The 142109-nt window shown below is 44.4% G+C and overlaps 4 protein-coding genes and 1 long non-coding RNA gene across 23 annotated transcripts; 3 read left to right on the top strand and 2 right to left on the bottom strand.

Moving 5' to 3' along the window:
- The first annotated feature begins 15103 nt into the window (after positions 1-15103).
- LOC127473490 (uncharacterized) lies at positions 15104-24674 on the top strand. Of its 2 annotated transcripts, XR_007905474.1 has the most exons (6): positions 15104-15239; positions 17093-17240; positions 17951-18028; positions 18692-18820; positions 19140-19249; positions 20348-24674. It is a non-coding gene; the product is annotated as an uncharacterized LOC127473490 (long non-coding RNA). The 2 variants fall into 2 exon arrangements; XR_007905475.1 differs by lacking the exon at positions 18692-18820 and having other exon boundaries at positions 15106-15239.
- A 466-nt stretch (positions 24675-25140) lies between these two features.
- TSEN2 (tRNA splicing endonuclease subunit 2) lies at positions 25141-36292 on the top strand. Of its 6 annotated transcripts, none has more exons than XM_051793367.1 (12): positions 25141-25185; positions 26066-26261; positions 27061-27142; positions 27765-27801; positions 29869-30385; positions 30503-30580; positions 31118-31168; positions 31787-31952; positions 33601-33637; positions 34879-34990; positions 35404-35493; positions 35957-36292. In XM_051793367.1, exons 2-12 carry the CDS (start codon positions 26088-26090, stop codon positions 36014-36016), a joined length of 1404 nt encoding a protein of 467 aa, XP_051649327.1. In that variant the 5' UTR covers positions 25141-25185; positions 26066-26087; the 3' UTR covers positions 36017-36292. The 6 variants fall into 6 exon arrangements, 5 of the variants coding, with proteins under 5 accessions (XP_051649327.1, XP_051649329.1, XP_051649326.1 ...); XM_051793369.1 differs by lacking the exon at positions 25141-25185 and adding an exon at positions 25256-25935 and having other exon boundaries at positions 30503-30523; XM_051793366.1 differs by lacking the exon at positions 25141-25185 and adding an exon at positions 25256-25935.
- A 1195-nt stretch (positions 36293-37487) lies between these two features.
- Positions 37488-44144, bottom strand: MKRN2OS (MKRN2 opposite strand). 2 transcript variants are annotated; one of them, XM_051793378.1, is made up of 4 exons: positions 43926-44144; positions 43089-43138; positions 42206-42368; positions 37488-39957 (listed from the first exon to the last, which is right to left on the bottom strand). In XM_051793378.1, exons 1-4 carry the CDS (start codon positions 44120-44122, stop codon positions 39711-39713), a joined length of 657 nt encoding a protein of 218 aa, XP_051649338.1. In that variant the 5' UTR covers positions 44123-44144; the 3' UTR covers positions 37488-39710. The 2 variants fall into 2 exon arrangements, with proteins under 2 accessions (XP_051649338.1, XP_051649339.1); XM_051793379.1 differs by having other exon boundaries at positions 43938-44144.
- A 25-nt stretch (positions 44145-44169) lies between these two features.
- Positions 44170-55165, top strand: MKRN2 (makorin ring finger protein 2). The gene is made up of 8 exons (XM_051793375.1): positions 44170-44289; positions 44948-45076; positions 46375-46520; positions 47258-47562; positions 48887-49101; positions 50153-50263; positions 52217-52361; positions 52879-55165. Exons 1-8 carry the CDS (start codon positions 44264-44266, stop codon positions 53017-53019), a joined length of 1218 nt encoding a protein of 405 aa, XP_051649335.1. The 5' UTR covers positions 44170-44263; the 3' UTR covers positions 53020-55165.
- A 1638-nt stretch (positions 55166-56803) lies between these two features.
- RAF1 (Raf-1 proto-oncogene, serine/threonine kinase) lies at positions 56804-127470 on the bottom strand. 12 transcript variants are annotated; one of them, XM_051793360.1, is made up of 19 exons: positions 127280-127470; positions 97588-97673; positions 77132-77347; positions 76139-76248; positions 75023-75125; positions 73383-73540; positions 72392-72490; positions 70831-70984; positions 69290-69349; positions 67483-67510; positions 67264-67391; positions 66186-66303; positions 65588-65672; positions 64415-64591; positions 63106-63152; positions 61533-61651; positions 60336-60467; positions 58748-58882; positions 56804-57843 (listed from the first exon to the last, which is right to left on the bottom strand). In XM_051793360.1, the coding sequence occupies exons 3-19, from the start codon at positions 77336-77338 to the stop codon at positions 57703-57705; spliced, it is 2001 nt and encodes a 666-aa protein (XP_051649320.1). In that variant the 5' UTR covers positions 77339-77347; positions 97588-97673; positions 127280-127470; the 3' UTR covers positions 56804-57702. The 12 variants fall into 12 exon arrangements, with proteins under 12 accessions (XP_051649320.1, XP_051649318.1, XP_051649323.1 ...); XM_051793358.1 differs by lacking the exon at positions 97588-97673 and adding an exon at positions 87461-87516; XM_051793363.1 differs by lacking the exons at positions 97588-97673; positions 127280-127470 and adding exons at positions 87461-87516; positions 97234-97323.
- Between the last annotated feature and the right edge of the window lie 14639 nt (positions 127471-142109).

The raw sequence follows: 142109 nt of genomic DNA, 5'->3' as shown, positions 1-142109 counted from the left end.
AATTGCACCTTTACCAAAGAAAACTGTGTCTCTGCTCAGACCATTCTCAGCTCTCTGGGTTTGCAACACTGTGCCTGACCAATCCAGTGGAGAAGGTTATTTCAGGAGGGGTCTTCCAGCAAATTGCCCCAAATGTTTAGTGGCAGTACCAGCCAGATCCATGTCACTGATGGGGCAGGGTGAAGCCAAGGGGTTGCAGGTGAGAGAGCAGCCTCAGATCACTCCCAAAGCCAGCTGCACACCAAGCCTCATTCTTAGTCCCCTCTTACAGCATTTTCTGTAGTATTCCTGAAAATGTTTCTTTTTCCAAGGAAAAATCCGTTATAAAACAGCACTAGAAATATTTTAATTTACAAACAAGAAAGCTAACCCAAGGCTGTTCCTTTAACCTTCCATTTCTGCAGCTGTATGGTCATTGCAGGTGAACAACTCCCTTTTTCTTTTTTTTTCTTTTTTTTTTCTTTTTTACCTTTTTTTTCCCCCTCCTGGTTGTTTTGTGAGCTACTTTCTCATGTCTCATAGAAGAGCAGGGGTGCCTGGATACTAAATAGTAAACCAAAATGAAATTATGTGTTCTCCAACCAATGTAATGCTGCAGTTACTGGGCCAGGGCACATCACTGGGGCTGACTTGGACAGGGTAGCTTTTTCCCTACTACATACTGACTCTAAAATCAAGTGTGTCCCTTCTGTTTTTGCAGACTTATTAAAGCCACCCATGGTGGGAAATATCCATTGGTGCTATAGTATTAAAGTAGAAAACTACAGTTTGAAAGAAGCACTAAGGGAGATGAGAAAAGATTCTGTACACTAAAATAAAAAAAAAAGACAGAAATCACAGTTCTACCAAGGGAATATGAGGAAATAACAGAAGAATAAAGATTAATTGTTCAATAGCTTCTTTGCTTAAGTCTTCACAGTAAAAGGTTAATTCCCAGCAGATCCTTAGAATAATTAAAATTAACAACAACTGGAGTACCGAGTAGGAAGAGAATAGGTTAAATATGTTCAGCTGGGTTAGATACATTCAAATGAGCAAGCTGCAAGGAAATTCACCCTGGAGTATTTAAGGAAATAGCTGAAGCAATCTGAACCATTAAATGATTATCTTTAAGGACTCATGGATCATAGAAAAGTGAGGTCTCAAAAGACTTAAGAAGGGACAGATTTCTTTCTTCTATTTTTTTTCCTTCTTATAGGAAAAAGAAAGGACCAAGAGTATTACAGGTTAGTCTACCTTCAAATAGCTAAATAGTTACTGATTTGTTTATTATCCATCTTAGAATATCCAGCCAATAGCAACATCATAAGTATTTTTGTCAAGAGTAAAATCATGCCACATTGATTTAATTTCCTTTTTTGACAGAATAACTGACCTTGTGAACCTGAGGGAAGCAGTGGAAATGCTGTGACACGACTGGACAACTGAATGTAACATTCACATAGAGAAGCATTGAAAGGTGTTACTGTTGCAGGTGCAAAAATGGATGAAAAAGTATTTCTGAATAGTTGGCTGTCCAAGTGAGAAATCATACCAGCTGGGATCCCCAGGGGGATTCCTGGGGGCTATTTGCTTAATGAATAGGATAACAAAATATACAGTGCACCTAGAGTTCCTAAATCACATCAGAGACGCTCAAGCTTTGTGGAGCAGAAGATTTTAATTGAACCTGATCTCGAGATATTGGAATGAGTGTCTGGAATCAGCACTGAGGTTCAGCAAATAGAAATGCGGAGTTTTACCCGTACAAGGAAAAACTCTAATATGCCATTCCAAACCGTGGAATAAAAGGCAATGTAACTTGAGGATGTGGATAAAGCAAATCACGATCCCAATGCACAACAGTGTTGTGCTGCTGTTGCTAAAAAAGGCAGGCACTGCTTGGTAGCCAAAACATCTGTTTGGCTGACAACTGGCTCTCACCAGGACTGCTGTGTCCTGCTCTTGACTTTCATGGCACAGCCCTAAGATGCCTGAAAAGGAGACAGGGAAGGAGAACTGGGAAATACCAAAAGAAAACCACCTTATTTCACTTCTCAGGAATGTCTCTCCATAGGAAGGCCTCACTCCTTGGAGAGGAAAACCACCCTTCCCAGCAGCCCCACACTGGGAGTTCTGGGTGGCATTTCAGTCCCTGTGTGTCAGCACTGGCTGGCAGTGCCTCCCTCCCATCCAGGCTGGGCTTTGGGGGCAGCAGCTCTTTCCAAAGACATTTGGAAGGCAGGCAGTGGCAGGGCTCTGTCCGTGCCTCCCTGCCGGGCTCCCCCTGCCCCGGTCCCGTGCATGGGCTGCTGTTCCCACGAACTGCTGCAGAGTGAGGACTTGATGTTCCCCCGTTCAAGAAAAAGCCTCAGGAAATTGCAAAAAGTCCGAAAAAGCCACAGTTTGTTTTCATAACATTCTTTTCCTTTTAGAGAATTAATTTCTCTTTTATTTTCTTTTTTTTTTTTTTTTTTTTTTTTTTTTTTTTTTACAATCTCTCTGATAGTTCAGGAGTTAATGGATATTAATGATCTAAAAGCTGCAGAAAAAAACTGTGGCACCAGACACTGGAAAGGTACTTTGGCTAATTAGCAGGGCTTCATTTATGTAGGAAAAAAAGGATGTTTTAAGTTACACTAAGGAATTTCAGTTTCGTTTGTTTGTTTGCTATTTTTTTTTTGCCAGCATCTGTTTCTGAATGAATTTCCAAGTTCCCTCTAGGTCCTCTCTTCTAACTATTTTATTATTTACAAGGCAAAAATGTGCATGTATGTTATGGCTTGATTTCCTAATACTTAATTTAAGTCTGTCCAAAAGCCAAACATCCAATTAATCTCATTCTGCAATGGGGAGAGTTCAACATGGCATTAATCTCCTGCAAAGATCGATGTTTCAGGCTTGGGTATGGCTTTATCTCTGGAGATACTGCTCCTTCTACAGGCTCTGGCTGTAAATTTTAGATGACTAAATAAAAATGAGACAAATCATAGTCTCCACGATAATGTGACACCCTATATCTTCTTTCCAGTCATATACAGAAGGGCTGTTTCTCTCACCTAATGTATGACATTTTAAAGGAGTCTGCTTCTATAACTAAATAATATCCTGTAACCATGGAACCTAGCAAATCTGATGCCATTAGCTCATTTTTCTCTTTCCCTTCTCACATTCATGTCCGTGAGACTTGTCAAATAACCAGAACACAATTATTTTGTGTTGGGCAAAGGAAACCTGAGGCACAAGAAATGTAGCGTCTGCCCAGAAAAAAATCTAAAATGTCCCTCTCTTACGCAGCCCCTCCACTTTGGTGAGGTTGTGTGGACTCCTACCCACATTGAGGTGTGTTTGCAGTGCTGGGGGTGATCTCCTGTCACTGAGGACACTTGTCACTGGCTGTGCCTCTGGCCTTGGCAGAGCCACACCCAAAGGGCTGAGCTTTGCTTTACAGAATACACCCTCAGCTCCACACAGGCTAAGATTCTTGGAAGGGGATCTCTGCCATCCATCTGCACTGTATGCACAAGAAAAGGGCTTTCAGCTTTTTCGGAAAATTAATTAGCTGTAGAATCTCAAAGAGCACCCTAAGTCTGAATTTAGAGCTCTCAGTATGAATCCATCCATCTGGAAATCACTGTAGGAGCAGCAGATTGAGTTTGTAATACAGATGTGATCTGATGGCAATATTTATCTTAATATCCAAGAGAAAGGGTTCAAATTTGCCTTTCCAAAGCATGATCTAGTCTTGCCTGAGGGCCTGTTTTAGATTGCATCATGCATGTCACTGGACCATCTCCCAAAATGTTGGGTGCTTGGAACTGGCTGTTCCAGGTGACAGTTCCCCTCTTTGTTTCCAGCTGTTGCATTTACTATTAGTGGACAAGCAGCAATACATTAAATGCTTTCTTAATGTTTGTTTCTGTTAGGCAATTGTATTTGCCATGGGGATAACATGCAATCAGGGCTGGAAGAAACAGCAGTGTTTGCAAACTATGGGTGGGTGAGGGGAAACTCTTTAGTGGGTGCATCCAAGAACAGAAGGAGAAGGGTCTACAAGGCAGAATTTTCTTTAAAGTGTAGTAAAGTATTCAAATGTGAGAAGTAGCTCCTTTAGCAGAAAATACAATAAGCCAAGAACAGGTTGAGTTGAGCACCAGCTGCTGCTCATGTAAATAGTCCTGCCATGCTTATCCCTATAAATGATCTGGGTTTTTATTATTAGAGGGAGAAGTGCTAATTCTATATATAAATGTCCATACCGTTCTCCTTAGCTAAGGTTTAGTCACTGAAATGAACAGCTTACTAAGTAAATGTCCTCACCTCTGTCCTGTGATAACAGGAGCTGCAAGGGATTTGTGTTCATCAAAGGGTTCCCTTAACGCAGCTTCAATGTGTTGGGTTGTTTCCATTTCACTGGTAACAGCATTTTCAGATCTGGAGCTGCCCACAGAACCCCCCAGATAGTCTGCCTGGATGTTTAACTACCTGTGTGAATGTGCAGTTCCCAGATTTGCTCAGAAAAGGCCAGAGATGGTGCAGGAGGACAGGCTGCACCTGCTGCTGTACAGCAGTTACACGAAGTTTTGTATATCTGACCTCAAACAAACCTCAAATTAAAGAGGAAACTACACATACATGCTCTTCTCCAGCAGCCACTCTTTCAGATAACTCTACTCAACTTCTGTTTTTCCCCTTCAGCCTACCAGGAATAGTGCAAGACTCAGCTCCTGCCTTGGAACAGGAGAATGGATTAGAAGATCTTTTGTCCCCTTCCATCACTTTCCTTCTATTTATCTGCTCCTAACGATGATATTCAGGTCCTTTGCCAACCCCTCCACCTCATTTTCCTTAAATGGTGACATCTAACCTTGATATCCCAAGTGCTCTTTAATGCTTCTCTGAATTCCTTGATTATTGTTTTACCTGGAATAACGGTGGGCACCATGTTAAATACAGTCCTGCTCCAAATCCTTCATTTTACAGAGTTTTCTGTGCTATTTCTGTTTTAAAGTAACAGAAAATGTGACAAAAACACACATTGGACTAGTTTAGCAGAGGCTGAAGGTTTCAGCCTAATAATCACCAGATATTTCCTTTGATTTAGATAATTGATTTCAACACTTAAGTGAAGAAAGAAAATAGAACCATAAGAAGTCATTCTTCTGACTCAATGCTCTTGGAAATCAGTTCCTGAAGTCAATCAAAGAAATCAGTGTTTATCTGTTTTTCAGCATAGTTATTTTCCCTGTTATCAGTTGCCTGAAAAATATGTGCAATAACCTATAGCTGAAGTGAGCCTCCAATCTTCCCATCAGCTTTTGCAGTCGCTCCCAGAAAATATAATGATATTTCATTGTTGCTGCCACGCTGCCTGGGGTCTGTTACGGAATGTACTAAGACTACACACCGTTGGCCACGGTATAATAGAGAGAAGCAGGTGGAAAAATAAAATATGGTTTTAATTTCCTGCCATCTACTAACCTTTTACTATACCCAAAGCAAAGAGGGGTTATAAATAAGATCTTACTTTTTGTTTGTCACTTGATTGATGAACTGTTTAAGTAACTCTCACTATATGCATTTAAAACATATTTTTCCCTGCCACAACGTGCTCTTGGATTTCTTCTCTGGGAACTCGTATTTACAGAGCTTTGCAAAGCCCAAGCTGAGTTTGCAGAATTCCTTGGCTTGCTTGTGTAGGATTATGCATATAGACAAAATAGTGGAGTGACAATCTGTAAGCAGAATGCCACTGCTCCAGCTCCTGCCACACTGACAGCACTGGGGCCCTGCCAGCGATAAAGAAGTGACGAAATTATCAGCGAGAGAACTTTGGGACTCACAGGCTGTACTGATGGCTGATTATTGTCCAGCTGGGGAGCACAGGCTGGGTAAATGTGTAACCACAGCAGAACCCAACCAAAACCCTTGGAGGGTCTGGCCATGGAGGAGTCAGTGAGTGATTAACTGCAGAGGAGATGCTGTGCTCCAGCAGAGAGCTTAGAGGGACTGCAACAGCCCTTTCTAGGGTTTGGTGGCAGCTCTGTATGTCCTGAGGTCACTCATGGTCCTGTGCCCGTTCTGAAATCAGCAATGCAGACATGGGCATTAATAAAAAACAACAGCAAACAAACAGAGAACTCAAAGCAAACAAAATCCCCAAAACCCAGTCCGATGGCAGTTTCCAACAGGTGATCTGTGTCACACTCTGTCACCTCCAGGGCAACAAACCTTCCTTCCTCAGTAGTTCTGTGGAGAATGAGGGGAACACTCAGAGCAAGGCCCTGCCTGGACTTGTATCCACACAGGAGCGTTTCAGTTCTGGGTTCCTGAGGGACAATTCCCTCCAAATGGACAATCCCTTTAGAACACCCAGCTTGGATACCCCCCAAACATTTCTTCCAGACAACAAATATGTCATTTTTTCCTTGTTCTGAGCCAGTTTGGCAGGTGTATCTCAGTCTCACACGTATCTACTGTAAAAAATCTCGATCCAAGTGCTCTTTGACTTGTTCAGAAGTGCAAGGTGCAGGCAGCTTCTCACAGGCACAACGTTCCCTCTTCCCAGGCTGAGAAAGAACATACACTGTGTTGTTTCACAGATTGCTTCCCTAAGCCAAAGTCATGAGGGAGAAATACTCTGAGGGTCAGAAAAAACTAGTGAAACAGAAGCACTTCTAATAAAAATAAATGCTGTTTTTATTCCCTGTCAGAAAATTTCCCTCTCCTTGGAGGACGGAGTCACATTCTGTGACAAATGTTCTCATTCCTCTTTTATTTTTAATCCGAATTCCCAGCTGTAATTGGCCCCAGGTCACATGCTGTGTGTTCTGCCTGAACATCCTCGGGTGGTTGCAGTTGTGACTCATGTTCACAGCTGCATGTTCTGTCTGAGCCACTCACGGGGGACAAACGCTCTGCCAGCCCAGAGTTCCCTCCGTGCTCTCCCTGTCCAGGGAGGTGATCTGGGCACCTCCTTTGCCCACACTTTAGTCAGCCAAGGTGAAGGGGCAGCTGCCTGGTTGCTCCCAGGGAGAGGAAGGGCTGTCCTGGCCCCAGAGGGAGGGCAGCAGAGCCCGAGCTCGCAGCCAGCAGGGCACGTGCCAGCTGCCAGGGGCTGGGAGGGAAATCCCTCCTGCTCAGGTGGGTTAAGGCAGATGCGTGAACGGAATCCCAGTGGGAAGAATTATTGTCACCCTTCTGAAATCTCAGCAGTATTCAGACAAAGAGGTTTTAAAAATGCTGACCAAATTTGTGTTGGAACTTACATTTTGACCAACTCCGCAGCTCCTTGCCTTGGTTTTTGACTCTTCATTTTCACTCAGTTATAAACTTCTTAAATGCTACTCTGTTCCCTGGGCTTCTATTCCTGCCTCCTTGTCTTGAAGGCCTGTGAATTTTTGGCGGCTGATCATGAAATCTCACTTTGTTTTATGGTTGCCTCTGAATAGGAAAAACCTTTCCAGATATTGAAAAGTGAGTACCATTGAATTTATGGCTCTGTGTCACTGTTCTGTTCATGAGGATGAGAACAGTATCATTTACTTCACTAAATATTTGCTCTTTTTCCTAGTTCAACAAAATGACAATTGATTTTAAACTTCCTGTGCCATCCACACCACCTCTGAGGGAGAACCCTTTCCTGCAGTTGGTGCTCTGAGGTAGGAGAGCACAGGGTCCTTTATGTTAAAGAATTTGTCTTTGGGTCCATGGTCTGAGCCAGCACTGACCAGCATGTTTTCCAAAATGACAGGGGAATGTTTTCAGCCTAGTCCTGGAAATGGTTGCACATGTGTCACCCCAGGATATGTGCAGAGTTGTCTTGTTTTCTTTTGTGACTGGCGGCCACATCTTTGACAGAGGGATTCCAGACATATACTCCAGATTTAGTACCCTGTGTCTACCTCAAAACCACCCAGAAGTTTGGGATATTTGATAGAAAGACTTTTTATTTTATTTTCCCAGTAGAAGTTCTAAGAAATGCAATCAGTAGGATCAACAGCCTGTATCAGCTGCTGCTTCTCTCATATTCCTCCAAGGCTTTGAAAAGAATGGCTGGATTTATGGAATCCTACTCAGGTTTTGTCTTACCCATTTATTTTCTCCTCTGTTTATACTAAGATAGATCAAATCTCTGGAGAATTGAGTCTATTTACCTACAGAACAGTGTGATTTAGCAGCAAGACTGTCAATCTCTGTTTGAGAAGTCACTTGTGTGCAGGCACCAGCCTGGAAAGGCACTTGTAGAGCACATTTAATTCAGAATTTGTAGCCATTCATTCCTGATCTGTGCTGAGCCAATCTACAACAGGGCTCCAGAATTGCCTGGGTGCTTTGGCATATGAACAGGAATAAACCAAATTTGTTTTCTGTAAAGTGCTGAGCAATCCATGCAGCTTCTGCCCAACTTTTATTGCATTTGCACTGGTCAATAGCTTTGCTGACATGGAAGTTCTCTTGGTTTGTGTCCAATACATTTTACAAGTAACATACCACTTGTATGAAGCAAAAATAACACCTGCTTTGTGAAACAAGGTTCACCAGTGCCAGCCTTAGCTTATTTTTTAACATTAGGGTTAAGTACTGGGATTATTGCAGTTTAACACAGTACTGTTTCTGAAAGCTTTCTGTAAGGAGCACAGCCAGTGGTGCATTTCCCAGACTCTCCTGGGAACTACAGACATTTGCACCAGCGCTGAATTTGGACCCTGAAGTTTTGCACATCAGAAGGGGCAGAGAACACCATGGCTGAGCTGATGATGATTAGAGATAACTATATATTGGCCAGAGAATTTCTAGAGCAATTTTTAAGCTTTCACAGGAGAAGAAATGGAATAATTTCTCTTTTTAGCAAATGATAGCTGTTTGTATGCAACTGTGTTAAGGGGAGCTTTGCATCCAAATTAGTAACTTGAACAGAGCCTGAGCTCCGAGGCAATCAGTGGGATGGCAGGATGCTGGCTGAGGGAACAAAGCACAAATCTCTTTTCTTTACAATTTCCCCAGCAGTTTAAATACACAGAATATGTCACCTTATTCTTCCAAACAATACAGGCAAAGAAATGGCTGCATTCTGACTAACCAGAGAAGGGGATTATCTTTTGCAACTGGCCCGTGTCACGTACAGCACCTAGAAATTATTCTCTTACAAGCACTTGTGTAAGTGAAACCTGTTGACTAACAATGTGCTGTGGTGACTCAGCACGGCCCCAGCCCTGCAGCAGAGCGGGGAAAGAGGAAGGGATGGAGGCAAACCCGACCCGACTGTCAGGAGATCCCTGGGCTCGGGTCACACGCTGGGTGTGCACGTGGGGCAGCCTGTGCAGGAACAGCTGGGGCAAAAGAACGTTTCTGGTACGCTGATTTCTGTCAGTGTCCATGTCTGTTCTGCAATGGGATACAGAGCCTTGTTAATGCAGAATCATCCTGGAGGAAGCTGAAGAGTTTGCACAGGAAAAGTTTTAAAATAAGCAATACTGTTTTAAAAGTCGACTAAGTTTCAAAAGACACTGCATGAAATAATAACCACGTTATACCTTATCTGCTTTGGCCAAAGTGGAAAAGAAGTTGTGGCAGAACAGTTCATTCCTTCCTTTTGGTGCTCCTTGGGGAGTGAATTCTGGCAGCAGGGTGCTCTGGGAAGGAGCAGAGGTGAGCAGGGCATCATCTGCTTCTGCTACATCCGTGGTCAGAAGACCTGGAAGCCTCACTTTAGCAAGCTTTGACTTCTGCTACAGTCTTTAATCCAAATTCTTGGTGAATCCTGATCTCAGGAGCCAAAAACTCTAGGGACACTCTTGGAACAATCCTCAGGCTGTAGAAAACTAAAGGATCATTCTTGGCAGCATGGTACTGGACTGTAAGAGAGCCTTGCCAATATGCCTGGTTTATTAAACACAGAGAAATTGCTCTATATTTCTCTTCCTTCAAATTACAGACCTCCCCATCTCTGTATAACAACTCCTTTATCCTCACAGTGGCGAGGCTGTCACATAAATCTCACTCATACAAGGAGGATTAATTATAGATCCAGAAATATTCTTGCCCACATTCCCACTCCTCCACAGCCCACAAACTCCTCTGGCAATTAAAATATGTGGATTATGGGTTGCTTCCCTAGGGTCACTGGAAAGCTAAGGACAGATGCTTGGAATCCACTTGCTGTTGGGAATGCTGCTGCTCTCTGAGACATCAGCACCAAATAAATAAATAATTGAGGGTCAAGTTGGTTTTACTATATTTTGAAACCTCATGTTGATGCAACAGGACCTTGCAGTGCTGCAATAGGGCTGTGTTTGAAAAAGACAGCAAAAGTTTCACCTCATCTCAGCACCAGGCAAAATCTCATGAGGTTCATGAATAGCAGAGATTTGGTGCAGCTCCAAAATGGGATTGTTGTACACTTGCCCAGGTGGCCTTCCCGTGTCTTCAAAGTCATGGGAATCATTGAGTCACAGGCTGGTTTGGGTTGGAGGGGAGAAAGGGACCTTAAAGTCCATCCATTGCACAAAGGCAGACTGGGAGATGGTTCAGATAGGGTTTGTTTTCAGTGTTCTCTGTGATTGTCTCAATTTTAACAGAAGGGAGGAAATTACTTCAGGATCATGAGAAAGTTTATGCTAAGGACATACTTGATATTAATGGTCATTACAGACCTAAAAAGAGCCAGGAATTTTACTCTAGAAAACTATTCTGTGTGGGCTGAAAGTCCTTTTTATCACCTCTTGTTATGGTTGTAAACGTTGCAGCACCAGTTTCACAAAATGAAGTTTCCGGCCACTTGTCTGAAGAAAAGCGCCTCCTAGAATTAATGACATTAACATCACTCCTGGCCAGTTTAAAATATTCATTCTGCTGTGCTTGCTTTTATTTTCCAGTGCAGTTGATGCAGCGACGCTTCCCTTCCTCCTGGAGGACTGGCTTTATTGCCAATACAAACTGACTGCTGCTGGGAGTGCTCCTAAAACTGCCTGCAAACAGGTATTAAATACAACCTCCCCCCAGCTTCCATAGAGTTCTGTGTGCTGCTGATGTCACTAAAACATCGTTCCCCACGGCCAGACCTGGCTAGCCCTGGGTCTCTGTATTCAGTGGCACACACGGATAATGGGGTATCTCTGGGGGAAGCTCCTGCTTTGGCATCTCCTTTTTGTTTTGGCTATACAAGGATAAGATACAGCAGATTCCTGTTTTCCTCATGAAATAAGTTGGTGCCCACTACCTCCTTTCTTCACTGTTAATTAGAATCTGCTAATTCTGAATACATGCTGCCCCCCCCACCCCGAAATGTAATCCTGGTCCCACCTCTGGACTGTGCTTTTCACATCACAGTTATCAGCCTGAATTTAGGCATCCTGTGGTGCAAATAGGTGTTGTTATTATATTGCAAGTAGCAAAGTACATATATTGAAGTTATTTATGTACATTGACATTATTTAACTTTGCAGCAATGTGGCAGAGACTAAACAGATGCGTTTGCCTTGAAATTCTGATATGTGGAAGAAAGGGGTGAGATTATCTACACGGATACTCTGTGCAGCAGTCTAAATTACAGTGATGAGCTCCAGAACCCTCCTAACCTTAAACCTCTTATTTCAGAAATGAGAGGTAGAAATAACCTGAATAACATTCAGCCTTCCAGCAGCTGTGACGTGTGGGGTTGTTTTGCCCCCCTCTGAACAGATCACGTGTGTGTGAGGAGCAGCAGGGCTGGCACTGGGGCTCTCAGGCCACAGTTCCAAAACCCATCTTGGGTTGTGTGACATTGTCAGGAGGGGAGCCACTGTCCTAATAAATCCATGGCTTAAGAGCTGGCAGCAAGGGGAGGGTTTTTTCCCTCTGTAACCTGGCTATAACCTCTTGAGAATGAGCTCAGACCCAGGCACATTTTTTTTCCACAGCCGTGGTTCCCATTCCAGCAAAGACAGAAGCTTTTGCAGAAGTGCAACATTTGACATTCATTTTTCCCATCTTCCTTTGAAGCAGATGGAAAGGTCACTCTGGAATAGTGCTACTAAATTAGACCTACCTGGGGTCTGATACAGTTTAACAACTCCTTGCTGGTTTTTTGGCACATTAGGGATGCTTAATTTGCCATTCATAAAAATAGGTACAGACTTACATGAGAAGACTTTGATTAACAGAGCATGAGTTTATTTCATCTATTCTGATTCAATGTCACTTGAATGTGTAAAATCAGAAACAAGAGAAGGCAGAAGCAAGGAATTAGTGTTGTTTTAATACCTGTCACCTTTTAATTGATAGAATGATTTCTCATAAACAAATTATGGTCCTCAGCCCTTCTAGAACTGATGTTACCTGAACAAATACAAGACTCCCATTTAATCAGATATACCTGATGGGCTTTTCTATCATTCAGAATCTCAACTTTTGCCATTACTGCTGGTTCCAAGTTGAAGACGTGAATGAACGGTTAAATCCTGTCCTTAAAAGCAGTTTTACTTTAATCCACATTTTCTGGGCCTTTCCAATTTGCTGCAACCTGCATACAAAAACTAAGTGTGCATTAGAAAGACTTTTCAAATTCCTGCTGCTCACCTATGAGACCAGAATATTCCGTATGGAGTAGGGAGGTTTATAGAGATTTTAAATATGCATTATAGATACTTAATAGGATGAAGGAGTGAATTTGCATTTAGATAGATACTGCTATTGCTATGAATACATAATAATTTTGAAATGAATTTTTGTAAAGAGTTGCTTTAAAGGATTCTTAAAAAGAATTATAAAAATAATAAGTCTTAAATAACAGTGCTACTGTCTATTAATATCAAAGTAAGGTGTATGTAAGTGGCTTCAATCCTTTTTGCAAATAGGGGTAGTGAGTAACTGAGGTGTTATTTGTCAAATACATGTCAGAACAGGGAATGGAACCCAGAATTCATATTTGTAGTCTCACATCCTGCCTGCCTAGACCAGGGTGTCTCTAAACAGCTGCTGGAAAGGTGTCAGAAATGTGGCATTTCTGTGAAAGTCTGTGAGGAAAGTATATAGACCTTGCACAATAGGAGCTGCTGTTTTATTTATTCCAAGTATTCGAAGCCAACCACCAGTCATTTTTCAATCAGACACTGTTCTCCCAGGGGCTTGGACCCATTGCAGGAGTTGCTGCAATCCTGCCCCAGTCTTGCAGTGAGTTGTGTTCATGGGTTGCAGTCGCAAGACTTTTCTTCAACTCATTTCAGTGCCACCAGGCTGCCACTGGCTGACCCTGCTGCTGGGACAGGCAGCATCCAGCACTCCCACATCCTGTGCTGTTTCCAGAACCCATAGATATTTTCTTTGTATGGTTTCTGTAGTGAGCAACAAGGACTGACACCTGGGTCTGACTTTATTGGGTGTTTGAGGACAACAGAGACATATTTATGTGTATAAGAAATTACACTGACTACAGACATTGCAAAAACCTTTTTTTTTTTGCCAAGTACGAGCCTGACAAATTTAGTTTGGCTTCTGCGACATAAGATAAGAGTCTTACAGGTTCCGTGTGTCCAAAATGAAAAAGTTCTAGAGGTCAGATGAGGCCCTCAAATTCACCCATGCTGTGCCACCCTCGGTGACCCATCTGTCACTTCCAATGGCTTTGTGTCACTGTAATGGACTGAAACTTATTAAACAATTCTGTTTGTAGTTTCAGGAGATGAATTATAATCAGCAGATCACTGCTTGGAGTTGTGTTACCTCTACAGTATGAGAAGGGGTGAAAAAAATTTGATTTTTAGCTGGTCAGCTGCTGTGACCAGAATCCAGCTCTCCTGAAGCAGCAGCACTGCGTGCAGTTTCATTTTCAGGGGGGAGGTGCACTTAATTGAAACCAAACAGCATATTTACCAGTATGGATCTAGGGAGCTTGAGCATTAACTGATTCCATCTTTCAACACTGCTGAAAGCCAGATGACACGAGAGAGAATGTTCTGTTCCTTAATGGTGTAGCAAACACTTCAGGCTGACCATCCCAGAACTGCTTTCTCTGTTGGTGTGTTGATTCAACAAGATGGGAACAGGAGGGAAAAGCAGTAGCTCAGCATGAACTATAGTTTGGTAAACAGCATTGGTGAACACAAGAGGAAAGGAAAATCATTCATTTAAAAGCTGGATCTCTCGGATCCCTCGATTTAGAGAAAAACTGCACCAACAGCCCAGCAGGCATCGAAAAAATCAGATTCTGTCTTTTGTCACCTGCTTAGCAGGTCGTCATCTGGTGATGTTACACATTTAGTGAGAGACTCGTTTTGAACAGTTTTATCTGTCATACATCAAGGCTGGTATTTTGGTTCTAAAAGGGCAGCATGGTGGTTTGTGCCCAGCACTCACCACATTTCCACAGGGAACAGCACCACTTGCCAAGCAGTTCTGCTCTCAGATTGACAGCAAGGACACCAAATTCCAGCTCCACTGTGAGTCTCAAAGTACTGCAAAATTCAACCCCAGTAAAATCCTGGAGCTTTAAAACTGATGCTTTCAGAAGATAAGCACAGGCTCAGATGTAAGGCAGTTTCAGAGCCTTGGCAGATGGCTACTGAAAAGTTGTTTCTGACAGAAAACTGAGATGAGCCACAGTGAGATGAATGATTTGACACCAAGAGTTCAAGTGTGTGGTAGTTTATTTAGTGTGCAGTCAGCTTGATTTTCAGCCAGCTGTCTATACTCTCCTTGTGACTAAAAATAAACCTCCACGCACAGCAAAGAAAGTAATTTACTGGCACTTGGGCCCGATTTAAGAATTATAAAAGAAGGAAACATTAGTTGCATTTCTGTAAAAAGCACTTAATCAGCAAAGCAGAGTTCCTTTAAAACCTCAGAATGTTTATTTCTCCTTCCTTTTACTAAGCAGTCTTCCCCTTCAAGCCTGAATAATTGTTTCCCAATGAAAGACAGAAATAGTTTTAGAACAACTTTTACTAATGTTTACTGTGGCATATCGTGCTTATAAAATCTTTTTAATATGTAACCATTTAACTTCTGTTGGCAAGATAAATTCACCGTGGTACAGATATTTTGTAAATACCACACTAATTGAGCATCTGAGTCAGAGCAGATTGTAAAAGAAAATGGCCTTTGGAATAGACTCTGGGGTTTGCACACCACTAAGATATATTAGGCAAAAAATTTTAGGATGAACCAGAGTTGAGAGTTCAGTATGTTCTTCATGCTGCAGATGGCAACTACGTGCCCTGAACTCGTGTGGGGGCATTTCTGAGGTCACCAGCCATCCCTGGGGGAAGTGAGTCAGCAAAAGCGTAAGTGATTTCAACACCTTTGGTATAAATTCCATAGATTAGTAATATGAACTTTACAAAACTTTTGCTATTTCGGGACCTGTAAGACTTTCCACTGAGTGACTAAAAAAAATTATACACACGGCCACAATATTTGCATTAAAAGTGTTAAGGACTCAAGCAGGAACAAGATTTTATTTTCCTGCTGCATTTGAAAAACTGTCCCTGCCCTAGGAAAGGTTGAGGCAAGACAGTAGCTATTATAAGCTAATTGAATGAAGAACATTAAGAATGAGAATAATTATGTTATTGGGACAGAAATATATTGCTATTTATACCACAGTTCAAAAGATCTAGAAAAACATTTTTTGCAAAGGCAGATATATCTAAAATGCTTGTGTTGGTAAGCAAAACCAATTGGAAAACACACACCTCAAGGTGAAAAAAAAAAGCTAAAAAAGCAGTTTTCAGGAAAAAAGTATCAAAAAAAAAGACCTCCAGTATCTGGTAAAAGAGTAAGAAAAGCATGTGTGGTTTAAACTGGAACATTCTTTAGGAGGAAAAACAGAAATTTATATCTGAAGGCTAAAGAGGATGTTTTTTGCCATCAGTAATATAAGAAGTGAAGTTCAGATGTCATTACATGGCTGTGGCCTGTTAAATGTACCAAACATCTCTTTATATGACTGCAGAACTAGGGTCCAAAACTGCAGCCACCCCCTGACAGCAACCTGCACATCATAAGAACAGAAGCAAAATGCAAATCCAAAATACACAGTCCTGGAGACTGTTCACAGTGGAATTCCCTTCTCATTCCCCAAAGGATTCAGTTCTCTGGACCAGCACACGGCGGTTCTCTGTTCACCCCAGTGGACAATAGTGTGACAAACCAGGAGGTTTTATCCCATTGTTCCAGGCAGTCTGCACATTAAACTCACACAATTATATCTAGAACAAATTGAGCACATGTCAGTTGCTCCAGACTTTAAGCACTTTAAAAGGCATCCACATGAGCCTTCTCAGAGGTGTATTCATCAGGATGCTCTGTTACAAGTTTTCCCTAATCCAAGACCCAAATACATAATGCTGAGCCCTACAGGCATTTTGCAGAATTGTGATTCTCCTGTGGGACTCTGTGGCTGTAATACAATGAATGGAATATATCCATTTTTAGATGGAGTTTTCCATCTGTGGTAGGTTGAAAGTGTTAATTCAAACGTCCTTCATTTCTCTCTAGCGTTTCAGGACACAACAGGATGAAAATCACTTATATGAAATACGACAAATGTTGAAAGCCAACACATTTTAGATCATTAAATTATGTCTGTAATTTCTACCTGCTATTGTCAGAGAAAAGATATGAGAAATGGGGTGTATCTATGCAGTTTTTCTGGGACATTCAATTATATGTGTATAATTTGCATGTTTGTATCTGTTTTACGCACCTGAACACCGACATCCAGTTGTCATTTGACTGTTAATCAACTTCTTCCCTTGTAATACGAAATCCAGTCGTCATAAATTGCACAGAAGGTTTCATAACCTGCTGCAGTGCAGCCATGGTGGTGTTCATATTCCAACACAGCCACCCATGTTGCTTGGCCACACGCCTCTGGTCTGGATTTATGGAAGAAGCTAAAGAATTGGAGCTTGTTGTATATTTTATCATGTGTGAAAATAACCTTGCAGAAACAGACGGTGAGGATTTGGTGGCAGCTGATGTGCAGAAGCAACCCTGAGGTAACAGCTCAGGGAAGACCAAGCACTTCAGCTTGAGTTAAACACACCAAGGTCAACTCCAGGGGAGGGCTTGGGTCATAGCACAGTTTCACCAGGATAAATACAAAGTGCTGAGTCTCCTCTTTTTACTTTAGAATAGGTCCAACAGTTATTTATCCATTTATCCATTATTTATCCTGCATTTTGAGCAGTGAAGACCAAGCCTTCTGCAATATGGTCGCTTCTGTATTGGTTCATCCATTTTCAGGGGAAGTGAAACACAAAATGCCACTCTTTCTGCAGGTGAGCAGAGGGGATTTTTCAACCTCTGAGGGATGAAGCACTGTTGACTGGTCGTACTGCCCAGAAAAGTCCTGACCAACCAGTTCTGTCCTGTGCCAACCTCTTTAATTCGCTCATGTTTTTAATATGATCTTATTAATATCTTCATAGTAACATATTAATATTAATTAACATAACAGACATTTCTCTCAGTGACCACACTCATGATCAGGGTTAATATGTTTCTGTTTTTCAATTCTTAACATAATGTAGAAAGTCTTTCTGTCTCATCTCCTTTTTCGCACTCAGATTTCTAAAATACGTCTTGCTTACAAAGCCCTCACTACTAAATAGTGTTTAAATTCCATTTTATAGACTTGGTTTCATCCTACAAAGGCAACTTTAGCTGGCATAGCATGTCCATATTTGCATGATCTGAAATGGCCATGCTTGACCTGCCCATTCCAGTGATACCTGGTCACAGTCACCTGAGTTATGAGAGGTGTTTCCCAGATAAACTACTGGTGACCAACCTCAGCTCAGCAGCACTGCGCTCTCCCCCCCCTCCCCACCCCCCGTGGCAGTGAGACCAGTCATTTTTAAGGGAGTGGTAATGATCCCAGCTTTGTGCTGAATCTCTTTTTCCTGGCAATAATCAGGAGGTAGATGTGATAACAAAGCCTGGGGCTCCGAGCCCAGAGTTTACTTTTGAAACTTTGGTGTCCGTGCAGGAGATCCCTTGTGTGGCTCAGATAGTGAAGATGCAGAACAACTAGGTGGAGATCACACATCCTCCCCAACTCCTTCAAGTATGTAAGATGTCCTCAAAGCCCACCCAGTGCCTCACAATCTGACCATTCTTTCCAGTCTGACTGTCCCTTACACAGCTTGACAGATGCAAACAAGATTTCCCTACTGTTTGCACTTCCTTTTATGAGTTATTTACTTTTTTTTTATCTGGAACCTGGATTTGAAGTGCTCCTGTGCTCACAGTTTTGATCCAAGGGAATCCAGTGGCTGGCTGTTTGTAGCTTACTCACTGTTTAAACAAGCCCATAGTTAGGCAAAGAGAACAACTAGCCTAGTTTACAGAGTTTAGTCTATCCTACACTGACAGAATTATCTCTTTTTTAACATGATTAGGTCAAAATTTACTGCAGTTACTGCAGTTGCCACAATAGAACAGGCAAGGCCAAGATAGGTTAAAATACTTCTGTAGGAAACTTAATGATCTTTGAAAGCTGTTTGTCATTCTTTCGTTCAGAGTCCAGTCCGAGGATTATGTACTTAAAAATCAGCCCTTGGGCTTCAGGCTTCACTTTTCCATGCTGGTGACCATCCTTGTCATGTGGGTCCAGAAACAGAGCCTTGATAAACCTTTAGCCCAACATTTCTTATGGCTGAGACACCAGGAGAAGCAGAGCCCAGCAGGTAATGAGGCAATGAAAAAAGGGATTTAACCTACACTTGAGTTCAAAAGGTACAGGGAGAGGTGAGGAACAGAACACAGGAAGGGCAGGAACAAATGAGCCAAAGAACTACACAAAGAAGTACGAATGAGACACCAAGCCATTATGAGTTGCTCCCTTGGTTTATGACAGGTAATTGTTTGCCTTTGTGTGCTCATAAATGCATTTAAAATAAACAGAACATTTCCTAGTATAGGCCATGGCACTGTTTTTTTCCTGGTAAAAGTTTTAAGAATACCATCAGAATATTTAGATGCTGACATGTAAAATTCAAGAGAAGAGCTACAAGCCTTTTCCTGTTATTAAACAAAGAGAAAGTAAATATTCAAGACTGGGATATATTCCGTAAGAGGATGTTCTGGGTTTGGTTGGTTTTTGTTTGGGTTTTTTATTTAAAAACATATATACTTTTGGTAACAAATTGATTCATTTTGTTTATTTCCATTCTCAGAATGTGATGATTTAGGCCTTTATCTTGATTTCCTTGTTATTTTGTCCTTCTGTCGGCTATGGCACATGAACCTGGACAGCATTTAGGATGAGCTCTGTGACACAGTTCAGGTAATATCTGAAGCGTGTAGGATTGTTTCTGTGCTTAAAGGCAGACAGCCGTGTTAAAGCACATTCCTGGACCAGGCAGGGTCTAAATTAAACGGAGTGACACCAGATTTTCATTTTGTTATGTAATAAAAAAAAACCTGTTCTGTTTTCTTAATATTGTAAATGAGGTAAAAGTGTTGGAGTCAAATTCAGTTTTAGATTTTACACTCACATCTACGAGAATTATAAATCACTAGAGCCTAGTTTGCATCTGGTGCTGGAATCTGCCTTAAAATGTTCTGGCACATAGCATTCCCTCAAATCTATTCTATCCTTACATTTAACAAACTGAAAATGCCTGGAAAACCAGAAGAAAAACAGTGAAAAAAAATCTGCTGGGTTATGCCTAGAACAGAATTCAATAACCTTAAACAAGGCCTTCATTTCAGCTCCTTGGAATTCCCGAGTATTTGAATGAAATAGCTGCTCTCCGACCTCTTATTAATGAATGGGTATGGAAATCACAAAAATTTGCAGTGAAGAGCATCTTGAATAAACAAACCTAGAGTTTTATTAAAATTGTGAGCACAAACTTACATGCACAGGAGCATGGCTGTGCCTTCCAACACCCATTAGATACTCAGGTAAAGTAGGTAAACATTAGCCATCAATATTTGAAGAGAAATGTAATGAGTAAAGCAATTATTTAACAATTATGGAGGCGGATCTAAAAATGTGAGCTACTGTTTTAAGGATTCTGCACTCAGCTGAATGCAAAGCAGAGCTATGAATAGAGAAACTAGAGGGAAAAAAGCTTTTTCCAACTATTTATATTAACTGCAAGTTAATATAAAACACAGAATAATTTGAAAAATTATTAGGAAAAGAAAGGTTGTAAACAATCAGGGAGACAACAATCAATATGTAAAAAGTCTGCCAGCCTTAAAGGACCTGTTTGAGAGCCTAAGATGTGCAAGTGAAAAGTGGGTTTTGAGTGTTTTGTGCTAGATTTGGTGCCTTTTTAGACAGAGGCCCAGGTGCACACTTCTCTAATATGAAAATCTATCTTGTATTTACATCTCTCAATGGAGCATAGCAATTTTTCTGCTTTCTGCACAGGGCTGTTGCGGTCACTGAAGCTTTAATTGAAAATTGCTGAAACATGGACACCTAGTGGAGACACCCCACTCTGACAGTTCTTTTTCCAGTTGAAATACAGTTTAAAAATGGACTTTTACTGATGGTCTTGCCCGAACCTGGAGTTTTGTCCTTGTTTCTCACTGCCCTGCCCAGGTGAGGGCATGAGGTGAAGGTGAGAGTCAGAATTTGACAAAACAGAAGCTGTACATCATTTAACAACTCACCTAGGGGATTGATGAAGCAGAAAAACTAATGACCTACAAAAGAACAAATGTTTCATCACCAAAAGATAAATAAATCTGATGCTGGAGCTCAAGGGTTGGGCAAAACTCAGGGGCTGTAAGTGCCCTTAATTGCTCCTGGAATGGCAAGCCCAGACTTTCTGCATTAGTTTCCATGGGGAGAAGGAAAGAAGTGACTTTGGGGAGGCTGAAAGATTTGATGCAGAGAAAATGAATGTTCACATCATTTTCAGATTCATGTAGTTTGTAATAGAAATTGGGAGCTGCCCAAAAGGACAAGGAGTGGCTGTGCCCTGTGATGTCTCTGAGAGCCCTCGGGCTGTACCTGCTGGGATGGGATGGGATGGGATGGGATGGGATGGCAGCTGGATCAGTGGGTTTGTTACAACAATTCCTCATCCAAGTGTGTTTAATCTCCAAGAACACAAAAGCACTGTCCAAGTCTGAAGTAAGTATGCTAACAACATACTCATATTTAAGGTTCTCTTTTCTCATGCTATTCATTTTACTGCTGTCCACCTCGGGATTTCTATCATGGGATTCCTTACTGGGTTGATGCTTGGCCAATATTTGTCTGACTTCTCGGTTTTTTTGTCTCCTGTGAAAACCATCTGAAACTAAGCAGAAACTAACCTTGATTTATTTCTTTAATAAACAAAATTAAGATACTGCATATTAATAAAAATGAAAAGTATTCCCTAGCTGGTTTTTTTTTTTCAAAGTTTCCAAAAACAGTCCCATATCTCTGTCAAAGTTAATGTAACCAGAATTTCCATGGGAATTTCTGTCAGTCTGGGGAAACTGGAACTGGCTAATGTAAATAACTACAGTCCATCTTCCCACTACTGTCCAAATCACCTTGTGAGAAAGAAAAGGGCTTTATTTAAAAAGGAGAGTGACCTCATGTTCCTTCTGTGGACTATAACTAGTATGGGATAAGAAAACTTCACAGGCACATTCTGTTGAAAACAGAGACAGAAATGATTATAATGACAAATCATTACTTGAATTTTATGAGATTCTATGCAAAACCTTTTTTCTTGGCATGGATTCCAAAATTACCTAAAGACACTACAAGAATAGATCATTCTTTTGTGATTTTATGACTAACTTTCTTGAGAGTGCTACATGGGCAGAGTTTTACAAGCTGACATTTCTGGTTTTTTTAATAAGCCTAAGCACATAAAATATGTATTTAAAGCGTACCTGGCCTGTATGTTTTGGCTGAGATAGGACTGAGAATTAACTTTCCAACTCCCTGTAAAAGCTCCTAAGCATCCAGGAAACAATCACCTTGGATAACAAAATTCCCTGCATATGGCAACTTAATTTTATGGAGTAGAAACTCCATAGCATGATAATTGGTTAATATCAGTTGTTAAATATTAGTTAATGTAATAGTAAATGAACTCCTATTTTATAAAAGGACTGTTTCATACAAATAATTCCAGATGAGCTCTGCAGTGCAACAGTCACTGTGGAAGGACACAAACCACAGAGAGGCTGAGAGCACAAAATTGTAAATGTTATGCAGATTTGAAAGGAAATTACCACGTGTGTGGTCACAGGTCTCCCTGCCTGGCAGGGAGAGCATGTCTTGCCACTGTAACTGGTTTTCAGCTCTACTCCTCCACCATTTCCTGAGAAATCCCGTAACAACACAGAGCAGAAGCATTTTCCTCCTGGGAAGATGTTGCCAGCTCAGAGGGTTTCCTGTGGATGCACTCATGTCCCACATGGGACTATGCTATAGAATAAACATATTTATATCCATATAGCATGGAACTTCTAGGGGAGGCAACATAAACAATGGGACACAGCCAGACAACACCACTGAAAATCAGGCAGCAAAGACAACTGTGTCAGAGTTGAAGGCAATGCATTTCTAGAACTGAAGGCTTCCAACCATCATGATTTAGAGAGTCATATTAGGCTTGTCAGAAAGCTGACATTGGTTTGGACCTTAATTTAATAATGCAGTAATTCAGCTGAGTTTCAAGAAATAGTAAGCAATTGAAAACTCTCGTTAGAACAGTGAATCAGCCAGAGACAACACCAAATAGTCTGTTCTCAGAATGACATTCCTGAACCGAAAGACTGTAACACGGATGGAAAGCTGAAGGATGACTTGGCAAAAGCTGCAGGTGTTCAGCCTCTGTAGGGCAGCACAGAGCCATGGATTCTCTGCCGCACTGCAGAGAGCAGGAACACTCCTGGAAGGAAAAACAAACCCTGAAAACTCCCAGGAAAGGGATCTTCAGGGCTTTTAGTGCAGTCCCCTGTCTCGAGGCAGGATTAACTTTACTTGTAGTGGTCCTGGAAGATGTTTGTCTAACCTGCTCTTAAAATTCCCAGTGATGGGCACGATTCCTCAGTGTTATCCTCACCTCACAGGTACAATATTATTTTGCAGTGTGACCCCCTTGCTCCTCCTATATTCCAGTGGTCATGCAGAACAATGCATGACCCCCTCATTGCAATGGTCTCTTTTGCCCATTTTACCATTTCTAGACAGTTATTTCAGTCTTTCCTCACAGATCACTTGTCCCTCTCGCCTTGGCTCCTGGCAGCAGTGTGATATTTCTGCCTCTCTGTGATTCACTCTGACCTTGATGGTTGCTGTTCAGAGCCTCTCATTTAGGTGCTGCCCAAACGCCGGCTCATCACAAAAAGAGAGCTGCAGACATTTGTGAAAGTGTCTGTACAATTATTGATATTCTAAAAGAAATGTGGCATGACTCGTCTAAGGGAGCTTGTCCTTCAGATAGCAAGTTCTGGCTGCAGCACAGTCTGGGCTTATCATCAGAAACGGGAGCAGATATTGGGTTGAAGGAACAGGGGTGTGATTAGTTAATTGAGTGACTGGCATATGCTGCTGGTCCCTCTCAAGGCTGCTCAGAGATAAGGAGATGTGAAGGAAAGCCAGTGACCTGTATCTCTGTGTTTTGTCTCCTTCTCCCTGTCATGCACATCTCAGAGTAACGTCTGCACAAGGAGAAAATACAGATATATCCAGCACAGATAAACTCCACTTCCATTGAAATGAGGCTTGATTTGACAAATTCAGAAGGAATTTTGAGTGAGTAACAATTTTGATGCCAGCTTTCATCTTGTTACCTGCAATATTTTAACACTGGGTATTTTAATGGTACAACTCTAAGAACGAGCCTGAAGTTATCAGAGCATTTCTCTCTACTTTGGTGACAGGAATACAACAGGCCCCTCTGTGGTTTAGCTTCAACACTTTGTATGTGAATCAGCATTCAAAATTAATTAACATCTTGAGCTGGTGTAGAAAGTGAACCTCTGTAGGCAACAGCCATAAGAACACAAGCTTATATTCTCATGGTTTGTGCTGTATTTCCTGTGTGGCCTTGTAACCATTATTCCCTGCCCCATGACTCACTGGTTTGCCTGTAAAATGGCAGTGGGAGATAAAACACCTCATAAGAATGATGTGTCTTTACAACTTTTCACCAGTGAGCTCACTGATCTCTCTGTTGGGAATCCGAATTCTCTACTGAGAGTCTGTGTCCCTGGAGCCAAACTGGCTTGATCCTCTTTGTGTGTGACAGTGGTACCTCCCAGTGTCACCTCAAAACAAGAGCAGTTGTACCATAGGTGCAGGTGTTGTGTGCGTTTGATGGGCAAGGCTCAAGCTGTGATTCAAAACAGAAGAAGGGATGTCTGCTCCTCACTGAGCAGTGAAAACACTTTGTATTGTACTCAGGTACCTGTTTTTATGATTGCACGAGCAGGTCCTCCCGAGCCAGCCCTGGTTCCCTGGGTCAGCCAGGGCTGTGTTATCTCGGGTGCTTCCTGAGCCACAGCCGTGACAGGCATTGTTACGGAGCCAAACCTGTGCCTCACCTCCCCCGCTGTGCAATGGCATCTCCGTGTCCCACGGCCAGCACCGAGCTCACCGTGAGGGTGCAGTGGCATCCCCGCGTGTCCCATGGCCAGCACCGAGCTCACCGTGAGGGTGCAGTGGCATCCCCGCGTGTCCCATGGCCAGCGCCGAGCTCATCGCTCCGGGCCGGGTGTTCCACACAGTGTCACCTTCCCGCACTTTATGGTGTTTGAGCCGCAGTGCCGGTTCACTTGCCCCTGGGGACACCACGGCAGCCCCGGCGGAACCACGACCGCACCACCGGCGGGGACATCACCACACAACAGGCGGGGACATCACCCCACCACCGGCGGGGACATCGGCAGGGACATCACCGCGGCCCCGGCGGGGACGACAGCGCTGCAGGGCGGGGGCACCGGGCAGCCCCCTCCTGCCTCTGCCCGCCTGCAGCAGCTCCGCGCCCCTCGCTCGCAGCCCGGGGGTCTCGCAGCCCGGGTGTCTCGCAGCCCGGGGATCCCGCAGCCCGGGGGTCTCGCAGCCCGGGGATCCCGCAGCCCGGCTCCCGCAGCCGGAGCCCGCCGTGCCCCGGGGCTCCTCCTCCCCTCAGCGCCGGCACCGCGGGCGCGCGGCCGCAGCGGGACGGGAGCGCGCGCGAGGCCGGGGCTCGGTGCGCATGCGCGGGGGGGCGGGGCTGGCGGCGCGCGGGCCGTGGCGCGGCGGGGCCGGTGCGTGAGGGGAGGGGAGGGGAGGGGGGGCGAGACCCCCGGAGACAACCCCGGGCCCACCGCGGCAGGGCCCGCACTGAGGACGGGGGTTCTGGGGGTCCCGCCCGTCCCGGTGCGGCCCCGCGGGGCCCCCGCGCTCCGGGAGCCGCAGCTCCGCCCGCGGCCCTCGGCACAGGGGCCGGGTCAGGGGGGAGAACCCGCCCGGCCGCGGCCCCTCTGCAGCACCGCCCTCAGCCAGGGAATGTCCGGGCTGGGGGTACCCGCCGGTACCATCCAGAACAACCTCGGCCCTGCCCGGGCGCTCACCAGTCGCACCCTGTCCCTCAGAGCGTTGTCCGAACGCTCCCTAGGCTCAGACTGTTCAGGACACTCCGTATTCAGGCACTTGAGTGCTGTGGTTTCTGCTCTTCTGCTCATTCCTCTCCTTTATTCCTGAAGCGCTCACAGCATAACAGAAACTCACAGTTTATGTCCTGAAGTTTCCTTTGTAAACTCTTTCCTCTATGACCTTTAAGAAACCTGCAAATTGATAAATATATGAATATATATGCACAAATTTGTAGATTTATTAATATATAAAAATTATATAGATTCACAAATATACAGATGTATACTTATAAATTTTTAAAAATTATAAGTCTTTTATTTGTAAGTTCTCTTTATAAACTGTTGGCTGAGAACCGTCCCCCCCGGTCTAGGGACACAGATGAACAGAGAACACCAGCAGATCAGTGCCTGTGTTTGTATGGTGTAACAGTTTCAGAATTAAACTTGTATTATGGTGGAGGATTCATTGATAATTTGTTATTGCCAGGGGAATGTTGCTGAAATATGGAAAAACACTAAACCTAAACACTAAAGCTTTTCTTTCACTTTTTAGGAGGAAATATTAACATCAGGAAATGGCAGAAGCAGTTTTTCACCCCCCAAGAAGGAAAAGAAGAGTTTTTGAGTCCTACGAGGGTCCCTTCCCTGTGGATGTGGGTGGGAAGGATTTCAGAATGTGCCAGGCTGAAATCATCAACAACAACGTGATTGTGAAGAACCCAGAGGATATTGAACAGCTCTATAACAAGGTGCTGCACCCTGTTTGCACAGTATTTTTAGTGTTTTAATTGCAGGTAAAGCATAGTACTGGTTAAAATCTGCTGCCTTTATGTTTTCCCGCACCTTCAGCCTTGTGTGATTCTCTATATCTCAATTCTTTCCTGAAATCAGTACAAAACATATATTCTGGATCAAATGTGAATAGTATTTCTTATCCAAGCAGATAAATATTTTGAATGAATCGACATTGTGACCTAAAAAACAGCTGCAAAGCCTTCATGTTTGTTAACGTCTCCTTTCAACATTTTATGTAACTTCTTAAAAGCGCTTTCTTGTTTTTAAAGCCCAGGAGGTTGGAATATTAATATTTTATAAATGCTTCTGTAATTATTTTAGCTTCAGAGTGATTTATTCCTGTGTAAAATAAGCTACATTACTCCTTTTATGCCTGAGTACCATTTCAGCACCATTCTTGTGCAGTAGTATCTCTTTGGTTTCCATCATGCGTTGTCACAGCATCAATACACAGGTGGTGTCTCCTGCATTCGTTTTGAAATGTCTGTTTGGAGATGTTGCCTGACAAATATTTAGAATTGAGGAGAAGACCAGACACCCTCCCAGTTAAACCACCATACCTGGTTAAATCTCTCAGTGCAGGGGTTTAATACTGACCAGTTACCAGCAGATAAACAAGCTCTAGGCAAAGCTTAAATGCTGCTGAATTTTAGTTGTGTTTCAGCTGGTCTTGGCAGTCCACATATTGTAATTTGGAAATAAATTCATCTGTTTGTTAAGAAATAATAAGGATATTTTCCCTTTCCTTTGCAGGGCTATTTTGGAAAAGGAATCCTTTCAAGAAGTCGGCCGGTGTTCAGCATTTCAGACCCTCTGCTGGTTGCTAAGTGGCAAGGTAAATGTCCTCTGGTAGTTCTTCACTTTTCTTCACAAGGATCTCTCTCTCCCCCTCTTTTGTGCTTGGGGAATGCCTGGGAAAAACCCAGGAACAGGAAATGTGTCATAGCTCCTCAGTGCACTCTCCTTGTCTTCCTGGGGTTGTTCCTTGGGAAGTCTGTAAGTAAAGGGATCCTTGGACTTCTCTTCAGATAACTCTCCCGGTTTTTTTGGGTTTAATCTGTAGGTTTTAGTGTCCATGAAATCATGAGGGAAGGATAGGGGAAGTTTTTAATCTGCTTGTGGCCAGTTGCATCCAGTCTGCTCTTGGTTGTTTATACTGTCATTCTTTGCTCATCTTTCCTGTGACAGTTAAGTCTCAATGGGCATCACTGGATTTTATCATATCCCTTCATCATTGTCTTTTTATGGGCTGGAGAAAAAAAGGTGTATTTAGTTGTTCTCTTGTGCAGGCTGTTACCTTTCCTGGTTCTGCTGTGTCCTTGAATACAAGTGGGACCAAAATGGCTTTGAAGACTGAGAATGGGGGTAATTGTCAGGCTGCAGATCACCCCAGTGACCAAAACCACACAAAAACATCTTTATATTGATGAAACAATGTATGGTTTTTCTTTGTACAGGTGTTAACACAAACATGCCTATAATTACATCTCAAAAGTAAGTTAATTTGCTTTAATTTATTCTTGATGCTTTTAGGAAACATATTATTCTGTTTTACATTTTTTCTTTCTGGTTTTCAGGTTGTTGGCTGTATAAGTGATGATTTGCTTCTATTTCTTTTCTCATTATTTCATTTATAAATCACATTAGAAGAACTAGAAATAGAGGGGGATATTCAGTGTGGTTTTTCATGTAATCTTGCAGGTATTGATTGCTGAATAGAGGCCAAGACTGAGTACATGCATAGTAGGGTGGGTGATTAATCATAATAATCATAATAAACTTGTGTCTTAGCTGAGGAGGAGAAAAACAAGTTTCTGGGGTAGGCTCTTTAAAACAACTTCCAATTCCTTAAGGAATTACTGTAGCGTAAACTGAAGCAGCTCTTGAATTTTTATAATGCACTAATATTTTACTTTTTTAATATAAATTATCAATTAACATTGCTAGTTTGTCCACTTAGCAAAACAGAGTGTTGGACCACATTTTTATTTTGCTTAAATAGTAGATGAACTGTTAAGCGTGTGCAGGTGGGTTACTCAGTTTGTTTCAATCTTATGATAATTTAAAAAAATTTACTTAAATTTGAAAATTAGGCTCCTTCAGTCCTCGATTTTAGATAAGAAAAACAGTATCAATATTACTGCTAGTGCTAGTACAGTTACTACTGCTCACAGAAATACTTGCCATTCTTATTAGTCTGTCTTGTGACAGCTTTATGTGCCAGCAGTGCCTCAGCATCAGTGCAAGTGTGATTATTGGTGCTCAAAAGGCATCGCGATCTGTTCCGGTAGAGATCTGGAAGTGCAAATTCCATGGTAATTAAATCATAGGACCACAAGGAGTCTGGTTTATATAACAAAGAGTACAGCACTGAATTGTACAGCTTTATTATGAGCCTTCACAGGGACTTGTGTTTGTGTTGACACGTGAAATTTGCATTTAATTATCTCTGTAGTTCTTCATTACCTGGTCTGGAATTGCTGCCTTAGGATTTTGTTCGGGAAAGTAAAGAGTATTGTCCCAGAGTTGTCCAGGTTCGAGGAAGGACAGCTGCCCTGAGGTCCCCGCAGCTGCACAGAGGGAAGATTCATGTCTTCAACTGGATATTAATGTTATTTTCCAAGAGAAAATGGGGCATGAACAGAGTGGTGTTCTTTGGGGCCCCTGAATCCAAAGGATAAGGAGAAGGGGAAACCTGTTGGTGAGAGTGCTGTTACAGTCTGGTCGGGAGCGGTGATCTGCAGTCTTCCTCTGGATCCCACGAGTGGTTAAAAAGGTCCCAAGACTCCAAGATTATATATCCTCCAGTTCAGGCAGGAATGCTCAGTACCTCCCTCAGGGCAGGGGTTCCTTAATGGATGTGAGGACAAGATCGACTCCTATCTCGCAGGCCTCTTAGCACCTAGTTTATACCTGAGGAGTCAGGCTCTATGTGCAGAGGGTGTAAATGGTTCATTGATAACAGTTTCTGGGAAATGGCATGGAGGCTCTAGAATACACAGTTTTGGGTTACACCTATCCAGTGATGAACTGGTCTCAGCTGTCCTAACTAGGACAGAAAGGCACTTAGAACAGAGTTTTGAAGCTACTGCTCTCAGTTGTTATCTGTAAAATAGATGAAGTGTGTGAGAGCTCTGTATGCAGAGTCTTGTTGAATATTTTAATCCTGCAAGTTCTGCTTCCAGGACATTTTTGGGGGGATTCAGGTTTAGGGCTCCCATGGGAGAAGGGACTTTTTGCCCAGTGAGGTTCTTGCTTCTTGAAACTACACAGTCCCTTGTGTAGCCCTTGCAGGGCTCAGTAGTGGTGTTTAGGCCACACAAATTTAAAAGGCAAAACCAGAGGAGGGGAAGAATCCTGATGCTCAATGGTGTCACCTCCAAACCCCTAAAATCTGGAGCCCCATTGCACTGGGCACACTTGTGTTTGCACAGCAGTTGTTGGGGTGTGTTCAGATTTGCTTGTGAACTGTGCTGAATCCTCTGCTTTTAAGGGCCCTGTTTAAAAATGTTAATTAAAGGATGCAATGCCCTCCAAGTTCCCATTTCTCCTGTTTCCCAGGTACCAGCGACGTGTTCAGTGGGCCAGGAGTGTTTTGCAAGAGCAAGGCCTTGATGACTGCTCAGTTACTCAAATCCTTGAAAATTACACCAAACCTCTGGAGCTGACGGAGGGTGGAGCTGAACAAACCGTTAATAACAGAATGGGCCCACATAGAGAAAATGCTGAACTTTCCAGGCAACCTTCTGCAGATGCTGGCAGTGCAGGAGCCCTGAGTGCTGAGGATCAGAATGGGGGCTCCAGGAAAGCCTGTCTGGAAGGAGATGCAGGGATGGGCCCTGTGTGTGGCTCTAAGGAACAGGAACAAGGTGACTCCAGAGGGCTGGAGGAAGGGTCCTGCCAGAAGGGTGGTGCTCCTGTGCTCTGTGGCTGTGAGGGGAAGCAGAGCCCTGAGCAAAGGGCTGGGCAGGGGGGCGAGGCAAAGGAAAATGCTCCAGAATATGTGTTGGTGCAAGAGGAAGAAGAAGAAGAAGAGAGCTTATGTCCTGAAGATGACTCTGCTTGTTTACAAGGAAATGTAAGGAAAAAGAGTATCCCAATCTTTTAGAAAATCTCTAGCATCAGTGCTGTTTTCAGAATTCAGTATTTTTTCCAGTTAAAAGTTTTAATAATACAGTATTTTTTTTTCTTATAGCTTGTCAAGAAGGAGAAACTGGTATGTAGAAAAAATCCATTTAGGATTTTTGAATATTTACAGCTCAGCTTGGAAGAGGTATGTTCCAAGTACAAGTTGGTTTGCTTTTAATCTGAAAAAGTAGACATTAATCTATGTTACAACATAATTTAATACCTCTTTCTAAAGTACAAGGATCTCCTGTGTCTCCTAAGGATTTGGATTGTCTTAGTCATTAAACTCCTTTTTAATAACCTGCAAGAATTACATGATATGGTTAAAAATATTTAGGGTCCAATCCCATTTACTTTAGATGAACAATCCCACTGGCAGAGAGACCAGTGATTTAAGTGTAAAAATACCAGGAATATAACGTTTAAATAAATCCTGTTTCAGTTGTGCTGCCTCTAAATATATTAGTTTTAACACCGGGCCCCCAGGAACGTGCAGCACAGGCAGAGATGGTTTGTAGCTTGTAGATTTTTCTGCGTCTGTTGAAATGTAAAGGTCATGATCACAAGTCTCGTGACATGAGGACTCTTGTATAAAATTAATTTGAGCCTTTGTTCTTGCATGGAACATAAGCCACAGGAAGAAACGAGATATTAGTTAAACTTACTCTGTTTATTTTTTCAGGCTTTTTTCTTGGTGTATGCTCTGGGATGTTTAAGTATTTATTATGGTGAGGTAAGAGATTGGATTAATTTTGGGTTACTGGGGATACCATTCGTCTGGATACAGTTTGGTCTGAAATTTTTAGTTAATATGGCAGTAATTTATGCTGTTAATTCTGGAGGAGGAAATACCAAACAGAGTAATTGGGAAGTTTTTCTTGTAAGTAATGGTATTTCTGTTTATGAAATACTGGTCTGAAAGTTTTAAGTTTAGCCAGACAAATATAATTAAGCAGAGTCCTTTTGTAGAGGAAGGTTTGTTGTTATAGTTTAGGCAGGAAACATGGGAAGGGCAAATAAGGGAGAAATAATACCTGAGATGGCAACATTCTTTGGAGCTTTAAGCATTAATCTCCAAGTATAACAAGCTATTGTTAATGTCATGGCAAAATAATTGAAACCTGTGCTTCTAGCTTGAGATTGATCAACCTTTCCTTTAGATAAGGGCATTGTGGGACTGATTGTGAAATGCTAAAAGACCCACCAAATAGAGCAGCAGGTTTCTGGAAGTCTTGTATTCAGGGAGTCCGTATTTCCTTGCCGGCAGCCCCCACTGTGTGCAGCAGCCTGCACTGGTTGTGCTGTGGTGTTTCTGTCTGGCTGTCCCGGTGCTCTGTGTCTGTCTGTGCAGTCCCAGTGCCCTGTGTGTGCTCTGCAGGAGCCCCTGACCATCGTGCAGCTGTGGGAGGTGTTCAGCGAGGTGAAGCCTGATTTCAAGACCACCTACATGGCCTATCACTATTTCCGCAGCAGGGGCTGGGTGCCCAAGGTGGGGCTCAAGTACGGCACCGACCTCTGTGAGTACCTCCTCACCTGGAGCATCTGCACCTCCCTTCTCCTCAGGCAGGGCAGGGCTGCAGTGCCACAGGGGAATTCAGGCACTGCAGCAGCCTCTGCCTCTTGCCCTTGGCAACAGATGTTTTTGGCTGGACTGTGGGTTGGCAGTAAAGTTGGGATGTGAGTGGAAAATCCCATCCCAGAGTCAGTAGCTGAAGAGGCAGCTTGAGAGGCCTGTTGTTTGCCTTCATGAGGTTAATAATTCCTGCAGGATTCCACTGGAATTCCCTTCCCAAGTGCTTCCGTCCCCTTCTAAACACACCCTCTACAGTGTCAATGTGACAGTCCCTACAATAACAGGTTTGAATCCAGATCCAAATTCACACAGTCCATGGATCTCATTCATCCCAGTTAATAGAAGCTGGACTTGTGCTGAACTGCTAGGACTGTTTCTCTGGGTGGTTTTTCTCGGGGCTTTTTTTGGATAGAGGGAGAATGGATTTGTTTCTTTGTTAATGGTTGGGAGTTTAATCTTACATAAATTATTAGTACTGTCCAAAATCCCTTGCTAAGTAGTTCAAGAACTACATTTAGCTCATGTGCACACAAGGGGTACAGTAAAGCCTGTCATTTCAGGAGAATGTGCATTAAGGGAGGTGTTTTTTAATGATTGCTTGCAAACCAGCAGGTGTTTTAATGCTGCTGATGTAGTTGTACATTCTGGGGGTTGTGCTGAGCTCATCCTTGAGATAGTGAGTGGCTTTGGCTGAATTCATCCTCGCTGTTCTTACACCCTGGGTTGTGGATGGGGGTTTGCTGTTGATCACCTGATGTACAGAGAAATTGATACCAGTTGGTTCACCTTTCATTTGTGTGTTGGCCTGAATTTGTTGTTTGGTCACTCACTGCCTTTGGATTTGTGCCAGGCCAAGGAAGTGGAGTAGTTTAAGGTTTGGAGGAGTTCTGCCTTAGTCCTGAGCTGTGCAGCACCTTCTTAGAGTTGGTATTACTACAGTTGGTGATAATGGATAATTTTCAAGTCATGGTTGTCATGAATGAAGTGCTGCTCATCCCCTCCTGACAGGGAAAGCTGTGTAAGAAAAGCTCTGCTAGTTAAAGAAAGTCCCCTCTTACAACCCCCTGGCAAAGGGAAGACAGGAAATGTAACCCTTTAACTCAGTGACATCAGTCCAGCTGGGAGGAGTCTTGTGTACCTTGTATGAAGAGGGACCTTTTAGAGGGTCTGGTGGGCAGTATGTAAGAACCTGTGCCTCTCCTAAAACTTGTGGAAAATACTTGTTTGGAACAGAAATGTGATGACTTACTGTCATTTTACCTGTACTCCAGTGCCTCAGCTTCTGTTGTAAATACAATGTCAAAAACATGAGTGTTGCAGAAAAATTCCATCCCAAACTTTTTCCCACAGCAACAGCAAACTGTCCTTTGGCTCTTCTGATTTATCTTTTACCTGCTCCACCATTTCTTTGTCTCTTCCCTCTCTCTACTCTTGCTGGAACAACTTAATTCTGAGAAGGATTCAAAAGCATTGAAGTTTTGTCTTGTGTAATTAAAACTTAGAAACCATTTGACAATATTGATTGACCCTGGTATTAAACTCTGATGGGAACTCTGTGATTATCAGACTAAGGTGTTTCTCTTCCATTTCAGTGCTGTATCGAAAAGGCCCCCCCTTCTATCATGCCAGGTTTGACATTCTTGTTTCTGTCAAATTTCTTTGTTTCAAATTAGATTTCTTTCACACATTCTCACTGCTTTAAGTACATATTCATCACTCAGAATATATTGCTGGATGTGTTCATACTGGGAATATGAAAATCCTTTTAGCAGAGGTACTAAATGACACAATTTAATTGAATTTAAGTAACAGACATTAAAAATTAGAAGTTGCAGTGAGCATATTTAACACTTGTATGATGAATGCACTCAGGAAAGTAACTTGATTTATAAGTAAATAAGTAAAACTGACTTTGGAAAAGATATGGTATGGGTAACTTAGGTAATTTGGGAGATGATATGGTTTGAAGCTGGCTCCCTGCCAAGTCTCCAAACCTTACCACAAGAAGTCCCCCCCCACCCCCAAACCTCACGGAGAAGAGGGAGAAAAACAACCAAGAAAAACCAAAACGAGAGAGAGAGCTAAAGCAATATATATATACACATATATTTACACTTATGTTACAGTTAAATACAATTGAAATATATATACAATTTCACAAGGGAAAGGGAAGGGGGAAGGGAAAAGGAACAAAACCAAAATAAAATATATATATATCCCGATTAGTAGCCCAATATCTAGCAACTAAAAAAAGTTAGCAAAGAAATATCTCACACTTTCCTTGGGACAACGGAGAGTCGCTCTGGACCGATCGCCGGCAACCTCCACCTCCCAAGGTCGGCAAGGCCTAACCAGGCCTCGCTCCCCAGCACGGCAGACCCGACAGCAGGGAACCTGCACCTCCAAGCCGCCGGAAGGAAAGAGAGCGAAGGCCTCTCCTCCTTTCTTCTTATAGTCTGGCTTACGAAAAAATCGTAGGGAATACTGGGGAAATCTGGACCCTTCCTTGGTTACAAATTGGTCACCAAGGAAGGCCCAGACCAAACTACCACAGGAGAAGAAATTTTAAAGGGATGGTAATTGTCTTTATTCATTAGCTAGTGAGGTAAAATAAATTAGTTAAAAATGTCAGCTTGGCATTCATAAGAGAATGCTCCAGACATCAGGGTGGGGACGGTAGGTGCCATTGGGCATATTCCCAACTTCATTGTTTCTTCTCTTTTCCTTGTAGAAAGAGACTGGAGTTTCACAATTTGCTGCCTCCATGCTGGCATATTGTTTAACACCAGTTTTTAGCCTCTAGTTCTTAAATCTTCTTGCTAAAATGGTAATTTCTTTCAGTGGACTGTGCTGTGTGCTCTGTTGTGCAGTTACTCTGTCCTTGCTGAATTGGTGGATGATGATTTCCAAGGATCTCTCCGCAGACCTCTCAGCTGGATGTCCCTGTCTGGGCTCAACAGAACAACTGCTAATGCTTCCAAGGTCAGTGTTTAAAACAGCTTTAACATGATAACGGGACAGTTGAGCTCCCAGGAGCAGGAGTTGGAGTGAGGCTGGGAAGAGAATCCTTCTGCTGAACAACACGTTTAGTTGCCAGTGGGGAAACAAGTTTCCTTGGTTAATATCTGTAAAGCTTATTAAAGCTTTTTACAGATGAATTCTGTAAAGCTTATTAAAGTTCTGGTGCCTGAAGGAGTGTTAAAAGCTGTGTGAGGAACAGAAGAAAGACCTGAGGGACACTTGTTTCCTGATGCCACTTCTGTTTTTAAAGCCTTCTTCATCTACCAGGATTTTCTTTTGAACAGAGAAGCTTGTTTTCCTCTGTGCTAGAGCTTCGAGCACAGTGCTTCCATAATCCCTTTCAATTCCTGTGTGTGTTTGCTGGTTGCCAACAGGAGCTGATGCTCTGCTATTTGATTAAACCCTCTGACATGACTGCAGAGGAGATGTCAAGCCCAGAGTGTATGAAGAGGATCAAGGTCCAGGTGAGTAGTTCCTGCTCTCTGTGCAATGGGTGGCTTTGCCATGGAGCAGCTCCACAGCTCCTTGGGAGAACTGTCCCTGCCTCTTTGCCTTGATTTGGATTTTTCAAGTGCAGCTGCAATAAAATAATTAGATTCCTTCATGCCCCAAGGCATGAGATGGGCATTGCAGGCTCTCTAAAAACTTCACATCTTCTGATCTAAAGTTTAATGTTGCTGTTACTGTCAATGTAAGCGTTTGCATGGGGAAACGAGGGTGCCTGTGGAGACTGCAAGGTTAATATCTGTTCAAAATGAAGGGAGAAATATGTGTGAGACCAGCTCATGTCAGGAAGAAACACAGTCATCTACTATAATTTCTCAGTGGTCACATAATACACATCAATTCTAGAGACCTAATTCCCATCCCTCACTGATTATCTGTAGCTTTGGGGTTTTTTCCATAATAATTCTGGTTTTATTTCAGGAACTGATTGTCAGTCGTTGGGTTTCTTCCCGCGAGCGCAGTGAGCAAGATGAAGCTTAACTGACTGCATTGGAAAAAGTCACTTTTTTAAAACCGCTTATTGTTGGTTTTTACCTGATCTCATGATGACCCATTGCCTCAGAACAGCTCCTGTCTACACATACAGTTGGTTTGTGTAAATGCTATTTAAAGTGAGGTGTATTGTGTTTACTGGGGACAGTGCTGTATTGGAAAACATAACTGAGCTATAGTGGTGCATATGAAGGGGAGGAAAAATTAAAGCTGTGTTCCAGTTCAAAACAGAAAATAAAAATAAAATATGAAAGTATAAAACGAGTGGTGGCTACACTGCAGTAATTAGTAACATTTAACTTTTTAAATATTAATATTTGTTGCTATTTTAAATGTTAATATTAAATAATTTTTACTTCTCTGGCAGGTGAAGGCGTTAGAGCTGAATGGTCTGACTCCTGAATGTCTGCCAAATGCCTGAGCAATGAGGGATTAGACTGTTTTCTGGGAATACGTGTTCAGAGTTGGGAATTGTAAGGCTCAGCACAGGGTCCTACATTTCTTCAGAAATGAGGGCTTAAACTTGACAGTCCTCAAATTTAATGCTTAAAAACCAGCAGTAATTACAGTGAATCAAATAACCTTTTAGATTATCAGTGGTAACTTTCCTCAACCAAAACCTGACTTCATAGCCTTGAGGAAAAGGCACGAGTTTGGATTTGGGGAGAGATGTGGTTGTTGCAGTATTGATTACTGTAACATGTTGTGATTGGGTGCCTGGACGCTGGGATTTAGTGCCTTATTTTCACAATCACAGCTCACAATTGAGGAACTCTTCCCAGAATGTGCAGGGATTTTAGTGAATTCTATGGGTTAAGCACCTAACAGCACAGTGAGGTGTTGGGCACCTTTCTCCATCTGGGTAAGATGTCTTTCTTCCCTTTAAAGTAAGGGCCTGTGCAAGTTTCGAGCTGGCTTCCCGCCAAGTCCCCGAAACTCGACAACAAGGACCCGCCTCCCAGAGAGGGAAAAGAAAACCAAGCAGCCAAAGCTATAGCAAATATATATATATATATATATATATATTACATATGAGACAGATACACAAAAGGAGAATACCACACACAGAAGGGGGGGGGGGAAGGGGAAGGGAGAAGGACAAAAAGGGGCAAGGACCGAACAAGCCAAACCAACCAACCGAAGGCAAACTAGCAAAAATCTCACCACTTCCCTTCGAACAGGCAGGATGGCTAGACACGGCCCAAGGCTCTCCCCTCACGCGTGGCAGATAACGGTAGTCACTGTAGGCCTCGGCTCCAGATAAACCAGACCAAAACAGGGACCCGCCGTTCTCGAACCTCGCCGGAAAGGAAGAGAGCGAGATGCCTCCCGCTGGCCTTATTTATACCTCAAGTTACGTAAAGGAATAGCATGGAATACTTCCGTGATCACTTTTCTAGTTCCTTCCTGGTTACAAGTTGGTCTCCAGGAAGGCCTAGAGTGAAACCACCACAGGGCCTCATCCTGCCCTGTGCCAGCGAGATGCCCAGCCCAGCTGAGGTCCTTTCTTCTCTTGAGGATGACTTACTGTGCAGAAAATAACAGCTTTGCTGAGCCAGTGAGAGGAACTCAGTGCCTCTAGCTTGGCAAGTGTGAGTCTCACATTCATCACTGCTTTTTTCCCTTTTATCCAGAACCTACAACAGCTTATACACTTATTTTTGTTCCTATGGCACTGGTAGCTCTCTCTGTCCTGGCCTATCGTGTCATATAGCAGATGAGGATAAACTGCAGTTTGGATGGAGTGAGAAATAGGACAGTGCTGAGATTTGCCTGCTGTTTTCTAACTTTTTTTTGCAAGATTTAATCATCTGGAAGGCAGGTTCCTAACGCTGATGTTCACTAGTGCTAAGGCACATTAGGAAAAACAAACCAGCCAACCAACCCAGCACCTGCTGAGCTGCTTTCAAGCAGAGCCAGGAGGTTTCAGTATCAACTGTGCTGCCTTTTAAGCCTTGCTGCTTCATTCAGGAATTTGAATTCCATCTAGGCTTCCCTGCTTCCCCATGCTGTTCAGGTTTTGTGAGAACACATTTGCTACAACAGTGAGGACACATCAGAGCTGGTGGCAGTGACACACTTTGTGCTGGTTTCACTCCCTGTAAAAGGGGCTTTGCCTTCTGGGCACAGGACCTTTTCCTTGTCTGGTAGAAATCGTGTCACCTCGACCTGTTCCCACCAAACACAACCCCACAATCATGTTTATTTGGGCAATTTAGATTGTAGAGCCATGTCACAAATGCTGGAAACTCCATACAACTCAAAGTGGAAAATCTTCCTGTCTTTGCTTTCATTTAATATGACTCCTACTGGAAGGATGTAAAATGAAATGTGAATTGCACAGAAGCTTTTTCAAGCTGAACAGGTGCGGAGGTGTTAGGTGTAGGGGTCAAGGTGTTTTATTTCAAGCTGCAGAGGACTGTACTTCATGTTTCAGTGCTGGTGGATCAAATAACTTAGTTGTATCATTTGCCACTGTATTTATAATTTAGCACCTAACATACAGTACTTTAATGCAGTGAGGATTCTGCCTCAGAAACAGCACACCAGGACTTGTTTGTGAGCCAAATCCTGGCTGAGGGATTGTGCTGTGCACTGGGAGGGGGTGGACAGGTCTCTAGCAGCAGCAGGACAGTGCATTTCAAGCTGGTTGTCCCTACTTGTGCTGTGGGTGTTTTAAGTTTGGCAAGAAGTGGAAGAACACGGAGGGGGAGGCGTGCGAAGTGTGGTGTATGTGGTGTGTGCAGCTGGAGAGCACGGGGGGACAGGGTTAATGGGGTCTGTGTGTACAAAAGGGTAAACAAACCCCCAAACACTCATGAACGCTTCTCCATCTCTGAGAAAACAAGACTTGCAGCTAGACCAAAACCAGCTTACTTCATAAAAAATTAGAAGGGAAAAAAGCTGAAATTATTTTCTTAAACTATAACGTAAGTGAAGTGAAATTCCACAAAGTTCTGGACTGCCCAGTTTGGAGCTCAGCATACATTCTGTGTAATGCACAACAGGTAAAAGTGCTGTTGGAGGAACTTTGTCATTTTAACTCAATTTTTTTTTTAATTCTGTAGTTTTAACTCCAAGATAAATTCTGAGGAGTCTGTTGATTATTACAACTACTAACAGATAAGACACTAAAATATCTCTTAATACTAAGCATCTGTCTTGGTTTGAAGAATAAACATGCAAAATGTAAATTGAAAACTAAATGTATCTGGCAAAGAGGCTAGATTTCTTTGTTGTTGTATTTATTAGTAATCAGAGGAAAATAACTTTGCAGGTAGTGAATCTGCATTTGGATTTCAGCAGCACAGAAGCACATATTCCCTTTTTTCATTTGTCAATAATCAAATGTGACAGAAAAAAAACATTTTGGTTTGCTATGGCTGAAGATACCATAGTTCATTTGCTAAAACTCTTAATTACACAGCAGTCTTGATTTCTGGTAGGAAGTGTCCTTGCAGAGCACACAGTGAACGTAAATAAGAAAACATTTTTGCATATGAATAGTTGCCACAGAAACTCTCTGTAATGTGTACATCATAGATACATCATTTCACTCAAATGAACAAGGTCAGTATCCTTCAGGTTAAAATTAACTGTGTTTTTAACTAATTAGATCCTGCACCTTAACCCCTGAGATCTGGAGCCTTAAGGCTTTTCCCTGTTTCCTGCTGCAGCTGATTCAGTACAGCAGCTCATCATGCTCAGCACTGCTGCTCTGTCCCCCCTCGGGCAGGGGCACGATGTAGCAGTCCCTGTGTGCCAGCTCCAGGTGCAGGGTGAGGTACCTGGAGGCTCTTCTGCTCTGGGGGAGCACGAACCTCTCTGTGAACTCCCCCTTGCTCAGGGGCTCTTTCCCCTGCCTGCTCAGGACGTGGTTGATGAAGGCCAGGGCAAATGTGTAGCAGTTGTGCTCCTGCTCGTCATACCTGGAGAAAACACCTCCTTAGGAAGAGTTACCACTGAGCCAAGAACTCCCCAGGAACCATCCCCATCTTCCCTTCATGCTGATGGTTAAATATATTCCATTCATCACCAGCTGTACTTTCCAGCCCAGGAACTCTAGGCATAAAAACTAAGAGGCTGCAAGACGTGGCAGTAATGCATTCTTATTTTCTAGACTGACTTGGCTCTTGTTAAACCTTTGCTCTTCCCTGTATTGTTCCAAACTCTTTCCTGCAGCCCCAGTGTTAATTGTGAGGCCCCACATGTGGTGGTAACGTGGAAGCTCCTTCAAACCCAGTGCCTTCCATCGCTGATGTGCTGATACAGTTGTTGGACAATGTGCCAGTCAAACCCCACTGGCAGTGATCTGTGCCAACTGTGCAAGGACAGAAATGCTAATGGAACAGGAGTGACAGCCATTTAAAATGCTTTTGCCCTTTTTTCCTCTTTCTTTAACCTACCGGCTACCCTGTCCTAGCACTTATCTGGTCACTGTCAGAATGTTCCTTGTGTTCTCCCAAATGTTTCATGTTGTCCACTAACAGCTTCAATGACTGCATTTACTCCACTCTCTCACCACACTGTGCTGCATTTCCCCCTGTCCCTGTGTAACTGCATTTGCTCAGACTCCTGTTTGCCACCTGCCTCACCCTCAGGCTGCTCCCCTAAGTGCCTGACCCCTTGTTCTCCCCAGCCCTGTGACCCATTCCTTGCCTCGTGCTCTCAGTGGCTCCATGGTCTGTGCTGTCACAGGGAGCCTCTGGGAGGATTCCCTGTCAGCCCTGGGGGTTTCTGCAAGATCTGAGGACTGTGGCTATGAAAAGTGACCCTGAGCCCAGCTCAGCAGAACTCACTCTTCTCTTCAAAGCTCTCCTGGTTTCAGGGCACCTGAAGTGACCTGTGAGCTCCTGTTCAGTAACAAAGCTCAGCTCCTCCTTTTTGGGAAGAGTGTCTTTGGATCCAGACAAGAGAGCCAGCTCCTCTCAGTCACTGCAGGTGCTGTTGGTCCTGGCTGTGGCTGCAGTTCTTTGCAGCTGTTCTACACTGTCCTCCAGTAAATGACAAGCAATCAAGAAAATCAGAACTAGGCTCAGCCTGAACCCAGAGTTGTTACAGGATTAGTCTAGTGCAGTTCCTGTACATTGAAAACCAGAGGAGTTAATTAAAAGAGTTTTCAGCAGTTCAGTGGTTACTGGTCTAGTTGTGGAAAAACTAGGTCACTGTGTCAGGAGATAGTAGAAAAGTGAAGAAAAGCTCGTAGAAGAGATGAAAACATCTGTCTGCCTTCTGCCAGTGAGGTTTTTTGACACCAAGCCAATTTTAGTATTCCTGTTAAGGCACTGGGAATTGTAAAAGTAACACAAATCCTGTTGGTTTTACAAGTCCTGTAAACATCTAAAAATTCTATTCCAAATCAAAGTCTTCCATCTCCTGGAGATGATGGATGAGGTCTGATATTTATAGTCAGCATGTACAGAATTGCTAAAAAATGCTTTTGATTTGGTGGTGGGGGTTTCTTTTCTATTATGGCTCTGTGAAGTGACACACCCCCAGCGCCCAGGCAGGCTGTGTGTTACTTGGGCTGTTCCCAGGGACAGTCCCAGGGCTTTCCCTGGAGAGCTGCAGTGTGGGGATGTGACAGGGCATGTCTGACCTGGGCATTCACTTCAGGGCTGCATATTCTTGGTGGGACACACCAGCTTATTTCAAAGGGTGAGGACACCTTTCTGTATTTGCCCATCCAGAGCAATGTTATGGACCAGGTGGAAGAGCTGGAAATGAGCCTGCTGCCCATTTCTCACCACTGACAACCAGAATGTCACCTGGGTGTCAGATCTGGGCAAGAATCCCAGCGTGGTCAGCTTTTAAATGCAAATACACCTAAAACTGCAGAAACCTTGAAAAATAATCCCAGAATGGCACCTGGCCCTTTGTACTGAGCAGCAGGTAGGTGATGTTTCATTAAACTGGGGGTTTCATGCAAAATTCCCTGAAATAAACTCGTTTTAGAGCTTTCATGTTCCAGCACATAAATTTGTACTTAAGACTGAAGAATGCTGTGTTTAGCCAGGCCAGGGAGGTTCAGGACAGGCTGACAGGGTTGTCCAGCCTTGGAAAGGTGTGTTCTGAAGGAGCACAAGGCTCTGGATGACCCACAAGCCCCCCAGGGTCCAGCCCCATTTATCATCCCAGACTAAAAACTCCATTACACCCACATTTCAAGCCACATACCTGTGAGGAAGCCAGGCCTCTCCCTCGGAAAATTCCTCCAGGAGGTTGTCCCACTGCTGCAGGAGCTCCACCATGTGTGGCTGGACCAGGGGGATGCAGATGCACTGCTCCCACCCCGAGTGGGCCCTGTGCACACCCTCCTGGTCATAGTTGTACACCACCCCTGCAACACATAACAGGCTGGCACTGCACAAACAGCCTTTTGGGGGTTATGTTTTGGGATGAAAGCTATGAGTTTTCCATAATCCTGTTCTTTCTTAGGCTGGTTACACCACAGTTTCCCATCAGTGCCCAGTAGGAACTGCAGGCCCGGCTTCCAAAAACTTGCTCTGAGTTTCAGATGCCTTTTGGTAACAAGAGCAACTTAAGCACAACCAGACTTCATTTTTAACCCCCAAATTAGACCATCTTTATATTAATTAAACACCTGAGGTGACATTTTGCAGGCTGGGCCTACTCTGCGGATAACCCAGTAGGATTTTTAACGTGGCTTTTAAAATGTTTGTTTTTAATTAGGGGTATTTTTAGAACTACCAAAAACCATATTTAATTCATTGTAACTTCTTTAAAGTAGGCCTGGCTTTTCCTTTCCCTGTGTCGGGGTGGAAGGCACCTGTCCATTCCATCCAGTGCCATGTGGAATGTGGGATATGACTTTCACTGGAGCTGTGTCTGCTGCAAGGTGGGATAGATGCTCGGACTCGGGATGTTTCCAGGATCTCCGTGACCCTCTCCTGGAGGAGCCCAGCAGAGCTCCCAGCTCTGGTCCCTGCAGCCCCCCCAGGGCTTCTCAGCGAAGCTGTGCCAGGCCCGGGATGCTCCGAGCTGGGCCGGCCCCAGGAGCACAGGGGGTGAGGGGGCTCTGGGCACGCGGTGTCCTTACCCCGGGAGTCGGTGATCCCCACGTGCAGGTCAGAGCTCCCGTCGTACCCCCTGGAACAGGAGCAGAGTGTTGGATCAGGGCTCGTCCCTCGGGAACATCCCCCCATGTGGGTGGGGGGCAGGGCTGCAGGGACACCCGGGCACGGCAGCTCCGCTCCGGAGGGGTCAGCCCTGCCCATTCCCATACCCTGCCCTGCCCATTCCCTGCCCATTCCCATACCCTGCCCTGCCCATTCCCTGCCCATTCCCATACCCTGCCTTGCCCATTCCCTGCCCTGCCCTGCCCATTCCCTGCCCATTCCCATACCCTGCCCTGCCCATTCCCTGCCCATTCCCATACCCTGCCCTGCCCATTCCCTGCCCATTCCCTGCCCATTCCCATACCCTGCCTTGCCCATTCCCTGCCCTGCCCTGCCCATTCCCTGCCCATTCCCATACCCTGCCCTGCCCATTCCCTGCCCATTCCCATACCCTGCCCTGCCCATTCCCTGCCCATTCCCTGCCCATTCCCATACCCTGCCCTGCCCATTCCCTGCCCATTCCCATACCCTGCCTTGCCCATTCCCTGCCCTGCCCTGCCCATTCCCATACCCTGCCTTGCCCATTCCCTGCCCATTCCCATACCCTGCCTTGCCCATTCCCTGCCCTGCCCATTCCCATACCCTGCCTTGCCCATTCCCTGCCCATTCCCTGCCCATTCCCATACCCTGCCCTGCCCATTCCCATTCCCTGCCCATTCCATTCCCATTCCCTGCCCATTCCTATTCCATTCCCATTCCCATTCCCTGACCTCCCCCCGGCCTTTCCCCCCAGCTCCCTGGCGCCCCCTGGCGGTCACCGCAGGAATGACCCTCGGCTGGGCCTGACGAGGAAGGCGCGGGGCTGTCCGTGTCCGTGCCGGAAGGGGCAGTTCAGCCGGACCGGCGCCGAGGCCAGCCCGCCAGCCCCCAAGGCCCCCCCGCACGCGGGGCATTGCGGGGGCGCGCGCCGGCAGTACAGGAGCGCGCGGCAGTGGCGCACGCGCAGCACCGCCATCGCCCCGCGCCTCCGCCTAAAGCGTCCGGGCGGGAACAACCGCCCAGTGGCGGCGGGGCCGGGCAACGGCCACGCCCCCCGCCCCGCGGAACCCGCGTGCGCGGCGCGGGGAGCCAGCCGGGTGGACAGAGCAGCGGCACCATGAGCACCAAGCAGGTGACGTGCAGGTGAGAGGGGGGACGGACAGACGGGCACGGACACGCGGACAGACACGCGGACACGGCCCGGACGGAGCCCCCGCACGGCACTGAGCCTCCCCAGCCCGGCCCGGCCCGGCCGGACACCCCCCGGGTGTCAGAGCTCTCCCTCAGCCCCTCACACACCCACACTCCCCTCACAACTTCGCTCCCCCCACACCCCTAAAACACTCTTCACCTCCTCGAACCCCCCTCACACCCCGACACTTCCCCACACCCCCCTGGAACTCGCTCACAACCCAACACCTCCCTTTACTCTCCTCACTCCCCTCCCCCCCCCCGGCTCGCCCCTCACCCCCAGCCCAGTCCCGCCTCCCCCGGCGTGGTACCGGGAAAGCAGCGAGGTTGGGGCAGGAAGGCCCGTCCGAGTGACCGGGGGGTTCTCCACGGAAAGAGTGGCCCGACATTAGCAGGGGCTGCCCAAGGGGGTTTGGAGCCCGCACCCCTGGAGGTGTCCAAGGCACTCAGTGCCCTGGGCTGGGGGACAAGGCGGGGATCGGGCACAGGGGGCACTCGCTGGCTTTTCAAACCTCCGTGATCTTGTTAGGAAAACCAAACCTAACCAAACCAGGGTGCTCTGTGTTGTCCCTCCAGCAGGGCCCGCCCTGAGCCGTCTCCTCCCCCACAGGTATTTCCTGCAGGGAGTGTGTCGGGAGGGAAGCAAGTGCCTGTTCTCACACGATCTGTCCACCAGCAAGTCCTCCACCGTCTGCAAGTACTACCAGCGGGGGCAGTGCGCCTACGGCTCCCGCTGCAGGTAACACGGCACGGCGGGCTCCCTGCCCCGCTCCCGCCCACCCCACACTCTGGGGGGCACAGCGGGGACAAGAGCACGAGGGGAGTTAAACTGAACGCGAGCTTTGCCACAGCCACAACCAGGTTTTGGATCCAGCAGTACAGTTCTGCTCTGGTGTGGCTTCAGCAATTGTTTTACTCTGTAGAAGTGAAACTTGAGGTTTCAGGTGTGTTTTTCATCCAGTTCTCCCCGCGGGAAGAGCTGTTGGATGCCCAAAGCAGGGCTGCAGCTGCACATGGAATGGCCTCTGGCAGCAGGGCTGGCTCCATGTCCCTGGAGAGCCTGGGAGCTGCTGTGCTCGAGCCACCTCCACGTACATCCCAGTTACAATTCCTGGGATTCCAGCTCTGCCTCAGAGCACTGCCCCCTCCTCGTGCCCCCTTGGAAAGCTGAGCAGTTCCACACCTTTCCCTCTAGCCTTTGTGTTAAAACTCCCTGAGGAATGCTCTGGGAAATACAGTGGAGGGGCTGATGTTGGTACATTGGTACAGCAGGGATGTGCCCCGCTCCTTCCCAGAGGTGCCTGCACCTGGGAGAGGGATCTCTCTGTAGAGTTCCCTCCCTTTGCCTGGTTCATGTGCCAGACTGGATCAGGGGGTTGGACACCAGTGATTCCCACAGCTCCCATCAGCTGCCCTGGAATTGTGTGGGACGTGGCTGGGGGCTGTGTCACTCAAAAGGCTGCAAAGTGGGGTTGGTTCTGATCCAGCTGTTTTGCTGGAGTTTGGGCACTCAGTATCTGTGGGCATTGCAGGTCCTCAGCACAGCACCAGGATCAGAGATGGGCAATATTTTTGTTCCCATGAAAAATATTGTAGCATTTGGGTATGGCCATGGCTTTACTGGACCAGCCCCTTTACTGCCCGGGGTGCTCCTGCTCTGCTGCTGGAGGGTGTTTCCATAGTTTTACTGGACGTTTTGAGTCCTTCAGGAACTCAGAAGCCCTTTATCTCCTGTGTGGAGATTCCGCATCCTCTCCCGTGGTGGGGAAGCACAAGGTCTGGGTGCTGCTGCCTGCAGGAGGTGCTGAACTGTGGCTCCTTCCTGCACAGGGCCAGTGCTGCTTGCCTGGGGAGTGGGGAGGTGTGGGGGTGACAAGATCCACCCGCCACGGCCAGTGCGGGGCCAGCGGTGCCCCTGGAGAGGGACACACACGGCCGGGACCCTGCCGGAGGCTCAGCCCCTTGGACACCGTCATGAGCTGCCCTTGTGCTTGTCCCCAGCGCCTGTGCTGGCTGTGACCCCCTTCTCTGTCCCAGGTACGACCACGTGAAGCTCCCGGCCCCGAGCGGGGCCGCGGCCGCGCCTCCCCCCGCTGCCCCCCTGAGCCCCCGGCAGCCCCCGGAGCACGGCCCCGGCACCCGGAGCAGGAGGGAGAAGAGGACGCTGGTGCTCAGGGACAGGAGTGAGTGGGAGGGCGCCGTGCTTGTCCTTGGGGCTGGGCGGCAGGGAGGGGGGGTGTCCTCCTTTGATTATTTGAGTTCCATGGCCAGCTACAGAGAATTCCTGCCCGATGGAGTCTCCTACCTCGGAACACTCGTGCCTGTCCTCCCTTCCAGTGGCCTGTGGAGGGACTGGCTTTGAGCTCCCTGAGGGATTTTGTCCACCCTGACGGGAGGGTGGAGCCAGGGGGGGTCGGGCTCTACTCCCAGACAATCAGCAACAGGACAAGAGGAAACGGCCTCGAGCTGTGCTCTCGAGGGTCAGGTTGGACATCAGGAGGAATTTCTTCCTGGAAGGGGTGGTCAGGCTTTGGCAGGGGCTGCCCAGGGAGGTGGTGGAGTCCCCATCCCTGGAGGTGTCCAAGGAAGGACTGGACGTGGCACTCAGTGCTCTGGGCTGGGGGACAGGGTGGGCATCGGGCACAGGGGGGACTGCATGGTCTCACATGTCGTTTCCAGCCTAAATGATTCTGTGATTTTTTTTAGTCTATTTGTAAACAGAAAGCAGCTGAAGAAATCTTGCAATTGAACTTTTCAGTAGGTAATTTGGGAACATTCCTGTGATTTGTGAGCAGAAGGAGCTTAGAGATGAGATTTCATTGAGAAGAAAACTTTAAAAAAGCAAACGCAGCTGTTGCTCCTGGGAAGGAGAGGCTGTGGAGTGCCCTGGGCCGTGCAGTGCCTGTGTCTGTCCCCTCAGATCTGTGCGGCTCAGGAGAGGAGAAGCCGCCCCCGGGCGCCCCCGGGGACGGGGGGAGCTGCAGTGAGCCCGCGGAGAGCCTGGAGGTGAAGCCCCACTCGTACCTGGAGGCCATCTGCAGTGGGCTGGCAGAGCCCGGGCCCGAGGTGCCCTGCGGGGCCGGGGGGCAGCTGTGCCCCTACTCGGCCCGGGGGCCGTGCCCCGTCGGGGAGCGCTGCCCGTACCTGCACGGGGACCTGTGTGACATCTGCGGCCTCCACGTGCTGCACCCCCACGACCCCGAGCAGAGGAGGGCCCATGAGATGGTAAGGACAGGGCACCCTGGGGGGCTTGGCTCACTGCAGGGCTGGGTGTTGGCTCTACAGTGTTTTGTAGCAGAGCCAGTCCCAAAGAGCTGCCGTTGTATTGCTTATCCAGCTAGAGAATGGTTCTAATAGTGGTGTGTTCAAGCATCTGGGGCTTAACTGGGAGCAGTGATGCAGGAATCACCTCGTTTTTTCCTGTTCCACCCCTGTCAGAGACTGGCCTGCAGCCCTCTCCCAGCACACTGAAACTCTGCCAGAATGCTGGGTCAGCCGGTGCCTCGGTGCACGTCACAGACACTGGGACAGGAACTGGGGCTGCTGTGCTCTGGGATGGCCCTGCTGGGGCAGCTTGGCACCTGCTCCTGGCTGGGGCTGGACCCAGGGCACGGGCAAGTGGGGACACATGGGAGGGAGCACAAAGATTTTGGGCCTGAACTTGCAAGCATTGGTGAGGCATTGGCTGGGTAAGGATGGGATGAAGGGTTGCTCGTTCCTCTTCCTGGCTACCAGGTTTACATCAGGGCTAGCGAGGAGCAGGAGCAGAATCCAAGGGGTTAAAAAGCTCAGGGTTTGTGCAGTCTGTGTGTACTTTTGAGATGTGCTGCTGCAGGAATGCTCCCTCCTCCCGGGAGCTGCTTGGTGCCTGGGTCAGTGTCCAGGCACTGGTGCTCTCAGAAGCAGAGCTGTGTGCTGGATGAGGAGCTGCACTAGTCAGACGTGCCACTAATGGGGAATTATTTTGTGTCCTTTGTCATTATGATTATAGTTTGAAGTCTTGTAAATTTATATTACTTTTCAAGCCCTGAGACCTTTGAAAAGTAAAGAGGTAAAACTGTGCAGGTATGAGCAGCAGCTCACCTTGTGGTTATGGATTGTCACCGTGGGGATGAGAAGTGCTGGAGGAAACCCTGAAATAAGAGCCTAATGCCTTAACTGCCTAAAACTTAATATCCAGTGAGTGAATGTGGCCTTAATAATAATCAGAGTAACAACCTGAGTGTGGCACTTGTTCTGGACCCTCAATGTGATGTTTTTTCGAGGTGTTTGAAGCATTAAATGATTCAATACCTGTTCCATGAGAGATACAGAAAGGGGTAAATGAAGAGTGCTCAGGCATCCTTATTTCTGACAGTTCTGAAGCTGCAGAGACCATTGAAGGCTGAAATAAGTGATTGGATTTAATGTTCTTGAAATGAAATGATGACGGGTAGGAGTGATGCCCTTAGTGAGTGTTGTGTGGTTTTGCTGTCACAGACCCTTTCCTCAGACACTTCTGTCCCAGCCTGGCAGGGAGTGTACTGACACTGACCTCTGTCCCCCACAGATGTGCATGGCCACGTTTGAGCATGACATGGAGAAGGCCTTTGCCTTCCAGGCCAGCCAGGACAAGGTGTGTTCCATCTGCATGGAGGTGGTGTACGAGAAACCATCGGCCTCGGAGAGGAGGTTTGGGATCCTGTCCAACTGCACCCACACCTACTGCCTGTCCTGCATCCGGCAGTGGAGATGTGCCAAGCAGTTTGAGAACCCCATCATCAAGTGAGTGTTCTCCTGGGCCCTGCCACTGAGGGGCTTTCAAAGGAAACTGCTGAGCAGGGATTCTGGAGCTGGAAATATGAGCAGAGAGCTCAAGGGCTGGCCTGGCCAGTCCCAGGACTTGGCTATGAGAGCTGTCTCCAAGAGCAGCAGGACACTTGGGGTGTCCTTGGGTGACAGTTCACTTAATACTCTGGCTCTATGTGAGAAAAGTTTGGCCCTGTCCATGTTGTTGGGGCAGAGTGCAGACAGGGGGGCTCTGGAGCAGCTGGGACCTCATTAACCTCTGCCCCTCACAGTGACCTGTGTGCAAGAACAGCAACTCCTTTTCCTATGTAGGTGCTTCATTATGGGACTTTTCTCTAAATTGTGGCTTACTCCAGGTAAAGGTCCCACTAATCACACCTTTATCTGTGTCTGAGTAAATGCCTTCATCTTCTAGCTCAATAAAAAATGTGTTCCAAACATGTTCCTCCTCAGGTGAGAGAATTTAAAACATCCAATCAGTTTCCTTTTTTGAGCATATCTCTCTCTTAAGTTACAAACACACTGAGGAAAAGATGGGAAATATTTTCATTCTTCTGCCAAAATAGACTTTTCTCCACAACTTTTACTACAACTTTCGTTGAAGTGAACGTCAGCTCATTGCATTTCCAAAGGCTGAGACACCTTCATTTGTGTTTCTCCTCTGGTTTGGCTTCCTGCTGCAGGGGGGCTGCAGCACTCACAGAGTAGACAGTTTGTTTCTGCTGATCTGCTGGGATTGGCAAATACAGGTTTCTGTGCGTTGAGGAAATACCTGTTGCTTTTGTTCAAGTCCAGAACCAAACAGGAGCCCTGACTGCACTGAGCTGGATGATTTCAAGTGAACTCCAAAGCAATGCACCCCAAAGTGTGCTGTGCTAACGTGGGAGGAGGAGCTGCTGCCTCAGAGTGACAGACCAGCCCCTTCCCTCGGAAAACGCTGCTGCTGGCACGTGTAGGAGGGTGTCCCTCCTGGGAGGGTGTCCCTCCTGGGAGCAGCAGAGGTAACAGGCATCACTGTTTTGTTCAGGTCGTGCCCCGAGTGCCGAGTGATCTCTGAGTTTGTCATCCCTAGTGTGTACTGGGTGGAGGAGCAGGAGAAGAAGAATGAGCTGATTGAAGCCTTTAAGCAGGGAGTGGGGTAAGTTCAGTAACACACACTCTGTGTGTTGTTCTTTAGATGCACCAAGGGTCAGTCAATCGCCGAGCCTGCATTTCTAAACTTCTTGTAATTCCAGCCCATTGTCCAGAGAACTGATCTCTGCTCACTCCTCTGCTTAACTTTGTGGCTGCCATGAAAGGGTCTGGCCTGTAATTGTAGATCAGAAAGTATTCAACCTCACTGTGCTCTGAAGTGTTGAAGTTATTTCAGCTCACTTGCCAGAATTGGCTTTACGTGGCTTCTGTTTATCCCTCAGACACAATCGCCTGGACTGTTGTTGGTTACTGAGAACAAACAGGGAAGGAAAATGTAATGGTCTCCTGCAATATGGGATAAAAAGTCATGGAGCTTTTGTAATGTCTGCTGGAAATGGCAGATACTCCAGGACTGCATTCCTTATATTGTCCAACAGGGATACTGGGAGCATGGGGAGAGGGCAGTGCTGGAGCAGCTCTGTAGAGCTGTGCTTGCCTGGGATGTGTGAGGGCTTTGTGGTTCACAGAGCAGGGAGATACCATTTCTTATCTCCTGCTTCCTGTTTTTAGGGTGACCAGGCAGAGCTGGGCCTGACCCCAGTGAGCTTGGTCTGTTTTGCTGATGGTTTGCAGCTTTATTCTGTGATATGCATCCACCTTTAAACAGGAGTACAGGAAAAAATGGGCCTTATTTAGACCCATCTTACTGTGGCTGCAGCTTCTCAGCTGCTTGAAGACCTGTAGAGCTCAGCAGAAGAGTTGAAAGCAGTGCTGCTCCATGAAACACTTATCCCAGCATCTTGTCTTCTAGTAGGCAAAATATTTGAATGAAATTAAGCACTTAAACTGCAGTTCTTCAGATAGGGGTTGTTTTCAATCCCCCATCACTGGTTTGGTTTATTTTAGCTCCTAAAGACTTTGGATTGAGGTGGTCAGTTGTGCTCCAGAGCCTTAGCACAGTTTTTAAACAGCCCTGTTCCCAGCAGGGTCAGCCTTTGTGCCACTGCATAGAGGTGTAGGTGGTCTTGGAAGTCAAGTTTGACTCTTGTCACCCGTTGTATAGGAGAGGGTGTAAAAAGAGGCTTTGCTGAAGTGCTCAGCTAAGACTAATATATTACAGGTTATGGGTAAAATGTCTTTGGTACAGAAATTCTATGGATAGAGCTCTTGGCAGTTAGTTTAATTTGAGGATTTGGTGTTGGTGGAATGAAAAAATGCTAATAAGATGCTGCTGAAGTGGAGTCTAAGCCAAGAGCTGGAGTCAGGCCAACACAGGATGAAAAAAGTCAGACCAAGAAACCTGGAAGTTTGGAAAAACCTGTTTGAGTGTTTGGGTATTCTGTTTGTTAGGGTTGATCTTTGTGCTCCATGTAGTTGCTATTGGATAGACTGTATCTATGTCTTAGGAATCAGTTCCATCACTATTTTCATATTAACAAGTTCCGTTGCATTTTCCCTGTAGTTTCCTCTTCAGCTGTTTTCAATCCAACCCCCCCCAGGTGCTATTGTACAAATTGTGCAAAGATCAACCCTGTGACAAGTTGCTGTGCAGCCTGGACACCTTGGCTGAACAACAAAGATGAGGAAACATAAATTAACAAAGAATTTTCAAAGGAGATGAGGAGGGGAACTGGTTCTTAAAAATGTAGTGGTAGAAAAGGCAGGAGAAAAGATATCCTAGAAAAACAGCAATGGATTGGCCCATTGTGGTGCTCTTTGAACATCCTTCACTTTCCACAGCTTAAAAGGAAACTGTCTGTTTGATTTATGATGCTGGGTTTTTTATGTGTTTGTTTTAACAGTGATCTCTGCCCTCTGTTTTGGCTGCTCTGAGGGAAGGGGAGGCCAAAGCTCTGGGTGTGAGAACTGAAGCATCACTAAGGCTGAGCCTGGGGACTGAACTGCAGCTCCTTCCTCCCCAGCTGGAGGCAGTAACTCTCTCTTCTCATTGAATCAGGAAAAAGCCCTGCAAGTACTTTGAGCAAGGGAAGGGGACGTGCCCCTTTGGTGGGAAGTGTCTGTACCTCCACGCGTACCCCGACGGCACCCGCGCCGAGCCCGAGAAACCCCGCAAACAGCTGAGCTCCGAGGGCACAGTGCGGGTGAGCAACGCTGGGGCACTGCTCTGGCACCCTCTGCAGGGAGCAGGGGCTGCTGGGAATGTGCTGTGCCCTGCAGGACAAGTGGAAAAAGCACCTCTCAATGCCCCTTGGGGCAAAGGTTTGTTCTTAGGGGAAGGAAAATGCACCTCATTTAACAGCAAAATATTTGCTCTATTTTTTCAGCTAGTCCTTCTCAGGGCACACCTTTCCTCGCAGCAGTTCTGCCCTTACAGCTTTCAGCCACACTGCTAAAAGCCCATGTCATGTGCCTGCACAGAGCTAGCCCTAAGGGCAGCTAAAAAGGTTTAAAGCCTCCTCAGAAACTCGTCCTGGCCTGCATTTGGTGCTGGCTGTGTCCACTCCCCCCTTCGTGCAGAGAGGGGTCATCACCCTGAGCTCACCACACAAACCCAGCTCTGCAGTCCCAACTCAGGGCTGTTCTGCTGAGGAAGGGCTGCCAGGGCAGAGTTCAGCTCTGGGGCTGGTTCCTGCTCAGGCACATCTCTCTCTGTTGCAGTTCTTCAACTCGGTGCGTCTGTGGGACTTTATCGAGGACAGGGAGAGCCGGGCGGCGCCGGACACGGACCAGGTCACGGAGCTGGGGGAGCTGTTCATGCACCTCTCGGGGGCTGAGGAGGACCCCACTGCTGCCCAGTGAACAGCACAGCCCCCCACCCACAGCAGTGCAGCTGTTGATTAGCCTTGCCTTTACCCTCTGCAGCACAGGTAGAACAAACGTGCCCTGTGGTTTACTGTGCAGTCCCGGTGAAGTTTTCAGATAGTTTTTGTATGGCAACAAAAATACTAAAATATATTTAAAAAAAAAAATTGACTGCATGGAAAAAAGAAATCCCTTAATCACAAGAGGGTTTTCTCCCTCTCTGGCCCAACATATGCTGTCTTGTGAGCTGAGTGGTAGTGTAAATACAGTGCCAGGTAAAGCTTAAGCTGGTAAAAACTGTTGCTAAATAGAGTTTGGGTGCTTTTTTTTGTTTTCTCCACTAAATCAACTAAATGTATAACTACAAAACCCACTGGGAACAATGGTTAGTGTACATTTTTCTCCTTAAAAAGGAGACCTGAGATTTAAGACCTTACACATTATACCTCAGACAGTACCTAGAGTTCAGGATAAAGTTTACTGCACTCTTGGGGTGGATGTCTTGGGAGTGGGGCTGGACAAGGCCTGGCTCTCCCAGACAGTCCCAGTTGGGTTCCCACCCTTGTTTTATGCAAACTGAAGTGCAGGGAGGCAAGAAGTGGCTCTTGGAGCAGCTGCTGTAAAGCAAATGCAGCTGCACTGATTCAGAAACTCGAGCAGAGCAACACTGGTGTCACAAGGCAGAGCTAAATTGAACTTACAGCACAAACTGGAGCTTGGAAACTGCAGCATGAGAGAAAGATATTGTCAGTAATCAGATCCACCGTCCTGCCCCAGAACTGGGAGTGGCTCTGCAGCTGCTCTCTGTCTCCATCTGCATTTCCCAGAGCAAGACCAGCAATGTCGGAGGCACAGCAGGGGTGAGGGATTTAGGCACATCTCTGCTGAGTGAACAGAGTTTACTGAATTCTGGTTTTGTTAAAAATGGCATTCATGTTTGTGCTGCAAAGGGAGTTAGATTGTGAAATTTGACACACAAAGTTGATTCTGCTCAGTCATTTGCATGAACTTTGCAGTTAAACTAAGAATTGTGTCTGGACACAGGTGAAGTGGCTGCTGAGTCACAGCATGAACACACCTGAGCTGTTACTGCCCCTGCAGGGGAGGGGAGCTCAGGTTCTCTAAATACATCCCTTGGGATTAGAGTGAAACCACAATGAACGAACAGTGTCTGTAAATATATATATGTGTGTGTGTATATGCACATATATGTAGGCTTTATTTTAGAATGATTCAGTTAAAGTGGAAAGCAGGGATGGAGTCAGTTTGGTTATTATCTATATTAATATAGCAACATAAAGGCATAACAGTAACACTTCTGAAAGTGTATAAGGGAAAGAAAGAAAGAGAAAGGAAGCATCAAAGTAGAAAGATCTCACCCCATGTGGATCCAGCGCTGAGGTTTGGTTGGTGCAGCTTGCATGTCCATGGGTCAGTGATGGTGACATTCCTGATCCATCAGGGGAGGGGAAGAGCCACGGAACACCAAGGTCAGTGGATAATGTTCCTTCAGGGTTAGGTGGGAACACCCAGGTACCTCCCCTGGGTGTGAGGCAAAAGGGAGGAACCTTAATCTGGGATTCAAACACCTGCCAGTGGTACCCGGTTAGTGACCCAGGATTATCCACTGCTGGTTGGCTTTTCTGGGTCAGAAGTGGAGCTGAGAAAGCCCTGGATGGCAGCCCAGCACCTGTGTAGGGGAGAACTGCCCTCTCTGTGCCCAACACTTCCCCCAGACTGAACATGCCAGGTTTGCTCTCTGTCCTGACCTGGGAAATGGAACTTGCCCAGAAATATTTCCCCCTGGAGTTAATTTCTAGCAGTACTTACTGCAGAGTCAGGCCTTGCCTTGTGTCTGTAACAAACACCAATTCTCAGCTGCTTTACAAAACTGGCCCATGGAGGCACAGCAAAGGTCTCACTCAAGTCCTGTTAGTACAGCTGGTCATCACTAATTACAAAGATGAAGGAAAATCATCACTGAGGTGTCATACAATAAGATGAATGTTCAAGAGCACCTGCCCAAACATACTTTCTACTTCAAAATACTCACAACAGCCCTTACCCTCCCACTGAAATTTGTTTCTAGGTGCTCCTGTACATATTTTTTCCACAAAGAAATAAAATACATCCAAAAAGTCAATGGAAAGGATGTTCTTTACCTTAAACAAGACATTCCTGATTGACTTTGCCCCAAGAGCAGTGATCTGAAATTAAGAAGGCAACTTGTCTTCCAAAGCTACCTGGGGACAACATAGACAGAAGTTTAAATTAAAGAGCAGTAAGATTTAAAAGGTCTGAGTTTCTAAATTAGGAGCTTTCATTTAATTGGACATCAAGTGCTACTTAAAATAAGTCTATTTATCAAATATATTTAAATGTTTTAAGAGTCACAGAATCTGTTTTAAAAATCAAGAGTTAATGGTTTCTTTTGGGAAATTAGAGCTAAAGTAAAAAGCAGCTCAAGCATTTCTGGTGGGTTTTTTCTTCCCTCTCTTTAAGCTTTTGATAATGAAGTTAAAATTACCGATAAATTACATTAGAGAGAGTTGCAGTTAAAATACCAAGAGTATTATTAAAACCCATGCAGAACCATTTGGAGCAGTTTCCCTCAAGTCTCAGTTTACTTTTTAGCAAGCAAAGTTTATGGTCACTCTAAGGATCAGTATTCCACCTTTCTTGTTACATTATGGAATGTTCTAAGTCCCCTGGTGGTCAGGATGTGGTGCTCTCACCGCCACGGCCCGGGTTCGATTCCCGGGCAGGGAACCCCTCTGGGCAGATGGAGCTCGTCAGCCCTGTAAGGCCATCCATCTAAGAGAAGGTCACTAAACAAACCTACGGCCATCCATCTAAGAGAAGGTCACTAAACAAACCTACGGCCATCCATCCAAGAGAAGGTCACTCTAAACAAACCTACGTCCTGAGCACCTCGCTGCCACCGTCCGAGCTCGCTCGGCCCCGGCAGATGAAGCTCAGGATGAAAGGGTGGGCTCAGTTCAGCACACACTGTGTCTCACCTAAAAAACCCACTGCACAGGCTCAAAGGGTAATGACCTTTCCCAAAATCTTTGTTCGTGAAGACTGGCCACATAAGTCCAGACAGTGTAGATATTATTTCTGTGTCTGGCTCAAGTCCCTCTTTCAGAAGCACTTTGTGGGGTTTTGCTGCTGCACTCAAGAACCTGCAGTGTCTGTGTGGTCATTACAGAGAAGAGCTGGACACAGCAGCTGTCCCCACTGACACCATTTGGGGTGGAGGTGACAGCCCCGAGTCACCACTCACTGCTCCTGCCCAAACAGGGCCCCCACTCCCCTGTGCACACAGAGAAAGGCAAAATCCCAAACTTCCATTCCAACCATCTGGGTTTCCATCCTTGCCCTAATAAACATATTTAAACAGAGTGCTATTTAAAAAAAACCGATTTTTAGATTAAAGCACCTATTTCTGTCATCCAGGGAGTTCAGCCAAAACAAAACCCTCATTTCCCCCTACAGAAACAAGAGAAAACAGAGCAAAACTGGTGCGGTGAAACAGCTTGAGAGGCATCAGTGTGGGTTTGAGTAGATGCTGCTGAAGGATTATTACAGTAAGAATTGTCCAGTCATGGGAGTGATGGGAGAGGTTGTTGTATCAAGTGTGTTTTTACTTGCACTATTACCTGTCATAGTAACTCTCTTAAAAAGTACTCAGAATATCATTTTCTGAGTTTTCCAAGTCTAGATGTAGCAGTCAGAACTATGAAGTAGTGCATTAAATGATGACATGGAATCATACACCTAAAATTTAATTTATTTTATTAAAATAAGATAATCAGGGGAACCTTGGCTTACAATAAATGCATTTTCTCAGGAGCAATAAAAACAAAATTAAACCCCAAATCAGCAAGAAAAACTGTATATGCTCAGTTTCCTCTTGATAGTGCATCTCTTGCACGACAGCTTCCGATGGGATGCAGACGGATAATGTCCCTCAGCCTTTGCCAGCCCCAAGGCTGTGCTTCCACACTCTCCACCTCCTGGGCTGCAGGGAACAGTCCTTAGTACCAAAGTCAGCTGTGAGGCTTCTCAAGATGACCATGACTGGCTGCTTCCTTCTCTGAGCAGGACAATTCAGAACAGATTCCATTCTTTTGCAAGAGTTTTTCTTCTATGTGCAAAACTATTGCAAAACTATTTCGTGTTGAATTAGCATTTTAACTTATTTCATTGGCTTGATGAAGCTCTTAGGGCAGGAGCTGATTTCCAGAGTTATTTCCTCTTCCCTCAGTCTTGTTTGCAGACCCATTGCAGGCACAGCTCCCCCACCTCGAGGTGGCACATGGCATGGGGCAATCAGAGCACCACGACCTTGTCCTCAGAGCCACCCTGGCTGTGGAAAACACCCCCTCAGCACAGATCCAGCCCGTCCAGAACCACTGCCAAAGGAACATCATCTGCTTCCAGGCGTGGGCAAAGTAAGGCTCAAGTGCATCTATTAAAAAAACAGTAATAGATCTCTTGATCTGCAGTCTGTCCCTGCCCAGGGCACGGCAGGGCAGGCCGGGAGGGCTGAGCACGGATCCTTAGCAGCTTGCTGGGACGAGGGGACCAGGGATCCCTCTGGCACTGGTCTGGGCACGAGGCACGGAGAGCACAAGTGTCCCTGTGTGCCTGTCCCCGAGCGGGGCAGGGGCAGGCCTAGAAGACGGGCAGCTTGGAGGAGGTGAGGGTGCAGGCGTTGATGTCCTCCGTGTGCGCCGCGCGGTGCAGTGACGGCTCCGACGCGCTGCGGTTGATCTTGGGCAGGGAGTGCTGCAGCAGCTCGATGGACGACAGGATCTGGGGGAACACACCCAGTTAGGGGCTGCTCAGAGAGGCAGCTCTGCCTAGGTCAGTCTTAAACCTTCATTCATCCCTTCATTCAGTTCCTTTCCAACTCCATTCAGTTCTGGCTTTAAGCTTATCTTGCAGAGCAGCCAATGTGCTCTGTGGGCACTGAACACAACACTGCAGCTGCAATAACCCACCTCTACCAGCCAGGCTGTGCTCTGAGGAGCCTCAGGGAGGGTCAGAGGGTGGGAAGGGGTTTTCCATTAGTTCTCAGTCAATTCACAAGCATCTGTGCAATCCCAGCAGAGTAACAGGGAAAGAACTGCATTTTCTGCCTGACAGTCTGTTTGCAAAGAACTGTTGGAAAGAACTTTATAAACAACAAGCTGTTTAAAACAGCAAGAAGTTCTTTTTCCAAAATCTGCTGATATTTAATTCCAGCTATTTAATAAGAAAGCACCTTCCCCATCCTCATAGTGACAGAAAAAGGTAAAGTATCCCTTGTAAAAATACCAAAAATTGCTACATGAATTTCCATCCCCCAGTGGATTTTGTTTGCTTGTTTTTAGTTGTGGGGAAGGAAAGGAGGAGTTGTCTCTCATTTCCCTCAAACCTGCACTAAAATAAAATGTATACAGAGAAACAGATTTGATTTTAATTGTGTTAGGGTGGGTTTTTGCTTCTCTCTAAAGTGGGTCACCTGGCACAGCCTCAGCTTCATGAGTCATGATTTTTTGTGACCTTTGCAGAACCGAAATACCAACTGCCAAAGGAGCTGGGTTATGAACAAAGGCAAAAATAAGAACCAAGCTGCACTTCATGTAACCCAAACCTTTCACCTGAGCAGATTCTTTTGTGTGCTAATGGCTATTTATACAATACCCTGAAACTCCTGTGCACAAAACACACTTACCTGTGGAAACAGAGGTCGTTCTTCCCTAACCTTCTTCAAGCAATCTGCTACAAGCCTCTTCATTGCTTTGGGGCAGTTCTTGTACAGTTTACTGAGGTCTGGGGAAGCATAACCTCGACCAACCATGAAAATGATCTGCAGAACAACAAGGAAGCAGCACAAACCAAAGTCAGGGAAGTGGTTTCACTGGTGGTGATTAAATCTGAGTCCCAAAGGACAGCCCAGAGCCCTGCAGATTATCCCAGTGAGTTAACCAGGCTGATGGTCCCCTGTGTGCAGGGCAGGATGGGACTGCACCAGGAATGCTGGGCTTTGGAAGGCTCAGCAGGAGAAGGAGCTGTTGGTGCTCCATGACATGGACATGGGAGCTCCTTCTGCTGAGTCTACAGTGACAACCTGATGTTCAGGGATCTCTGAATCACAGAACCATTCAGGTTGGAAAAGACCTCCAAGATCATCAAGTCCAACCTTGAAGTCATGTTGTAAAAGGAGCTGCCTGCCAGTTGCAAGAGATCATCAGAACTAATCACAACTAATGCAGCAAAAAAGGAAATGGACTGTTTTGAGACAAACAATAAAAGATGTTATTAGTGTTGGAAAATATTTATTCTGTTTTAATCCAGGTTAATATGGTCATTGTTTAGGATTTTCATCCTAAATAATGTCTTTGTGTTCTTCTCCTGGAAATATTCTGTCCCTCCTGAAAACTTATGTGAGGGTCAGCTGCTGCATGTTTTGCAACAGTGATGGTTATTGAAACTTGCATATAATTTCAATATCATGAATTAAAGCATATTCCAATGGCCCAGTTTGTAGACAACCTTAAAATAAGAAACAACTTCCTTAGCTTAACAGAAGTGGCCTCTTCTACTTACAACACTGACTGTGAATTATTACAGATTATAATTAGAGTCACTAATAGAGGCTAAAATCTAGTTGTTTGCCCCCATAATCTCCATACACACACACTTCTCATTAGAAGATCTTAATTTTATAAAAAGCAACCAAAACCACAAACCACAACTGAGGATCATCAAAACAGCTCCCAAAGATCCCACAGTTCCTGCCCTGCAGCATTGGCTCTACACTGGCTAAGCCAGGAGAAGTGTTCATGGGAAGAGAACAGCTGGGGGTTCTGGCCTCAATGTGCTTCTTTACCATTATTGGTTGGGTGACTACAGCTCAGGAAAGACTAAATCACACCAACGTTCCTTATTTAAAGGTCTGACAATAGGCACTATTTTTTTGCCTTAGTAAAAGCACAGAATCCAACCTGACACAAGAACAACATTTTTAACATCAAAAGGGAAAGTTCACGTAAACGCAAATGTATAAACCAAGATTTTACTGAGGTACCTAAAGCTTTAACCTCTGAATAAATTCACAGGGCACTTACAGTGTTTATAAAAACCAATTTTTTTCCGTTGAGTAACTGTCCCTGTCAATAGTGAATCAACATTTAGTAACACAGATTTGCTGCTGAAACAAAGCAGGTTATAAATAACATTTCAATTGTTTTGCATTTGTGTTTATCCTGTGAAATGGGCAATACCCAGAAATCAAATGCTGGTCCCAGCGTGTTCCTCACCTGATCTCGGTTGTTTATGTGGGAATAGGGCAGCTCTCCTGTCATCAGCTCATATAACACTATTCCATAGGAGTAGACATCTGACTGGAAGCTGAAGGGGTTGCTGTCCTGCATCCGGATCACCTCGGGGGCCTGGGCAGGGAACAAACACAGCAGGAGGGGGTTAAACACTGAGAGCACACGAGCAAGGCTCTGGCTGAGCGGGCACTGTGCCATCAAAAGGTCAGTGCTGGGGCTCAGAGAGCTGAGCCTGAGACTTTATCCATCAGTTCTTAAACAGGTATCCCTGTTAAAGAGGGAAAACACACAATTCCAATACAGACTTGGTATTTTATAACATCCATATCAAAACATTTTCATGAAAGCCAAGTAGGAAACAGCCCAGACTGAAGAGCAGGGAAGAGCTGCAGGAGCACTGCAGCACCTTTGCAAAACACAGCACAATTATGAAGCTGAAGAGCTTAAAGGAAACAACTTTGAATGACTGAACAAAACCAGAGAGAAACAATGCAAATAACTTTCCCATTGACTGAGACTTTTTTCCCCCTAATGAAGTCCCCCAGAATTACTGAGCAAAGCACTGAAGTACAACAGCACAACAAAACCCCAGTAAGGGATCAGAGCAACCTGCAAGGAAACGGAAACAACCTCCCCTTCTGTGTGATGACAGCTCAGCAAAGATGGGCTACAAATGATTAAAATGGGAAAAAACCTGCAAAGAACAAATATGCAGGGTTTTTTCCCCAAGATCTGTTTCAGGTATCCACTGGGTTAGTTTTAAATCCTTTTACTGAAAGCTGTAAAAAAATTTGGCTTTTTGTAATACGTTTCTAAAAGAAAAAAAAAACATTTCTGCTCTTGTAACTTGGTTTCAGGTGTTGTGTGTATTTTACAAAGCACAAACCGATCCTGGCCAAGCATCCTGATGTTTTTAAAGGACACTTCCTGGCACACTGACAGCCCTAAGTATTTAAATACCTCCAACACTCCAGAGGAGAAGCCTCAGGTGCCTGGTGTCCCTTTGCACAGTGAACACTCCAGCACTCCGTGCTTCAATCTTAACTCAACCTACAACTGCAAGGAGAGTCTCCACAGTACTCAGAGCACGTTCACTGAGGTTTAAGGTGTCAAACAGTGTCCAGCTGCCAGAAGACAAGAGGCCCAAAGGCAGGGTTGGGGCAGGGCAGGCTGGCTCACCATCCACAGGATGGAGCCCGTGGGCTGCTCCACCTGCTGGGATCCGCTCCAGCGCGACTTCACCGTGGCCAGCCCGAAGTCTCCGATCTTCACTGTGAGGCCTTCGTGCAGAAATATATCTAAAGACTTGTTAAAGAAACTCTGCAAAGCTGAGGAAACCACTTTGGATTTTCTGACGTGGCTACAAAGTGTCTGCCGATCCCAAACACGAGCCACTATCCAAGAATATTGCTGATTGTTTTATTTAAACCTGCTGCAAGCTCTATCTTCAACACAGGAAAAGCAGTTTATGGCATCCATATTTACAAAGTTAACATTTAAGACTAAACCAGACCAGATGTTTCAGCATTATTTGTACATCTATCTTTATGGTGAGTTAGGACAGAAATCAACAATGCTAATTACCATCAATGCCTGCAGGTACCTAAATACTGAACTGGTGTCACAAGACACAAAAGGAAACAGCACAGAGGTCTCACAACTCAAAAAAAACCCTCCTAAACCAAACAAACAAAAAACCAAACAAACCTACGAGTAGAAGTAAATATAAAATAAATCTATTTACATAAAGCTCTCTGGCAGATCTCCTGAGATTTAACCATAGTGTAACTATTTTAACTGGAAATATTCTGTACTACTTGTAATTATCTCCTTAACAGATTTGCCTGTTATGATTGATAGCCAGCACTTTCTTTGCTGGGGTTATTTTAAAATATCATTTAACAATTTCACTTAGAAATGTTTTAAGTTCAAAGAGATGATTGGGAAATATAAACATGACTGACTCTAATTTCCATGTCAGAAGCAGAGCTGATTTATTTCACAAAAATCATTATCAGGAATCACGACCTCCTGACTTCCTATACACTGACATGATTCTATTTCTAGTTTAACTGAAAATGGGAATCCCCATTATGGAACTACTGAATTTGGCATATTTTTTTTTATGATGACATTTTCAAAACATCCTGTTCGGATTTTATGGAAGGAAGCCACAATTCCTGCTGTTCCTGGCAACTCCAAAAGCAGGCACTTTCAAAGGCAAAAGACATCAGTTCGCAACATTTTTACTCCACATGCATTACTAAATCTGTATTTTTGCACAAAATATAGTGGTAAAAGGCTGCCTTTTCTTGAGTTTAAAGTAAGATTTTTGGCTTCATTTCTGGCAGTCACATGAGGTGTTCTAAATATATTAAAATACATGAGAAACAGTCCCAAGCCCCACATGTGCACACACAGATCAGCAGGCACTGCTCCCATCAAGGGAAGATGCAGCCTGTCCCAGGGTACCAGACAATTGCACAAACACCATTTAACTAAAACAAGACACTTTGGGAGCTCAACTGTTGCACATCTTTACCCCAAGAGTATGAAAAGCAAGCACATGTGTCCTATGGAAGTCCTCCCTAAAAAGCAGCTTCTTGCTCATCGGTAGGAATTGCTCATTATTTTATATATATATATATATATATATTTATATATTTATGACACAGCTATTTCAATCCCCCCAAAAGCTCCATTACCAATAAATCACCCTCCCACTGAAGGCAGGACCATAAAGAAAGGATACTATTGGATTTCATGTCTCTGTGGATGATGTTCTTTGCATGTAAATAGCTGTGAAGGAAAAGCAGAGCAGTGTCATTCCCAAAGTTGCTCCCAAACAGCCTTTCCACTGACCCCCAGCCCCCAGGACAGTTCATGGCACACTCAACCACTGCTCACCCCTCTGGCCTGAGTCCAGGGACAGGATGAAGGCACTTCTGGTCACCAGGAGGAGACTCTAAACAATGAGCTGAATGCAGGACAGCACCTCGGGCACAGGGATGGCATCACTCACACTCACCCTGCAGAACTGGGGCTGGCCTCCTGTGCAGGAAATCTGTCCCTTGTGCTAAGGGCACTGTTCACAAACCCTCTCCATTTACATGCCCCAGTTTGCTGGGGGTCTGACTGGAAACCTGGGTCCTGATGCACAAAATGGATGAGCACTGACAGCACCTTGTGTGCTCCCAGCATCAGAACAAGTGCTGGCAGAGCAGTGAGGTGGGGCCTCAGTCAACTCACACATCTGCAGGATGTATCTCAGCGAGTCCTGGAGCTGCAGAGTAGGAACAGCCACTCCCTCATCCCACAGAACTACCAGCAGGATAAACTAGTGGTTGTCAAACACTGCAATGTTACAGCAACCGGGGGAAGAAAAAACCCCTTAATTGTATATTTAGAACAGGATCTTATTTAGTGTGTTATAACAACCTCAAGTTATACAAGATAAAATACAGAAGAGGTGACTGATAAGTGACATGAACTGAGCTGGGTTTATTCAGCCTGGAGAAGAGAAGGCTCTGGGAAGACCTCACGGGTCCTTCCAGGACCTGAAGGGAGCTTATAAAAAGGAGGAAGGGGGATTTCTATGGGCAGACAGTGACAGGACAAGGAGAAATGGCTTCTAACTGCCAGAGGGCAGGGATAGATGGGATATTAGAAAGGAATTCTTCCCTGTAAGGGTGGGGAGGCCCTGGCACAGGTTGCCCAGAGAAGCTGTGGCTGCCCCAGCCCTGGAAGTGTCCAAGGCCAGGTTGGATGAACTTGGAGCAACCTGGACTGGTGGAAGGTGTCCCTGCCCATGGCAGGGGGTGGAATGAGATGGGCTTTAAGGTCCCTTCCCACCCAACCCATTCCGTGACCCTGTGATCTGAAGAATCCCCAGGGACAAATGGCCGAACAGCAGCACAGCTGCCCCCAACAGTGCTGAGCTGAGGCTGCACAGCCCCTTCTGCCCCGTTCCTATTTCAGCACAGCCTCCCCATGCCAGGGTTTGAGGAAGGGAAGGCAAACCCCATTGCAAGGCCAAGGCCAGGCCTGTCCATCCCACTCACTCCATGCCCTGTGCTGTCTGCCGGGCGATGTCGATGAGCTGGAACATCTGGAACTTGGTCTCCTGGACGTGCAGGTGTTTGTACAAACTGCTGCCCTCGCACCACTGGGTCACGATGGCCAGGTTGTCCTTGGTCATGTAGCCCATGAAGAGCAAGATGTTCACGTGCCGAGTCTTCCTAACAGAAAGGAGCAGACAGGGGAATCAGTGTCTCCATAAAAAACGTGTTCAAAGGCCTTTAAAACTGGATTCCTGGCTGAAGGAGCGTATTTCAGCTTTGGAGGCCAAAAAACATGAGTTTCCTGCAAAATTTTTCCAAGTTGGATATGTGACTAAAGTTTGGTTTTACAAATAATAAAAATATGCCAGGGTTGCCAATTTATATTTTTTAAATAAAATCAGCTGGTTTTTTGGTTAAAATTTTAGTTAAAATACTGCTTTTTAGTTCCACAGAAGTTATATAAAATCAACATTTAAGGAAAAGACGTCATGAAGATTTGAGTGTTTTGAAATCAATGACCAACATTCACGTTTGCAAGTGGTATTAGAAAGAGTTACTGGAACAACAGAATCATCCTGAAAACTGTGCAAGAGTGACAACTTTAGAGAGAAAAATTAATGTCAAGAGGAAACTAAAGGGTCTATATAAACTGAAGGAATTATCAGATGAGAAGATGGGTTTTATGTATCTAAAGAATTCAGTTTCAGGAGGAACAATCACAGATAGTTATTCAAACACTAAAAAAAACCCAGTATTTCAAAGCAAAAAGTTCTCGGATCAAAGTACATGTTTAAGCATTAAAAAAAATGCAATTTTAAAAGTATCAAGTATGAGTTCAAGTCCTCTGATGGTGAGAATTATGACAGAATTTATTAAACCTCACCTTTTCCTGCCCGAGGTGACCTGAACAATTCTGGGTGTTTGCACTACTGAGGTGAAAACACAACTTTCAGAAGCAGCCAAGAACCCCTGAAAGCCTCTGAGCTGTGATTGTGTCTCACAGCTCCACAGCAACAGTCAGAATTGTCAATGTAAATGTTTTTGTTTTTCTCTGAAGATCTGCTTTTTGTATCTATCAAACACAGAATACTGGGCAAAAAGGCTTAAAGGAGGGGTGGGAATCAAACACAGAGCCTTGGAATAAAGGAGTTTAGCAGTGAAACCCCAACTCACCTCAGCACAGCCACTTCATTTCTGAAAGCCTGGAACTGCTCTGGGGTTGGATCTACCACCTTTAGTATCTTCACTGCTACATCCCCTGAAAATACATTGACCATAAAAGTTACTAAAAATGTAGCTTTTTTTTTTTCCTCCTCTCCAAAACAACATTAATATGCAGTGTAATTAAAACTCCTAATTTGTGTACAATACACCTCTACTAATTTGCATGTAAATCGACATTTTGCTATCCAGCTTCAGCATTTTTATAATTAACTTTAAATATTAAAATGTTTATATGTATATATATACATAACCTTTTTAACAAAACTTTATCTAAAAAGCAAACTTTCTAGACTTAGATACTACTCTATTTTGGAAGGGGAGGGATAAATCTTCTATCCAGGAAGAGCAGAAAAATCGTGAATGACAGAAATGTCTGATTAATGTCTGTTCTTTGCCTTAATTTCAGTGCTGCTGCAGTAAGGAAGTTACTGTTTCTCACCCACTACCTGTGGTGGTAGAAAAGCGCAGAGCATCATTAAATTCCCTTTTTCAGGAGTGCTGTCCCACCACATCAACACTGTGAGATGGTGCCAAGTCAAGAACTCACCGTGCCATTTGCCTTTGTAAACTGTTCCAAAGGAACCTGACCCTATCCTGGTGGAAAGCATGACTTCACTGGCTTCTATTTCCCAGTAATAACTGGAATCTCTCTGTCCACGAGGCCTCTGGAACAAAAATTGACATGGCTTTTACTCTTAACTTTTAATCAAATGTATTATATACACACACACAAAAAATAAGACCTGAAACCTTGAGGGTTTTGTCCTGCAATCTGGACTTTTCTTTTTCTCCTCATCCACTTTCTTGGATGGCTTGAACTGCTTTAAAAAGTTATCCTCAGTTCTGCCCTAGAAACTTAAACCCTAATCTTAGATCTTAAGAACAAATATTTTACAATCAACTATTTAAAGCCATTTGAAATACTTAAGAATCTTACTGGCTTCTTCAAAATGACAATGCTAAAATTCTGGAACTCTTTATGTGTTTAAAAGGAATAAAACAAAAATATGAGAGTGAAATGTCAGATGTCCAAGTGAGTAACAACTGTTGAGTCCCACTTAGCAACTGTACTTGCATTTTGAAAAAAATATAACTAATTATTACTCTAACTATTCTTTCTCCCCGCTCCATCATCTAAGTTTAAATCAAACATTTGAGGGAAAACTTGCATTTTGTTAAAGCTATTTCTCCCTGAGCCATTCTGACTAACTTGCCATGAAAATGAAGGCACTATTAATACCCACTTTCTATGGAAGCTATGGCAACACAGGGATAATAGTGATAATAAGGCTAACCTTAAACATACTAAAAATAATAAAAAAGATGCAGCCTCTGAAGATTTAAAAGGTAATCCTTGAATCTGCACTGGAAAACAATTTCACGCTGCTGTCTGAAATTCATTTTCAATGCAGAACACTTTGTTCTGAGCATTTATAACCCAACGCAATAGTGATCGTTCCCAAATTAGTTCAAATTACATTGCTACTACATACACAGTGCAGAGCAATCCAACACTACCAGCAGCTTTTAATGCCTTTTAAGAGCAGAAATTTATCCCAACACACCCCTACTCCCAGCCTAATCTAACTTTTTTTTTAAATTAAAACAAATATTACCACCCTTACAATTTTGTTCTTTTCTTGTGTATTAGATCCAGCAGCTCTCTCTCTTTGGGCTGGGACTGGGGTTTTAGGCTGAGACCAGCCAGTTGGGCTCATATTGTTAGGACTTCCAGACAGAGCAGAGGGTGAGGCTTAAATATGGAAACAAGAAAAATAATTCATGAACAAGAAAATAAACAATCAAAATAGTATTAGAAATTATTTAAGTTTTTGAAAACATACCTGATTCACTATGGCTTCGAATTGCATCCTAAAACAGGGAAGATGGATAATGAAGTTAATAAACATCAAAGAGCACACAAAGGAACAAGCAGGAATGGTGTTGAAATTGGTTCTGCCGGTTTTGGTTGAGTGCAATATTGGCCAACACCCTCCTAAAGATAGGTGATTTCCTAGTTATAACAATCCTGTATGCTAAACCCATGCAATTTGTGAATTCTTACAAAACATGAAAAGAGTCACAGTATATTAAAGGGTATTACTACCAAAGAAGGAAAGTGGGAGGAAAAAAAAGACACAGAACAAGAAGAACACCATCAATGCTGCCTGCATTCCCCCCCTGCACTTGGGACATGCTTGTGTCTGAGGGCTGGGACAGCTCCTGGGATGGCCTCTGTCTCCAGGGGACAAGTTCCCAAACAGGTTTTGGGTTACAAGTAGGAAAACTTAAAAAAAAAAAAAGGCCTAAAATATTCCAATTCAATATACATTTTAAAACATCTCTCCTCTACTATTTCAACCCAAAAAAAAAAAAAGGCTACAATTCGTGCCCTCATACAAAACCTCCTGGTTCCCAGGACATCTCCCCCCAGGTTCCAGTCTGGCATTTGAAAGCGTGGGTTTGCACAGGGCACTTGTTGGTACAGTGTGACAGCTCTCACCTCATGCCACAGGCACAACACAACTCTACAGCCATGCACAAGGAAAACTAAGCTCTGACAAACAGGACTGCACAGCTTTTCTCACCTGCTAGGGATTATCCCAAAGAACATACAGGAAAGGTAAAATATCCAGGGACTGTATAAGTACAAAGCAAGAACATGCACTACAGAAATGTTAAATACTGTCAGAGTTAACAGAAGTCAATTCAAACTAACTAGTTAGTAGAATAATAAATGTAAGATTTCATAGAAAGACAGAACAAGCCTACATTCCACTGTACAGTTTCAAATTAAGATTATCCTTAGCAAAGATTCATTTATGAAATGCATAATTTTAGCCAATTGGTTGCATTCTCCCAGGCTTGACTATGCACAGTATTCCTGCACTCAACACCTGAGTGGATTAAAATCTGCATAAACTATCAATGACTCTTGCAATTATTACTTTGTCCATTTGAAGGACAATAAAAACCTCTCAGAACCTGAATTAATAACAAGTGGTGGGTTTTGTACATCAGCCTGAGAACATAACTGCTTTAAATTAAGCTGGCTAAAGAATAACTAAAGAATTTTCAACTGTTCTCATACTTATGTACACTTAATTCTTACTTTAAAAAAGTATTTTGAACTTCAACCCTGATTTGAATATTTTCTTCTTTGCTTATGAATCCAACAGCAAATGAAGCAAACCCACTTTCTTGGAGTTGTTCTCCCAACACAAGTAACACCATACAAGTGCTGTAGTCTGTCAACTTTACTTTCATGTGAAATAAAAACAGTATCTGTTCTTAGTCTAAGGGCTCTGTATGGTTATAGTCAATATAAATAGTTTCCAGAAGGAAAAAGCCACACAACAGATGTGTTTGAGAAGGTTCTGCTTTAAGGGCTGTGTGACCAAAGGCATCTCTAATCCAAGGCTCCTCCAATTCACAGTGCTCTGAATCCACTCAGCTCAAAAGAAAGGAAGCTCTTCCATCAGTTTGCCTCTTCCAATTAGTGTCCTCAATATTTAGGTATAAACATGCTACAAAGGTTTCCATCCAATCAGCTCCACTGATTAAACACTTCACGTGGACACTGCCATGGCTTACGAGTTATAGCAATCCTGTTAATCACAAGAAAACAAAAGGCACCAAGAAAATACCTACTCTTCCCCTCAAACAAAACCGTCTGCACCAGGAACTGGGAGAAGCATTCAGGCTGTTATTCTAGGCCAACATGGTAAGAGATAAAAGAAAAGAACAGAGGAAGTATAAAAAATAATTTTAAAATGTTAGGCTAAAGTAAAGAAAAAGCAACCTAATTTGGTTGATAAATGGTAAGTAAGTGCAGTAAAATTTTCAAATAAGTATTCCTGCTCAAATCAAAGTTCACTAACACCTGCCTCTGGTAAACCACCTTAAGGTGATCTTTCTCCTGACATACTAAAAGGTCTCTACTCCCTTTTTTCTGCATTGCTCTGGGACCCTTTTAAAGCCTTTTGGAAAAGCCTTTAAGACACACCAAGTGTTTTTACTCAATCCCTATGATAACGTGAAGAGCCAGAACAGAAAGCATTTCTGTCTTTACTGCTCTGATAACGAATAAAGAAAGCAACGTCTCCTTGAAGTCCCATCACTCTGCAAAGGTAATTCATCTCTCTTTGAGTGTCCATCATGTTTGGTGCCACCACAGATGGTCAGCAGGGTTCTGAAGCACTGAAAAAGGCTGTGAGCCTAAGGAAACCCCAGAGAAAGGGGCCACAAAGCTTCCAACCACAAACACTTCCTGGGGCTGTAGGGCACTGTCCCTCCCTCCCGAAGGGCCACAGGAATTCTGCAGCACACTTCAGCCTTCACATGCCACAGAGGGCTCTGAACTAGCAGCTGAAGATGCACCTGAACTCCGCAGTCAAAGGCTTTTGCTTGGCCTGAAGAGTTTTTGAACTACTCCAGAGGAAGAAACCACCAAACAGTGCTCTGTCTGAGGTCCTGCAGTTCAGCATTCCCTTCTGCCAGCCTTTCCTGCACACCACACCCTCATTTTGTCAGGGTTATCACAAAACAAAATTAAACAAAACCCCAACCACTTTAGGTCTGACTTCAAAGAGTTGTCCCTCACTACTGCCAGTCCAAGGTAGGAAAATAAAAGAAAAAGGTGCTTGAAGAAAGTAACAGCAGAAGTACCCTGAGATAAGCTGGCTTTAGCCCACAAACCCAGAATCACTGTTATCCTACAGGGATAACACAAAACATATCACCAGTAGGCTTTGACTTGAGTATTCCAAGTCCAAGAACTACACCCAGATTTACAGCACCTGTAGTCTGACCTAAAACAAACACCAACCCCACAACAAACCCAGACTTTTAAGTTTGAAAGAACATTTTTAGACATGCCTAACAGGTATTTCTTCAGCAAAGCTGAGCTTATTTTCTCTTCAGATCTGGAAAACTCAATTGTTAAGCTCCACCACATCCTGACATACACCAAAAATCTGCCTATCAGTTCAGCAAAGTTGATAGACTGCAAGAATGAATTATTAACTTTCTATGCAGATGTGTCACCTATACTGTACATCACTCAGCCAACTAAGGCCAACAGTAAGCTAATGACAGAAAGCAAAGAAGAAAACCCAATTGGTGACTTATTAGATGGCCACTCAGAGTTTTAGTTTAACTTTATGCTACTTGCTCCCTCCTCCCAGGATTACCTCAATTATCCTGCTGTCTACAGGCATTGTAGTGCTGACCATGTGGACATTTGGTGTGGATGTGGATCGCTGTCTTTGAGACAGAGAGCCCTCAGAGGAAGGATGGGAGGTGTTGAATGTGAAGGCATGAGGTGTAGAATACCTGTGCTGGGAACTGAGGAGAGAGAGAGAAAGGGAAAGTTGTGGTTATTTTTTTCCCCACTAGCAACTGAAAAACACTGTTCAGTGTAACCTATCCAAAAGCAATATACACAGAATTCCAATCAGAGAAAAAGCTGGGACTTTCACACCAACTACACTGTCTGGTCAGCTGAATCATTCCCAGTTTAACTTAGGAAATAAACTGAAAAAATTCAAAGTTCTTGACAGCTCACATACAAACACTAGCGTGTTTAACATAAGACTGTTTCTGCCATTACGAATTTTGCCACAGTTCACCTCAATCCCCATCAAATCCCATTTAATGTGCTGACAAAATACTGGCTCTGATAGATGCATTCAGGGCTGTAAAACTTAAACAAACTGCTCATTTCAAGCCTGTTGAATGTACAGCTTAAGAGCTAAGCCCTGAATTTGTCAAGGTTTGCAAGACTGTTCAATGCTTTGCTCAGAACAGCCAGCAAGGAAGTCATGAAACTCAACACCAGTTAAAAAATCCAGTTCCACAGAAAGTTACAAATCACAGTTAAGGTCACTCAAACCATATTTATCCCAAAACACACATGTATCTTAACTGAAATCAGCCAGTCTTCACAAAAAAGCTTAAAAACATCTATCAAATTAGTAAGTCATTGTTTAACAACAGCAGAAATAGAATGAGATGGCAAAGATCAATTCTGATGCAGTTCCCACTAAAATAAATAAAGAAATACATAGAACCATTTGCAAGTCAACTATGTGCTTTGTGCCTCATTCCTGAATAGGCCAAGATTTTTCAAAGAGATGCAGAAAAAACAAAAGCTGGCCTGCCCTCTTCAGCCTCTAGAATTTCAAGGAAAAGAATACAGGCACAAGTTAGGATCAGGAGACAGGCCCCTTGGAAAGGAATGCATGTTTTATTTTAGCATTTAAAACTACAAGAATGTTCTCTTGAGGCATCAAAATTTTCTTTAGGAGGAGCAATTTTCAGGTCTCACTGTTCTCTCTTTAAACTCCTGTCATCACAACATCACAGCATTATTTTAACGTATGCAAATCATCCAGCACGACACAAACCCCTGATGCACCATACTGTCTGATCGGATAAAATAAAATTCATTCACAAAAATACCAAAAGGGAGCCTTGAATTTTCTTAGGCAGAAAAACAAAGGTCTCCAAAAACCCTTCCTTACAATTTTAAGACAGAAAATTAAAAATATAAAATCTCAAATCAATGGTCTGCTTGAATTCAAGAACAAGAAATGACACTGCATATTATCTGTGAGGAAGTGGTGTTGCCACCCTGCACATTCATCCCAACCTTCTGCTTTTGAGGAGTTGGGGGTCTTTTGTTGGTTTTGACTGTTTGTTTTGAAACAAGTGTATTTCCCAAAGCAGAAATGACAGGCAATACTATCTTACCTAACAGGTAGCCGGGAGACAGACTCCCGCATCCGCCTCATTGTCAAGGGAGGTAGTGCAGGGACACCACTGTCACTGATATTTGAATTTGGGAACAATCTGAAATATCAACAAAAACAATTACAACTTCAACTGCTACACTACCTCCTGTACAATGCTCTTTAAAGCTCTAATTTCAAAGGGCTGTTTCTCTGCAGCATAATGAACTTCAAAAACACATTCCTGTTTTTGCATCATGTTTTCCCCCTGTCTGTGGTACGACTAAAACCTCTGCCTTCAGACTCCAAAAGACAATGTCCATGTGTTCCTTCTAAACTTCAGAGACTTCAGATTTTCCTGAACGAGTATTTGACCCATGTTTTTCAAGTTCCATTAAACCCAGGTAGCACCAAGTCATCCTACGCTCTAATAACTGGTCAGCATGAGAAAATGCATAACTGCATGAGCAAGTTCAGTTATAAAAAAATACAATCACTAAGACACAAAAATGATTCCAGGTTTTAACACTTTTGCATGAAAAGACTTCTAACAATGATTTTCAACTTTTTTTTAAGCAATACTAGGAAAGTATTATTCTTCATCTGTTTTCTCACCATCCTATTTGTTTTCAGCAGGGTGTCAGAAGTTGTGCAGTTCTGCACGCTAATGCTTCCAACAGCTAGAAACCAATTGAATCATGGCCTTTTTTATTCCTAACAAAAGTGTTATGCGAGGAATTGCTATCACTGTTCAAACAGAGGGTCATTCAGGATATTTGTTTGCTTGTCCCAGAATATTAAAATTTAGTGCCAGAGCAAAATGCCTTGAACATAAACAGCCTTCTTTCCCTGGGAAGAGACAATCATTGCTGGCTGTTTCATGAAATCAATGCACAATCCTGGATATTGATCCACTTCCCAACCATCCAAATTTATCAGCACGATAAGAGATAAAAAAATGCTTGTCTGTCACAGAGAAATCCCGGCTGCTATTAAAAACAAACAGTCCTTACAAGAGCTGCCTGATGTTGCTCCAGTCCACACACATGGTCGGGACCTTGGTGCTGCAGTGCTCGTGGAATTTGTAGCCACAGGTCTGACAGCGGAAGCCGTTGAGCAGGAACTTCTGGCAGATGTCACAGAAGGCCAACTTCAGGAAGGTCTTCCGAGCCTGGAAAACACCCCAAATCATTCATCCCACCTACAGACTGCTCCTCATTAGCCCCCACTGGGATCTGCAGAGCCTGGCAGAAATGAGCACCCTGTTATTTGTTATCAGTGCCCCCAGACTGCTACTGAACTGAAAACCGCACTTGGATATTCTTGCATAGATTTCCAGTTTGGTTGGAAAGCTCAGACACACTCAGGGCTTTGTTTACAAAAAAAAAAGAAAGAAAAAAAGTGTTCTGTCAAAGGCAAAAGCAATTTTTTTGCCCAGTAAGGTGACAGAGCTCAGTGGGCCAAGAACTGGGTTTTTTTGTTTGTTTTTGGTAACACCAGGGAGGAAGAAGGATCTGATTGTAAGGACCACTTCGTTATTATTTTTATTAGTCAAAACCCTTGGGGTATGTTTATCCCTTGCATAAGAAATAAGTTCCTTAGTAAATAAAATAGCTTAAGGAATTTCTACTTTCTTAAATGGCAGGATACATTTTTCTCTTGAAGCTTCTGCAATACGAAAAAAGAGTATAATGAACCAAAGGGTTTCTTCCTCCAGAACATACTAGGGAGGAAATCTTGAAGTTTGAGCTCCTCTCAGATCTGGAGAAATATATTCATTTTCTGGTGACCAACTGTAGATGATTTTTTCTGTGTAGTTTTCTAAAAATGTCAAGTAGAATTAATGCTACTTTCAGATTTTGTAAATCAATCCTAATCTTTCTAATGGGTGGAAATGACAATCCTTCAGGTTTGCCACTGAGCACAACATATTTCTGCAACAAAACAACAAACAGGCTAAAATAGAGGAATGGAGTTCCTTCCCATGAAGAAGGAAATAATGGAAGAGCTGGAAAAAAAATCCACACATATACCCAAACCCTAAAACACAAACCTTATTTATTATTGAATAAATAATCCATTTTTGAGAAGGAGCTTGAAAGCCTTTAGCCTTTCATCCCCCAAAAAACCACTCTGTCAAACTACAGGGCAGCATTAGCTCACAGAGCAATGTCACGACCTGCAGAATTAACAGTCTCCCTGTATATTCAGTACAAATACCATCAGTCCAATAAATGTCCTGAACTTATCCAACCTTTTTCGACTGATGAGTCAGAGACTGAAAATGCAAATTATCTCACAGTTCTGGACTTTAAAGACACAATATCTTAATACAACAGTTACATAAATACGTATTTATATAAAATAAAAATGGCAATCATCAGACCTTTGAAGAGTATGCATAATGTGAGCTTTCAGAGTCTCTGACACCCAGGAATCACTAATGAAATAAATACAATTCTGGCATTTCAATGCAAATTGATACTTAGCCAGTCTAATTTGCGGGGAGCAGGGGTGAAGGAATCAATTATCATTTCTGAAAATCCCTGTGCTTAGGAAGCCAAAAGCTGTCTAATGCCCAAAACATTCTTTGACTGAGTACGTGGTTCAATTAATACAATTTACACCAAAATACAGACAAGGCAAAGCTTACAAAGTTGTGTGTAGTGAGCGGAACATGATCAAGGAAGTCCACTTGCAGCTCCTCTCCAATCAAGGAGGCAGCGTCCGTGTTCCAATCCAAACGCACCTTTTTTCTGAGGGAGAAAACAGAGAAGACAAAATTCCTTAGGAGATAAAAAGTTTGGCCTAACCAACAATCTGTGCTGTGTGAGTTTTCTTGAGTAAACTGAAAAATACAAAGCAAAGCACGGCCAGCCTCTTACAGGAGCTACATCCCTGTTGTCCCTCACTTCAAACACGGGGAGCAGCTTTGAACGCGCTGCGGGTCACCACTCTCTCTGCTCATTTTTGAACACTTAAGACATTTTATATATATGTTATTTGAAATAAGACACTTGGAAGTCTTAATGGAGTCACAGAAACACCCTTGCAAACAAAACATAAGGAATTATGAACGACAGACTCAGTGACATGAAAGTGCTTGGGTATTGAAGTTACTGGTGACCTCAGAACAGCCTGAGTTCCACAGAGAGGTAACCCCACAAATTCCTGCCTCGTGACTGAGGCTTCCAGGAGCATTAAGCCCAAGCCTCATGAGGTGTGAAGTTAAGTGTATTAACGCCATGAGATACCTTCACTCCCTCAGCTTGTAAAACAATCATTTGGTATTTAATAGCAGCATCCCCAGTCCTACAAAAAAATAAGGAATATCTAAAGTGAGATTTAAAACCAAACATTGGAAAGCTGTATAGGAATCAGAGCCTCCAAACTGAGCACACAGAGACATTCAGTTAAGCTGGCTAAGAATCACTAGCACTGAAGTTTCCCAATGCAGCAGTGAAATGCACCTCAAATATGAAGGCATCACTTATTCCAGAGCATGACAAAAGTCTCAGTGAGACCTTCCAAGCACTTGAGTGAACCCCTCCATTTTAAGTATTTTCAATATTTAGCTTTAAACCAAAGTAAAATTGTAAATACCCTGGAAGCTGAAGGATTATCCCCAGGGGAGGGTAAGGAAAGCACCACGGAAGAGTTCACAACCAAACTGTGCTTTCAAAAGAAACCAGCCACAGAGAAGAGCGTTATTGCTGCTATGCCAAACCCAAGATTTTCCTATTCTCTAGCTGAAAAGTTCTCCTCTTACCCTTTTGTTTCAGGAAGTCGAAAAACTGCACAGCATTCTGGCTGCAGCCCTCTCACTTTCAGTGCCTTCATCAGACAGTCGTGCAGGGTCATCCCATTTCGCACGTTCACCTGTGACCAAAGGGAAACAAAGTCAACAAAACCTTTATCGGGGATTGCAGAATTTCTTTAAGCTTTTCCAGGAGTGGAAGGCCATCTTTTTTCTCATTTTCTTGAGAAATTCCAGTAAAACTGCACAGCTGTTTACTTTGGACAAACAGATAAGCAAAAATTACTTGTATGATGTAACCACAAAAGTGCTGTGCCTTCCAATTTAACTCGCTGCACATGAAGCCAACCTGCCAGGCAGCACATCTGCTGCCACATCCCCACCTATTGAGTACTCCTGCAAAGGAAGTTTTGAAGCCATTTCATAAACTTCTTGGTTTCTTACAACTCCTAAGTTTCTATCAAACGGGATTTTATACAAGTAGGTAGCCCACAGAAGTAAATAAAAAATGCAGGCAAACAGAGTTACGTGAAGTATAGGCAAAGGCTTAATTTAGATTTCAGGGAACTTTGTGTCAGACTATTATTAGTACTCTCAGCTCCAAGAAGCTGAACAGAAGTGCTCCCTCAAGAAGTTTCACTTCAGCTTTAACCACCACACTTGACTGTAGCCATAAAAGTGAGGAAAACGGTGACAGAAAAGACTCTCTGTCCTACAGACATCATTGTTTGGGCCAGCCAACAACTGCTTTTTAACGTGATTTATGTAAGCAAAGGATGTAGCTTGTGTATATTAGAAAATTCCCAGCACTGAGGCAGAGGAATACAAGTTCTCAACATACAGATACAGCGCTTTCAAAATATGTCCCCTAGAATGAACCAACTGGTAACACCCCGAGTCACAGCAAGACCCTTTGTGAAGCCTGGCATTCCTGGAGCCAGACACACATCCCAGTGTCAGCAGTGGGGACAGGACACTCCTGGGATAAAGGCAGCCCAGACTCACCACGGTGCGCTGCTTGTTGGGCAGGAACACGCGGATGGTGTTGCTGGTTTTGGAAGCGTCGGATATTTTGCCATCGTCAGAGGCTCGGCGCTGGTACCCAAACTGCTGCACAATGGTGGGGGAAATACAGTTGGGGCCATCAAACACAGAATCCTTGAGTCCAAACCCATTGCTGATAGTCTTCCAAGCTCCCTGAATGTGCTCCATGGGTGCGGTCTAGGGAAGAAAAATTGGGAGAGTCAGGGAAAACAACAACGTCCTTTGCTATGCCAGGTACTTCCGGTTCCCGAGACAACAAACCTCAGCTCTTTGGAAAGCATCGGAAAACTGCAACAATATTTTTTCATTTTTTTTAATACTGTCACAACTCACATAGTATGGAAGAGCATAAAAAACATCTCAGCCCTCACACACACAATGCTCAGTTACATTTCAGCATAAATAATGGCTGAGAGAATTGGGACTGTTCAGCCTGGAGAAGGCTCTGGGAAGACCTCATTGTGGCCTTCTAGGACCCGAAGGAGCCTGCAGGGAAGATGAAGAGAAACCATTTACAAGGGTCTGGAGGGACAGGACAAGGGGGAATGGCTTATAACTGCCAGAGGGCAGGGATAGATGAGATATTGGGAAGGAATTCATGGCTGCAAGGGTGGTGAGGCCCTGGCACAGGTTGCCCAGAGAAGCTGTGGCTGCCCCAGCCCTGGAAGTGTCCAAGGCCAGGCTGGAGCAACCTGGGCTGGTGGAAGGTGTCCCTGCCCATGGCAAGGGGTGGCACTGGATGGGCTTTAAGGTCCCTTCCAACCCAAACCATTCTGGGATTCTATAAACCTCTCCCAGTGCAAGGACACAACCAACCCCCTGCACACTCCCAAATCAGCACACAGTACATTTTTAGCACACACAAAGATAAAGGTGTCATGGTACATTTTTTTCCTCAGCCATCACAACTGCAATGCAGCTCAAACTCCAAATAATACTACAAAGGCATCTTATTCAAAACTAAGCAAAAACAAAGTCTGCCCTCCTTTCTAAACTTCCAAGTAGTCAGATTTATTACCAAACATTGCAAAGTACAATTAAAAAATAATCACGGAAAAGGGTACAGTAATTTATTTCCTCCACAGAACTGCACCCCTCTACAAACACCTGGGAAAGTAATGCTGGAACTATGCAGGGTATCCACACACCTTATCCCATGGTAGCAGTTTGCTTCCAAAGTCATGTCCAGTGGTTGCACACACCATCTACATTCCTGATCACCACTAGGAAAGGTGATCAGAAAGCTGTAGAAGAACTGCAGTCAGGACATGCCAAAATGAAGGTCTTCCAAGCAATCCTAATTCCATCCCCTCCTGGTGCAGGAAAGACTTAGCTGAAAGAGCTACAGTGTTTCCTGCAAACACTAACAACCTAATACAGCACCTAACACCCAACACTCCACACTAAACACCCACCAGGAGCTATTCCAGCCTCTTTCCATGTGTGGTCCTGCACCTCTTTTATTGCAAATTATTTGAACCCTCCAACTCATGCTTATGACAGAGAAAAGACAGTGGTGTTTGTTACAACCGAAGAGGTAAAACAGTGGAATTCTTGGATAAAAAAGATCTCCACTTGTGTCAAGTCCAGTCCACTTTGTGAGGTCCAGAAGGATAAACTGAATTTCAGAGCGTCTTCCCTCACAGTACAACTCTGAAAAGCCTTAGCTGGATTTGCAGTCCTTAACACTGCTCCAGACCCATCCCTGGGTCTGCCCAGCAGCTGGAAAGGAAACAGAACACAAACTTCCAGAGAAGGGGTTGGTTTCTACAAAGCCCCCATCAGATGCAAACTCTGCAGCAGCAGAGTTCTGGGCCTGCCACCCTCACAGGGGATCTTTAGGCCAGTTCCTGAACATCTCTTTCACTGACAAGGTGTACAATGACAGCAAACACGTCCTTGCCTTCCTCCAGCCATCCTTGTCACTCCTGCACCAACACCATCCACTGAGCAGGGTCAGTTGGGAAAAGGCTCAAAACCTTCAAATGGAAGTAATATTTAAAAGTCAACATCCAACTGAAACCTAACAGAATGCAGGCACTTGGAATTTTTTTTAATTTTTAGATCTGTGGCACATAAATGACAACAGTCTTGCATGGGATGTAAAGAGGGAACATTGAATTGCAAGACAGAGAGACATTCTGAAAAAAGGAGGGGAGATAAAATCGAGGAACACAACCGAGTTCACCACACATAAGCAACTGCAAGGACAACACCTCACAGCTCATACTGTTAGGCATCAGAAAGGTGAAAAAAGTTATGTACAGTTACAACACCCATCCAGTGCATATGGTAGCTAAAGGAGTAGCCAGTTAGATGGTAGCAATAAAACCTGAGTGGAGAGAAACTGCTAGGTAAGAGGGGAAAGGTAAAACCCAGACAGCTCATTGTCTTTCCTTTTCTTGACTTACTCCCTATGAAAACTTCTTTTTTTCACCTTTCCAGGTAACACATGCGACAAAATAAGAAGAGACAAAACTGGGAAGTTGAGATAAGGACTGGCAGGGCAGCCATCAAATCCTCCTTGTTGTCACTGCTGATGCAAGTTGACAACACCCCAATGTTACAGCCTATTTAATATTTTGACATGCTGCCAACATTTCCTGAAAAATTCCTGAGAAAACAGGAAATAACAAGAAGTTCAAACTTGTGCTTTGACCAAAGGTAAGTTTGGTACCCAAGAAGGTACTTCCCTCTCCCAAACACAGAAGGCCCTGGAGAGCTGCACAGACACAGCCTGCTGAGGGGTGGAGAGGAGAACCAGCTCAGGCCTGGAGCACACACAAACCTGCACGTGGTGGAGAGTAAGGGAAAAGAAAGGGAAGTTTGCCAGATATTCATATGGGATAGACAGGGAATTTCTGATGGAGAGGTGCTAAACCTGCCCTGCCACCCACAGGAAGGGGCCTGCACTTGGAAAGTGGAGCTGGATAGGAAACAGCACTGCCCAACTGTCCTGCTGCTGAGCTCCACAGCAGCTCAGGGACAACTTCCCAGGGGGGACAGGAGCTGCCAGGGCCTCTCCAGCACCTCTGCACTCTGCAGGAACAGCCTGGCTGAGCACACTGCAGTGCCCACAGTGCTCATGGGCACTGCTCCAACCTTCTTCCGAATTATTAGCACGGTACAACAGAGACAGTCACAAAAGCTGCTTCTCAGGGAGTAATTCACACATGAATTACACCTTTCCCTGCCCTCTGGTAGAAAGCAAGCTTAAAGGTTATATGGATACAGACAAACCCATCCATTTGGAACAACAGTATACATGGGTGTGAGGTAAGAGAATTAGCACGGCCAGCTTTGAACTGACTAAAAAATAACATTTAACGACACAACAGAATATTGCACATTCACACACCATTTCTAGTTGGTTCACTGAACACTGAACCAAGCACAACTGCAGAACACAACAGCCTATGCCACAGGACACAGGTTTTAGTCCACCTTAACAGAGAATTCCTGGGCAGTGCACAGCTCACCTTTCAGAGCCCTGGAACCTGTGCCCTGGCATCGACTTGTCCATTTACTTTGGGTATTTTGCTCCAAGCAGTCATTGATTAAAGGCATTTTTACTGAAACTACGTTCATTTACTCCAAATCCCCCAAGATCCACACCAGTGAAAAGTTGTGTGATATGTTTTAGAGATAATTTCATTTAAAGGACGAAAGATTTTACAATGATGCCTTTATAAATATATTATTCTTAGTTTGTCTATTCCAGAAAAACTACGTTTCCTTCCTTTAAACGAGTTGCCAGCATGTTTCTGAAACATAATCATTACCAGATATTAATGTTTATGCCACGCTCAAATAATCCAATGCCAGCCAAATGTTTTCATGCATCTCTCTAAAAATTTTCCTTTAAAACTTTTCTTCCTGCAGCTCTTCACAGTCACGACAATGACTTCAACCAGCCTGTCCACAACTGGAAACTGCAACTGCAGCATTCAAAGAGTATTTGAAGATATTGCAACGTGTGAGTCCTCTTGTAGATCCAGGACTGCAGGAAGCTGATACTGAGTAGTTTCATATTAAATGTTCAGTCTGAGGAGAAAAGTAATGTCATATATTCCTCCAAGTCCTACAGGAATACTGCACACTGTGACCAAGATAGCACTTTTCATTAGTGCTTTTTGTGTAATTACAGATCCTGATAATTAATTCTTTGAATAAGCATTAAAACCAAATGCACAGAAGGGCTACAGAATGTGCACATCTGACAGGAACAAATTCCTGGAGATCAGTCCCTCAACCCACTCAACATGCTCGTCACTCATCAAATTCAAAAGGTACTTTCAGTTACTTTAACATATTCCATGACTAGGAAAAAGTGTTTAGTCTGAACTGTTAAAAATTTCAGTCTTCCTCCCTAAGAAATGCCAAAACTTGAAAGTTCACAGGATACAGAGCTAAACTCCTCTCTTAGGTACCTTGCCCTTTCTTTTTATTCTGAAACGAACACCAAAAGCTTTTCCAAAAATGTAAGAACAGTTCCAACAAACACACGTGCTGCTATTTTTATCCACACAATTAAGTCACACTCATGTTTAATGAAATACATCTACGAAGGCAAAACGTCACAGAACACAGCCCAGAATCCATTTCAAACTTAACATATCTGTCAGTAAATATAAGCTTGGAAAGTTGCTTATAAGCCGTGTTTTCTTCTCTGACATAAAAAGATCACACACAAAAAGATAATACATTTAACTGTGGCCTCTTCTCCTCCCATATAGTAATTATTGACTGATTTAATATTGCTTGGGTGACCCATTGACTGGGGAGAAAGAGAAACCCACACCAAACATCTATCATGATATATAGCAGGTTTGGTTTTTTTTAAGTAGCTTTTCAGAGCAGCAGAATATAAACATGGACACATTCCTATATTAATAAATAAAGCTGTGATCCATGTTAACATAAACGCAGGGCATGAGTTGGGATCAGTTTAACAACCCAAGCCCAACTGTCCTACATCTCCAAGGTTGGTGTTTTTCCCTTGTATGTCCTTCATTTTAGGAGACGGATGCCAAAAAAGCAAACTCCTCCCTAGCACAACTGACAGAAATTAAAAATTAACAGGAGGATATGTTAGTGTTCAGGAAAAAAATCATAAACTCAAAATAAGACAAAACCAACCAGTACAGAAACACATATAATTTCAGTCTCAGCTATTCTGATCTTGGAAGTATTTTTCTCATCTTTCTCTTTATTTCTCACAACCATTCCCCTCTTAGTCACTACTTACATGTTGCCAATGTAACTTTGAAGTATTTAAGGAAAAAATAACACTGGTTTTCCAACAATTGGGCTCTCCGGTAGGGAGGGCACAAGCAATACAACTCTCAGCCTGACATGCTTTCAGACTGATTGATTCACAAGATTAATGTCTTTTTGTATGTGAAATAACTTTCAGAGTAGAACTCTGGCTAACAAGCAGAGCCCAAAGCAAACCTGGCTCTAGCAGGCTGTACTTTGGGCTCTGCCACCAAACTATCTGCACCTTTGGCCACCCCGTGCCTGCTCTCTCTGCTGACTGTAACAGCCCCAGGCTACTTTTTCCAAACACTTTTCAGGAAGATCTGTTTGGTTTATCCTTTCCACACAAATTATTCCCATTTCAGTCACCCATTTCTTACCATGTGACATTTGTATGAAGGTCAAATGTGGAGCTCTGAGTTTCCCTACAAACCCTGAACTCCTACTTTAGAGAAACAGGAGCTCTGAACACCCTTATCTAAAAGAGAGACAGAGAATCCAAATCCTTCCCTTTCCCAAGGCAAAAAAGCAATCCCAGGTAAAAAGAAAAATGCAACAGCTTTTTCCAAGCAATTAGACTGTTTTTAAACTGTAGTTAAGTACAGCTGCTGAGATCATGTATATTCACAAAGAAGTGTATAAAACTGCCACAGAAACACCTTTAAAAGGAAAAAGCAAGCAAGGAAAGTACACCAGTGTTGCACATGCATTTTGTAGAAGTTTTGCTAACAAAGCACCAGAACTCTATGTCAAAGAGTAAAACCTCTGCTTTTTCTTTATATAATATTTTGTAATTTTTTACCTAATGTGCCCTTAACATGAAGACTATTAACACTGAAGTGATACTTAAAACATCCTCCTTTATTAATTTCATAAACTCAAACACACTGCTAGAAACAAAAAGCATCCCGAGTACTGCTTTCTTAGATCTGATCTACCAGAATCACATTATATGACACTCTTAGACTTCTTCTTTCTTCACTACGTTAAATTCTTCCCAGGGGAATCCTCCAAAGACAGATTTACAAAGACAGTCCTTTAAAGCACTGCAGAAGTGGGGCTCTGAGTGTTCTGTCTTTACACAGACAAGACATTTTGGACAAGCATTTCTGGCCCCAAGTCTCTCCATCACCTGCACATACATTCTCAGCCCCATGCCGTTTGCATTCCGACCTTGCTCACGCTCCAACTGTTTCAAGGCTGAAAGCCCCAAACTGTGTTTGCAGTCGCCTGGAACTCGTCCACTTTACAGCAAAGACGAAAATGTTACTCAAAGGTCAGCAATCCAAATGCCCTTCCCACACGAGTTCTCAAGGACTGAACAAGGGACTGAGAACCCCAGCACAAAGAACTCCTGGCCCTGTGTAGCAAATGAGGCAACACTAAGGACACCAGCCCTGAGAACACACCAGTCCTTCCACAACCTCAGCTCCTCCTGGGAATCATTGAAGGGGGAGCTCCAGCCAGGGCAGAACTCAACAGTTCCCTGCATGTTAAATACCACTGCAGAAAAGAGGCAGTCAAGGAGGTTCCTGGAGTGTATAATTTCCTTCATCAACTGGTAAATGAGCCTACCAGGGGTAAGGCCCCCCTAGACCTACTGTTTACAAACAGAGAGGGGCTGGTGGATGATGCAGTGCTTGGAGGCCGCCTGGGGCATAGTGACCACGAAATAATAGAATTTTCAATCCTCAGGGATGTAAGGAGAGCCATCATTAAAACCTCTACTCTGGACTTCCAGAGGGCAGATTTTGGCCTATTCAAAAAACTAATTCAGGGCATACCCTGGGAAACAACCCTTAATGGCAAGGGGGTCCAGGAGGGATGGACATGCTTCAAGCAGGCAATTTTGAGCGCACAGGAACAGGCTATACCAGTGCACCGAAAGGCCAGCCGGAGGGGAAGACAGCTGGCTTGGTTAAATAGGGAGGTTCTGAAAGAAATCAGGGATAAAAAGAAAGTTTACAGACTGTGGAGAAAAGGGCTGTCTACTTATGAAGAATTTACGAAGAGAGCTAGGTCATGCAGGAAAAAAATTAGGGAAAGAAAAGTGGAATTTGAAGTTAATTTGGCTAATTCAGTTAGGGATAACAAAAAGTCCTTTTATAAATACATTAATAGCAAAAGGAGGGGCAAGGAAAACCTCAATTCTCTGTTGGACTTGGAGGGAAATATAGTTAACAAAGATGAGGAAAAGGCTGAGGTACTTAACACCTACTTTGCCTCAGTTTTTAGCAGTAAGACAGGTGGCCCTCAGGACAATTGGCCTCTAGAGCAGATAGACAGAGACAGAGAGCTAAATAGCCCTCCTGTATTCCAGGAGGATGTAGTTAGCGACTTACTGAGCCAGCTGGATCCTAACAAGTCTATGGGAGCAGACGGGATCCATCCCAGGGTGATGAGGGAGCTGGCAGAAGAGCTTGCCAAACCGCTCTCCATCATCTTCCAACAGCCCTGGCTCTCTGGGAAGGTCCCAGATGATTGGAGGTTGGCAAATGTCACCCCAATCCACAAAAAGGGCTGCAAGCAGGACCCTGGCAACTACAGGCCTGTCAGCCTGACCTCGGTGCCTGGCAGGGTTATGGAGCAGATCATCCTCAGTGCAATCACACAGCACCTTCAGGATGGACAAGGGATCAGACCCAGCCAGCAGGGGTTTAGGAGGGGCAGGTCCTGTCTGACCAACCTGATCTCTTTTTACGATCAGGTGACCCACCTGGTGGATGAGGGGAAGGCTGTGGATGTGGTCTATCTGGACTTCAGCAAGGCCTTTGACACTGTCTCCCATAATATACTCCTGGAAAAGCTGGTAGCCCATGGCTTGGACAAGTGTATCCTCTCCTGGATTAGGAGCTGGCTGGAGGGTCGGGCCCAGAGAGTGCTGGTGAATGGAGCTGCATCCAGCTGGCAGCCGGTCACCAGTGGTGTCCCCAGGGGTCTGTGTTGGGTCCAGTCCTGTTTAACATCTTTATTGATGATTTAGATGAGGGGATTGAGTCCATCATCAGCAAATTTGCTGATGACACCAAATTGGGAGGGAGTGTCGACCCGCTGGAAGGCAGGAGGGCTCTGCAGAGGGATCTGGATAGACTGGAGAGATGGGCTGATTCCAATGGGATGAAGTTCAATAAAGCCAAGTGCTGGGTCCTGCACTTTGGCCACAACAGCCCCATGCAGCGCTACAGGCTGGGCACAGAGTGGCTGGAGAGCAGCCAGGCAGAGAGGGACCTGGGGGTACTAATTGACAGGAAGCTCAACATGAGCCAACAGTGTGCCCAGGTGGCCAAGAAGGCCAATGGGATCTTGTCCTGTATCAAAAATAGCGTGGCCAGCAGGAGCAGGGAAGTGATCCTTCCCCTGTACTCTGCGTTGGTGAGGCCACACCTTGAGTATTGTGTTCAGCTCTGGGCCCCTCAGTTCAGGAAGGATATTGAGGTGCTGGAGCGGGTCCAGAGAAGAGCAACGAGGCTGGTGAAGGGACTGGAGCACAAGTCCTATGGGGAGAGGCTGAGGGAGCTGGGGTTGTTCAGCCTGGAGAAGAGGAGGCTCAGAGGTGACCTCATCACCATCTATAACTACCTGAAGGGAAGTTCTAGCCAGGTGGGGGTTGGTCTCTTCTCTCAGGCACTCAGCAACAGGACAAGGGGGCACGGGCTTAAGCTCCACCAGGGGAAATTTAAGCTGGATATCAGGAGAAAATTCTTTACAGACAGAGTGATCAGGCATTGGAATGGGCTGCCCAGAGAGGTGGTGGATTCACCATCCCTGGAGATTTTTAACCGCAGATTGGACGTGGCACTGAGTGCCATGATCTAGTAAATGGACTGGATTTGGACCAAGGGTTGGACTCGATGATCTCGGAGGTCTTTTCCAACCCAATCGATTCTATGATTCTATGATTCTATGATTCTATGAAAACACAGCCAGTGCTAAGTGACCTGGATAGGCAGCAGAGGATGCAGTGATGCAGTTGGTTCAGGGCAGCTTTAAGCTGATGAATTTAGTTTATTAAATATGGGCTATGGGCCAGAACCAGCAGTGCCACATGGAGGTCAACACTGGGATTCCAAGAGCCTGGGCATGGAAACAATGTAGGGATGAGAGGAGAAGGCAGCAGAGGGGCAAGAACATCAAGAAAAGTTTGAAAAGGCCCTGAGATATCTTCCTGAGAAGATAAAACAGATTATTCCCTTATATTTTAAAATAAAGTGCACCAAGGAATAGCTGAATATATCTTTCTGCAATAGGAACTAAATTTAACGTGATACTAACTTGAGTATTTTAGCTACAAACTGCCTGGACAGCTCTAATAACTTTATTTTATTGGTTTGTATACACCTGATTTTGCAAAGAAACCTGCATAAAATGGCAAATAAAAACTGGATGTACCTAAAAATTAAAGACTGTATACAAGTAAACTTAGTTAGACTATGTCAAATATTTACTAAATTACTATGTTCTGAAAGCCTCCAAAAAGAAACTATGCTCCATTTTAACTCCATCTTACATTATCTTACTAAATACATCCAAGAAATTACAATTCTGGTTTGGGTGGGCTTTTATTTATTTAACAAAGTGCCATAACAGACTTTTAGTTTCGTAGATAAGAGTTCTAAGATAATGTCACAGACATGATTTACATTAGGTCTGGATTATTCCCAATAGATCTGCAGTTGTGAGGAAAGGCAAATGCTGTTTGGAGAAGACAGGTAAATATCAAGATCTAAAGTTCTAAACTAAGGGCTTTTCCCCTGCAAAGTAAATATCCATGGAGACTGACTAAAGTAAGAGCTGAAGTTAAATATACACTTCTGATAAAGCAAACACTGAAACAACTGTAGGTACCATATCAATTTTGTGGTATTTTTCAAAAAAAAAAAACCCAAAAGGAAATTTTAGCTGCAGTGCATTAATACATGCACAGAGCTTGGCTAAGTTTCCCTGCCCCCAAGAAAGGTCCAGGCACCTCAGAATAAATAATGGGGCAAGATAAGGAGGAAGGGAAAGATAACAAGAGAAAGTTATTTATACCTTTAGTTTTCCTTTAAGTGAATGAAGTCCTATAACAAAAGGACGAAGCACATCATCTGTGGAAGGTAACACAAAAACAGAACATATTTACTATTTTCACAGACAAACTTATACACACACACTACAGATCAAATTAATAACAAAAAAACTACTTTGTGAATTACATCAATGACAGTTAAATTATCATCCTTCTTATGTCAGAGTTCTCAGGGCCTTCCAACCTTTCAGTGTTTTACACCACATTTCACTGCAAGGAGACACAATGTCCAAGGCCAGACTGCAGGACAACCAAAGGCCACCCAGTTCAACAGAATGTCATTCTCGTTGAAGAACACTGTAAAGATCATTTACAGCTCAAAACTAACCAAAGTAAAAATTAAGCTGAAAACTGTCTTCTCACCCATCAATTCCTCATTCCCACAGAAACACCTTGCTGACTCACAAATGGGGACACTTCTTGGATACAAAGCAAACAAACAGCAGTGAGCAGCTGAGCCTCTGAAGGCTCTCTGGTGCACATAAGCACCACTGTGAGAGCAGTCCCAGCTTTCTCACATCTGCCTTTGGATGAAATCAAAGAAAGCACACGTAACAAAAAAATCAACAGATCTTACACTGTAGCTCACTTTTGGTTAGAAGAACCCTCCCTTCTGGACAGAGCAGATGGGAAAAAATTAAAAAGAATAAAAACAAGCTGCACTGATTTTACCCAAGACAGCAAACTCCCTAAGACTAACAAGAAAGCAGAAGAATGCTTTGGGACCTTCACCTTGAGCCACTTGGTCACCTAAAAATTAAAAACTACCTGCAGTCTGAACTGTGCATTTGTCCTGCTTACCACCTCTGCACCTCTCTCCAACATTTTGGAATGTGACACACAAAATATTGTGAATATGGTTTCCACCATGGAAAACCAGGGAGACTGCAGAGAAGGGAGGAAGGAATTCTGTCTTTTGCACACCAGAGGAAAAGCTGAGATCTTTAGTTATAACTGAATACAAAAGAAGCAAATGAATCCAGTCAGTATGACAGATAATGCTGCATGAAAGAGAGGATAAAAACCTGATGGGGAAGGGTACAGAGTTTACAGAATGAGAAGACAAAGCATTTTTTATTGTAAAATCAGCCAGAAGAAAAAAGAATCTCATACACAAATCAAGAAGAGAAGGTACAGCATAAAACAAGTGTGATGGGCTAAAGAAGCAGCAGGTACAGTGTTTTTACCTGCAACCAAAGCAATAGTCATGAGGGAGGAAAAATCACAGGTTTTTCTTGACAGATGAGACACATGACAAAAACAATCAGTAAGGACACCTGTTAACAGAACTGGCAACAAGGAGGGTTTAAGTGAAAGAGTTGTCAAAAGCACCAGCTGTTACAGCAGATGTGAGATTCAATTAAACCTGAGATGGACAATTGTTCAGCAAAGACAATAGCAAAGCCAAGGGAGCAGAAATTACTCTGGTCTGGAGGAAGTTTGCCTACTTGCAGGATTTCCAGCTGAGATGCACTGTGGAGCAGCAGGAGGAGCAAGGGAAGCAGGTGCCCTGGGAGGGGAATGCTGAACTCACACAGGTTATCGCTGATCCCACTCCGGGCTCAAACCATGGCTTCTGAAAAATTCTGCTACAAATACACACCTGAATAACAAATAACACCCCAGGCAGAACAAAAGCCTGAGGTTTGTGCTTCAGGGTTGCCAATCACTTTTGAACCAGATGCCGATGGTTTTAGAAAACACACCTAACAACACTGTATTTAATACATCTAACATCTGTATGTGATCCCTCTACAGCTGAGCCCACTGTTACACTGTTAGGGCACTCCTGCTGCTTCCTCCAGTTTTCACTACAGATAGTTTGGTAAATACACCACTTTGTCACTGGCAGTGCTGAAAGCCTATTCCCAGAAAAAAACACATTGATTTCCTATTGGGTGAAGGAACCATCAACTTAGAAATTTATCAAAATCAGCCAGGCCTTTTAGAAGTTGTGACAAAAAACTCCTACTACACTTATTCCTGGGCTACACTGTTAATCCCCACCTTTAAAAACCACATTGCCTATTTAGAGTCTCCACATGAGAAACTGAGAAAGACAAAACAATCAATATACAAAGGAACACAAAATTAAGAAAAAATTCCTCTGCCAGACAAATATGCAAACAAAAGCGAAAGAATCTCTTGCAGTCACAGTGGCAGTATTATTTATGGTGACGAAAGAAAAAATATGTTCAATGTAAGACAATTATAGGCTCAATCTGCCCAACAATTTTCTTCAGAACATACAGCAGTTCTGTAAAACAAAATTATTGCAGGTACTGTCCTGTAATTCAACATCACAAGGGCAGATCTTACTGGAATAGGTAAAAATAGCACTAGTGAACATGCCAAAGTCTTTCCACTGCAGGGCCACTGCTTAGATTGCAACATCAGCTGGCTCTCTTTTTGTAACCTCTTGATTGCCAGTGAACAAGTCACAGTCACTGCAAAGGTTTGAGAAAGCTCAGAGTGAGCGGTGCCCTGTCTCTGTGCCCAAATCCATCGGGGTATCCCTGCCGTGGGCACTGGTGCAGCAGTCACTGCCTGCCCAGTGCACACCTGCTCTGCAGCACCCAGCACACGGGGCTGATGGCACGGGGACACGCTTCAGTTTTGTCAAACGTCAGCGTGGAACTGAAGCCTTGCACACTCTGCTGCCTCTTCTGGTTGCAACACACTGGGAGCTACTCCCTGGAGTCCAAACATCCTCCAGAGATGGCCCAAACCCCAACTCCCCTGAGCGAGCACAGCTCAGCTCCGCAGGGGCTCTTTGCACCTTCCCAATACCCACAGCAGCTACCCCAGCAGGAACACCCCGAGCAGGGACACAGCAGCAGCACTGCCGGCTCCCAGAGATCCCTGCCCCGCAGCCTGACTCCCACTGATCAGACTGTGCCATCAGGCCCAAGGACAGCAGGACCCTGCCCACCACCAGCTCTGTGCCCGCTCAGCCCGGGCAGTGACTGACACAGCTTCCCAAAGCACACTGAGACAGGGAGGGCAAAGCCAGGAAACAGCAGGACATCACTCTGCTTGCACAGGTGCTCTGACACTCTTCTCCCTCATCTAAGAGGTCTACCCTTCAGACCCGAAAGTGCGGAATAATCAAGAGATGTTTCTATTTGCACAGAATGGTCCCTGTACTGTTTGTCTCTATGAAGAACTATAGACAGGTCTCTTGCAAATTCAAAAGTAGGAGAGTTGAGATGCTTTTGCCATATTTAATGCATGAGTTTTACAATACAGGTTTTACAAAAAAAAACCCAAATACATTAAATTACAACAGAAATGCGCAAGAATATTTTCCTAATAAATAAATTAATAAACTAAAAATATTTTAATGGGGTTACGCAGTAGATTACATCTGAAGGAATTCAAATTCTATCAGAAATTATTGAAATAAAGAAAATATTAACCCAACAGTAACCTTGGAATTAACAACTGCTAGATAAATTCTGAGCTTCAGGAATCAAAAAAAAAAAAACAAGGTTTTTTTAGAATGTGAAGCTGGGGTTATATCCTATGTACCAAATATGACCAACTTTCATAGAAACCTAGCACACTTTCCATACCAAAGCTTAAAAACCACCAAATTGCTATGTATCAAAATACACCTTTTGAACTGAAAGCTTGAGAGGTGATTGCAGGTTCTCTCAGCTTCACATTAAGTGGAATAAAAATCCATCTTTTTCTTCTACAAGAAACTTTTTAACTATGGTACTTTCTATGAAAATCTCTTGGAAATAATGTAACTAGCATTTCTGGGGGAACAATAAATTAGGATTTTTTTTTTAAATTAAAATATGATTAACTAGTGTTTTTTCTTCTGAGCAACATTTCTACCACTGAAGCTTCCAATCTAATGGTCCTCCCTACATTTGCTGTATTATTTTGCAAGACTGTCCCTCTGTATTCGTACATTTATGTAAAAACTCCGTGCAAACCAAAGGGAGTACCTGCACCTTCACCTGTCTCATTATGCTCCTTCAGTTTCACCAAGAAACTCTTATGTAAAATCCCACACATAGTTTATTCTACACAAGCAAGTGAATAAAGAGAGAGCAGTGCCTTTTGTAGTGTGCTAATAAACTGAAAAGACCACTGGAAAATACTGAAAGTATGACTAGACTTTGAGCAAACACTCTGAAATGATTGAGAATAGAACAAGAAAGCAGAATATCCAAAAACTGGCACCAGTTACTGACAGAGCTGACAGGGACATACACTGGAATCAATGACTGGCAAAATAAAAGACATTACAGAAAGGGAACATTAGTCACGTTAAAAGTTTTTCAATCTATACAATCATAGAATATCCTGGGCTGGAAGGAACTCACACCTTAAATGCTTTCCCATTATCTGAAGGCATTAGAGATATCTTTCTTTTAGCTGTGCACTACCCTGCATCTCCCTCCTGCTAATCCCTCAGCTTGAGGTTCCTAAAACCTCCACTTTCAAAAATCCTGCTTGTTCTGTAGGGAAAAAAAAAATTGTATGTAACAGAAAACTCTAATGGGGGCTCTGAGCCATTTTTTAAAGGCTGAAGCCCTGAGCCAGCTTTGATTAATCTGGTTAACCCCACGCCACACCCAGCTGGAGTTACTGAAGCAACCTCCCTCTGCCTGGGAACTAAAAATACACCAAGGGCTGCACTGCTCTGCCCCGATCCTACGTGTTTCCATCGGAATGCCCCAGGAATGACCGCCCTCTTGGCAGCTGTTTGTCACAACTGAAGCACTGGGGGGTCAGACCAAGAGCAGGTATGCAGTGTACATGCAGTGAACGCTGAACGTGAAGGGAACAATGGAACAGAGAGGGAGAACAGGCCCGCAATCCCCGCGGCATCGGCAGAGCCACAGCACGGCACCGGGCACCCAACCCGAGCACCCACAGCGGGAAAGGGGCTCCAGCAGGGAGGGGCAGAGCCAGGGCCCGCCTGCACAGCCCCAGACAGCAGAGAGAGCACACACTGACACACTCACACAGGCACACGCTGCTGCGAGGCAACTCCAGAACTGCTCTGCCTCAAGTCAGAGGCACTGAGCTGTGATTTAACTGTGCTCTGTTCCCTTCTGCACTCAGGACACAGAGTGTGCACAGCAGAGAGGCAGGGCAGGCACCGAGAGGGGCAGGGCAGGCACAGAGAGGGGCAGGGCAGGCACAGAGAGGGGCAGGGCAGGCACAGAGAGGGGCAGGGCAGGCACAGAGAGGGGCAGGGCAGGCACGGAGAGGGGCAGGGCAGGCACGGAGAGGCAGGGCAGGCACGGAGAGGGGCAGGGCAGGCACCGAGAGGGGCAGGGCAGGCACCGAGAGGGGCAGGGCAGGCACCGAGAGGCAGGGCAGGCACCGAGAGGCAGGGCAGGCACCGAGAGGGGCAGGGCAGGCATGGAGAGGGAAGGCAGGCACAGCTGCACCTGCAAACAAACCCACCGCGCTGGCTCTGCACAAATCCAGCTTCTGCACGATAAAATTTTACCTCTAGAAAGGTTGGCATCCCCCATAAGCAAGCAAAACCCACTGTAAAATACACAATTCAATCACATGGACTGTGTCGCTTAAAACCCTGAAAAAAATATGCTTGCTTATGTATGCATTCTACTTATTAATTGTCAGCTCTCATTCTTAGCTCTGAAGTCTACCAAGAAAACGCTTTTCTCCTTTCCCAGTGCCTCAAGAACGGCGCTTTGTTTACCCTCATGTGCTGTTGCACTGCACCATTTTGGTACACAAGATGACCATATTCTATTAAACTGTAAAAGGTCAGTACGCAATGCTGCAATAAAATCAACTTTGTGTAAAACAGATGACATTTATAGTACAAACACAATATTCAAGTCACTCAGGGAATAAACGTGCGCCAGCTGCTTTTCAAAGCAAAATCTTTGTTTACAAAAACCCAGCGCATGCAGCGAGAGCCAGCACAGCTCTGAGAATTATTCACAGAACTGGGGCCAAAACAGAGTTTCTTTCCAGAAAAAATATAAGAACATCGCTAAGCATGGACTACCCATACAGAATAAGCTGTATCTGCTTCATGCTGTCTCAAAAGCCATGAGCTCACTGCTAAAACACCTTGTTAGTTTGTCATAGTTACCTGATTTCCCAGGATTGTATCAACTCCTCTTTCCGTTAATTTCTAGAGCTGACCAAGTGTTTCCACCACCTCATTCAACACACAGTGGGTGTATTTCAGATCAGAACATCCTGAAGGGTTTTGCATAAGTAATTACACCAAATCAATCAAAATTGGTACAATGTAGATGTAAGCCTATCTGTTCACAAATTAAACTTATGTGAAACTGTCATGCTTAAATTACCAGTCTTGAAATTTGGCAAACCACAAGCTTCAATCTTGTTTTGAAGATTTTTTTGTTACTTCCCCACGTAAAGGTAATTTTGACTTATGCAATTTGATGGTTTTTTGAGAAATAGAAGGCTGACTTCTGTTTCTCTTCACACACGTTACACACTTGTATAACGTGGATGGTCCAGAAACTTGTTTCATACAAAACAATAATCCTTTTCCATCACTTGTTTCAAGCTGAATTTGTACAGAAGTTTTGGAAATCCACCTGCACAAAGCCACGTTCAGCTGGTATTGGGTGACCACAGTCCTGCCTCTCCTCCAGCAGCTCTGGGATGTTATCACCTCATTCCAAGTGAACAGTGAGGCACAGGTAGGAAGAACAGGAAATTCCCACAGGCTAAGGAAGCCAAAGGACAGAAGAATTCTTTGCTCTCCATCAGCCAGGGCACCACGGCACAAACCCTTGGTGTGCTGCAGGAGCACATTCCCACCTGAGGAGCCCAGGTCAAGGCCAAGGAAACCCCTCCCTCTGTCCAAGCTGGCCAAGGAGGCAGGACAAGCAACTTCAGAACTGAGGGAGGAGGAGAAAAATCCAGGAGGTGTTTAAGTGAGGCAACAGCAAAGATGGGGAAGCAATTTAAAGACAGTAATCCAACCCAGCAGCTCTTGGTTCCCATCTCCTACAGAAGCTTTACAACCAACAGCTCTGAACTGAATGTGTTTTCAAAGAAGGAAAACTTGGGCTTTTTTCCTCAGCTCCGGGTTTCCCAACAGTAAAGAAGGAGCCACATAAATAATGTGGGGGGAGGAGGGGAGTATATGTTCCAGAAGAAATTAGTGCTGATTTAGCTTACCAAGAAGTGCTGACCAATGATTTCTGTGGGTCATGTCTGTGGTTTATAAAATATGAGCTATTTTAATAAGTCATAGTAAGTTCAGGCCCTGAGACAGCAATGACTTCATATGTAATTTGAACAATGCGGTAGTGGCAAGAATAAAAAATGGGAAAGGGATTCAACTGAAAATAAAATAAGTTTTAGATCTTCTTTAAAAAAAAATAGCTATTTTCTCTGTAACTTCCAGATTTTCTTTCAAAGCAGGTTAGTCAGCAGTGTTGCACAATAAGTTGTCCAGTCCTGAAGATATTAAGTATGGCAACAAACCATATGAAAAACACATTTCAGGTTTCTGAAAGCACTGCTGCTCCAACACAACTATGCTGGTTCACTTCTGATTTAATAATTTAACATTAAATTGCTTACTACATTAACTATCCATGTCATGAACACACATCCAGATCCATACCTCTTTCAAGATAAATTGTAGCCCTAGGGATTACCTACAGAAAATGTTCATTAAGACAAACCAAATTAAAGCCACTTCCATTCTGAATGGGTGACCACAGAAGAGATTTAACTGAACTGCCTCAAATTAACTCTCACATTCCCCATGTCAGTCTTTCCTTCTGCACCAACACTGCAGACATATCCTAAAGAACAAGAATACCCTTCAAATTACCCCCTGGTTTGACACTATGCAGTGATCCTTTAGGCAGTATCCGGAGCTGACTTTTCCAGAAGCATTAGAAGACATCTTATAAGTCTTTTGTACAAAACTGTTTTCATATATTTTAAGCTGGTTTGGTTTTGGAGGAATCTGAGTTTTGCTGCACTACAGATCCTTGTTTTGCCCACCTATGACAACCTACAGCTGCACCTGGAACACACACTGTGCTCCAGCAATTCCACTGCAACTGGTTTTGGGGTCTCACTGTGCCAGGTAAGGTCCCTGTATTTATGGGTGTCACTTAAATGCTAAGAAAGAAAAAGAACTTCACAGGCAGGTTATCTATGTGTGCAGTGAGACTGCAGATAAAGAGAGGCCAGAGACAGCCCTGGTTGTGCAGGAATACCACTGCTACATGGCACGGCTGGAACAGTTTAGAGGAAATTAGGACGCGAAAGGATCTCACTCCAGTTTGCAAATGGCTTTTTTTAACTGAGTTTAAATCCCAAAAATAAACCAAAATCAAGCAAGCAGCTCCAACCAAAGAATGCCTGAGCAGAAAGCTTTGGTTGTGCTCATACAACCTAAAGGCATTTTCCACTCCCGGTCCAGCAGCCTGTGGATCGCAGTGACAGGAGGGTCAGGGAGCCCCCTGGAAGCGCAGGAGGGACAACGCTGCAGCTGGACACGAGCAGGCCGGGCCAGCACAGCCACCGCTGTGGGCAGGGCACGGCTCCGGGGGGCGGGATGCTCATCCCCCTGCCCATCCCCCTGACAGGGCACGGCTCCGGCTGTTCCAGGTGCCCCCTGCCCATCCCCTCTGCACAGGGCACGGCTCCAGGGGGGCGGGATACTCATCGTCCTGCTCTTCCCCCTGGACAGGGCACAGATCCCGGGGCGAGGGATGCCCACTGCTCTCCCTCTCACGGACAGGACAGGGCTCCAGGTCTGCGGGATGCTCATCTCCCCTGGACGAGGCACGGCTCCAGGTGTTCCAGCTTCCCCCCGCTCATGCCCTAGTCCGGGCACAGCTCCAGGGCTGCGGATGCTCCGCCCGAGCCCCTCCGCTTCGCTGACAGGCGGCGGCCCGGCCGCAGCCCCGTTCCCCCGGCCCGGCCCGGCCCCTCGCTCCGGCCGACCCTGCCGCCACGGGCTCCGCGCCCCGCCCGCTCCTGCCGCTCCTCCCCAGGCGCCTGTCGGGGCCGAGCGCCCGCCCGCCCTCACGGCCGGCTCAGCGCGCCCGCGGCCGAGCGCGGAGCGGCGGCCCCGCGGGAACGGGACCCGCAGACAGAGGGAGCGCGGGCGCTGTGCCCCGCTCGGCCCCGGCGCTCCCCGCCCGTACCCATACCCGGCCCGGCGCTCCCCGCCCGTGCCCGGCCCCGCCAGGCCGTACCTGTGCCGGCCGCGGCGCTCCCCGCCCGCACCCGGCCCGGCGCCCCCCGGCCGTGCCCGGCCTCGCCGTACCTGCGCCGGTGCCGCTCGCTCGGCGCTCACAGAAAATGGCGGCCCCGCGCCCCGCAGACATTTATCCCCGCCCCGCCCGCTCGGCGCTCGGCGCGCCGTCCTGCGCCGCACGGCCCGCCCGCTCCGCCCCGGCCCGCCGGGGAGCGCCGAGCGCTCGATCGGCGCCGCCGCCATTTGGGAGCGGCGGAGGGAGGGGATGGAGGGACGGGATCCCGAAGGGATGGGGGGGGGATTCTGAGGGGATCTCGCCGCCGCCGCGCCTCCAGTCTGCCCCGGGAACCGACCTGGCGCGGGGGATGAGCGCTGCCGGGGGGCTGGAGCGGGCCCGAGCCGTGCCGCCTCCCCTCGCTCCCCTCAGAGCGTCCCCCTCAGCTCCCTGACCGGCCTCCCCCTTAGCCATGCCTCGGCTGAGCCCCTCAGGAATTTGACAGTTAATTAATGAATTAATTAACTAACCGGGGCCATCGGCAGCGCCTGAGCCGCGGTGTGGGCCCGGGACAGCCCCGAGTCCTGCAGGGCACACACCTCGTCCTACCTGTGCGGGGCAGAGCCCGGCTCTGCGGGGAACGGGCAGCGCGCCCCAAGGGGCGGTGCGAGCCGAGGGGTGGGGTGCGCGCTGCTGGGAAAGGGATCGCAGGAGAAATTTTAAAAAAATAATAATAAAAAAACACCAGCGTGCGAGCTCTTTTCCTGGAGGAGACAGGGAACAGCTGTCAGGCAGCGATCCCCGTGTAACTCGGGACAGGCTCCATGGAAAAGTTGGGATACCAAAGGGCTCTGGCTGGAACTCCCAGTGCTCCACGAACTCACTTTTAGCTTTGAAAACGTCCAGCACGGCACATCAAGTGGTGAACGGGGGGTTTATCACCCCAAAACGCAGCTCCCAAGGACAGCCACTGCAAAGGAAAACATCTCTCCTAGAACTGTTCTTAAGGAGCATGCATGTTTGCATTTACAGTCATGTAAGTTCCATTAATTGGTAATTAAATAAGCATTTCTCTAAAAAGAGCCTCCAGCAAACTTCTCTCAGCCTTATTTGGGATTTCTCTACAGCAGAAGGTTTATTCTGATATAAACCAAGACTTGAGTCCAGCTAAAGTCACATTAACCTCACAGAGGCATGGCAAGGGCAAGGAAAAAAACAACACTGTTGGGTTTGCCTCTCCTAAGCACCAAATGAGAAAAAAATCCCCAAACATACAGAATCTTTAGATACTGGTGCCCTCCAGGAAGAGATGTGGGTGCCAAGTAATAGAAGATTGAAATGGGGGTGACAGCCAGGAGCTCTGGAAGGCTGAAACACAAGTTTCCGTGTCTTTAGGATGCTGTGATTCAGTGTTTTATCCCCATATGTTCTAAAAGTTACCACTTATTCCAGTGTAATAAAGCCTTCAATTTAGAGGATATTTATAAAATAAATATTTAAGCTTTTTGTAGCATTCTTTCACAAGACAGACCACATGGAGATTTCAGCCTTGCTCTTAAAAAAACAACTGCTTCTCTTGTTTTCCTCTTCCCCATTGCCCTGGGCTCAGACCTACCAAAAAAACCCAGAAAACCAAGTCCAGACCAAGACAGTGCCTACCAAGGACAACATTTAAACATGTGAATCATCCTTTTCAAATTCCTATAGAGTAACTTTCCTTTAAGTGTCTCGTTTATACTGAAGAAGTCCTGTGATGCACAGACACTGTTTATTTATCTGACTTTAGCAGGAGTCATAGCCATGTATCTGAGAAACAAATAAACTGGAGGCAGCGGGTACAGTAAATATTCACATGGTTTTGGACTAAGCAAATCCCTGTAACATGGTAGAAAGTAGTACAGACTTTAGAAAAACATGCAAAAGGATCTTAAAATATTGTAATGTAAAATATAAGTACCTACCATGAGGAGCTTAAAAAGAAAGAGGTAAAAGAAGGAGGGACATCCACCTCAAGAAGAGGTGGTTTTGATAAAGACTCATAAAGTTTTAAACTTCTTTGAAAAGGGTAGAAGGATCAAGGATTGTATCTGGAACAAATAAACACAGGTCTGGAGGAAAGCAAGCCAAATTTCAGAGAGTTAAACAATGTGGCACATGCAAAGAAATACAATAATTACAAGAAATAAGAAGAAAAGCAAACAAGGAAACCAATCAAAGAGACTGAAACAAGGCAGCTCTAATGTAGAAAAAAATGGAAAAAAAAATGTAGAAAAAAATGGAACAAACTTTCCAAAATAAACTGAAAATTCTCAGCATTCTTGCTGAGGCTGACCTGGTTTGTGCTTGTGCTTAGATGTCTGGGGTGTGAATGTCCAGGTATTGGACTTCCATTTGTCCAGGCACACAATCCCATCTGACATTTGCACCCTCTGAGGGGTTTTATGCCTGTACAAAAAGCAGCTTGAGGAGTGATTTGAAGGGGAATGAGAACCATGGGGGCTGGGCCAGGCTGAGTTAGGGACAGCAACCATTATCTTGAGCAATCTGCCTCGTGGCTGTAGCCTGGGAATTCATTCCCTTTCCTCCAGTGGGTATCTCACCCAGACAGAGCCATCCCAGCTCCCCAGACCCCGGTTTGCTCACAGCTGAAAACGAGAGGGATGATGCCCCGTGAGCATCTTGGAGCAGAGTTTGAATTCTGGCTGCTGAAAAGGAGCCGCAAAAGTTAAACCTTTCCTCATTTGTGGTGGTTCAGTTTGCTCCATGCAATATTCCTGAATTCCCAGCCCACTTAACTGTCATTACCTGGGGATTCTCCAAAAGTATCAAATATTTGAAGTGGCATGGTGTAACTTAATTGTATCCTCATTACATGACATAGCTGTGAGCCTCAGAAGAATGAGTAGCAAGAATTAGGAGTGGAATGCTGGCTGGAGGAAAGGAGAAATGTATATACACAGTTCATTATGGAATTTGGGGTATCAAATCTTACTCCCTGACTCCTCAAGCCAAGGATTACTATAGAGAAACTTTGCCACTTTATCCAGGTTTCTTCCCCCTGAGCCACAGTCCAAGCTTTGTCCCTCTGCATGCCAGGTTGATATGTGCTACAAGTCATTCTCTTATTCTCCCATGAGATTTTCTTTTTTGATTAAGAGAACATTGCTTAGTTTAGGTCAAGTTAGATACAAAAGAAGTCCAGTGTACAGAGGCCATGAAGAAAATGGCCTTGAACATAAGCATTTGCAACCTAAAAGAAAAGCCAAATAAGGAATCTCTAGTTTGTTATGGTCGTGCATAAACTATTTATACTTTATCATTCGGCTGAAAGACTTTATTATTTGCCTGTGTCACTGAAGTGTTCAAAGAAGAGGGTTGGAAATAGTTTATAATAATTTATAGTTTGGGTTTTTTCATGCATCAAGAATTCAAATTGCATAAATTACTTTATAACAACAGGACATATAAAGCTGTTAAGAATAAGTAAATTTGTTTTGCTGGACTGAAAACCATAGCACAGTCTGTTCACATTAATTATTTTTGCTGGTTTGTCCTGAAAAAATTCTCAACTTTTGATTTTATCCATATCCAGCCAAAAGTGGTTGCTGTTGGGCTGGCTGCGGTACGTGCCTCACCTGATCACTGCTTCATTCTATATCTAAGTTAAAGTTAGTATCTTCATTTTTCCTCTTCTTCCTTTTCACTGCTTTAACTCTTTTCATTTAAGAAACATATTTATCTAAAAAAGTTACACTATTCCATAGAGGAATATTATCCTCTATTGCATGTTCTTCCAAAACTAGTTTCATCTCTAGTACTATAATCTATTAGGTGTTCATCCCTACGTGGTTCTTGGCTGTCTTTCTACAAAATTAACAATAAAAATGTTTGATGAAAGCATCAGTTATATAGCTTTTCAATACCAGTTTGTGTGGGAACACTTCAGAGTAAAATTGAAACAGCTTTTCATTAAGCCTTGCACTAATTAAATTATTCTGGGAGTGCAGCTCTATAAACAGCAAACAATAATCTCTTACTGAAAAAAAAATAATGTCATGATAATCTTACGTGAAACATTCTTACAACTTCCAAGAAGCCCTGTCCCAGTGGCCAGCCGGTAATTCCTGGTATCACAGCTACCCAGTGTGTGCCCAGTTATCCAGGGGCAGCAGAGCTGTCCTGCTGCTCCAGTTTCAGTGCCCTGCCCTTTGCTTCTAGGAACACCCAGGGGCACTGCCCTGCCCGGCCCTTCCCTCCCACTCCTCTCCAGGCAGGGCAGCCCAGTGCCTTTCCTGAACTCCCTTCCCTCCCACTCCTCTCCAGGCAGGGCAGCCCAGTGCCTCTCCTGAACTCCCTTCCCTCCCACTCCTCTCCCGGCAGGGCAGCCCAGTGCCTTTCCTGAGCTGTGGTACTCCTTGGCAGGACTCCCTCCCGGATTCCCCTCTCCCGGTGTCCGAAGGAGCTGTGCCGTGGCCGGAGCTGTCCCCGAGCCCAGCCGCGGGCAGTGCCCCCGTGCTGCTCCACACCCTGAGGCCCCTTGCTTTGGCAACGCACAGCAGCCCGAGAGAAACATCCCCAAAGCCACGGGGGCTCGAAGTGGCCTCTGCGAAATCGTGTCTGACAATAGAGGGAAAGGTGTATTTTCTTAGGCCACCAGCGCGTTGGTTTTCCCCAGAGCTGGAAATATGTTGGAGGGGTTGCAGTTACATTCCCAAGGGAGGGATTGAGAATCTGGGCGACATTCCTTTCATCACACACACAACTTAGGAAGCTTCAAAGAGGAGCACAGGACAAACACACCAAGGCAGTTGCTATAGCACTGTGTACTGAGAATGTCACAGCACGAAAATAATTTTAGATGAATGTTTTATAAATTCAATGTGGAGATGCTGACCTGATGGGTGCCACCTGCACAGTGAATAAAAACAGCCTGAACAAGCTCTCTTGGAGCTTCAACAGGGGGAGAAAACAATTTAAAAAATTAAAAATCTAGGCTACAATTTGTGTCTACTTGAGCAGTCATTCCTACTGTAGAGACAATAAATACAGCACTTTGATTTATACATGTATTCTATTTTTGAAACCTAACCAGACTGGTTTATTGGGTTTATTTTGACTTTCTGAAAAAGTCTAACCACAATAAAATCTATTCAGAGCTAGGTACTACAGTTTAAAAATAGCAAAGCAGAAACAACTCTTTCCTGACAAACATTTTAAGAACCTGAGCTGAATATACAGTAAGAACATCTGCAGTAGAGCAATTACACCTGATACAGAGTCTCAGGAAGGACTGATCACCAGATTTGGTGGGACCTTCAGCTATGCAGGATTTTTCCTGTGCATGGACAGCTTCTAGTGTGGTAACTGAGCTGTGTTCAATACTTAGATCGTCTACAAGTTGCTCACTGCAATAATGTACCCCAGGATGACAGGAAAATGTCAGTTTTCTGTGAGGAATCATGAGTGCTGGATCAGCAGGAGGTAAAATGGGAGGCTGTGAGGATGTGCACATGTGTATCAGACTATATCTGAAAAATATATAAACTTTATCTTTCTTAAATCACATTTGTTATGTTTCTTCATAAAAAAAGACAAACTGGTTTTTTTATAGCTCTGCTCTCGTTGTCATGTGTTTGCACTGTGCACAGAAACACTCATTCTCCCTGACATTACAGGGCTTTTATCCAAGGGAGATTTTGGAGACAAGGGAACCTGAAGCAGCCCAGCCAGTGAATCTGTCCAACTGCTATTCCCAGGTAACACCAGGCTAATTAGCGTGTAGGTCTAAGGTTATAAATACCTGCACCATTCAAAAGTTCAACGGAGGGAGCAAGAGGACAAATGAAAAGTCCATTTTAGCCATGTGCACACATTCATGCACTGAGAGAAATGGAACTCTCACGTTCTGGGTTCTGTTAGAAAAATCTGTGCAAAGAAAGACAAAAGGTCTCTGGCTTTCAGCACAAGCCTATTTATCCATTGTCTTTCAAGTTCATCTCAGGCATTCAGCTAAACAAAGATAGGTGATCAAAGGCTGCATTCCCTTTGGCAATACAGCCGTGCTTGAGCCAACCTGAGATACTTTGTACCTCCATGTCCTAGGCAGCAATTTGTGCTTGGAGGGGCCTGACAATTAAAAATCATGTTGCAAGCACAGAGCTTCAGAAGCAGTGTGCTAATGTGACAGCAGGGAAGAGTTCTGTCACTGAGCTGAGCTCGGGGTCCGTGCCAGTGTGAGTTGTCCCAAGCAGGCTGGTACAGAGCATCAGGGCCAGCCTGAAGTGCTGGGGGAAATCCAGCCTGGGCTCATGGGCACAGCTCTGCCCCCAGCAGAGGCAGGGGGGGTTCCCCAGTGCAGCTCTGGGCTGATACACCAGTGAAGCTGTGCTATTTTTAACAACAATTGCATATGTATGTGGCTCATTTTGCCTCTGATTATAAAGGTGGGGGATGTTTCTGTCAGATGTTCCATGTCAATTGTTAAGGCTTTTCTGTTGTTGCACATTCATTTCTCAGACTGGACAGTGGTAATCAGGTTGATTATATGCATCAGGGTCTGCTTTTGCTACAATAGAAAACTCAACTATGAATAAAGCTGCTAATCCAGGATGATGTTCGTTTTGGTCTTATTTTTGTAAGAACTTTTTTTTAATTTCTTTCTGCAAGATAATAAAAACCCAAAACAATGCTATGAGCAAAACAAGTAAATTACCTGAGCAGTAATTAGCCAAGACATCAGGTCAAAGGAATGCAAACATACAGGTCTCTTGCTGTAGCTCATCAGAACCCCAGTGTGCTGCGTTAGGAGATTTGTTAAATCTCTCAGCAATTGCAGAGAAATGAGTGTTGACATGTCTGGCTGTACCTGCGTATTTTTAATACTTTGGAGATATATATCTAATACTCAGATGTGTTCAGCTTAATTTATTCAGACATTCCTTAACTTCAAACCTATTTCTGGTGGAGACAGAAGCCTTGCATTAGCAGCAGATTATGTAAGCCTTTCTTCTGCCTTTCACAGGAATGGAACAGTGACATAAGAACTTCAGTAACTGCTGAAACATTATTGCTGAGACATCCATTTCATTTGATAGTAAGGCCAAATAAATACCAAAAAAAGCAAAGTCTAAGGCACGCTAAAGCCTTGTTTCTCACAAAGTGAGCACTGCTAACATCTTGGTGAGTTAGAGTAACTGGTTCTGTGCTCACATACCAGCTTCTAGACAGCAAGTGAAAAGAAGGGTATTTTTTCCCTTAACACGTAGAACGTTGGATGGAGGGAAAGGAATAAGGATTTTTTGTGGCCAGTATGTAATGTGTATTTACTCAGAATTCCAATGGCGGTGTGATGACCACAACACACCCCCTGTTAATTCTTACACACGTGCCATACTATTACCTTAATTCCAGCCAGAGTGTTCCTTGCAGTGTTACACGCAGGGGTGCTCTCTGAGGGTTCTGGAATTGCAGTAAAGCCAAACCTTTCCTGGGGCAAGGAGGGTGGAACTCCAAGGCATCGGAGGAGGATCGACCGCTGAGACATCTCCCCAGGACACCCCTGACAGAGACACCTCTTTTAAGGCTGTCGTTGGAAAACAAACCAAGGGGGATTTTTCCTCCCCTTGTGAAAGCCTTACTCTTGAGAATAAGGACCAGCATGACCAAAGAGATCTTATGTTGGTACCTGAGGTCTTCAGATGGTTTGACCCAGCGCTCTGTGGGTAAATTATCTGACTTTTTGTAGCTTTCAGGGTAAGGGACTTCAAAATTAGCTATTGTAACTAAATACTTGGTTGAAACATTCAGTAGAAAGCAACAAATTATTTCCTCAAGTAAAGGATTTTGATTTGTCAAGTTTTCGAGTAGGGTCACGCTCTTGGCTGACAAGAATCAAGCAAACTTATTTGCCTTTTTCCCCCCTCTCCCAAGGCTTTGTTTAGCATTGAATAACATATGGTCGACTACACTTATTCTTAAATAAGTATTGAGGATTGTAAACACAGTTTGATCAAAATAAAAATGGCCTTTTTATAAGCAAATTTCCATAATATTTCAAATATGATACCTTATATATTATCATAAATGAAATATATTATAAGGTAAAATAATATTTCGCACCTGCTTTGTTCATGTCTAGTAGAGTTCAGGATATTTCCATTAAAAACAAAGGTCTAACCTCAGACTTTTAGTGCTTTCAGAGTAAAGCATATTCCTGAGAATGTTTTCTTTTATAACTCTGTGTATAATCACTCACTTCCCCCTTTAACTCCTACAGTTGTGCTGTTCTACCCATCTTCACAGAGCTCAGAGATGTAGGAAGGCAAGATCTGGCATGGAATTTGGAGATGGAGGATAAAAACCAAGCAGAAGTTCAAGAGTTACTGTGCACATGTGTTAGCCAGTGCTTTATGTTTAAAACATGGGATTTGAGAAGCTGCCACTCATCAAAAGGAGGGATGGCAGCGAGTTCCTGCATTTGAAAACCACAATGAAATCTCACATCTAAGTCATCCAAAGATAAAAGAAGAATTCCCATTTCTGGAGCAATCCTAGGAAGTCTTTGAGTATGGGTAAGAAATGAGATTTGTTCTCATATTTGACACAATACAGCCCATATAATATAATCATAGATTTATTTAGTTTAATATAGGCCATGTAATTCGCTTGATTATTTAACTTAAACACTTGGAAAATCCTGGTTTCTCTTAGGGATAGGAAATAGACTCAAGTGATTAAAAGTCTTTGGTTAGTTTTCCTGGTAGCTTTTTGATGCTTGTTTTTGCAGGAAGTTCAGAATTCTCTAAGGAAAGTTCCAAGCTGTTTATGTGGCTTTGTGACTAATGGAAGGAATTTACACAAAATGTGCCACTGCTGGGCAGTGATATGCAACAATAAATCATGGAACAGGCAAGAGGGAGGAATCACCAAGGCTCCTTTGCCATAAAATAGCTTTTCCTAGAGGAAAGTGGAACTGCTGCAGAAGAACTCCCATGAAACCTTTGGGATGATGCTTTGCCAAGGGAGCCTGCCTTGGAATTTGGCAAGAAGACAATGTGCCCTAATTACCTTTACTTTGCAGTTCGATTCTTGGTAAGAAAGTACCACTTGGAAGTAGCTAGAACTGTATAATTTACTAATCCTGAGTAAATGGGATTGTTGTGCTGGGGCAGAAACCTGTGCAGGCTTTGAAAAAAATACTTAAACTAATGTTTATAAAAGAAGACTTGACAAGGATATAAAATCCTAGGTAGCCAAAGTTGAGCAGTATTATAAGTAATCCTTTATGCAGGCTATTAAAATTAGCAGTTATTTTCTACTACCTATAAAAATAGGTAGTTTTCACATTGAATACTGCATTCCTCATCCAAGGAATAGCAGTTCCAAGAAAACTTTCATCACAGAAGGAGAGAATATGCAATTATTCTTTCACAATAACTTAACGCAGTAGAAAACTTTCAAAGCAATAAACCATATAAATACTATTCTTGCCACAACTATTTACTACAAGGCAGTAGCAGCCTTGGTCTTCATTAGCATTTGGAAATTAATGGCTGTCATTAGGGATGTCAGCGTGGAAGCTGTTGATGCTACTCGATTGCTTTCAGTTACATTAACATCTCTCTTCCAACAGCCTAAACTGCTTTATTTTTAAGCTTACCCCTGAACTTGTTATTGTGATTTCTCATGGATATTCCATCGGGAGCCCCAACCCCCGCGTGCCTTGTGCCGCTGCCCTGCCCTCCTTGCCCTCCCTGGGCTGTGCCAGCCCTGCACTCCTGCCGTGTGTGCCACCCGGGGAGCTTCCCCCCCGGAATGCCAGCCAGGCAGGGAGCCTTCCCGCCGGGAATGCCAGCCAGGCAGGGAGCCTTCCCACCCGGAATGCCAGCCAGGCAGGGAGCCTTCCCGCCGGGAATGCCAGCCAGGCAGGGAGCCTTCCCGCCGGGAATGCCAGCTCCACTCAGCCACTCGTGATTAGGAGATTGCAGGGGGGGTTGTGATTCATGGAAGCTCCAGAATTAAGCTAAAAAGGTTTGGCAAATTATTCTTGCTAGAATTAAACACTGTCAGACAGATTGACTGAGTCAGACTTCACATTTCATTAGAGAACTTTCGGTTTTTGGCTGAATTTCCAGACGCTTTCACTTCCAGCAGGAGCAGTGTGAGCACCCACCTCGTCACAGATGATGTGCTCCGAGCAAGTAGCAGCTCTGATAGTGCAGACAAGCAGTTCAGGGGTTTTGTCAAAGGTTCCAGTTCCTCCCTGCATCAAAGCATTTGCTACAGGGAGAAACCAAGTTGTGTGACCCTCCGTGTTCTCCTCTCTAAACAAAAAGCAGGAGTACTGCTGTGCTTTCAGGCTGAGGTGCAATGGCACAGTCCCTGGAACAGCCTCATTATATCCTGCTGCCTTTTCCCTTTTCCCTTGGACGTTTTCAGGTTCAGCTGCACGTTTCTGCCCCCTCTCACACTGATCGAGTCATGACACCGCAGGGTGAGTCAGGGTTTGATGTTTTCATGACTAATCTCACAACCCCAGAGCTCCTTGAGCAAGGCCAGGGAAGGAGCAGGAAGGCTGGGTAGTGCAGGGACTGGAATCTCCCCATTTGGCAGCAGCCTACAGAGCCAGTTATTTGCTGTGTGAAACTGCAGCCGGAGCAGTTGGAAACTCTGTGATCCCAGGAAGAGTATCTTTTGCATATGCAAAATATATCTCCAAAGCCATTCCTCCTGACTCAGCTGTTTATGGCACTGACATGAGCAATATTATTATACACGTTCAGATCTGAGGCTGTTAAATGCTTTTTTTGGTCTATTGTTCATAAATTCTACATACATTATAATTAATTTACCTCTTACTCTACAGGTGTTACCTGGTTTGAAGAAAGCCCATATGACTTCTTCAAAAGGTTATAAAAAAACAACAACAGGACTAAATAGGAAGGCAAGAAAGTTTGCTGATAAACACCATTTTTCAAGATACTTGAGGCTAAAACACAGACATTGAAAAAGCACAATAATAGCTTATGAAATAGTAGATTACATCTTATGCAAGTGGATGCAAAGCAACAGTCTAGCCAAAGACAGCCTACGTGGTGTGTTATCAGTCAGGGGGTTCTGCTTCAGCTCTTGACAACCAGATAAAGAGATGTGGGATTTACAGGGAACAGCTCCCTAAAAACACCAGCTCAGTGCTCAGCAATGGTTAAAACAAGAAACAATGTCAGGAATTCAGGCTGAGAGATGAGAACAAAGCAGAGGAGAGTGTTTGCTGCACTGTATAAAGGAAGGATGTGCCCACATTTGGAACACAGCACACAGGTCTGTTCCTGTGCCACAATATGGATGGAACAAAATCAAGAGGAACAGCAAAGAGCAGCAGGGATTTGTAGAGATATAAACCATGATGAGCAACTCACTGCATTAGGACTCTTCAGCTGGGGAGAGGATGACAGAAAAAATAAAGTTATTTTCATAGGACAAATACCTCTCTCATGTCTAGATAGTCATCTCATAGGGACTAAAAAGATTTGAGTAAGAATTAGGCAAACTCAGAAAGTAGGAACTCTGCTGGGCTTTCGTGAGCATTTCCTATCAAAGCACCACAAATCCAGGGATGGATGATTGGGAAAAGTGCTGTAAATAAACGGGAAAGTGTTTTCCCCTGCTCTGACCCCCCAATGTTGTAGCAATCAATGAAAGGTTTTCCTGAATTTGAGGCAAATTTTCTGTTTCTGTGCATTTTCTGTGCATTCTGTGCCTTTTGGGATTTGTGTTCACCTTGCTATGATTTTATATTTGAAACACCAGAACCTTTTTTTTTAATTAAAGCCAGTAGATTATGTTGAGCCTCTAAAATAGCATCTTTAAGCTGTAAACCAGATTTCAATTTACAAGCATCTCTGAAATATTAAAACACTGATCTTAATGTTTTACTACATGCAGCAAGTACATGAAGTGTTATAGAAATATGCAGCAAATTCCCACCAAAAAGGTACATAGACAGTTGTTTTTAAATTAATTTCTACTTTTACAAAATGCAGCCAATATGACAAAAATATTATCACAGTTTGTCACTTTTAAGTGACAGCATCTTAGTTAAGTAATTTCAGGACATTTTCATCCCTATCCTATTTCTGATCTGTGCTGATCTGACTGTGCTTGATTCCCATCCTGACAGTGTAGTTGACCCCTTTCCTTAGTCCAACACCCACTGGGCAGATTGTCAGTCTCCAAAATGTGCCCTAAGTGCAGGGTCTGACTAATCTCAGTCTGACCAAGCAGAATGAGTAATCCAGCACTGATATACATTACTTACAGTCTAAATCATGTGCATCTCCTAATCTGAAAAGTATTTAGGACACGAGATTTAGATCCAGATCTATTCTCCAGATGTTCCCCAGTTATCAGAACCCTGATCTGCTAATCCAGGACAGCCTGGGTTTTTCAGAACTGTTATGGCTCAGCTTTAGTGCTGCTCTTGTTCCTTCACAAAACTCTGCAGAGTGATGTATTGCTGTGCTTGAGCTTTGTTTGATTAGGTAGGATAAATACACGGTTGTTTCTCCAACACCAGAAACCAGAGGGGAAAAAATAGCAATGTGACATTAAAATACCTAGAATAAGTTTTTACAGTGAAGCAGAAAAAGAATCTAGTTTAATTTGCAGGGTTAAAAAGCTGTTCAGTATTTACAAAAATCCTGCAAATAACTTGAAAATCCTTGACAGGTATTAAAGGATTAAAGAAACATCTGGGGTGTTATAAGGTGAGTAAAAGTACATAGAATATATAAAAGGATGGTGGACTCAGAGCTTTTGTTTACATATAGCACTTTACTTGGCAAAACAAAGCACCATGGAAGTGTGCAACATGTTTTTAAAAAGCAAGTTTAAAGCACACAGGATTGTCATCCCAGACTTCTCACAAATAAGTAAGTAAATAAATAAATGAGGGGGAAAAACCAGAATGGGAATGGGGAGAGGAAAGAGAAATAATATTTTCCCATGCAGGTATTCTGGAAATTAGAGCAGACACCACCCAACATGGTAAACAGACAGCTTACAGAAAGCCAGGCTCAAAAGAGAAGTAAAATGAGGAACTCTGCAGTCAAAAAATACAGAAGCTCCATAAATAAATAAATAAATGTTGTGTGTTAAAATTTATCATCATCTTGATTCTAGGAACTCAGTGATATCACCACAGGCTACAAAAATAGCCCCTGAAGGAAGGAGTCACATGGAGTGATGTAATGACAACATGGAATAAATCCTTACTTTTTTTAACCTGAAAAAATTATATTCAGCAAAACTCTAGGAAAAAAAACCCCACAAAACAACCTAAAGGGCAGCTCTAGTGCAGGGGCTCAGGGCAGGGGCAGCACTTATCCCTACACTCCTGATGCTCCAAGACTATCCCAGGGCAGGAAAATCCGACCTTGGCATAACATGGCAGAGCATCCCAGAGGTGTGAGGGGAGGGGAGGGAAGACCTTCAGTCCTGGAAAAGTTCCTCTGATGAGATGCACCATCACAGAGCCACTGCATTTCTCCTGTCTGAGCACAGGACAGACAGGGGAGTGCTCAGCAATCCCACCGGGAGCTTCTGTCCTCACGACTTCCCAAACACGAAGGATTTTTGCTCTGTTGCTTTTCTACCACATGTTCTTGTCAAAAAAAGGCCCCCAGGAAATCTGGGGTGCAGCAAAGGGCAGTGGCTGGCATTGCAGTTTTGCCAGCCTGCACTCCCATTCCCACAGCAATACGCTCCAGGATAATGTTTTCCAAAGTCTGAAGAGTAAAAATATAGTCCTAAAATAATTCTAAGGAAGCCAGAAAAAAAATACAACAACTTCAGAGACTTCCATTAGAAAATACTGGAAAACACCCCAGTGCTGAGCTGTGAATGGTTAAAGAAAATTAGTAGCTGTACACACTGATGGCAGCAAAGAGCATCACTCCGTGTGCCCTGGTGCATGAGATCATGGGTCAAGGGGATATTTCAAACCACAGGAGAGAACTATTGCTCCTGCCAGCATGGATTATGGCCAGAAAAGGAAAGAAAAAAAAGTTTTAGAATCTCCTTTAGGAAAAAACAAACAAAAAAGTGGCCCTGCTATGAGCAGCACATGAGTCACCAGGCCCATCTTTTAGAACTGCTCTCGAGTTTAAATGAGCCCAGAAATTGATTCTGAATTATTTTGTCATTCTACCACATCATCCTCCAGTGAGGAGCTCAGCAACAGCCTCATTTGGCTTTGGAGCCTGTCATAGCTCCTGGTTGTTGAAGTTACTCATTATCCAGCTCCATTAATTCCAGCTTTCTCTTCTAGAGTGCCTGAATATTCAAGTGTGATGCTTTATGCCATTTAATTCTCTTCAAAGATCTATGTGTTAATAAGGAAATCATGTGGGTTTAAGATAGAATGCACAATAAAAATATATACAACAACATCATGGCAAATTTTAGATGATAATGAGCAACGATTACAAAGGCTTTGGGTTTAAAGCAGTGAAGGGCTCAAATACAGGAAAGACTCAAGTCACTCAGGTGAGTAACTGAAATATATGTAAGCAGATTTTAAATGCTTTACTGGCTCTAAGTTAAATACAAGAGAGATATTTTCAAGAATGCCAAAATTACCTTGTTGGTGATAGTGGGAATCAGTTAGAAAAAAGTGTGAAGCAGTAACAAGGAACATCTTTCTTTAGCCACACCTTCAGCTTCAAAAGCATCAAACCAAACTTGTGAGATTACACTGAAATAAGTGTAAGGATTAGCCCTGTCCCCTGGGGAGGCTCATTTGTTTCTTCTCCCTCTCTGTCCCCAGGAGATAAGGGGATTTGTAACATCATTTCCACCATTCTCAAGGTTCCTTGCCCTGGAATTCCAGAGCTCTCTCAGCCCCACCCCTCACTCTGGGTTAGCTGTGTCCTGTCCCAGCCTTACCATGTCTGCTGCTCCTAAAGGTACAGCAAGGGGGGAACCAGCACTTCAGAGCACCCTGTCCTGTCGGAGGCTGACATCCAGAGTGGGGCTGGAACTTCTCAGACCCTCACAAGACTGATGCCCGTCCTCACATGACTCAAGGAAGTCACAGGACTTGGTGACAGTGGGGGGGAATTGCAGTTTTGCACATGTTTTGCTTGGCTGTGTGGGAAGGGCTCTGAAAGAGCCCACTCCAGAGCAGCTCCAACACATGAGCCCCCAGCCCTGCTGCCCTTCTGGGGGCTGCCCACCCACCCCTGGTCAGAACATGCCCCAGCCATGCCCAAAGCAGCACCGAGAGCTTTGGAGCCTCTGGAAGGGCAGTCAAGCTGCAAAGGCAATCTCTTGGGGGTTGTCTTGTGAGACAGTAGAGACAGTTAAAGCCTCCAAATTTCACCCTGGCTCCTTGTTCTTGCTTTACACTTCCATGCTCAGTGAGAAAGGAGGAAGCAAAGATAAGTTAAACATCGTAAGACATCTGGGTATTGCTGTAATGAGAACTCAGGTCGAATATTTTGGAACATATTTGGAAAATGCTTTCTTCAGTAGGGGTCCATAGGTTCCTGATGCATCAATTCTCTGTCCTTGAAGTGGAAACAGGCACGTTTCCCTTGGTCTTTCAACACTTCCAACTGTGTATGAGGCACAGTTCACTGGTTATGTGAAGGATGCACTCATTCACAAGCCAGAATTCCTGCTAGCATTGGATGTAACTGGAATACTGACAAGGAAAAGATCTCCAACGCTTACTAACACTGGAAACTCTTAATGAAGAGCGAGAAAACAACAAAACCCCACTTTGAACAGGAGGAAGGATTAAAGAGCACACTAGATAGAAAACAGAGCTATTTACTCCACAGCAGAACGATTTGCTGCACAAAGTTCTCCCTTCAGCCACGAGCCAGCTCTACAAGTGTTGTTCCACTGCTGGGCACGGAGGCAAAGTGTGCATGAAAGGCAGGCCCAGGAAACCTCCCACCTGCGGGAGAACATCTCACCTGCAGAAACATGCTCCTGCACCTGAGGCATCTACCTCCCTTCTTTGCCATGGGGAATGAAGAGGGGAAAAAGACGCTCAGTAACCAGTAGAGAAACTTCTCAGAGGAGGACATGCTCTCCAAAAACATAGGCTTGCATATCCTTTTCCACGAGGAAAAGCTGCTTCTGATTTCAGTTTAATTTTTTTTTCACATCCTTACCACTTGTAGCATTTGTACATTTGTTCCAGACATCTGTAAAATCTCACATGTCTACCTAGGAAAAGTTTCACTTGTAGCATAAACAGTCTGCTTTTGTTGTCCAAAACATAAACAGAACTAAAATTAGGAGTTCCTCACTTCTCAGCATACTGAGATGGCCTTATAATGCTATGAACATTGCACTTCCCTGGCTGGCAGCCCTGTCTTCCCCATGGCCTGGGAAAGAAGGGAAATGAACACTCAGGTCATGTTGCAGTAGCTGGAGACCCTCTGACATTATTTTATAGAGGCTATTTGATCCAAAATTGTGAGTGTCTGAAAAGTATGAAATGCAAATGCCATGACAAAGCAGCAAGTTCCCCAGAGAAAAAGGTGATGGTCACTTCAGTTCCAAGCTGTCCTGTGACAGGCAGTTTTCTTTTACTTGGACTCATCTTTAATGGGAAGAACAATTAAACACCACTGAGATACAACATTCCAGGAGCTCTGGAGAATACCAAGTAGTATTGCTTCCAAATCTATTTTTGAAAGCGTATGAAGATTTCCAGTGGCAAGTTCAAAATAAAAGGTTACATATATCTTGAATGTATCTTGAATTCCCTGGTCACATACAAGTTTTTTCTTTCCATTAAGCTCTGATCTCCTGAAGCCAGTCATATAACAACAACTTCGTGTTTAATCCTGCAAAGGGAAATTCTTCCATGTATCCTTAGCAATGTGACTCATCCACGACATAACCTTGTCTCTCTTGAGGAACAGACGATATTCCCTGATCAATTCCTTTGAAATTTGACAGTAAGTGGTGTTAATTCTCATGACTGTACTGGGCAGAGAATGATTCTGCTCTGTGATCCAGCCTGTCTTTTGGAAATCCAGCAGCTCCAGCTCACAGCATTTTGAGCCCTGTCTGTGGAAATCTCCTTTGACTCCCTGCTATCCCCATCTGCTGGGATACAGGTCATCATTCACAAGGCAGATGGACTTTGCTTGCTTTCAGTACTAGATATGATTTTTTTTTCTGCTGATTTTAAATGGGAAACAGAATCATGAATACAGCCTTTATAGGAAAAAAGAAGCAGAAAGTACCCAGAAGTGCAGGCCACCCCTCAGCCCTTCTCCCTGTCCTTCCTGCAGTCAGATGGGCTTTGCTCTCCCTCTCAGCATGGACCTGGACTGAAGAACACCAGGCATTCCTGGAGAACTCCAGCCTAGAAACCAGCTCAAGCCTGTGGTAAAAGCAGGTGCTCATTGCAACCCTCAAGGAGCAGGAATGGAAATAAGGGCAAGAGTAAATAAGTGCAGAAGTGAGAGCTGCTCCCCGTGCTGTGAGGGGTGTGCTCAGAGGGGACTGCAGGGAGTGGGACTGGCAGCCTGTATGGTCAGGCAGCTTCAGAAGTGCCTGTAGCCCGAGGCAAATGGCATTCCATACATTTAGGGGAACAGGCAACACTGCAGACACATCATCAAATAAATACATACACACTCACACCCTCCGTAGGCTTCTCTCGGTTTTGTTGTTGCTGTGGTGGAAGTTTTCTTCCTCAGGATATTCTGGGATCCAGCCTGTGCTTTTTGAGGTTAATTTTGCAATACCAGCACCAGATTTATAGTTGAGGGTATTCTGCTGCTATTCAGGACTGAGAGCCTACACACAGCTGGCCGAATGCTATACACCAAAAATAAAAAAAGAGATTTAATTTCTTCTTTTTAATGATGTCTCCAAGAGTAGACCATGAGAGGAAATGAGAAAATGAATTATGATCCACTTGTTTTCCTATCCCTAAGCATACTAGAGAAGAGGAATCTGGTCTTTTAGATCGTGCTTAGTACAAAAGGGGACAATGCTAGGAGAGAAAGACCTAATTGAGAGCCCTTAAGAAATGAGGATTGCTGTGGTGCTGGATACAAAAGGCTCAATAGGATGCTTCTGCTTTAAAGGAAGTTTTATTTCTTTTACTACTTTTCTCTGAAAGGAGAAATCCAGACTTATTTAAGCTGTAATGATGGAATATCTCTTATTTCTCAGCTCGAGTCCTGTAACAGTTCACCTGCATTTGGAATCTGCAGAACAGTTCTTTCTGGGTTAGAAGTTACTTAATCACAGGGTGGAAGTGGGAAGAGCCCCCTAAGCAGTTTTAGAGGATAAAGCCAAGACCACTTTTGAAGCTTGTCAATAGAGCCACACAAACATTAAGGGTAAAGCTGTGTCCTAATCTACAAGCTGTGTCCTCAGGTTATGCCAGAAGTAAGTGGGACAGCCTAAGCCAGCTTTGGTGGCTGGGTTTGGGTTTTTATCAGTCTTTCAGTCTCTCCTGATGGAACCGGTTTACTTGGTTTAAACACACAGAAATAGGAGAAAAATCCTGGAACTTACCTTGTCCCAAGCTGTTGGCCTAAACTATTTGCTAATTGGGAATGAAGGGATGTCTCATCTAAACCAGAAACTGTCTTGGAACACTGAGACCTTTCTTGACAAAAGCTTCACCAAAATAAATTGATTTCCATGCAAAACATTTGGGTTTGAATCTCATTTTCCAAGGGAAAAGCATTTTGTCAAAAGATTCTTGATGAGTTCTTTTTCTGAAGGGAGATATTCTGAGTAATAACTGTATAGGACAAGGGAATTTGAAAATCATGAGCTTCATCAGTGTCATTCAACAGATGCATTTTTACAGAAGTAATTAAACTGACAAATGTAAATAAGCATCCCCTGCTGGTTTGCAGTTATTTTCAGGGTATAGTGAGTAATTAACCCTGATCTGAAAGCAGCTGCAACTTATTGATGAATAGTCTTTGCATATGAATAGATTTTGATCTGTGAATGGCTAATTTCTACTTCTGAATGAGATTTAACATCTTCTACTTCCCGTTAGAAAGCAATTTCAATTTCTGTGGACAATTCAGCATTGAACTCTGCACTTAGATTGGAAGCTGTGTTTCATTCTTAACTTGCTCTCTTGCTTTTGATATTGTCTAATAAATTCCACTGAAGCAGAATCTTAAGGCCAGTCAAGTGATAACTGATGTGACTCTGAACAGTTAAATTATATGAACACAAGAAAGTCTGAATGTTTTGTATTATTTTTGTGCTTACTTCAAACCAGACACAAAATAAGTCTTTTTTCATGTGAATACTTACATTATATGCAAGGAAAGCCATGATCACGACATCTCCCTGTCAGTTTTAGTATAGGTAGATCAAGTTAAAATGATAGATATTATGAATGTCAACCTGGAGAGCAGCTTTAATATGTACATATTCCCTGGGGCTACTGCAGGTAGTCATGGTTAAGATGACTCCAGCTGGGTTTACTGACCTCTAGACAAGTAACAATATTAAAGGCAGATGTCCCTCTAACACAGCCTTTTCTGGGAGTTCAATACACCCTCTACACATAACACTGGAAGAGGTTTGATGCTTGTGATGTAGGAACTGGTCAGGAAGCCACTGCTCACAGAACTTACTGGCTATTTCCATCTCTGGGCAGAGGGATTTGCCCTCAGATTTGTGAAATACATTTTTCTTGGACAGTCTCTTGTCACCATTTGCACAAAAGTTGCTGTAAACAAGACAAGCATCACTGTAAATTCCCAGTTTCTCAACAATTCCCACACACACGCTGAAAGACTGACTGGAATATTCTGTCTGATTACTGTAGCGCAGAAGAGGGGCCAGCACAGCTCTGGTAACATGGCCAGTATGTTTTCCTTTCCCATCTGGCCTTTTGGAAAACCAGCACAACCAGCTACCAATATGGCATTAAGAATTCCACAAGTGTGTTCCAAAGAGCTGTGAAACGCTGCATTTTGCTTGTTGAATAAACAAAACCAATTTTAATCTGCTGGTGGTCAGAGACACTTAAGCAATGAGATCATATCTTTTTATAATCTCAGAATTTAGTGTGTAATTGAAACCAGGAGAATAAAAAACTCTTTTGAAGGCAGAATATCTCTACTGAGGATGCATCCACTCACATTTGGAGACACAGGATACAGGAAGGTGGGAATGGTGCAGTTTGTCGTAGTCAGACGGGCAGGGTGCAATAGAATAAAGTGATATTTTTCTTATAAATTGATAGTTAATCATGTAAGGGTGTGGTGAGTGTAAAAGACAGAAAAAGAGGCAGCCACTGGATGAGAAGTATTAGTGTGAAGGCTACACTGGTACTTGAAGCACAAAACATTTCACCACTTGTATCAAAGAGTGATGGTCCTGTTGACCCCATGTAATACCTTTGACCCTAAATAAACACTATAGTCAGTAATCCCTTCAATTTTCAATGATCCTGATCAGAATATCAGTGCCATGGCATCTATTTAGTCTTAACAAAAGTGGTATAACAACCACATTTGAATCTGGACAACATTGCACGAGTTTCTGATTAAGACCTAAATGTGTAAAACTTTATGTACCAGTACTTCTTCATTAGCCTACACTCAAGAATTTGAGTAATTCTTTGGTGACTAACAAACTTTCCACAAGCCCTTGTTAGCAAATCAGCTTTGAATAGGAGTAGCATCTGCTGGTGTGAGTCAGAAATGCACAGATTCTCCAGCCCTCGAACCAATATTGCTTGCTTGCACATCCTGGTGGAACTGGGGTTGGCACTGCCTTCTCTCAGCTTTGTGTCTGCAAGGAGAAGCGGGTCAAAGCAAGAACAGAAAAGGCAGGCAAAGCATTCCTTTGGGATTTTGAGACCTTGAGGAAAGGCCTGTGAGCTTTTGGCAGTAAGTGAAGGAATCCAACACAAAGCCTGTGAGAGAAAGCAGGTTCAGAAAGGTGCTGGAAAACACCGTGGGAGCCACTCCCTGGCAAGGTGGGAGAGCCATCAAACCCAGGGAGCTGCCAGGGAGACTGAAGGGGTGGTTTAGGGGGAACTCAGCCAGGTTTGGGGGTGTTCTCACAGCTCCACACCCAGCTAGTGCTCCCAGGTTCATTTGGCAGGTGGGAATGGCATTAACCAGCCAGGCAGGGCACTGCAAACTGCATTTGGAACCTGAGGGCTGCCTGGCTGCAGAGCTCTCCTGCCATCCCTGGCCTCTGGAGTCAGAAGAAACACTTCCTTTAGACTGCAGCACTTGGTACAGCAGCTGCTCAGGTCTCAGATGGTTCAGCTGCACTCCCTCATCCCTTGGCTGTTCCTGATGTGCAGGAGAAAGGGGCAGCAATGTGGACACAACAGAGCACCAGGCTACTTTAACTCCCCCAACATGAGCTCAGAGCCCTGTGTATCAGAGGGTGCTCAGAGAAAGGTTTTTATTGATAGCATAGAGAAAGTTTTAGAGAAAATTCCCCCTGCATTCATTCACAGACACAAAACTACACTGATCTGGGTTCTAGACAGATTTGAATCTTATAAATTGAATCTTGTACAAATTTTAAAATAATAATTTAATAATAAAGTAGCATATCATGAATTTGAGCATCCCTCAATTGCAGTAGGAGAAAGAAGCAGTTATCAAATTGTATTTTTTTAATCTCGGTACATAGGATCATTGACTTCTGTAATGCAATCTAGTAGTATTTTCTCAGGAATAAAATTGCTACAGGAATCTCCTCTTTTATGTGCCCATACACTCTCAAAGCATCACCTACCACTCAGCATAGGGGTGGAAGGAGTTCATCTGAGCAGAGGAAGAGATAAAATGGCCATGAGACTGTACATCCCCCAGCTTGAAAATTTACTGCAGGAACTGGGTAAGTTCCTGGGTTCTGGTTGCTCAAGTCAGAGCTGCCACATAAGCTTCGAGATCTGCCTACTTATTTCTAAGCTGTGTTTATTTAATGTATGAGCTCGATATGTTCAAAGAGCACCCAAAACTGTCACAGGGGTCTCTTATATACCTTGTGTTTCCACACAAAGAGTTAGAGCTGTCTCCAGCCCGTGTGTAAAATTAACTGTGGTATTTAAATGCTTTTCACAACTACCATGGTACCAATTTATCAGACAGTAAAGACATCAGCTCTCTTGGGATAATAACCATATATTTTGGTAAAACCATATCCACCATTTAAAACAACAAACAAGATTTATAAACGTGTATCCAACTTTAATATATAATCTGAAGACCAGAGTTGCTTCTGCACCTTTGATTAAATGGTGATTACAATCTCCCCTCAGATAAAATATATGTGTGTATATATATTTATGCATATAATTTCTAAATCAAAGCCTTGCACTTACTGCATCTTCTGCATGTCATCTGATGGCATTGGGAACTGATCCCAGCATCCCAGAATGCAGCTTGGCAGGTATTAATCTCCTGCCTGTAATGGGCTCTCTAATTGCAATGCATTTTTCCCCCTTTTGAACTAGCAAACTAACCTGTAATTTTTCTTCCTATCTGCCCAAAGGTAAATGAAATATCTGATACACACAAGGAATTCTTCACCTGCTACAGGTGACTTCAGATTGGGAGTTGCCATCACCAAATAAGAATGAATTTACATGTAACCAGGTTTCAATAATATCCCCAGGCAAGACAGATCTCTCATGCTTCCATTTTTATACTGTTTATTAGCTCTTATAAGAACAGTGAGGCCTGCATGAAATCTCCTCTGAGCTCCAACACAAGACTGAAACTGGGAGAGATTCTGATCATTGAGCAAGTGTTGACTTGACTTAATAAGGCAAGAGCCTCAGCCTGCAGTTGCTGCTGCTCCCCACCGGCTCCAGGTGCTCAGCAATTCAGTACAGCAGCTTTAGCTTGACCCACTTTTTCTTCCCTATTGTGCAAAATCGGGGTTATTCTTGCATTTGGCACTTTGCACACAGACAAATGCATTACAATAAAGTGTCTTCCGCTGTCTCAATTTGGAAAGATTCTGCTGTTCAGAAGTGTAGCCCGTGGGAAAGTGGGGAAGAGGCTGCAGTATTAAATGCAGATTAGCATGGAGTGACAATGGGTCAAAAAAAGGGTTGAACTAAAATACCAAAATACCTAAATAACAAACTACCAAACTACCAAACTACCAGCTCTTCTTTCCCTTTCCTCGTTTGGAGAAACGCTCTCCTTCCTGCTGGCTCCTGTTCTGGTGCCCATTCCTTCATCGTGGCCTCTGTCTTCTCCCACAGGTGGGAAAGGAGACAAGACACCAGAAAAACAATCAGTCCCAAGAAGTTTGGCTTTGGGAATGCACAGAAAGGAATGGATTTATAACAGAAAGCCTTTACTCTGGACAGCAGCACTGTTTCCTCTGCCTGAGGTTTCAAGCTTCTGTATCCAAAGCTGTTCCATGTCATTTAGTTCTCAAAACTACCAGGTTCATTTCAAATCCACTACAGATTTCCTACAAAATAGGTTAAATACTTCTCCATATGAAAGTTACTGAAGGATACTCAGTTTTAACCAGGTGTTTTAGGTATTGGTGAATTGGCAGACAAACAGATGAAGTTCTAGTTTCCTAGTAAAAAAAAGTAAAATTATTCCCATGTATGTGGTAAGAAGTAAAAGTGAGAAAAAATGAGCTGGAGGTCAGGAAGACAATTTCAGTTCAGCTTAAGACAACATTGTCCTGGTATGCATAAATACATGTTTTTAGTTCAAGCACTTTTCTCTCATTGCAGTTCACCGTGGGGTTGGAAATGACACACCCTGGTGAGCAGTGGGAAGCAGGGTGGGCTCAGGAACAGCCCCACATCCCTTGCCAGCCCCAGGGGACACGGCTGGGAGCTCTGCTGAGGAACAGCAGGAGCCCTGCATCGCCCACCTGTAGCTTCCCTGCTTTTAGAACACAAAAGGACACTGTAAATCTTGTGGGTATCATCTGTTCCACGCAGCTGGTTGGCAAGGAGCTGTGGGAGATGATTCTCTGCGAGTGGTGCTTTGATCACATGTGGATGCAGTGGCTGGAAGGTTGGAGGTGTGTGTAGACACTTTACAAAAGCAAAAGCAACCTACAGGTGCAGCTAAAAATACCTCTGCTTAAAATTCAGTCAACTGGTTAAAAGTGCTTGTAAAGTCCCAGTGTCAGAGTGTGAACCTGTCAACATTTAGCAAAAATGTTTATTTTTTTCCTTTAATGCAGCTACTTTAAAAATTATTTCAATACTGACATACTGTAAAAGTGAGAGAGTTGGGGCTTGATTTCTATAGAGTGGTTCATCTTTTAGATTTTTTTTCTCCACCCCTGTGTACACAGTTTTATTTATATGCAAACAATATTTGTGCAGGTGCCTACTTGGGGTTTGGGGCATGCAAAAGCCAGGGCTTGCCAAAACTTTGCATTTTTTGTTTTTCTTCTCCTAACCAAACAATCATTTCACATACCAGAGTGTTTAGGCACCACAGGGATGTATTCTTCCCTCTCAATAAAAGTCCACATTCTTTATGGGACTACTTATACTTTGTTCTTGTACTGCAAATGAATAAGGGGAAAGATAGAATGGAATAAAACCTTTCCACAGAATTCTGGAATTTTTATCTGCAGCCTCCAAACTAAGAAAGTTTCTATCTTAACCCCCTCACACTTCCTGCTACTGATAACTCCAGGGTAGCAAAAAGATTTGAGGCAAGGGGAAAGAGTGATTTCTGGTTTGAAATATTCAAGGATGGAACAAGCCAAGGATCCTCAGACATGAGGTTCTTTAAGTGGGGACTACTGTGCACCCTCTGGGATCAAAATGAGCAAGTATTAAACTGGAGTGTCAAACTGAATGTGCTGTATTCAGTGATTGCAAAAGTTAATATCGGCCTGAGTATCAAAATGAACAGCTCCTCAATTAACCCCCCCGTGCAGAATGATTAACGAGGAAATAAACCCCAGCACATCTTGTGTGGGAGAACTGTGTGACTGCAGTGGGGGTCTGTGCGTGGGGCAGTGCAGTGGAAAGGCAGCACAGTTCATCCTGGGAAGGCTCATCCCATCCTTTGGCTTTGCAGCAGCTGCTGCTCCTGACTGTAGGTTTATAAGGCACCACCACCCTCCTTCAGCTTTCCCAGGAGGATGATGGAGTCTCTTTGTGCTTAGAAGGAAAATACAGGCAATGTTCTGATGTTCCCCCACCCGGACAGAGGAAGGAGCTCAGAACACCCCAGCACAATCCAAACTACAGGCACAGGAATCCAACATACAATGCCCCAAATACTCATCCCAGTCTTTCTGCTTCAGATTTTGAGGAAGTGTGGGATATCTGCCAGTGAACTGAAATGCAGTATAGCTTTGGAGCTCAGAGGGGGAAAATCCAGTAACATAACTTTGTGGGGAAAAAGAAACCTTACTACATTTGCATTTTGTTATTCTTTCTTCTACAGCCAGATTATTGGTCATCTACTGATGATTTGGATGCAGTAGAATTGAAGTTGGGAATATAACTTGCCATTACTATCAACTTGTAAACTCCTTCAAACCAGAGGACAATGTGTGCTCCATGGTCCAACACAAGCACGTACCTCTGCCAAGAAAAAGGACACTGGGCAAAGGGCTTCTGATGGCTATTGTTTTGCACAGGTCTGTGTTTGTAAAAAACATCCATTTCCAGTCATTTGGGTGGGGAGTTTTCATGGAACAAGCTTGATTAGGTGCTTTCCTAAGGAGAGGAAGCTTATGTAATGGTTCAGTCTATCTCTTGCTCCAAATTTCATACATATTTGACACATGACTCAAAGTCTCAAAAATAATTAAATTTCTACAGTTTCTTGGAAGTCAGCAACTGAAGACAGAAAAAGGAACCATGTTCATTCCTCAGCTGAAGGAAAGAAAGGACCCAGGCACCAACTCTCCTGCTTGCTTTCCAGGCTGGCCAGTCCCCATGTACCTAAAGCTGAATTAGCAACAAGATATGAAGGCCTTGCCCATGGGGGTGACACTGAAATGAGAAACACAGTCAAGATATCCTTATTTATTATAGTGGGGAGCAAAGGTGCTTTAGGGATGAGACCATATGAATGTGCAGTGAATCTGCTTTAGTTTGCTGCTCGTAGAGCAATGGGGTTTTTCTAACATCCTAAATAAACTTAGTCTCCTTGTTCTTAAAGAAGCAAATTGTACCATACAAGAGGCACCAAGGAATTAAAATACTGGCTGGAAGTATCCACAACATTCTGGTCCTTGGCTGGAGTTCATTTCACCATGGTAGGAATGGGCAAGGGTGGGGAATAACTTCTGATCCACCTCTCCCAGATCACTTTGATTCCCCAGGTTTCCAGGGAATGAAGCGGGAGTGCAGCTGCTGGAGTACAATATGTTGACTCTGATTTTGCTGAGGAATAATAGCAGTGCAGTGATATAACTCTGTGGGAAACTGTCCAAAATCATAAAATGCTTCACTTTTTTTTCCTTATATCTGTGTCATTCCTTTTCCATTTGTTTTTCTCAGGCTGAATTCCTTAGATAACTTCACTGGAGCCTCAGTTTTGCTGTAGATATGGAAAACTGCCTAGAAGTTTTGCTCCTTGGTTGTTCTGGCTGCTTTCCAGCCCCAATAATATTCAAGATGCAACACATTCCACTTGCTCCAGCAATTATTCTTTAAAATAGAGCAAAAAATAAAGGACACCACAAAATTAACACTGCTGCCACCTTAGTTCATGACCTCAGGAAGCAGTAAAAGTGAGCTGTGATCCAGATCTTTGGAGGGCAAGTTCTAACTCTTCTAGACTGGTGATGTGAGCCTGAAATACAGGCACAGGTAAAGGGGGCAGGGTCAGTACTGAGGTCAGGAAGTACTGCAGGTTTTGAATTACCAGTGTTTCTATGACCATCCAAACCCAAGGAATTTTGGCAGCACATGGACTGCAGTCTGAGCACATGCTGAAGTTGTCCCCAACACCTGCTGCTAATAGTGAAAATGAATGCACAGACACCTGGGTTATACATATTTATATATATGTAACCTGGATTATATATGTTTGTAAACAAAAACTACGCTGACTTCTGTAGAGCAGTTCTAGCTACAACCAAAAGGAAAAGTCCAGGATAACAGCTGGAGCTGCAGGAAGCATGTCAAGACAGTGAGCCAGCTTTGAAAGCTGCTTGAGAACGTGACACACAATATCCACTATATATACAAGAGGTACAACCACGCCCACTTGACGTTTTCAAACATAAAATCCCGATTTCTCTTGCTTATTATTTTCCAGCAGATTATTTGAGCTGTGACTTTTTATGCTGGGTCTCTTCCCTAAGGTGATTCTGTGTGTGTCTGTCCATCCATATGGATAAAAGAGGAATTAAGAAAGCAAAATAGTAGATTTGACTCTGTTAAGCATTTTCCAGGTATTTCTTTGAAGCTGTATTGTGCCCAGCCTTTCAAGCAAGTGCTTCAAATTTGGTGAATCAGTTGCTTTGGTTAAGGATGTGTCTGTGACATCTAGTAGATAAATACACTTCCACTTGCTGGATACCACTGGTTTTACTTCCAAGCTGAATCACTGGTTCATTTGCAGCCCTGGCAAACCATGATAATTAAGAGCATGGGCTGTGAGGGGCCAAGACTGCACCCACTGTCCTTTCTCATGCTGGACAGAGAGCTTGAGTGCTGTAGCCCTGAAACCTGAAGCATCTGTGTCAAACCTCTGAAGCAACTTCTGCCTGTTCCCCAAATCCTGCCCCATGATCACAGTTTATGCTGTCAGAGACATGTGACAAAGGCAGAGCACAATGCCCAGGCTTTTGCAGGGGACTTTTAGCACATCAATCTTTACTTAGAAGGTACAGCAGAAAAAAGATAAGATCAAGAAAGTAGCAAAAGTATATTCCTATCACTCAGTTTCCTCACTACATAGGAACAGCTCTGGGACTGTGCCAAGCACCTTCCAGGTTTCTACAATTCTTTTTTTGCTGAACTTTAGAACTTCCCTTTTCTGCTGCTCCTAAACATCTTTTTACTTTGATACCATTTTGTCCTGCAGTTACTGGATCTTCCTGGTACAAAAGTCTGCCTTTCTCTCATAGCTTCCATGAGCTTCAGTGAGTTTGTTTGGGTTCCCACTAGTGGAAACTGTGTCCTCGAGCAACTTACTGAGCCCCTGCCTCAGTTTCCCATTTTGGAAAAGGGGAACCGTGTTTCATGTCTCCTGCCTTTTGCCTTGACCTCTGTGTCAGGTACAGGAACAGGCAGGGTAGGGTGACCCAACACAAGTAACAACTTCTTTTTACTGAGCAGTGAGAGAAAGGATTTCACCAGAACTGGACACACAGAAGGAGAAGCTGGACACATACAGGACAGAGAGTTAAGAGAAGTTATGATTCTGAGTCAGGCAGAAACACCAGACCTTCCTGTGCGGAATGTCCTGGTTAACATAGGCTTTGATAAGGAAGGATATTTTTGATTTTCTTGCAGTTTCTGACCTGCTGCCAGATATTGTCCAACCATGGATGGTCATTAGAAAGCTTAGGAGTTTTGTATTCCATCAGAGGATGTGGATGGATGTTCTTTGTACCCTCAGAATCTCTCACTGTGAGCTGCACTTAATCAACTGTTTAGCTGCAAACCTGATGTGCTGCAAAACTATAAAGGAATCTGCCAAGTTCATATACATAAGTAACAGGCATTTTGCATATTCATTTTCAGTTGGTTTTTGTTTAGAACAAACGCAGCCTGAGACACAGGGAAACAGCTTCACATTCCTGCCTGATGCTTCCTTCACATTCCTGCCTGATGCTTCCTTCAGCTTTTCGTCTGCTGTAAATTAAAATATATAGGTCCAAATTTCTTCTGCAAAGTTAGTGAGGCAAATTAAGAAATATAAATTAGCATTACAGTTTTTAAAATATCGAGGGAACAGCACAAAGCTGTGCCAGGGCAGGATCAGGGTGGATCTCAGGAAAAGGTTCTTCCCCCAGAGCACTGCCCAGGCTCCCCAGGGCAGTGGGCACAGCCCCAAGGCTGCCAGAGCTCCAGGAGGGTTTGGACAATGCTCTGAGGGACAGGGTGGGATTGTTGGGGTGTCCTGGGCAGGGCCAGGGGCTTGGACTCGGTGACCCTTGTGGGTCCCTTCCAGCTCAGGATATTCTGTGATTCTGTGATATTGACATTTCATTTTAGCTGTACTATTAAATAATATAAAATGCTGCATGTGACCCTGTGCTTCCAGGGTCACACAGCTGGGACAATAGAGGTTTTGTCTTACAGTCCTTAGGAGGAACCCCCAAAAAAACCACCCGTGCAGTTTTAAACACCCACTTCATGCTGGCAGGAGACCCCTTCAAGGTTTCTTTAGAAAGCACAGCGTGAGCTGCTGTTCCTCAGATCAGGAATGAAAGAAAACTAAAAATTGCAGAACACCCCAGACCGAGGTGCTGAGTCCTAAGGCTTCAAACCCTGGCACGGCCTCTGGGCCCTGAGCTGAGGGACGGGGCCGGAGCTCGGGGCTGAGCCCTCAGCGCGGCTGGAGGAGAGAGCTTTCAGCGCGAGGAGCCCCGGGGCTGCACCGTGGCACGCTCGGAACACGCAACCCTTAACACACACAGTCCTTAACACACACAGTCCTTAACACAGACAGTCCTTAACACACACAGTCCTTAACACACACAGTCCTTAACACACACAGTCCTTAACACACACAGTCCTTAACACACACAGTCCTTAACACACACAGTCCTTAACACATGCAATCCTTAACACAGACAACCCTTAACACACACAGTCCTTAACACAGACAATCCTTAACACACACAGTCCTTAACACACACAGTCCTTAACACAGACAACCCTTAACACACACAGTCCTTAACACACACAGTCCTTAACACACACAGTCCTTAACACACACAGTCCTTAGCACACACAGTCCTTAACACACACAATCTCAGCCATCGCTGGGAACTCCTGCCCTGCCCGCGGCCTCCCCGCGGCCCCAGCGCGGCCGCCCCGCGCCCTGTGGGTGTGGGTGTGTTTATAACACTTTGTTCTGCAAACACGGCCGCTCTCAACCTCAGCTCAGCGGTCATTCATTTCAAAGCGTCAAAAAGGAGGCAGAAATAAAGTCTCCTGCAAATAGGCTTCGATTAAATCTAGAAAGAATTTTCACAAACAAATCAAAGGCAGGCGGTCCGAAGCCCTGAAATGGAACCGGGCCGCTCAGGAACGGGCAGGCACAAGTCTCGCACTTCAAAACGCAACTTTGTACTTGGCAAACATTAAACCTTGTGCTGGTTTAATATTTAAATGGAAAATAACAATTTCAAAGGTTACTAGATTTTTTTTTCATCAGAAAATGAGGAAATTTCCACCAAATTCTTCATATGAGATTCATGAAATCCCCTTTAGAAATAGCACTGAGGCTTCTCTATCTGATCTCAGACTCATTAATTTAATCTTTTGAAGCAGGTTGAGCACGTATTTAATCCTGACCCTTTGGCTGGATTCACAGATCCATTATCTTCCATATGCACAATTAAAAGTGCTGCAAAAGCTGTCACATTCCCCCTCCTGTCCCTGCTGAGACTCACCAGAGCCCGGAACCTCTTCCCTCTCCCAGTCAGCACCATCCAGGGTGGGTTTGATCCAAAGGAGAAATCCAGAGGACTGAGACTCCCCAGCCAAGTGCACCTGGGGTTACCAGTTCATAGGGAGAGAGGCACAAGGAGCTGAGACAGTGGGAATGGTTTGGCTTTCCCAGAGGCTCCAACACATTCTCTGTGTGAGCAGAAATACCTGGACCCACAGGCTGAGCCCTGGAGTGTCACATGGGTGTCAGAGCTAAAAAAGGCAAACCCATGGGCTTAATTTAAACTCCCCCAGTATGTCAGTGTTTTCCCCCAGGACTGCCTGTGTGCCTCTTCCAAACTTTTCTACAGTTTTTCTGGAATTTTAATATTCCTCTCTCTTTGGGTTTGTACTTTTTCATTCTTTTATTTTTAGATTCAGTATTTCACAGTGGTCTGCAGAGTCTGCCTGACGCCAGCAAATGTAACTGGATCCCAAGTGCCTGCAAGCCAGGAATTGCAGCCATGATCAGCACGCTGCCCAGAGCAAAACCTTGGCACTGGGCAGCACCAAAGAGTCTCAATCCTCTATCTTCGGCAGGGCTTGGGAAAGGAAGCAAGAAGAGTTCATCAAAATGTAAAGAATAGCTGGGAAAGGTTAGGAGTAAGTCAATAGAAATCAAAGATGCAAATAGGTCTGTCCTACAACAGATTTGTGTGAGCTGAATTTCAAATGCAAGACCAGAGGTTTACAAAAAACCCTGAGGTAACCCAGTAACAGGCCAGGCATGCACAGAGCAGATTGCCTTTAAAAAGGGCTTCTGTCAGCAAGGTTGACTTCAGTGGATAAATAAGAATAGGCTGCCTGGCAGCAGGACACTGCTGGCACTTATCTCACATTTTCCAAGTTATGATAGCTTGCTTGATAAACACAGAACTGCAACTCCCAGTTCTGTTTGGGCCACATCTTCCACCCAGCCTTTGGTGAGCAGCTCTCAGATTTTTACCTTACTCTTCCACACCGTGCCACTGGAATAAATCTGTTTTAATTACCTTGCTTGAACTTACTTTTTAGTTTTCTGTCACTTCTGGCCCTGTAGCAGAGAACAAAAGGAAGGATTGCCAAGTTATCTGATTGAGAAGTCCTTCATCCTAACTATTCTAGGATCTGTAACTATGGTAACTAATGTCTCCAACAGAATGCGGCCTCTTGAAGGAAGGAGAACGAATTTGGAGGCAGTTCTGTCCCAAAGGTGACATGGTGAGTCAGCAGCAGAGCCCAGATTAGAAGGGAGAGTTCAGCCTGCCCATCCCAGTGCAGCTCCACTGCTCCTGCAGCATCTCCAGGGAATAAAGTTCATGTGGCTGGGTGGGAAACGCTCAGCCCCTGCCCTCACACTGCACCTTGGTGTTTATCCATGTTTTGGCAGAGTTCATTGTTTGTTACCAGGACAGTGTAAATCAAGGAAAACAGAAAGCATCGAGCTTGCCATGGAACAACAGACACCCCCACAGCAGAGCTCCACTTGCAGAGAAGAACTGGGCAGCCAGGACACTGAATATATACATTGTGTGTAACGCTGACATTGCTTGAAAATGAATTTTTTACAAGGCAGCTTGCCTGTCTCTGCATGAGTAACAACTGCAGAGTAAAGGAACTGTAAAGCAGAGATCCTGAATGGAGCAAGCAACTTTATCTGTCAGTTTTCTCCTCTGCCTAAGGAAGGTTATGGGGTTTATTTTTATTCCTGGCATATTTAAAAGAGGTTTAGGCAAATAATGTAACATGAGCACGTTTCCTTGGCAAAGATGGTATTCAGTATTTCATATTTGCTCACCTAACTGGAGGTAGTTGTGCCAGCTGTACATGATGCCACTTCACACAGAGGCAGGAAGTGTTCTCCTTCACTGGTCTGCTGAGCATGAACTGGGAAGAGACTGTAAAAACACACCCTATATTCTCCTGTATCCTCCTCCTCTCATTTTTCAGACACTCTTTGTATCACATTTCCTTGTTTCTCCTTGGTCCTCCTCGTTCAGGGTTAACCCTTCATCTTCATTGTCCCAATTAGCAAACTCTTAAAAGGAACCAAAAGAAAACTGGTATTATTTACCCCCAATTCTGAATATCACAGTTTAGGAGCTGCTGTTGCCACTGTGATGCTGCAGTGTCTCATCACCTCAAGCATAGCTGAAGTGGAAAACTTCCTAGTCTCCCACGTCAATGCAACTTTTCCATAGAATTGTTCTTTTCATTCAAATTTTTCCTTAAGTGACCCAAACCCTTCTCTTTCTCTCCCTGCTGCTTGGCTGGTAGTCTGAGGCACCTACTTGAAAGTGCTTCATTAAACCAGGTCCTGGTTTAATGCTGAATCAAAGGTTTTCCTGTTGGCAATTTGCCTGTTGCCCGCTGCCTTACTCAGTTTTTTTAATTGGTAAAACAGTAACAGTGATTTTTTTTAAGGGAGTTTCTGATCTGTTATTTTTTTTTCAATTTTGTAACACTCTGGATGTGCACAGATTATGTCAGGGAGTGTGAGCTCAGGAGTCTGAGAAACCTCTGTGATTGATCCACAGGGCTTGGAGAAGGTGCTCCAGGCAGAAAGTTCAGTGAATGCTGAGAGTTGATTGGTCTCTGGACAACTGGGAGCAGCTCTGGACTATCCACCACTGTGGAGCCCCCTGAGGTGAGCACAGCCTGAGGTGTGATTGGCATTGGAAAGCATAGAATCATGGAATTATAGAATGGTTTGGGTTGGAAGGGACCTTGAAGACCATCCATTCCACCCCCTGCCATGGGCAGGGACACCTGACAACAGAACTGAAAACAGACTTGGACAAAATCTTCAGTAATAATGATTTCAGAACTCTCATTATTCCAGCAGCTCTGATGCAAACCAGGAGGCCTTTATCCTGCAGTGATTATTTTGTTAGTCCCATTCTCTCCTTGAGAGCTGCTTCCTGTGCCACCACCTTTGTCTTCTCCCCAAATACCTTTCTAGGGATGACGTGAGATGCAAAGCCCATCCAGACTTAGGGGCACAGCAGCCCTCTTCCCCACTGCACGAGCGTTATGTGGTGCTTTTCCTCTTCCCTTCCCGTGTCCTGAATGTCTCTCCCTCTGGAGAAACTTGGTTCCATTCCTCAGTCATTCCTCAGTCTCTGAGAGCACCGTGCTCTCCTGGAAGAGGGGATCCTGAAAAGATAGGATTGAGGCATCTCTGCTAAGAAGGAACTGAGAGATGCTGGATTCCAGCTTGCACTTGGAAATGCACACAATATGGAATGGGCAAATCATAGAATCACAGACTGCTCTGGGTTGGACAGGACCTTAAAGCCCATCCAGTGCCACCCCAGGGACACCTTCCACTGTCCCAGGTTGCTGCAAGCCCCATCCAGCCTGGCCTCGGACACTTCCAGGGATCCAGGGGCAGCCACAGCTTCTCTGGGCAACCTGTGCCAGGGCCTCACCATCCTCAGAGGGAGGAATTTCTTCCTAATATCTAATCTAAACCTGCCCTCCTTCAGCTTAAGCCCATTCCCCTTGTCCTGTCACGCCAGGCCCTTGTAAATAGTCTCTTCCATCTTTCCTGTAGTTTCTCTTCAGATAATGGAAGGCCCCAACTAGGTCACCCCAAAGTCTTCGCTTTTCCAGGCTGAACAATCCCAGCTCTCTCCACCTGGAGGGGCTCCATCCCTCTGATCATCTTGGTGCCTCCTCCCAAGCAGATGTGACCAACAGGACAGAAAATGTGGGACCCTCAGCTTAGCCAGTGGGGCTCTGCCCTGCTTGGGAGGAATATTCCATGAGAAAGCATGGATGGCCATAATGCAAGACCCAGAGTGTGATTCTGAGGTATTACAACCTGTTTAACACATGACCTCAGTAACAGAGATGTCGGTGTGGTCTGGGTTTACGTCCAGCTTTGCATGGACACGGCAGTGCTTTCTGTGTGATGGATGTGCAGAAGGGTTTTGCTGGGCAGGGAATGCCAGATATTCTAGGAAACCTCCAGGGCAGCTTAAGGCAGTTTTAGAGAGAAAATGGGGTGCTGCTTAGCTGACTGAGCAGTAAGGGCTGAGTTACCACTTCTGGTCATAATTCATCCGCTTTTTGCATTCCTGTCTCCGAGAAATATGGAGCAGCAAGTCCCTGAGTGCAGGACACACAAGAAGCCTTAAGCTCCTGGCATGTAAATATTTGTGAAGCAGCCAGTGAGTCCTATGCATTAGGGTAAACATCAGTTCTGCTCTTGTATTCTCAAATGCAAGGTTATTTTATTCAAGCCCTAATCTGTGTGCTGTGTAGCTGCCACTAATAAACAGTTTCTTTACAATTAATCTCTAGAGAAAGATTGTTTCCTACCTACCCTGACATGTTCCCTGCAGGAACTTTGCTCTTTGCTTCCCTGGCTTATTCTAGTTTTTGGACATGGTAAAAACCTTTAATGTAGGAATCTGTACTGGGGAGAAGGCAGGGTTTAAAACCAATGACATGGAGATAATTGTGGAAGGCATAGATAACCAAGTTCAAATCCAAAGGTTTTTATTCAGTCCTGTAACTTCAAAGACAGCAATTTTAATTATGTTGTTGAGAGAGGATGAGAGTATCCACACAGTCTGTCTTGCAGTACCTACATGTGGGGTCTCCAAGGAAAGAAGTGGACTCTCATTTTTTATTTAAGTTACTTTCTGGAAGATCTTGTCTCTCTTTTTTTGAGTACAGAGTGTGCCAGGATGAGCAGAGCCAAACCATTTTACATTAATTCCTTCAATATGAGGAATTTGCTGGAGACTGAAGGCTGGGATCTCCTCTCTCTTGTTTCACTGGGAGAGAAAAATTACTCATCTGTCAAATGTTAACCAGACCCAGCTCCCTGAGCTGTTTTGCTCAATACATGGTTTTCATTGACACATTTTTAAATGCAGTTCCACATCACAGTTATAACATGCCTGTCCTTTATGCCATCATCCAAAATGCTTCAATATCTACTTTCCTAAGTATTTCCTTCACAGAGGGAAAGAAGTGTACTCCTCATTTCTTATGAATTGAATGCACCAATAGACTGAACATTTATTTATAATATGTACTTTCTACTACCTTTGATCTCATTTTTTTGTGTGCAGGGAAACTCTCTGAATCAGTTCAGTGGTGAAAAAGCATTATGTATACAAAGAATATTTCCAAGGAGCTCTGCTATTGATTTGGACTTGCTTCTTGAGTGTTGTTACAGTGGTTTTACTTGGTTTCCCTATTTTGGGGATTGATTTATGGTTGTTTATGCAGATCAGAAGCCTGAAGGAGGCAAGTGCTTTCAGAGGTGCAGGTACAAGAGTGGGGCAGGGCAGATAAGCAGATGCCTGGATGTCTGCAGCAAATAAGAATCCTGGCTCCATATGTCACTACTAAATGAGCAAATATGTTATGCCAAATAAAGTAATTTTAGCTGATTTATTACAGTGCTTAAAGAAGTTTTGGGTTTTTTTCAGAATCAAAGTAGGCTATTCTATCTAGCCCTTTTTGCATCTCATCTTCTGATGGACAACTGCAAGCCCTATTGACTAAAATATGCCCTTATTCTTGTAGGTATAATACTGAACAAAAATGAAAGTGAAATAACATTAACAAAATCCTGGATTTCTGACAAAAATTTCTGTACCTGGTCACTTGGATGTTCTGAGACGATCCAATAGTTAACATTTTGTTTGCCTTTCTCACGCAGGCTCTCAACGCCCTTGAAATCTCCATGTAATATGTATTGTTTGTAGTGGGGACACTGAAAACCAGGAACCAAATCTGAGCAGGGGAGTGAACTCCCACATGACTATTACATCATTGAGAAGTATCAGCAGCCTCTCTCTTTCTTAGAAGAGAACAATCACACCATATTGCTACATGGAAAACTACATTTTTTGCACGTCTGGGTCAGGGCTGCATCTGAAAATGATAGCCTGAGACAATGCAGAAGTAAAATCAGTGTGGAGAGAAAGAACTCCTTTTTTTCCTTCTGTTTTTTACCTCATAAAACTGATGGCTCAGAATAAGTCTGATGATTCTGATAGTTTTGGGTGTCAAGAGCTCATTCCTGAGTGCAGCAGGAAGCACTAAACTGTTAGGTTTCATAAACTGCCCTAATAGCAATTCAGCAGCTCAGTAGAGGCAAAATCAGGGAGAAGATTCCAGAGTCCACAGTTACATCTGAGTTATAGTGAGGATTCATGGGAAAGAATTGTAGGTTTTATTCTCTCCACCACCATGAGACCACTGATGAATTCTCTGTGATGCCATTAATAAACCTAATCAAATAACCCAGTATTGTATGTTACACTGTCACCACGGCCAACACACCATCCCAAGTGCATGGGGCAGCAGGAAACACACACGGAGAACTGGGATTCTGAGAAACCTGTAGTTGTGAAATGTTACAGTTCCAGAGGTTTCAGTCCAGACCAGGCTGTGTGGCACACCTGCTGAGATCAGGCCAGGCTTTCAACTGACGTGCTCAGAACAAGGACTTTAGACTTTCCCAGCTGTTCCTTCTTCCTTATCCCAGGCCACAGACGCAGGGAAAGCAGCTCTAAAGCATATTTGCCTTCATGATACAGGTCAAGAGCCAGGATGAGAACAAAGACACTCCTTGGTGCTGATAACGACTTTTTGTGGTTGAAACTGGATCCTTGATGTGCAGCTGTTTTATGTGGCTCCATCTCCTCCTGTTATCAGCTGGGAGCAAGTGCTGGAGTTTCTCTCCTGGTGGATGGAGGCTGACTCCAGATGGGGCTCACTCACTCCCACTTGTACAGAGGGCTACAAAAGCTTCTCCAGTAAGTCTGCTTTGTGGAGGACTCTGAAGGAAACTCTAGTCAAAATTAAAATAGCTGTTAAATTTCAGATCTAAGAATTTAACAACTTAGTAACAATAAGAACTTTATTTATTGGAATCATATATTCTAGGTATACAACCACAGACAGACCTTTGTTTGAATTCCAAGACAATCAGGGCCACACCTGACATCTCACACGGTGCTTCTTAGGCAGATTCAGAGCCAGACAATTCAACACAAAGCCACTGACCCTTTAGGTTTTTAATGTGACTTTAGGGAGGTTCTGGGTCTTGCTCAGTACTTTCCTTAAAGACACCAGGAGGTGGGAAGTGACGCCTTCCAGTGATGAAAAATTGTGGGATGGGTGGGTTGTACAGCCACTGCAAAAGTAGTGCACAGATGAGAAAAGGAACCTTCTGCAACTTCTGAGTTAAGATTTCTCTAAGCTCAAAGAACAGAGCAGAAAAACAAGTTGTGATATGAAAAGCCTCTGGTCAATTTTAGTGTTTAGATTATTCCGTGGTAGTGCCAGCCTGTTATTTCTAACGGTGGCTACAACTGTAAAACCTGACTTCTGCTCTAATGGGGACGTTCTCGGTCTCTCTGCAGGACTTCAGTCACCTCAAACCATTCCTGAAGTTCCTCAGACAGAAGGAGGGTGCCCAGGAAACAGCAGCATGTGTGTTCAGCCGTGGGGGTGACTTTCTAGTAAGGCAAGGGCTGCTGCTTTCTGTCACGGGTTAAAGGAGCTACAGTCACACATCTCCAAACGCTGTTATGAAGGATGAGTCAGGAGAACCCTGCCTGCCTCCCGCCTCTCTGGGGAACAGGCCGACTTGGCAGCTCAAGGAGAGACTTCTTAGTGAAGGAACCAAAGCCAGGCAGAGTAGAGCAGTGCTCCTCACTGTCCCCTGAGCTCAGGCAGAGACCCCACGGTGTCCCCTGAGCTCGGCCAGGGCTCTCCAGCCGGTTTGCCGCACATCCCATCTCTGGGCAGCGCTGGCCGCTCGCTCTGCCCTCCCCCGGGGGTTCCTGTGCCAAAGGCTGCTGGAACACGCCCAGTGCCGAGCCCCCAGTGCTCAGCCGTGGGGGCTGAGCCTTTGTTGGGCACGGGTCAGGGTCCCACACCGCGTTCAGGGGGTGAAGGCAATGTCAGTCCCCGGTACCGGGCACCGAGTGCCTCCGCCCTCCACGTGTGCTCCCGGCAGGGCTGCCCCAAAGGCATTGCCGGGACTCATTCTAGTGCCTAAACGGCCCGGGCTATTCCAGACTGGGGCTAAATTCCAAATGACACCTACCCCTAAGGCTTTTGATATAAAGGTAACCGGGCCCTTGCAGATACGGCAACGTGCTGATCTGCTTTGCATATTTTTCTGCTTTTCAGGCAGTCTGACACGGCCAAAGGCATCTGCTGACTCAGGCCCAGCATCTCTGGCAATTTGGGGGAGTTCTGTGTCTCCAGCCAAGTATCCAGAAGAGACAGAGGGTCATTCACTGGTGAAAGAGGCACTGGGAAGTACTGAGGTCAGCTACCAAACCAGAGTGAAATTCCAGCTTTAGTGCAGTATGAAATCAGAAAACTCTTCAACAGGGAGGTGTTCCTGCATCTCTGGATTTCCAGGTTTCATATCCTGGATACTTTATGGTGTGTGCAAAGAGCAAACAACAGCACCAGCTGAGGTTTACCTTGCAGGGGGAAGTGCATAGTCAGAGCCAAGGTAGAGTGAGTGAGAGCAACGTGACTTTTACAAATCCACTCATTTTTGCATTCTCGGAGGTTTGGTTTGGGGTCATTCCTGTTTGTCCCATGCCCCTCCTGTAGAGACACTCAGATAGGAGAGCTTTTGCACCATCTGGAGGAAGGAGCTATTTGGTTTATACATCCAGATTCTCTTCTGTGCAGATGAGCTCAGTGCAGGGGTGCTGACCACGGCAAATCCAATACCCAGCTCTTTGTGCCACGTTTGCACCAACCCCATTAGAGCTGATCCATGTCTTGAGAGAAAGTCTCCCAAAGCAACTTCAGCCAGTCCAGGCCAATTGAGAGTCACTGGAGAGCTGGTTCCCCTCAGTCCAGACTTTGGAAAGATGGCTGGGGTTGATTAGGAATTTTTGGTAACCAGAGGGCAAAATTTTTTATCACAACATTAAAGTCTCTTTCCTTTCTACTCCCACTTTTGAATAATTCACAGTTGAAAACTCATTTCACTTGGTCTTTCAAACATGAAAGTTGGCCTTTGATCTAGAACTAAGCACGGAAAGCTTTGACCCAAGAGGAATGTATTTATTGAAGCTAGAAACAATAGGAACAAGGGTTTAAACTGAGTACCAACCCTGCATTTTCAGAGGTTACTGCCTGAGTTTGCTGAGGTTGTGTATAACACTTCAGCCAATGGATAAAATATAAAATATTGTATTTATTGGAGCTATTTCTTCTGTGCAGTTCTTCACCAAATCAAGACTTAGGTATTCCAACAGTTTTACATTATTAACACGTTTTGAGCCCCTTTTCTCCCCTTGCCAGGGGGAGTTCTGTACCTGGCAGAGAAGCATCCCAGGACATAGAGAGCCAAGGACTGAAACCGAGAAACTTTCCAGCCCCTGCATTCTATTATTAGTGCCTGAGAGCTCCTCCCCAGGAGACAGGGGTTCCTATACAGAAGAGAGCTTCAAGGGAAATGTTTGAGACAGATCATCATTAAATCCACTGTGATTCAGTGATGTGAATGTACAAATTCAATGTGGCTCAACCACTCTTTCATTCCAGAGCCCCAGTCAGGTTACTTTACTTCTGGGTTCCTTCCAGCATTGAAAAGAAACCAAGGGACATTTTCAACCTTCAGAGAAGGATATGAAACTGTACCAAGTTTTTTCCAATACTGCCCTAGTAATTCATACATCTTCAGATGCCTAAAGGAGATCTGTACCTTTGGTGTCATCCTATAAAGACACTACTGTCGGAGATTGCAACACAGACAACTGTTATTTCATATATTTCCAGCTGAGGGAAAAAATGAACCAACAATCACTGAAGTCTCAGGACAATCATGCAGAGCCCAGAGCTGTGCAATGTGGACTTGAGCCTGACTGCACCAGCTGGGCAGGGAACTTGGATGCTTTTGGTCCATAAAGGCACCATCTCCAGCAGCTGGAAGCACCTGGCACAATGTGTTGGAGTTTCTCTGCATCTCCCTGTGAAGAATGTGGAGCAGCACAGGGCACAGTTCTGCACTCAGCAGCACTGAGGATCAGAGAGGGGTTCTGTTGCTCAGGGCTCACCTTGTGAAACTGGTGTCTTGGTCTGAGTCCATTTTTTATTGATTGGATGGTCTAATGGGATTTGTGCCCTTCCCTCATTCTGTCTGAATGCACAGAGAGCCAGAAAAATCAGTAACAACTCCCTGAAGTTGTGGTCTCCATTCTCCAAATCACCTGCTGTCCCCCTTATTCCCAATGGTTGTGCAGAACACCACAAACAGTCCCCGGGAGCAGGGCAGTGCTGCACAGCAGGGAGAAATTAAACCCTCTGACTTGTAAAGCTGCACTAGTTTAACCCTAGAATTTCAGTGGACTAAGAACTTTGTATTGCTCTTGAAAGAGTTTCCATGAGAATGCACAGCCAGATGTGACTCCTGGAGTATCCCAAGGGAACAGAAGGAGCCTCTCTGAATAGGTTGTGGGGCATGTCCTCAATGACAGCGGTACCTACCAACACTCTCTTCAGCTTCATGCTTTGCCTGTCAGCCACAATAAACCCATCAAATGTCTTTAACAGATAAATGATGCTCCACTTGAACTTATATAGAACGGGGGGACAGCTTTGTGTTTTCCTTTGTTGTCTAATACAGGTTTGAAGCCTGTCTATGGTGCAGGGCTTGGCAGTGAAGGGGTACTTCTAACACCCAGAATCAGAACTAGAGGTCAGAAATAGTAACTGAAAAAGACCTTCCAATCACAAGGATCCAATATGGATAAACTTGAGATATTTTTTTTTTTTAGCAAAACACACATCTGTGTAGCTGCAGATGGCTTTTATGAGGCTGTACAGCTAAGAACACATTGCCTTCTGCTAACTGCAAAGCTGTAATAAAGTTAAAATACAAACGTTTCTGTTTTCTTGTGCAACAGAACAAATAGGATGCTGTGCTGATATGTCAGTACCACCCAGTACACTCAGATTTCTCCCAAGATTATTTTTATAGATGTTTCACTCACTCCCTGGTGAACACTCAAAGTTTTTCTCCCTCGAGAAGTGAACCAGGCTTTAATTTCTGTCGAAGACAGAACAAGTCAGTCTGGGATCTCGCATCATGTTCTCCTTGTTGCCAGATTTCCTTTCCTAAGCACATCAATAACAATCTGTAAATGTTAGTTCAAGTGTCCACAGCTTGTCTGGGGAAAGCTGCACTGCACATCCAGGCTGGGGAGGGCATTTGCTAGCCCTGGATCCCTCCAGGAATGGACCCTGAGCTGGGATCCACAGAGGCTCAGGGTCAAACTGATGTGCACTACCTGTATCCTGAGGATAACTGTGTCATTTGGAACCACTGTCTCCCTCAAAACATGCATCCTGCATGGACCAGCATCTTTTCCAGTGGCAAACTTTCAGACTTGAGCTCAACCAGGGGACCAGTGAGGGTAAATCCTGCCCTCCCTCCTCGTGACTCAAAGCAAGGGCCAACTTGCCACGTGAACACTGAACCCTCCCAAGGCCAAGAGCCTTGTTTGGTGCCATAGGACAACAACCTGGGTTTGGTTGTGAGAGCTCCTAAACAAATCCCTGATATCCTGGTATTAATCCAGGATTTCTGACTCACTGTCAGATTACAGACTGGCCTGGAAGGAGTTAACAATAATTTCCCTCCTGCCCTGCAGCAAATTCTCCTGCAAAATATCTGCAGGTAGCTGGAAACAAACATCTAGAGATCCAGGAGCATGGGGGCATCTGAGCAGCTCTGCAGCTGCACACAGGCAGCAGCAAATTCCTCTGCTGGCTGTATGTGAGGTTAATGCTGGCTGTGGGGAGCGGGATGGAGGGGTTAAGGGGCTGGATATCCATAGCCACTCTTTCAGATTACTTTATTCAAATCCTGGATCACAAGTGCTTTCAGAAGGTTTTAACAACATTAACTCCTACTCGTCTCAATGGTGAGTACACTGGTACTGAGGCTGTGCTGGAGCTGGCATGTCATGGCTCTAGACTAAAAAATTCCAACTACAAGGATATAAAGAACATGTGGAAGTTCCTGCAGCCAAGTGCTTGCAATCCATAAACCACAAACTGTCTCTGGCTTGCGGGGATGGGCAGTGCTGCAGTTCATTAGTGAGCACAGCTGCACGTGGGGATGAAGGAGGACACAGTTTGGGGTGTTCCTGGAGCCTGTGTGACTGTGCCCTGGCTGAGCCATGGCCATGGCACAACCAGCTGTGCTGCTCTGGTGCTGTGCATCAAGGACATTGTCACAGTTGTGCTTATTGAGCTGTGGAGTCCATGGCCCAAAGGATGTGTGTTTGTAATGAACTGTGGGACGAGGCTGGGAAACAAGCACAGAGGTTTATACCTTTTACCTAAACCTCAGCCAGAGGAAAGCAGCAACCCCCCCCCAAAAGTCACTATAAAAAATCAAGCTGCATTTCACATTTCGCTTCCAGCTGCAGGGAGTGAAGCCTGGCAGAGCTGCCAAACAACGAGGCCAAATGGATACCTGCTCAAAACAAAAGTACCAGAGCAAGCAGTTAATATCTAATTCTAAATTAGAGCTTCATTTCTTGGAAGTCATCTGTGAGCTGTCCCCTCACAGAAGGTTACAGAGTGCCTGGGTATGATGTAATTGTTCTGGCACTGACAACCTGCTGAGAACTAACTCTGCTGGGATTAGTTCATTATAACTTAGAGACTGAGTGAACCTATAGTGTTGCCCAGATTAGGGCACAGAACTAGAAAGAAATTCCTTGGACCTCAGGTCCAGTGCTCCTCCTATCACAAAGAAATTCTCATTATCAATGGGGTGATGACCTGCCACCTCCAATTCATTGTTTTTTTGAATCCTGCCTGACTTGGTGGGGAAAGCTGAAGGATAATTTAGGAGTAGTTGTATGAACGAGGCCATCACCATTTTCACTGTGTCAGCTGGTAAAAACTTGTTTATTCATGAATATCACCCCGTTTAAAATACAAAATGTATACTAATTGTGTTTCTTTTCAGGCTGTCCTCTTTAACATTCAGATGGAAGTATGTTCACTCAGAGGGTGAGAGTACAACCAAGATGTGGTGACTTTATGCGAATTGCACAAGTAGTGGTAAGTGTTTGAAAACCAAATTTTAAGGTATTTTTGCAATGGGAGTCTCCATGAAGTATAGGCTGAATGGGACAATTCTAATACCTAAATCTCCAAGTTTTGTCTCTTTACATTTGCTGCCGTTTGGTCTGTTCCAATGAGTCACAACATAATTACATTTAGAATGATAACAAACTTGAAAAGCTGGCAGTCCTGAGCACTTGGTATTTCTAGAATGGAGAAGTGATAGCTGGTACTTTAAATGTAACAAGTCAAGCTTGCTGAAATTTTTCCAGCCAGGACAGTTTTCCATCAGAAAATGTTGATTCAGTGGAAACTTACTGGACTATTTCTGGTCAATCCTTAATCTTAGCAACTCTCTTTATGCTGATGTGAAGTGACTCCTGTTTAACTGATACTGTGGATGGCTCCTTCTTGCTCATTTTCTCCTGCAGCTCAGCAAAACAGTGGGTGCACCTTTGGCTCTTCAGTGCTGCACTGGTCAACATGGAGGTAAAACTTATTTTTAACAGTAGTTTTAAGTACTGAAGTTCTTTTTTTTTTCCCCCTCAAAAGAAACTTGCAGATCTGAACACATGGTTGTCACAGTCTGGGTTATTTTCCTCCATTTACTCTTGGCTGACATGACCCATAGAGTATAAATTGAATTATCATCACTCACATCATTAGAGTCTCCCTTTGCCACGTGTCTCCTGTGCAGCCTGGGAATGACACTGTCCATCCTTTTGCTTCCAGGGCAACCTCCCTCTGTATTTTTCATTGCTCAGAGTAACTCCTGAACACAAGGAATGCTGCTGCCTGACTTCTTGTGAATCTGAGCTCGGGCAGTCACTCTTGTCTTCAGACTTTGCCATCCTCTATGTCTGTCTAATATTGTAGCCAAAACTTCCCTTCTTACTGTTAAAATTACTAATTTTTCACCTTGCTTTGGAGTGTCTCAGCCTCTGCTTTGCCCCTCTCCTCACACCTGCTGCACTGCTGGTTCTTTTGTCTCTCTGGCACCGTGTGGGACACGAGCTGCCTCCCGAGCAGCTTTCCTGGGCCTCATTAACTCCTGCTGAAGTTTCATATTTCAGATGCCAGTTTAAGGCTTTGGTCATAATCTTCAAAGTAGTTAATGGATCAAGCCTTAGCTACATTAAAGGCTGAATTTTGATCTCTGAACCATCGTGACAGCTGCATTTCCTTGGGGCAATGCAGATTACAAAGCCCAGGAGGAAGTGTGGGAAAGGGAGGAACACGGTGATCTTAACTGAGAGGAGCAAGGGATGGAAACAACGCTCAGAAGACGTGGTACAGATCCAGGCCTTTCAAAACTGAGCCACTCCAAAAAGTGATTTCCCCCTGTCTCTGAGCAAACAAACAGCAACACCTCAGCACCTCATTGAAACAAATCCTGAGGATATTTTTTATAGAGAGACACCAGAAATTGCTACAAATTGGGCTTTAAATGCAAAGTTCTCAAGCAGCCAAGTGCTAGAACATCTTTTTTCCCTTGTCTTCGGATGTGTCCCTGCATTCCCAGAATGCCCCAGTGGTAAGAGATTGTCTGGATGAAGCAGAATCAGCACCAAAAATAAATGCAAAATATTCAAATAGCAACAATCAAATACAGATGAGGAGTCTCTTCTTTAAGAGGGACTTTCTGTGAAGCTGATGATGAATGTAGTGCACAGTTTACTTTTGAAGATAAACCAGAGGTTTTCATTCCTATTCCAAGCTAAATTA

The sequence above is a fragment of the Manacus candei genome, unplaced genomic scaffold (assembly GCF_025592945.1).
Source record: "Manacus candei isolate 608988 ecotype Guabito, Panama unplaced genomic scaffold, ASM2559294v1 h1tg000036l, whole genome shotgun sequence".
Taxonomy (NCBI): domain Eukaryota; kingdom Metazoa; phylum Chordata; class Aves; order Passeriformes; family Pipridae; genus Manacus; species Manacus candei.
Note: the sequence above shows the minus strand (reverse complement) of the source record. Positions and strands in the feature narration are given on the sequence as shown.

Excerpts from the sequence above, each read along its gene's own strand:
- MKRN2 (XM_051793375.1), top strand. The coding sequence starts at position 44,264 with ATGAGCACCAAGCAGGTGACGTGCAG. Across the intron at positions 44,290-44,947 it reads ACCAAGCAGGTGACGTGCAG|GTATTTCCTGCAGGGAGTGT; the intron begins GTGAGAGGGGGG and ends CCTCCCCCACAG. Across the intron at positions 46,521-47,257 it reads GCTGGTGCTCAGGGACAGGA|ATCTGTGCGGCTCAGGAGAG; the intron begins GTGAGTGGGAGG and ends CTGTCCCCTCAG.
- TSEN2 (XM_051793367.1), top strand. The coding sequence starts at position 26,088 with ATGGCAGAAGCAGTTTTTCACCCCCCAAGAAGGAAAAGAAGAGTTTTT. Across the intron at positions 27,143-27,764 it reads GCTGGTTGCTAAGTGGCAAG|GTGTTAACACAAACATGCCT; the intron begins GTAAATGTCCTC and ends TTCTTTGTACAG. Across the intron at positions 33,638-34,878 it reads CCCCCCTTCTATCATGCCAG|TTACTCTGTCCTTGCTGAAT; the intron begins GTTTGACATTCT and ends TCTGTTGTGCAG.
- RAF1 (XM_051793352.1), bottom strand. The coding sequence starts at position 96,838 with ATGTCTGCGGGGCGCGGGGCCGCCATTTTCTGTGAGCGCCGAGCGAGC. Across the intron at positions 67,511-69,289 it reads GGTTTTGTTTGAGGGGAAGA|GATGCAATTCGAAGCCATAG; the intron begins GTAGGTATTTTC and ends TCCCTGTTTTAG. Across the intron at positions 64,592-65,587 it reads AATGAAGTGGCTGTGCTGAG|GAAGACTCGGCACGTGAACA; the intron begins GTGAGTTGGGGT and ends CCTTTCTGTTAG.
- MKRN2OS (XM_051793378.1), bottom strand. The coding sequence starts at position 44,122 with ATGGCGGTGCTGCGCGTGCGCCACTGCCGCGCGCTCCTGTACTGCCGG. Across the intron at positions 43,139-43,925 it reads AGCCGAGGGTCATTCCTGCG|GGGGTACGACGGGAGCTCTG; the intron begins GTGACCGCCAGG and ends CTCCTGTTCCAG. Across the intron at positions 39,958-42,205 it reads GAGGCCTGGCTTCCTCACAG|GTATGACGAGCAGGAGCACA; the intron begins GTATGTGGCTTG and ends TGTTTTCTCCAG.